The sequence below is a fragment of the Myxocyprinus asiaticus genome, chromosome 31 (genome assembly GCF_019703515.2).
Source record: "Myxocyprinus asiaticus isolate MX2 ecotype Aquarium Trade chromosome 31, UBuf_Myxa_2, whole genome shotgun sequence".
NCBI classification, from domain to species: domain Eukaryota; kingdom Metazoa; phylum Chordata; class Actinopteri; order Cypriniformes; family Catostomidae; genus Myxocyprinus; species Myxocyprinus asiaticus.
Genome location: NC_059374.1, coordinates 24,772,724 through 24,906,497, shown reverse-complemented (window position 1 = coordinate 24,906,497; position 133,774 = coordinate 24,772,724). Strand labels below are relative to the sequence as shown.

Below are 133,774 nucleotides of genomic sequence, written 5' to 3'. Positions count from 1 at the left end.
AGCTAAATCAATATATGATGTGACCAACTTTGCCTTCAAAACAGCACCAATTCTCCAAGGGACACCTGGACAGTTTTTCTTGGTTGTTGGCAGATAGGATGTTCCAAGCTTCTTGGAGAATATGCCACAGATCTTCTATCTATTTAGGATGTCTCAATTGCTTCTGTCTCTTCATGTAATCCCAGACTGACTCGATGTTCAGTGGGAGTCTCTGTGGGGCCATGCCATCTGTTGCAGGGCTACATGTTCTTCTATTCTATTCTATTCTATTCTATTTGCAGAAGGAATGTTTGGGAGTCTAAAATTGTATTACCTGTTTGCACACTACAGCTAAAGATATAAATAACCATCTTAAGACAAATGTTTTTGTTAAACATCTTATGTGCCTAAGACTTTTGCATAGTACTATATACACATAATAATCACACACATTTAAAACTATACTTCTCTCTCCACTGCCCCTCCCCGAGAGCACTCCAAGAAAGCCAAATAGCTGCCCCATTTACCATCAAACGAATCCAAGTTCCCCAGCCTTCTACATGACACTTCTTCGAAAGCCGCCACCCTCCCCATCTCCGTGCACCACTCTTGAAATGAGGGCGCTCCAGCCGACTTCCATCCCCTTAAAACAATCTGTCTGCCAATCATAACACTGGTTAGGACCCAATTTTGTTATGTGTTTATCCCCTATATTGATGACTGCCTCATCGCCTAAAATACAGAGTCTAGGGCAAAATTAAATTTGAGTGTCACACATAAAACTCTGAAACTTCATCCAAAATTCTTGGATCTTAACACACCACCATCTTCTGATTGGCATCGCCAGCAGGTGGGTGTGTCTTTAAGACCAAGCCTATACAATCTAGAGGGGGTCCAATAGAATCGATGTAAAATCTTGAATTGCATAAGGCGCACCCTTGCATCTCAGAATGTCAGCTACAGTCAACATTTACTTTCATTGTATGGAAAAAAGAAAAACTTTGTACAGGTTTGGATGAGTAAATGATGGCAATTTTCACGTTTGAATGAACTGTCCCTTTAAGATGAATGGGTCATCCTCAAAAAATCTGTCAAGAAAATGTCCTGGAAGCAACTGTTGGAGGTAGTAAAGGATAACATTTTTGAAAAATTTCAGTCAGGTTTTAGAGAGGGAGTCGCGTGACGCTGTGCAAGGTTCGGACGTGTGAGCGGCGAGCTCCGTGCACTTTGCTAGTTTTAATACTATTTGTGTCATAAACCAGTGAGATTCGATACACTCTGATTCTTAACTGTTCTAGGAAGACAATATGTTAAAAAATTCAAAATCCTCGGGCTCTGGAGACATTAAAAGACACTTACGTGCTCAAGCTGATTCCCCGCAGTGGCAGGCCAGAAGCCCTGGACTCAATTCGGATGGTGAACTGAAAGAAATCCGGTGTGAATTGATGAACGTGACGGCAATGCTGATGAAGGTTGTTGCGGACTTGGAGGATCTTGCTGTGATACGTTGATCGATCACTTCCATGGAGATGAGTGGGTTACAAGAATAGGGGACATTGAGAAACGGATTGATTATCTGCAGTCATCGGAGAGGGAATTAGCTGCTAATCCGCTAGCGACCAAGGTAGACTTGGAACGCATTTTGGAAAAATTGGAAGACCTTAAGAAACGTAGCCGGCGAAATAACGTTCGAATTGTTGGAATTCCTGAGCATGAAGAAGGCCGAGATATGGTGAAATTCCTAGATGAGCTCTTCCCAAGTCTGATTGACATAACAGGTCATAAGCTGGAAATTGAGCGAGCTCACAGAGTCCCGGCTCGGAGATCGGCCGAGGGAGACAGACCCCGATCAATTCTGGCCAAATTTCTGAGATCATCCGATAAAGATCTTGTGTTACGCGAGGCGAGGAGCAAAGAAAAGCTTTCTTGGAAGAATCACAACATTTTCTTGTTCTCGGCCAAAACAGGCGGTGCTCAAACACCATAGCCAATATTAGAATATTGGCGTTATTGTAGAGAGGTTTCAACTAGGTCGTGTTTGAAGGCACTCCCCATATGCGTAACTACACAATGTCTTGTTCCCTTCGTCTCAGGGAAATGAGGTTACGTACGTAACCGAGACGTTTTGTGGAGTTTTTTTGCAGACATTACGTCATCTGCTGCACTCATGAACAGCCGGCTCACTGAACATTCGTTTGACTGCCCGAGGAAACTAAATGGCTTTTTTTTTTTTTTGTGCTGGTTCCACTGGCGGCTGGAGCTTGTTTTGTGGAAGAACACACCTTCGAGACAGTTCTGTGAATGAATGTACATGTTCTTTGTGTTTATTCTGCCTATTGGCTGGAGTTTGTTTTACAAAGTATTTTCTGTTATGTAATTTTATCTCAAAATTTGTCCAGAAGCACCGGACTTGAGCAATCCGATGGCAAAATTGTCGCAGGGACTCTCGTAGGTGTACATGGATTTTTTGAGTTTAGAGGGATGGACGCCATTTGGCGCTGTCGTGCGCAGGGTTAATGCGCACGTTTTTCTTTTTTCTGTTTGTTTGTTTCTGTTATGGATTCACCAGGCTCTCTCGCCACACACAGCCTTCCCTCTCTCCCGAATACTAATCACCTGCACCTGTCTCTCGTCACCATGCTAATCAGCTCCCTACATAAGCCACACTCACTCCTCAGTTGATGTCTGGTCTCCCATGGAATATAGATTCACCTGTTCTCCAGCGAAGTCTTCAAAGTTCCACTCCAGCAATATCCAACAATTTCTCCAAGGTTCCTCTCCAACGTTTCCAACGATCTGTTTCCCCTGTTTCTCCTCTCCTCGTGTCCCCGACTGATGTTTGAGTGTGGCTCATCAAGGAATCTCACTTCCTATGTGAATACAGAGTGTTATCAGTGTACTGCTCTTCATTTACTGTTCAACATCTTCTGTTTGATACTCACCTATTTACTTAAACTGTGTTTTTAATAAATACCTGCCTTCGGGTTCAAACATCATCTTCGAGTCTGGGTTTCCATTACAGGTTCTGGGGGAATATCAGGGTTTGATTTTTGCACTAATGGGGAATGTGGTCTTTATAATCTTGTTTTTGACACACAATCTATTTTTCTAATATGTCAAAATGTCATATATTAATATGAGTGGATTATCTTTCTACACGTGGAATGTGAATGTGGGTTGGGGCACCCCATAAAAAGAAGGCAGGTTATTACTTTTCTTAAGCGTAAGAAATATGATATAGTGTTTCTTCAAGAAACTCATCTTTCCTCGCAGGAAGCTAAAAAAAATTGGGAAGATATGGGGTGGGCATGTTTCCTTTAGTGCTGGCTCAATTAAGAGCAGGGGAGTCATTACATTGATGAGTAAACATCTACAATTCAAATGTCTCAAACAGATTAAAGATAAATTAGGAAGAGACATTATTGTTTTAGCTGAAATTCAGGGGCAAAGGTTGAATTTGGCTAATATTTAAGCACCTAACGCTGATGATCAGGGCTTTTTTATAGATCTTGACAGGATGTTGCAAGACCATGATATAATATTGGGAGGAGACTTTAATCTTTTGATGGACTCAGTCCTTGATCATAGTGAAGCAAAAGTGTGTAAGCCCCTGTGGCAGGGAGGAGGGCGGGGCCGGGTCTTGATGCTGCACACCCGGCCCCTAATCAGGCTAATCAAGCCCTCGAGAGGGATAAAGGCGACCGGAGGCGGCAGTTCCAAGGAGAGAGTGTTACGGGCAGCTGCCCGGCATGTGTTTGTCTTTTTGTTTAAGTTTATTATTAAATTATTATTTATATTTCAAGCCAGTTCTCGCCTCCTCCTTTCCACTGAACTTCATTACATTTGGTGCCGAAACCCGGGAAGGAGGAGGGATGCACTGTCGTGGAGTCCTCGCCACTGCCATCCACCCAAAGGAGCAGCTGTGGCCATCTGCCGGGGGAAGGAGGAGTTGCTGCCGACCGCCTGGACGTGGAGGAACGTCCGTCATCCACAAGGGGAGGAGGGGCACGCTGCTGGCCACCTGGAGCGGTGGAGCCGCTGCCAGGGATGGAGGAGTTCCCTACCGGCCGCCGAAATGTGGCGGGACATTCCGTCCACCAGGGGTCGGAGGACTCGCTCCGGTCCACCCCGGGAGGAGTGGCTGTCATCCACTAGAGGGTGGAGGACCAGGCTACGGCATATCTGAGAACCGGCGAATACTTTTTTTTTATCTCTCTCTCCTCTCTCTCTCTCCCGCTCCGTGTTGGCCTTTCCCTCTCATTTGTTGTTGTTGTTGTTTTTTCCCTCCCCTTGTCACCCTCCCAGGTCCGAAGAGGTGGGGATTACCTGCTGGCAGGCGGGGCCGGAAAGGTTTATTATTAAATTATTATTTATATTGTCAAGCCGGTTCTCGCCTCCTCCTTTCCCTTTTACCTCATTACACAAACAGCTGCCCGTAACTCTCTCTCCCTGGAACTGCCACCTCCATTCGCCTTTATCCCTCTTGAGGGCTTGATTAGCCTGATTAGGGGCCGGGTGTGCAGCATCACGACCCGGCCCTGCCCTTCTCCCTGCCACAGCCCCCTAGAGCAACACTGACACTTCACAGAATGTGTAAAAATCTTGGTCTTGCAGATACTTTTGAACCCATCTGGTAGGGACTATTAATTTTTTTTTATCAGTCCATAAGATACGTAAATACGACGTCATTTAAAGTTATGGTTTGTCATGAATGAGAAGGCACCTGAAACTAAGTACCAAGATGAATACCATAGTCTGATATTTAATTAACTTAAGCATATGGTCTGGAGCATGTAGATTGTTTTCCAACTTGATGTGAGTAATTTCATTAACTCAGTATGATTGGCACGGGGTGGCTCGTCTCGTTTTGGCGAGGACGTATGAAATCATTGGAGTTTGTGCCCGAGAATGGATTTAGTAGGCACTATATGGTGCCGTTTGAAGCAGTGTGGTGAATAGAGACGACTTATTTATAAAGATAACCTGTAATAAATTCTACAGGAAATGAAATGTTGTGAGTATGCTTCTGCAGCGGCAAGCTCATGCTAAAATGTCTGCGCTGATCTGGAAAGATGTTTGTAATTAGAGCAGCGGTCGTTTGAAAGGAAGTTCGCTTGTTGCATAATTGCCCGTGTTCCAAGTGGAATAAATCACACTCCGAAGGGCACTTTGAAGGGAGAACAATCATAATAGACATGTTGGAAGATGACTTCATACGGAATCACTGATGGAAACACATCCTAAACAAGCTGCATGGCGAGTTAATCAGGCTGACGGGAATCACTTGTGCAGGAGAACCGTATTGAAACGCTGGGGAGCGTTGGAAAGATGATTGAATTAAATAGTTAATCTTTTGTTTCCCTCACGTTCAATTAAAGCTGTAATAGAGCTCAAGTGGCATGAAGCTAGAGCCATGCCCGTTCGCGGAGGCAGGCTCACAGGACAGACCGCTCCGAGTGGAAAGTTTAATTAAGAGTACATGTAAACAGTCATAGAGAGCCGTTTGACATGCCGAAGCAGCCAGTTTGCAGAAGCAGCTTCATGCTATGATCTGCTTCAGCAGACAGAAATTAGAAAGAAAGACAGAGTAAACATAGCACTTAAAGTGGTAGCGGTCAATGTTGCAAAAACCAGTGAGCTGCTGCGGCAGCTTCTGTTGAATAACAAGATTATTTAGATGGAAGAGCTGTTCTGATGAGGGCGAATGCTTTGCAGCGAAATAGCATCCGACGAGCCGAGTTTCTCACCCGGGTCGGTTCCTGAGCAAATGGGCGGGGCCAAATGCCGGAAGGCTCGATAACACATAGAGACAGGCAGTTGTTTACAGGTGCATCTCAATAAATTAGAATGTCGTGGAAAAGTTCATTTATTTCAGTAATTCAACTCAAATTGTGAAACTCGTGTATTAAATAAATTCAATGCACACAGACTGAAGTAGTTTAAGTCTTTGGTTCTTTTAATTGTGATGATTTTGGCTCACATTTAACAAAAACCCACCAATTCACTATCTCAAAAAATTAGAATACATCATAAGACCAATAAAAAAAACATTTTTAGTGAATTGTTGGCCTTCTGGAAAGTATGTTCATTTACTGTATATGTACTCAATACTTGGTAGGGGCTCCTTTTGCTTTAATTACTGCCTCAATTCGGCGTGGCATGGATGTGATCAGTTTGTGGCACTGCTGAGGTGGTATGGAAGCCCAGGTTTCTTTGACAGTGGCCTTCAGCTCATCTGCATTTTTTGGTCTCTTGTTTCTCATTTTCCTCTTGACAATACCCCATAGATTCTCTATGGGGTTCAGGTCTGGTGAGTTTGCTGGCCAGTCAAGCACACCAACACCATGGTCATTTAACCAACTTTTGGTGCTTTTGGCAGTGTGGGCAGGTGCCAAATCCTGCTGGAAAATGAAATCAGCATCTTTCAGCAGAAGGAAGAATGAAGTGCTCCAAAATTTCTTGGTAAACGAGTGCAGTGACTTTGGTTTTCAAAAAACACAATGGACCAACACCAGCAGATGACATTGCACCCCAAATCGTCACAGACTGTGGAAACTTAACACTGGACTTCAAGCAACTTGGGCTATGAGCTTCTCCACCCTTCCTCCAGACTCTAGGACCTTGGTTTCCAAATGAAATACAAAACTTGCTCTCATCTGAAAAGAGGACTTTGGACCACTGGGCAACAGTCCAGTTCTTCTACTCCTTAGCCCAGGTAAGACGCCTCTGACGTTGTCTGTGGTTCAGGAGTGGCTTAACAAGAGGAATACGACAACTGTAGCCAAATTCCTTGACACGTCTGTGTGTGGTGGTTCTTGATGCCTTGACCACAGCCTCAGTCCATTCCTTGTGAAGTTCACCCAAATTCTTGAATCGATTTTGCTTGACAATCCTCATAAGGCTGCAGTTCTCTCGGTTGGTTGTGCATCTTTTTCTTCCACACTTTTTCCTTCCACTCAACTTTCTGTTAACATGCTTGGATACAGCACTCTGTGAACAGCCAGCTTCTTTGGCAATGAATGTTTGTGGCTTACCCTCCTTGTGAAGGGTGTCAGTGATTGTCTTCTGGACAACTGTCAGAGCAACAGTCTTCCCCATGATTGTGTAGCCTAGTGAACCAAACTGAGAGACCATTTTGAAGGCTCAGGAAACCTTTGCAGGTGTTTTGAGCTGATTAGCTGATTGGCATGTCACCATATTCTAATTTTTTGAGATAGTGAATTGGTGGGTTTTTGTTAAATGTGAGCCAAAATCATCACAATTAAAAGAACCAAAGACTTAAACTACTTCAGTCTGTGTGCATTGAATTTATTTAATACACGAGTTTCACAATTTGAGTTGAATTACTGAAATAAATGAACTTTTCCACGACATTCTAATTTATTGAGATGCACCTGTATATACGCTTGCTGTGGCAGTGTGATTGGTCGGATTAAATGAACTCGCTCCTCCCGAACTTTGTTAAAGAAACTCAATGCAGTGTGATGCTGTGTTTTGGAAATGTCTGACTACACCATAGTGACTAGCTAGTAAAAAGTGTTTATAGTCCATTTATTTGTTACATGACTGTTTGTGGCAGACTGACACTTTTAAGAACACCCTTTCACCTTTCAAATTAAAAGTCTCAAGTTACACTTCATCTGTCACTACGATGATTAACGAGTTTGATAAACAGGCGCCATGTACACAATATAACAATATTAAATGTTCTACAGAACACAATAAAGACTGTTCTAAACTGAAGAGTCACATGATGTCTATGTCACCTTATCAATGTCACCTTTTTAAATCAGTTTTTACAGCAACTTGTACACATATCTGTTATGTTCTGAAATTTCACATGTCAGTAAAACACCTTGATGAAATGAACACTGATGAACAATGAACATTCTGCAATCATTTACTCACCCTCATATTGCTCAAAACCCGTATGACTGACTTTTTTTTTGTTAGTCAGAATGACAGTTTCAGGCATTATTGCATAATTTTTCCATTCAAAGGAACTGAATTTTGACTGAGGCTTACATATTGCCTGACATCTCCTTTTGTGTTCCACTGAAGAAAGAAAGTCATTCAGGTTTGGAAAAACATGAGGGTGAGTAAATAATGACAGAATTTTCCTTTTTGGGTGAACTATTCTTTCAGCAGAGTCACAAATGTCTGAGACCATTGTGGTTTTATAGTGGAATTATAGCCCTTTTTCCTTTTCAGTTTTGTGTGTCATTCTCCCAGCATGCGTTCTGACCGGTCTTTATGCTGGACTCTGTGAAAACACTCAGAGCACTTATGCAAACCACATGTTGCGTCTCTAAATTCCCAGAATTCCTACTAGTAAGGTCACTTAACTAGTCAATTGTCCTACAAAATATGTCTCTCATTCCGTATTCCACACTTAGTGCCTGTTCATACAATGTACACAGTTAAGTCTTTGATGGATTGACGACTTGCTAGGGCTCCACAGAAGGGGGTGTTGGTTGTCCTTGGGGTGCACATTTTGACCTTCTGCGCCAGAGCTGACCAGAAACTGAACCCAGAAGTGCTGATGTTAGGATTAGAGTCACAATGACTAATTCAAGAAGACACTAAAGACATTCATAGTCCTTCCAAGAAATGAGACGGGAGGAGGACAGTTTTAATCCTCAGATTTCTGCAATATTCATTGAAATGGGTGTTTGTAATGAGTATACGTGACCCTTGCACATTGTAGAAAAGTTTCCTCAATTGCACAAAATGTCTCTAAAGTATTTAATGCCGTTAGAGTTTTGTCTGTGGGAGAAGAATTGTGAATATCTAGGTCAGTGAATCATAACTTTCTAAGGAGCTTTTTTTCCATACACATAATGGGGCATTATGGATTATTGAGTCATCATAGTATGACTATGCACACATTGAAATCATGCTGAAATTTACAGGAAACAGAAATTGATTACTCAAACATACCAAATACTAAATCTATGATGGAGAAACTGTAATTCTAATAATAATTCCAGAGGCATTGATATTAACATTAACTAGAGCCTAAACCCACAGAGTCATAAAAAGACAGAGAACTGCTTTAGTGGATGGTTTCAGAAGGCCTTGTATGCATATTTGTAGTCTGAGGTCAGCTTGGTCCATATTCAAAACTACATTGACTGTTTCAAACAAATGTTTCTAATTTGGAGAAAATTAATTGCAGGAGATAAAAAGTAGGTTTTCTTTCTAGTGTACATGTCTGCATTTTTGTCTCAATTTTAAGCACTCAACCCTGGATATTCTTGCAGTCCATCACTGTTTCGAGCCGACAGCATGCCAGTTTCTTTGGAGAGATGATACACAATTATGCTCTGACCTGTTTTTAGAACTACATAAATTATAATTAGAATGGTTGATGTTAAGATCTTACACTTTATAACATTTTTCATTACGTTATTAACAAACACTAAAATGTTTAACAAATCAGTAGGCTTTTTAATGTCACTGGCCACACTGGTATGAAAGTGGTCTTAATTAAATTAATTACAAAAGGGTTAAACTGAATTAATACACCAACATACATTGAATGGAGAGTTCACTCAAAAATAAAAATTCTGTCATCATTTGTCAGGCAGAATGAGACTGAAAGCCTATCACCGTTTTATGGAGCCCCTTAGAGGATAGGGTGGGAAATTTGTTTTTGAAATAGTTTTGCATGCCTTCGCAACAGTTTGCGGTCTCTCACAATACATTTTGCGTGCCTTTGCAGTAAATTTGCCATGGTTACTTCAATAACGATATTTTAACCTTGATATTTATAGTAAAAGCATAGTAATTATACAGGAAATCTATGGTAATAAAAATCATAATTTTGTGGTTATTACAGTTTTACTACAAATACCATGGTAAAACAATTGTAACCATAAGATTAACCATGGTTAATCCATAGTAAAAACCATGGTTACTATATGGATACAGTATACTGTATTAAAACCATGGTTTCCGCCAAACAAAACATGGTTACTTTTCATAGTTACTACAATATTACTATAGTAAAACCATGGTTTCTGCCAAAAAACAAACAAACAAACAAAAAAACATGGTTAGCCTACAACAGTCATGGTTATTACAATATTACTATAGTAAAACCATGAACCAAAAACTATGACTACTACAGCCTACAATATTACTATAGTAAAACAATGGTTTCTGCCAAAAAAACACAGTTACTATAATCACGGTTACTAAAGTATTACTATAGTAAAACCATTCTTTCTGTCAAAAAAACGTCTCCGGTTACACATGTAACCTTGGTTCCCTGAGACGAAGGGAACGAGACATTGCTGTAAGCACTATGGGGAGTGTCCTTCTACACGACCTTGTTGAAACCGTTATACAATCATGCCAATTCTCTGATTGGCAATGGTGTCTGAGCCCCACCCCTGTAGGCGTGCAGTCGGCCTATATAAGCGGGCGCTCAGTCACCATTTCTTCAGAAAGTCACTTGTATTATGAAACTCTGAAGTAGTAATGTGGCCAGCTTTCACAATGTCTCTGTAACAGTTCGTGGAAAGGAGAAAGCTGGGGCTGGCTTGAACAAAAAACTTAGACATTTATTGTTACACTTTTCAGTCTCTCACAGTAACACACTGCTTCATACTTATTATGCTTTTCAGCTTTACTACACATAAACTCATCTTCGTGCGTTTCTCTCTCTCTCGTCTGCTACTGTCTCCTCTCCTTAAATACTCCCGCCGCCCGGGGAGTCGCATGGCGCCATGTGAGGTTCGGACGTGTGAACGTCTTAACTGTTCTAGGAAGACAATATGTAAAAGAATTCAAAAACCTCAGGCTCTGGAGACATTAAAAGACTCTTACGTGCTCAAGCTGAAGCCTCCGAGCAGCAGGCCAAAAGCCCGGGGCACAATTTGGCCAGTGAGGTGAAAGCGATTCGGTGTCCACTGATGAACATGTCGGCAATGCTGATGAAGGTCGTTGCAGACTTGGAGTAGCTTGCTGCATTACGGTGATCGATCACTGCCATGGAGACGGAATTCACTGAGGTGGCGGATGCTGAGAAACAGATCGATTATCTGGAGTCATCGGAGAGGGAATTAGCTGCTAAACCACTAGCGACCAAGGCAGACTTGGAACGCATTTGGGAAAAGTTGGAAGACCTTGAGAATCATAACCGGCGAAGCAACGTCCGGATTGTTGGAATTCCTGAGCGAGCAGAGGGTCAGAATATGGTGGAATTTCTGGACTGGCTCTTTCCGAGTCTGCTCGACATAACAGGCCATAAGCTGGAAATCGAGCAAGCTCATAGAGTTCTGGCTTGGCGATCCGCTGAGGGAGACAGGCCCCGATCAATTCTGGCCAAATTTCTGAGATTATCCGATAAAGATCTTGTGTTACGCAAGGCGAGTAAAGGAAGGCTTTGTTGGAAGAACCACAACATTTTCTTGTTCCCAGACTTTGCGAATTCGACGAGAGAAATGTGATCAATTCAAGGAATGCAAGAACAGAGCATCTTGCATCGACATAGTATTTACATGTCCTCAACAAGCATTGTCCTTCATAATGTCAATGGAATGAGTAAGTTATTGTGTGGTGCTCGCATTGCAGCCGAGTGGGCCTGACTCACTGAACATTCACTTGACCGTCCGAGGAAACTGGGCGCATTTTTTGTTTCTTTTTGTGCTGGTTCTGCCAAGCGGCTGGAGTTTGTTTTGTGTAGTAACACTCCTTTGGGACAGTGTTGTAGATGAATCTGCATGTTCTTTGTGCTTATGCCTCCTATTGGTTGGAGTTTGTTTTATAGATTTTCTCGTAGACGTACATGGACTGTTTGAGTTTAGAGGGATGGACGCCGGTTGGCGCTGTCGTGTGTGGGATTAATGCGCACGTTTTTCATTTTTCTGTTTGTTTGGTTCTGGAGGAGGTTCAGGGTTTGATTGTTGCACTAATGTTGGAATGTGGTCTTTATAATTTTGTTTTTGACACACAATCTATTTTTTCTAATATGTCAAAATGTCAACTGTTAATATGAGTGGATTGTCTCTCTCCACGTGGAATGTGAATGGGTTGGGGCACCCCATAAAAAGAAGGAAGGTTACTTCTTTTCTTAAACGTAAGAAATATGATATTGTGTTTCTCCAAGAAATGCATCTTTCCCCACAGGAAGCTGAAAAATTTGGGAAGATATGGGGTGGGCATGTTTTCTTTAGTGCTGGCTCAAGTAAGAGCAGAGGAGTCTTTACACTGATAAGTAAACATCTTCAATTAAAATGTCTCAGAGTAAAGATAAATTAGGAAGGGTTATTATTGTTTTAGCAGAAATTCAGGGGCAAAGGTTGATTTTGGCTAATATTTATGCTGATGATCAGGGTTTTTATAGATCTTGAAGGATGTTGCAAGCCGCTGACACCACTCATGATATAATACTGGGAGGAGACTTTAATCTATTGATGGACTCAGTCCTTGATCATAGTGAAGCAAAAGTGTGCACGCCCCCTAGAGCAACAGTGACGCTTCATAGGATGTGTAAAAATCTTGGTCTTACAGATATTTGGAGACTTTTGAACTCATCTGATAGGGACTATACATTCTTTTCATCAGTCCATAAGATTTATTCTAGAATAGATTTTTAAAAAAAATTTTTTATATCTAAGTCCCTCATTTCATCTGCTGCTGATTGCTCAGTTGGAAACATCTTAGTCTCAGATCATGCCCTGGTGAGTTTAGAGATGTTGCCACATACGGAGAAAAAGAAATCATATAGTTGCCGCTTTAATGTAACCCTTTTGCAAAATCCTGATTTCCAACAAATGTTAAAGGCTGAAATCAATGTTTATATGGAGACCAACTGGTCCTCAGTATTTGTGGCATGACTTGGTAGGCACTTAAGGCGGTTCTTAGGGGTCGGATCATACAGTATGCCTCATTCATCAAAAAATCCAAAGCACGAGAACTCGTGGAGTTGGAAGGGAATATTAAAAGTGCAGAGGCAGAGCTGAAGCGCCGAATGTCATCTGATGGCCTCAGAGAATTGACTCGATTGAAATACAGATATAATACTATTTTGTCGCAGAAGGTGGAGTTTTGGCTATTCAGGGCAAGACAGTCATACTTTGAGTCGGGGGACAAAGCAGGGAAGCTTTTGGCTAGATATATAAAGCAGAGAGAGTCTTTTTCTACCAGTCCCTTAATGAAATCTGCTGGTGGTGAAATTTTTACCTCGGCCATTGATATTAATAATGCTTTTAAAGAATTCTATCTTGATCTCTATAGTTCCACGTCTTCGTCTATTGATGAAGATATTAGAAACTTTGTGGAACCATTAGAACTCCCTAAATTGACGAATGAGCAAACAAATTCTCTTGATTCTGAGATAAACTTGGAGGAGCTGGCAAGGTAATTAAGGCCTTGCCTACAGGCAAGACTCCGGGGCCAGATGGCTTTGCCGAAGAGTTTTTTAGATCTTATGCTACAGAATTGCCTCCACTTTTGTTAGAAGTTTATACGGAATCATTAAAGAATGGAAAGCTTCCGCCAACCGTGACGCAAGCCCAGATCAGTCTGAGTCTTAAAAAGGACAAAAATCCAAGCAAGTGTAAGAGTTACTGTCCAATTTCCCTGATCCAGCTAGACATTAAAGTATTGTCAATAATGTTGGCTAACCGATTAAGTAAAGCTATGACATTTCTACATATAGATCAGGTGGGGTTTATTCGGGGCCGCAGCTCTTCTGATAACATCAATATCTCAGACCAGCCCATCTGGCACCAACAATCATGCAATGCTCCAAATCACTGAGATCAAATTTTTTTCCCTATTCTGATGGTTGATGTGAACATTAACTGAAGCTCCTGACCCGTATCTGCATGATTTTATGCACTGCACTGCTGCCACATGATTAGCTGATTAGATAATCGCATGAATGATTGTTGGTGCCAGACGGGCTGGTTTGAGTATTTCTGTAACTGCTGATCTCCTGGGATTTTCATGCACAATTTACTCTGAATGGTGTCAAAAACAAAAAACATCCAGTGAGCGGCAGTTCTGTGGACAGAAATGTCTTGTTGATGAGAGAGGTCAACAGAGAATGGCCAGACTGGTTAGAACTGATAAAGTCTACGGTAACTCAGATAACCGTTCTGTACAATTGTGGTGAGAAGAATAGCATCTCAGAATGCTATGTGGGTTGGTGCTGTTTTGGCGGCAAGAGGGGGACCTACACAAAATTAGGCAGGTGGTTTTAATTATGTGGCTGATTGGTGTATAGTAAAGCCATGGTTTTCTTACAGTAACGATAATTAAATTATGGTATTTGTATAGTAAAACCATAATAACAAAAATTTTGGGATTTTTCTTTTGTCATGGTTCCAGTTGGTCCACTGGTCTCTTTTTACTGTGTGTCGGTGTATGTTTCCCTCATGTGTTTCCCTTGGTCTCATTGGCGGCAGAATTAGCATTTAGGAGATGCTCATTTGGGCCGCTCACAAGACAATCACCTCCACCTGTTGCTCGTTACCACTGTGTATATTTTCTCCCTTGAGGGTCGTGTCTATCACCAGACTGTTTTGTCAATGCAGTCTTGCCATCCAGTCGGTCTTGTGTCTTTGTTTTGTTCTCTTCCAGCTATCTGCTATTGGATTATCTGTCAGGATTCATCAACCTTCACTGTGGATTATATTACTGGACTGTCACTTGACTGATCGGCTACTTACCTGTGGATTACTTACCCCGTCGCTGCAGTCATCATCACATCGCCATTCATCACTCGGGTGTTCCACGCTGTGTCTCATCATCTCCTCGTTTGTTGCCCAGGCCATCATAGCCTACTGCAACCAGTGCCATGGATTGCCATTTATTTTTTCATTGCCATATCTGCTCTATGTGTTAAAGACTCTAATCATTGTACTTTGCAATTGCGTTTGGGTTCTTCCTCCAAACAAACCGTGACATTTTTTTCCCCCCATAGTTTTAATTTTCCTGTATTATCACAATGGTTTAACTATAAATATTGAGATTAAAATATGGTTATTGCAGTAAAACCATGGTCAATTTACTGCAAGGGCACTATTTCAGAAAAATATTCCTGCCCTGTCCTCTAAGGGGCTCCATATCTTTCACTTTCATTTAATTTTTTTTTTTTTTTTATTTACATAAAATGAAAGTGAATGGTGACTAAAGGCCCAAACATACTCTACACAAATACGTGAATGCAGATGCACCTTGCTGCGCAAGCTCGATTTCACGCATTGTTGCGTTGTGAAATGTGTCAGCGCTCAATTCATAACACAATGCAAGTACACGCTGCATTCCCAGCGTTGCCGCAAGGGGCGCTATAGCGTATTTTCTTCTTTCAATCAGGAACTGTCAGGGCAGACTCAGGCAGCTATTTGAGTTTAATCTTTTTGAAAAATATATACAACTTTTTGTCCCCAGTCCATTCAAACAAACTTGTTTTTTTTCTCCGTGTCTCTCCCCACTCCTCAGCTATCGACTCATCTACCACATCTGGGCTGCATCCGAAAACTTAGGCAGCTGACTTGCTACCTAATCAGTTAATGGCTTAACTGACATCTGTTTTGAATGAATGGAACTCTTAAAGAAACTGATCTCCGAACAGTTTGAAAAGCACCTTATTTTCATCCTGCTTCTGTATAGAGCCTCCGATGGCAGCATTTTGCTGGTTTCGGAGGCAGCACCAGTTTCATGGTCACGCCTAAAAAATCTATTGCCCTCTTGTGGTCTGAGGTTTGAAACCGCCAGAGCAATGCAAGAGCGCACGTAATGTATGTACAACGGGACCACTTGTTGGCCATGCATTGGCCAAGCGCTTGCATTTGCATACTTGCATGAAGTATGTTTCGGCCTTAAAGCTGACATTCTGGCTAGTGGGCCGTTCACACCAAACAAATTTTTGCGTCCTTCCACGCTGTTAACATGCGCTAGACTGACATCTTTGACCATTGCGCTGCATCTCGCAGTTTTTTTTTCAGCATCTCATGCAGGAGCACCACGTTTTGTAGACTCTGTGTCAGCTTAAAAATAACTTACTTTTTACAATCTTTTGAGCAGCTTTTTTAGCTCGAGAATGTGCTCAGTGTAAACAGGCCCTAACATCTCCTTTTGAGTTCTATGGAACAAAACAAGTCATAGGGGTTTGGGACAACATGAGTAGAGTAAATGAGGACAGAATTTCATTTTTGGGTAAACTATCCCTTTAAGGAGAAACGTATCACTGTTAGTATCCAGTAAAGGAGTAAGTACACCTCAAGTTTACACAAACTGTAAGAAAGGCTCTAATAATTAACCGGAGAACCGCTTATGCGCATTATAAGTGCATGATGCTCTTGAACACAAATGAAGTGTTTGGACTGCATGAGCTAGAAGCGCTCTTTATGTAAGAGTTACAAACTGAAGTAATCACAAGTGTGCGATGCTGAGCTATGCTGCCAAAAGTCTGTGAATCCTTTCCTTCAGAGTTGTTATGATATTGTGTGCGTAGATGCCAAACAGAACGTTGTCTTCTAGTTTATCTGATAGTTCATTCTAGAAATGTATGTTTATGGGAGTTATATACTTCTACATGACTGGCATTTGAGTAACGCTCGAGTTGAGTTATTTGTGCTATTAGAACAATCTGTTTTGTCATTATACAGATTAGTTATCTGTAATTTTCATGTTTAGCAAAGAAATTATAGTGTATACTGTATGTGGGGAAATGTGTAGCATTTCTATCTTGAAATAGTTATTTAGTTGATTGGTGTGGATGATGCAATATGCGCTTCTAACGGCCAGTCACGTTACTTTACACATGACAGCGTTACCTAAACAGTAGTTCAGTACCTTTGGTATTCATCACAGGTTAAGAAGAAAATATGAGCATGCATATTGTAATATATTATCTATAGTTGTTTTACATTGCCTGTTTATGTTTAATTATCTTATATGCTGCTATTTATATTTGTTATTTATTTCTATTTCAGAACCACACATACATGCTCTTGCAAATACCAATATTATCTGGTATGCCCATGCCTACTGCAACATTTCAATCAAATACTTTAAGTTCAGTCACTGGCCTGGTTACTGTGTTCTAACAGACACCCGGGAGTGATTACCACATTAAAACAGGCTCAGCAATAGACTATTAAATACAGACTTTTATTCTCTCCATCACACAAACCATACCTATTTCAATGCGTAGTTCAGCAGTACATTGTAGAGCAGTAGGCACAGACAATATAGTTTGTGCAAACTCAATTTAGGCTTCTTCCCTCCCTCCTCTTGCTAAAGATTTCCTCCTCCACGAGCATCATGCACGCACGCCTCGTCCCTCCCTTCCCTTCTCGTGCAGTTCGTCACCCTCAGTTTCAGCGCACTTAAGAGGTTTATACGCCTACCGAGAACGCGCACAGAGCACTGCTTATCCACGAACACCCTGGGATAAGCTACCTGGAGACACAAGATATTTTGTTTTCGCAAGTGTCAACGGAAATGTCAAAGGCAAGTACAGAAATTATGTGTTTAATTTTTGTATTGTAATTTAACCATTTAAACTTCTTAAATTTGAAGTCAAATGTTTATGTTTACTGTATGAAATGAGTCATGTAGCCTAGAGATTATTTGTTTGAATCATAGACCTTGCCATCTGCTTGAGGCACTTTCAATCTGAATTGTCGTAAACGAACTTTTTTTGCTTTGCCTAAATAAGAAACTTTTAGGTCAGATTTGGCTTGCAGAATTACATTTCTCGCGCTTTATTCACTCTGTTTGGAAAAGAAAATATCTTTATTACCGATGGACGCAATTTGTCTTTTTTGTTTTTTTACATTTATTTATTTATTTTTTTACTTATAGCAAAAAAAGTTAACACAATTCTATGTGCAAGAACATACAAATAAACTGAACCAGTCCCAAAACCTTCTAAGATGGCACGGTGGGTGTAGACTGTAGTTTTAGATACGTTAAAGCAATGACACCATGTCATTTACTAGGGAAATCCGGGAATTAGCTGATCTGGAATTACATAATATATATATATATATATATATATATATATATATATATATATATATATATATATATATATATATATATATATGTTGCTGTAACGTAAAACTGATCCAAGTGACTTTCTGAAGGTCACGAAGATGCATGTCATACAAGTTATGTACGAAAGTTACTCTTTATGACTTTCTTGAAAAAAAAAAAAAAAAAAAAAAAAGCTTTAAAAAACTAAATACAATTACTTATTTATTTTTTTTAATTTTTATTTTTTTATCGCCTCTTTTCACACAGTTGCGTCATGCGCCATTAAATCTCCGCAACTGGCTGTGAACCATCTAAAATGGTAAAACCATATGGCCCTCATAGAGAAACAATAACATAAATGTCCCCCTCTCTTCGGCTCGTTTTAATGCGTGGTGTGCCAGAGACGGTGTAATTAACTTAAGTCTGCGGGGTGAAGCAAAAATAACCACTTGACTGTTGTCCTCTCCCAGTCTATAATCTGTGAACATTTGCAGTCACATGCACGAGAACACTGAAGTTTACCCTCAGACAGCACCATATTATTAATGCAACATGCCAACATGTTTGAGGTTCATGTCACTGTACCTCTCTGACTAGAGCTTCTCTTTTGCCCCATTATCTAATAAGAAAAAACTAAAAGTGTTGTTATTGTGTTATGTTCAGTGAAGTCTAGATTTACAAAGTTTTATAGTGATATAGTGTACTTACTGGGGCAAAAGTTATAGTGCACAATGTCAACTTATGCAAATACTTTTGAGACAACAAGATGCTTTTTTTTTTTTTTTTTAGGAACAAATTAAAATATACTTAAAATAATCACTTCAGAAAAGGATGCATAATTTCTTGTTCATTTCAATCACATTTGAGTTAGTTTTTGATGCTATTTATTGTTTTGGGAGAAACTAAAATCAAAGGAGCCTTTTACCCCATGGAGCCTTTTGCCCCCCCCCCCCCCCCACACACACACACACACATGTTGGTGCAGCTATCATTATGAGGACTCTCCATAGACATAATGATTTTTATACTGTACAAACTATAGATTCTATCCCCTAAACCTAACCCTCACAAAAAACGTTCTGCATTTTTACATTTTCAATAAAACATCGTTTAGTATAGTTTTTTTAAGTGATTTGAATTATGGGGACACTAGAAATGTCCTCATAAACCACATTTATAGCATAATACCCTTGTAATGACCAGTTTGTAACCTAAAAAAAGTCCTCGTAAACCACTTAAACCTGCCCACACACACACAAACTTTTTATCACACCTTTTGAAACACATACATTCATGCAACACTTTTTGGAATGTGTGCAATTTTGAAGGATATGTAATTTATAGGAAAGTCACTACAAAGACCTGAGAGAAAGAAAAAAAATCACAGTATGTTCTTCTGTGTGTGTGTGTGTGTGTGTGTGTGTGTGTGTGTTTTTAACTTCTACAATCCAGTCTTGACTTTCACGGGTTATAAATCTGTCTTGTTCTCCTTGTTTGTTTCTTAGACCTGTGGAGGTGATGGTGTTGTGATGAAACATTCCAAGAGCTTCTGAGGAGTTCTGATATAGGAGTCAAAGGACATCGCTTCCATCAAGTGATTTAAAAGTGAAATAAAGGAGAAAAACCAATCAAAACTTATGAAAGAGCTTATATCAGACTGAGGACTTGGTTCCTCTTAATTTCTTTTACACATATCATCACAGCAGATAAGTTTTTTTTTACACTAAATACTGGGAAACAGAATGCCCACCAAGACACCCATGTACTTAAAGACGTCCACACCAAAGCGAGCCAAGAAATTGAAAATACGGGACATTCTATCAGGTGACATGATAAGCCCGCCCTTGGGTGATGTGCGTCACAGTGCCCATATCGGGCCTGAAGGAACAGGGGACATGTTTGGTGATGTGGGATTCTTACAAGGCAAGCTTGACATGCTTCCGACCCTCAATCAAGTGCCCAGCTCTCGTTCCCACAGCATGGACAGGAGACTAGATGAGATCTTTGATGTGAAGAGCAAGAGCCACACTTACCGTCGCAGTCATAATTCTCACCTCAGTTCACTCCTCAAAACCACCATCTCCATGCCAATGTTCATTGCTCCAGAGCAACCTCCTCCTAAACCACCTCGTCTGCATTTAGATGAGCACTCATCCCCTGTTCATCTGAACCACCAGCAGCAGCAGCAGCAGCAGAATAATCATCACAGTCCACATCCACAGATTCAGGATCAACACATTCAGCAACAGCGTTCAATGTCTGTGTGCGAGGAAGGAGTCGGGCATCATGTAGATCCCTACCATGATCTTACTCTCTCTGCCTCAATCCCAGTTCTTCCACACCTGGTGCCTTCCACAGGCTACTTGTCTGAAGCTTCCTCAGATGATTCCATGTCAGACAGCTGTGGGCCGCTGGACCCTAAACGAGGCTTGAGTCTGGACTCTGATGCAGGGCTTAGTAATGAGGACCTGCGGAGTGAACACTGTGAGTCTTCGGCTGTCTCACCTGCCATGTCACGCTCAGAGTCCCTCATGGGCTTGGATCTGGACCTGGGACCATCCATTTTGGAGGATGTTCTTAGGATCATGGACCGTTATAAGAGTGTTGAAGAGAGACACGAAATATAAACTGATGAGGAGACGCCTTTAGATACTATAATAAAGGTGTCAGCACACTCATGGCATCTTATACCTGTTTCAAAGGACAATGGGAGCATTGGGAAGAAAAGGCAATAACTGGTTGTGCCACAGATACTGCAAATCATTGGCACATACAGTATGTAACCAAACATAAATATCACAAATGATTATTGTCTTAATTAACTGTTAGTAACATAATGGTGTTTATGTTTTGTTACTATGCATTGTGACCAAACTGGAGATGTTAAATATTCAAACACTAACCATCTGTTCATTTTTATATATTTGATATGTTACTTATTAAGCTTTGTTATACAGGGAAAGGAATTGGGAATTTGGCTACACCGTTTCTAAAAGTGAAACTTTGTGTCAAAAATTTTGCTTAAAGATCCAGAAGTATAAATTGTGGTAAATTTAGGGGAGTGTTATCAGGATATGGCCCCGCTTTCTTTTAGATTCACTTTCTTGCAAGTAAACATACTGTGCAGATGTCAAATATTATGCTGTCTGGCCTGTGAGATCATTATTTTCCCTGCCTATATGAATACAAAAGAAATCTCTATGTAAAGGTTTATCTTTGTTGGAATGTTATTACAGGATATTTTATTGTATTGTAATATATAAAAAAAACACAGTCATGTAAATAAAATATTATATAATAACATGTCTCTTGTGTTTTAATAATACAAAGATGTTTATTTACTTAACATACTTTTAAAATGTAATGAAGTATACTACTAACTGTGGGACATGGATTTCTAACCATAACAAAAACCTGAAATAGACAGGCTACATGAAATAAAAATATAGTAGATACATACAAATAGATACATGTATTTTCTGATATTACAGAAAATATATTTCTATTTGATTTATCACATAAATAGCAACAAAAACTACCACAGCACGTTCCTTAACACCTTTTTTTGTCACTAAACACTGCAAAATATTCCTGATCCATGAGAACATCTTATACAATGTCTAAAGTTTGATTTTGAGGCAATTTGATCAATTTTTTTTATATATTTTTAAAATGTTGTAAATTTACATAGTGAGAATCCCTGAAATTGTCACATTTATTTTGAGACAAAATACTTATTTTTAATTTTAATTTTTGTTCAAAGTGATTAAATCAAAAGGAAATTGTGCACCCTTTTTTTGAAGTAGTTATTTTGAATAAGCATTATCTTAATTTGTTAATTAAAAAAAAAAAAAACATGTTGCTGTCTCAAAATTATTTGCATTACTTGACAAATTTTGCACTATAACTATTGTCCCTATGTTTACACCATTTCACTTTAACCTCTTCGTTTTAAAAAAACGTAATTTTAATCAAAACAACCTTCTGTTATTATAACTTTTTTTAACCACCCAAATTATCTTGCATCATCAGTATTAAATAAAAATACATCTTTTTTTTTTTCTTTTTTTTTCAATCTTGATACATTTTTTGACCAAAAAAAAAAAAAAAAAAAAAAAAAAAAAAAAAAAAAAAAACTCTTTTTCCTTAATCTGTCCCTTTAGACCCGTTGTAACCTATTATATGATATTATGGGAAATATTTTCCAATAACAGTTTAAATTAGCTTCAAAGTTTTGCCTTGAAACTATTTTTGAAATGTAATGATTTATTACATTTCAGAACCTACTCTAAAAAGCTCCCAAATTCTGTCCAATTATTTAACTATAACATGATACATTTCTTGTAGTATTACGAAGAAGCTTAAAAAAACAATGCAGAAATTTTATTGGTTTATTAACTGATTTAAAAGGTCACGTTTACCAAATCTATTATCATCTCTCTTTCTCGATTATTTACGTCTAAATCCAGACAAGGCAAAACGTACTTCCGCAAACATTTAAATTGACGTGCGTGTTATCCAATTGGATGAGAGATCAGGGAGGGGCTTCAAACGAGCAACCAATCATAAAAGCGAAACAGTTTACACGTATTATTTGCGACTGATAGTGCCTGTTCCTCTCTTTACATGCCCGCTGACTGAGACCCATGAGAGTTTTACAGAGAAATATCTGCATGTATAAATTTGCAGAAAACTGAAAACGAGACACACTTTAGTGCTGCAAAGTCTTTCCACTAGCTGACATGAAGTGAGTAAAACGTTCGTTTTAAACTTACTACTTAGCAAATCTTCAAAACCATTGTTTTATTGAATGGACAATACTTTTTCGGTTCTAATCCATCTTTCCCTCCCTTTAGGCTGAATATAGAGGGTTTATTAGTCTACTTTCCGTATGACTATATTTATCCCGAACAATACTCGTACATGCTTGAACTCAAGAGGACACTGGATGCAAAGGTATGTTAAATCCATCACATACACTCAGGGCCGTAGCACTGTATATTGACTGTATATTGGTCAGGGCACTATTCCTATAAAAAAATAAAGTTTAGGATTTGTTGTGGGGCCCCCCCTGGACATTTGGGCCCCTAGAATCGTTACCACCTTTCACCCTAGCTACGGCCCTGCATACACTATATATTTACATTAGTTAGACCAGTGCTTGCAGTGTGACAGTGTATTGCGTATAAGAGACTAAATTGAATATTTGTTCTTTAATAAAATCATTTGTAACTCCGTAGGACCATATAAATGGCAACAACAACAAAAATCTCTAAGACCTGGTGACTAAATACAGAATCTAAAGTATAGTTTATAAACGTAAGTTTTTCTGTCTCTGTTTTGTCTGCACAGGGTCATGGAGTTCTCGAAATGCCCTCAGGAACAGGAAAAACTATTTCTCTTCTTTCCCTCATTGTTGCTTACCAGAAGGTGAGTGATTTCTGTATCACCATGTAGTACAATTTTGAACTTCAGTATAATAACAATCTTAATAGCTGTGCAAACATCTTGGTTTATATTTTGAAATAATATAGGCTTACCCCTTAGAAGTGACCAAGCTGATCTACTGCTCTCGTACTGTACCTGAGATAGAGAAGGTATTAATGAATAACATTGAATGCATGTCTATAGTCCATTATATAATGCATTTCTCACTAATCCTCTGCTTTTATTCTGTATATCAATTCTCTGTTCTCCTCTCAAAGGTTGTGGAGGAGTTAAGGAAGCTAATGGATTATTATGCAAAGGAAACGGGAGCGAAAAACATCTTCCTTGCACTGGCACTATCTTCACGGAAAAACCTGTGCATTCATCCTGAGGTGAGTGGAATATGGGCGCTTTTTTGTGGTTTTCATGTGCTAGTGAAATCATTAAGTGGAAATGAATGCGTGATCACAGGTCAGCTCTTTGCGTTTTGGAAAAGAAGTAGACGGAAAGTGTCACAGTCTGACAGCGTCATACATTCGAGCACAGCATCACAGTAACCCAAGTCAACCTGTCTGCCAGTTCTATGAGGTATGCAGTTTTTCATACATTTGGCTTATGTTTGACCCTTAATCACGTTACTGCACCATACTGGCAGTGTTTGTGCCTTTTAGTCTTAAAGAAATACTCGGGCTTCAATACAAGTTAAGCTCAGTCAACAGCATTTGTGGCACAATGTTTATTACCACAAAAAATCATTTCACCTCATCCCTCCTTAAAATTATTTTTTTTTAAATCGAGGTTACAGTGAGGAACTTAAAATGAAAGTGAATGGGGCTAATTTTTGGAGGGTTTAAAGGCAGAAATGTGAAGCTTTTATAATTTGACATTAATTTAATGTTAAACTCGTGTATTATTTGAGCTGTAAAGTTGTTTAAATCGTAATTTTTACAGTCAGGGTTTTAGGGTTTGATGACAATACATCGCCATGGCAACGAAGTTGTAAAAATGGCTGTAACTTTACACAGAAAAGATTAGTAAGTGATTTTTATCTCACTAAAATCATGTTAACACACATTGTTCAGATTTTGTGACTATTCTTTTAAAACAGTATTTTAATGTTTACGGATTGGCCCCATTCACTTCCATTGTAAGTGCCTCACTGTAACTTCTTTTTGCTTTTTTTTTTAAGAAAAGGAGGGGCAAGTCAAAATTGATTTTTGTGATTATCAATATTATGCCACAAATGCTATCGGTTGAGCTTAACTTGTTTGGAACCTGGAATATTCCTTTAAATCATCCAGCTTGTTTTGTGCCTGATTCTTTGTATGCAGGAATTTGATGCAGTAGGTAGGCAGGTGCCCCTTCCCTCTGGTATATATAACTTGGATGATCTGAAGGACTTTGGGCGTAGAAAAGGCTGGTGCCCATACTTCCTGGCACGTTACTCAGTGAGTGCTTTGATGAGGAGACGTTGTAAAAAATGTTTAATGGATATAACATGATGGATGTTTCATACTTGCTATACATGCAGTTGATAATTGTTACTTGTTTACATTTCTTTCAGATTCTCCATGCAAACATTGTAGTGTACAGCTACCATTACCTACTTGATCCAAAAATTGCAGACCTGGTGTCCAAAGAGCTTGCAAAGAAATCTGTAGTTGTGTTCGACGAGGCTCACAACATAGGTAAGGAGCAAATCCCAGTGCTTGATACAGTCATCCATGCCATGTGGACAGATTGTGGTTATTAAAGATGATTTTGTTCCCTATAGATAATGTGTGTATTGATTCCATGAGCGTCAACATTACAAGGCGGACGCTGGATCGGTGCCAGGCTAATGTGGAAACCCTGCAAAACACTATAAGGAGGTGTGACAAAATAGTTTATTTTTTTCACCCATGGTAATGTTAAAGATTGTAGCATAACCTACGATTCTGACATATTTAACATTTAAGAGTGAATTAACAATTGCTTGTGTTCTTCATTTGTAAATCACTTTGGATCAGCACGTCTGCTAAATGACTAAATGTAATTGCCTGCATGCTGATTGTTTTCTTTTAAAGAATTAAGGAAACAGATGCTACCAAACTTAGAGAAGAATACAGGAGATTAGTTGAAGGCCTTAAAGAAGCAAACGTTGCCCGAGAAACTGACATCTATCTGTCCAATCCTGTCCTGCCGGATGAAATCCTCCAGGGTCAGTTTTTGTCATGTAATGTTTGAGAAGGTGCCTTTTCATTTTTGCTTAATTTCTGCTGAAAGGAGTCTTCGATGTAAAAAATCAGAATATACAATATACATATACCCTACATTTCTCTCTCACTGCAGAGGCTGTTCCTGGCAGTATCCGGACGGCAGAGCACTTTGTGGGCTTCATAAAGCGCTTCCTAGAGTACCTAAAGGCACGTTTGCGGATCCATCATGTGGTGCAGGAGAGTGCTCCTCAGTTTCTCAAAGACATCTTTGAGAAGGTCTGCATTGACCGCAAGCCTCTTAGGTGAGGAGAAATAGTCAGATTCTTGTGCCATCCTATACTGGAAATACTGATGGTCATTATTAAGGAATAAAGCCAAATTTTCACCCTAGCCTAAATTTGGAGGTATCCCTTTTCCAGATTTTGTGCTGAGCGGCTGCGCTCTCTACTGAGGACGTTGGAGATTGCTGACATCGCTGACTTCTCAGCCATTACTCTGATCTCTCACTTTGCTACACTTGTCAGCACCTACAGCAAAGGTAACAAAGCTACTTAACGCAGCCAATGTCTCACTCCTCTCAATCTATTGAACGTTTCCTCCAAAAGTGAGTTTTTACGTGTAATCGTGCTTTTCTTTTTTTTTTTAGGCTTCACCATTATCATTGAGCCCTTCGAAGATAGAACGCCAACAATAGCAAATCCTGTTCTTCACTTCAGGTGCTTTAGTACCGCTTTCATACAGCCTGTCATGTCTTTTATGTCTTCTGTTGAGCACCGTCATTAACTTTGCTGGATCCTTTCTCTCCAGTTGTATGGATCCCTCTATTGCCATCAAGCCTGTATTTGGGCGCTTTCAGTCAGTCGTTATTACATCAGGGGTAAGATGTGCTCTTCAGTCTACATTTACATTTTACATTTATTCATTTAGCAGACACTTATCCTTACACTTTAATATATTATAAAATAGAATAATACAAGCAGAAGCGATTATTCCAAGGAGAAAACTATGGAAGTATATTAATGACCAATGTCTTTGAAACAAATAAGCATGCTGAATTGCACTAATTGAAAAATTGCATCAACAGTAGGGATGTAACGATTCACTCATCTCACGATTCGGTTCGGTTCATGATACTGAACCCACGGTTCTGTTCATGATTCTTTAAACTAAGCCTGAATCAAGAAAAGTAAAGATTGAAAGTTTATTATTATTATTACTTTAAAGACATAAGCAAAACAGTTTCTTTCCTTTAAAATTTAGCCAAAAGTGCTAAATGATCCATCAGAGATGTACTGGGACAAAAAATCAGCCCAGAAGAGGGCAATGGTGACACCAAATGGAAATATTAGCTAATAATTCTGCTTACTGAAAATACAGGATTATGTTATTTGTTATGGTATATGTTATATACAGCTGCTTACACACTGTCACTTTCTTTTTTTTTTTTCAATAATATTGTCTCTGAGTAAATTCTAGAAACTGTTGTGTGTGAAAATCCCAGGAGATCAGCAGTTACAGAAATACTCAAACCAGCCTGTCTGGCACCAACAATCATCCATGCGATTATCTAATCAGCCAATCGTGTGGCAGCAGTGCAGTACATATAATCATGCCAATAAGGGTCAGGAGCTTCAGTTAATGTTCACATCAACCATCAGAATGGGGAAAAAATGCAATCTCAGTGATATGGACCGTGGCATGATTGTTGGTGCCAGATTTCTGTAATGTATTTCTATAACTGTTGATCTCCTGGGATTTTCACACACAACAGTCTCTAGAACTTACTCAGAATGGTGCCAAAAACCAAAAACATCCAGTGAGCGGCAGTTCTGTTGACAGAAATGCCTTGTTGATGAGAGAGGGCAAAAGAGAATGACCAGACTGGTTCGAACTGACAGAGTCTATGGTAACTCAGATAACCGTTCTGTACAATTGTGGTGAGAAGAATAGCATCTCTGAGATGCGGGTTGGTGCTGTTTTGGCGGCACGAGGGGGACCTACTCAATATTATGCTGGTGGTTGTAATGTTGTGGCTGATCGGTGTGTGTGTATATATATATATATATATATATATATATGTACACACTATATTGCCAAAAGTATTCGCTCACCCATCCAAATAATTGAATTCAGGTGTTCCAATCACTTCCATGGCCACAGGTGTATAAAATGAAGCACCTAGGCATGCAGACTGCTTCTACAAACATTTGTGAAAGAATGGGCCGCTCTCAGGAGCTCAGTGAATTCCAGCGTGGTACTGTGATAGGATGCCACCTGTGCAACAAGTCCAGTCGTGAAATTTCCTCGCTACTAAATATTCCACAGTCAACTGTCAGTGGTATTATAACAAAGTGGAAGCGATTGGGAATGACAGCAACTCAGCCACGAAGTGGTAGGCCATGTAAAATGACAGAGCGGTGTCAGCGGATGCTGAGGTGCATAGTGCGCAGAGGTCGCCAACTTTCTGCAGAGTCAATCGCTACAGACCTCCAAAGTTCAGGTGGCCTTCAGATTAGCTCAAGAACAGTGCGTAGAGAGCTTCATGGAATGGGTTTCCATGGCTGAGCAGCTGCATCCAAGCCATACATCACCAAGTGCAGTGCAATGCAAAGCGTCGGATGCAGTGGTGTAAAGCACGCCGCCACAGGACTCTAGAGCAGTGGAGACGCGTTCTCTGGAGTGACGAATCACGCTTCTCCATCTGGCAATCTGATGGACGAGTCTGGGTTTGGCGGTTGCCAGGAGAACGGTACTTGTCTGACTGCATTGTGCCAACTGTGAAGTTTGGTGGAGGGGGGATTATGGTGTGGGGTTGTTTTTCAGGAGCTGGGCTTGGCCCCTTAGTTCCAGTGAAAGGAACACTGAATGCTTCAGTATACCAAGAGATTTTGGACAATTCCATGCTCCCAACTTTGTGGGAACAGCTTGGGGATGGCCCCTTCCTGTTCCAACATGACTGCGCACCAGTGCACAAAGCAAGGTCCATAAAGACATGGATGAGCGAGTTTGGTGTGGAAGAACTTGACTGGCCTGCACAGAGTCCTGCCTTCAACCCGATAGAGCACCTTTGGGATGAATTAGAGTGAAGACTGCGAGCCAGGCCTTCTCGTCCAACATCAGTGTCTGACCTCACAAATGCGCTTCTGGAAGAATGGTCAAAAATTCCCATAAACACACTCCTAAACCTTGTGGAAAGCCTTCCCAGAATAGTTGAAGCTGTTATAGCTGCAAAGGGTGGGCCGACATCATATTAAACCCTATGGATTAAGAATGGGATGTCACTTAAGTTCATATGCGTCTAAAGGCAGATGAGCAAATACTTTTGGCAATATAGTGTATGTATACAGGGTTGGGGAGTAACGGAATACAAGTAACGGGATTATGTATTTAAAATACAAAATATAAGTAACTGTATTTCACTACAGTTACAATTTAAATAATTGGTAATTAGAATACAGTTACATTCATAAAGTATTTTGATTACTGAAGAGATTACTTTGCATTTTATTGTCATTTGTTTCATTTAATATTTAGTCCTTTCAGATGAAAAACATTTATACATATAAATGATGCGATCCAAAGTGCATTTGAACAGCGGTGAAACACTTTCTTATAATGTGTTACATTCATACGAGCAGACAGAGAAGTACGTTTGAAGTAAGTTTAGAGTAGAAGAAATAGAAATAAACCTTGTGTAAATTGTCAGCTTTACGCTAAGCTAAAATGCTATTTCTAGCCATTTTACATGCACGTTACCAGCAGGATCATATTTTTTTATCAAGAAAATTCACGTTAGATCATAATTTCTTTTTTTCTAGTAAGACCTTTGATATTAGGGCAAAAATCATATTCTTGATGATATTTTTTTTGTATTGTTTTCCTGTAAAAATATCTAAAAATCCTTAAAACAAGATCAATTAGATTTATCTTGTTTTAGAAACAACACTGCATAAGATATTTAGGTTTTTCAGAGAATGTATTTTTAACATGTGTATTTTGTCTTACTGTACTGGCAGAGTTTTTATAGTCAAAACAAGTGAAAAAATCTACCAGTGCTGAAGAAGTAATCCAAAGTATTTAGAATACATTACTGACCTTGAGTAATCTAACGGAATACATTACAAATTACATTTTACAGCATGTAATCTGTAATCTGTAGTAGAATACAATTCAAAAGTAACCCTCCCAACCCTGTGTATATTTTGGAACTGAACTTTGTAAGGTGAATATTTATTAGTGAATTAATGAATAATGTTTTCAGTTGAAATATTCACAACTTAAATATACAACCATATGAAATTGCATCCTCCAAAAATAAAAGCACTTTTAATGGAATGCGTTTATTTTTCAATTAATGCATTTTTGTTTCAAAGAATTTTGTCATTAATCTACTTTCACAGAAAACAATAGAATTAGTGCTACCTTACAAAATCTCTATGCTCTTGTCGTCCCTTGAATGGTAGATTAAGCACAGCCTGCTCACTAATCTCTTCATTATAATCCCAAGGTAACACTCATGCCATCTGTGGAAGGCACATTTCATTTTCGCCTGCACATAAAAAAAAAATGTTTGCTTTAGCTTTCTAATTGGTTGAAAGCAATTACCAGTCAAAATTCTTAACCTTTATCCAACATTGATAGCCTACACTTCTTAATGATCCATTTTTCAAAAATGCCTGTTGCATCTTCAGTAATTGAATTTGTCTTAGAATCCTGATTATGATGTGCTGGCAAATTGGATTGAGATCATCTTTACTTTTCTCCCTAATTAGACTCTTTCTCCACTGGACATCTACCCACGCATTCTTGACTTCCGCCCCGTCACTGTGGCATCCTTCACCATGACACTGGCACGAACCTGCCTTTGCCCTCTTGTGAGTTGTAACTATGGCAATGCCGGATGTCATTGCTGCAAAACTCTTTAAATGTAGTGGATTGAAATAAAACAAATCTACAAACATTGGTATATTTAAAATATGCTGGATTCACGTCCTTTTAAATAATGGTAAACAGTATTACCGGTAGGTGCTTTTCTATTTTATTTTATTTTCTAACTGTGTTTTCAGATTGTTGGACGAGGGAATGATCAGGTGGCCATGACTTCCAAATTTGAGACCAGGGAAGATTTTGGTAAGTTGTAATGTTGTTTTGTTTGTGATATTGTCATCAGTGCAATTGAAAGATAACCATTCATATCATAGCTGTAATCCGGAACTATGGAAACCTGCTGCTGGAAATGTCCGCTATTGTCCCTGACGGAATTGTGGCGTTTTTCACAAGTTACGTTTACATGGAGAACATTGTGGCCTCATGGTATGAACAGGTATGAAGGCACAACTTGTTTCCTTTTTCAGTGCTGTTAATTATTGGTGTAACTCAAAAAAGCATACTTGTCTTGCTGGATTTTTAGGGAATTCTTGAGAACATCCAGAAAAACAAGCTCATTTTCATAGAGACCCAAGATGCAGCAGAGACCAGCATGGCCCTGGAGAAGTATCAGGAGGTTAATAAACATTCAGTTTTTAATGCTCCCTAATCATGTTTTCCTTAATCGTGTTGTGTAATGTAGTCTTTAAGTATCATGTATTAAAGTAATCACTTATGTTATCTAATCTAACCCCACCTGCTCTTTGATTCAGGCCTGTGAGAATGGCAGAGGAGCAATTCTTCTTTCAGTGGCAAGAGGGAAGGTGTCAGAGGGTATTGACTTTGGTGGGTACTAGTCTCTTATCAATTTGGATCTGTTCCTTTTAATCAGTAAATGCTTTACAAAGCTTTTATTATTAAATGTAAGACAAGAACTTTTAATTATTTTTTTCTCCACTTTTTGACCCCCAGTTCATCACTTTGGTCGAGCTGTTATCATGTTTGGAGTGCCATATGTTTATACTCAAAGCCGAATTCTCAAGGTTTGTAGAGATATCTTATAACTTCTCTTAAACTGTTTAATTAAAGGTAAAGTGTGAATTTTTCAATGTTAAAAAACTTTGGGAAACCTTTTGGAAAACAATAATTATTGTCGTAAATCATTTTGGTGTCGCCAGGGTCACTGAAATTACACACTTAACCTTTGAGTTAAAGAGAGTTCACCAAAAAATGAACATTCACTCACCGTCATGCCATCCCAGATGTGACTTTCTTTCTTCTCCAGAACACAAATAAAGATTTTTAGAAGAATATCTAAGCTCTGTTGGTACTCACAATGCAAGTGAATTACTTGCTAGAACTTTCAAGATCCAAAAAGCATATAAAAGCAGCATAAAAGTAATACAACTCCAGTGGTTAAATCCATGTTTTCAGAAGTGATGTGTGGGTGAGAAACAGATTAAAATTCCTTTGTACTATAAATCTCCACCTTTGACCAGCCCTAACCAGTACGGTGCTGAATGTAAAATGTGAAAGTCATTTCCATACCAGAATGTGGAAGTGAGTGTAAATTTACAGTAAAAAATATAGACAACAATATTGATCTGCTTCTCACCCACACCTATTATATCACTTCTGAATATATGGAAATAAACCACTTGAGTCTTATAGATTACTTTTATGATGCCTTTATGTGCTTTTTGGAGCTTCAAAGTTCTGGTCACCATTCACTTGCATTGTATGGACATACAGAGCTGAAAATATTCTTCTAAAAATCTTCGTTTGTGTTCAGCAGAAGACAGAATTTCATTCACATCTGGCATGGCATGAGGGTGAGTGATGAGAGAATGTTCATTTTTGGGTGAACTATCCCTATAATTGAGTAGTTAATCCAAATCCCCTGACCGGCTTTTTTAATCAGGCGCGGTTGGAATACCTGAGAGACCAGTTTCAAATCAGGGAAAATGACTTCCTGACTTTTGATGCGATGCGTCATGCAGCTCAGTGTGTGGGTAGGGCCATCCGAGGCAAAACAGACTATGGCCTTATGATCTTTGCTGACAAGGTATGTAAACAGATGGAAGGGCAGCATGACAAAATTGCTGTCAAATTAAGTGTTTCTTGATTGTTTTCTTTGATTAATTGGTCTCTATATTGTCGTCTTTCCCTTAGCGTTATGCACGAGCAGATAAACGAGGGAAACTGCCCCGCTGGATCCAAGAACACCTTGCAGATGGAAGCTTAAATCTGACCATCGATGAGACGGTGCAGTTGTCCAAACACTTTCTACGACAGATGGCCCAGCCATTCAGACGGGTAAGGTCAATGCTTGAAAGACCACATTAACCTTTCTCAGCCTGTACAGATCATCCTCAGACATAATCAGTGACCTTAAGCTGTGATGTGCCCTTAAACGCAATGCCTTGATATTTAGTGTTTTGAATGAAGCCTTTTCCCTATCATCTCATTCAAAAATTAAATGGATTGAATAAAAATTTTCCTGCTTAAATGTTCATATTTAGATTTGTACATACATTTCCATCCGGAGATTTTATGGCTGTATGCTTGATATTTTTCACACCTGTTTGTTAATGGGTTTAGCTGAAATAGCCAAACCCATTAATTAGAAGGTGTCCACATACTTTTGGCCATGTGTTGTATATAATGGTTGAAAAATATTTAAAACACTTAATTTTCAATGCATTTCAAACTTTGAGAATGACAATGTACATGTATGCCTATTTTGATGCATTCATTAGTGCTGAATTAAGGCTGTTGTGTTGTCATCTTTGTATGGCAGGAGGATCAGTTGGGTCTGTCGCTGCTGACCCTGGAACAGCTGCAGTCTGAGGAAATGCTGAAGAAAATTGCCCAGATCGCTCAGCAAGCATGACATCTCTTACAGGGCCATGAAACAGATTCAGGGGTAGAGTCAACTTTGTATATATGTTGTTTTTGTATTAAAGATACAATTTCATACTTTGTTTTCTACTGCAAACCCAAAGGCATTAATAAATGCTGTTTTTTTTCAAATCCAGTGGCTTTTAATTGTACTGTCTGAAGAGAAATTATGCTATCTCAAAATGATCTGTAGAGGGCACACAAACTCTAAATGTGTTCCCGAGAATAACCACACAAAGCATAATGTAGAACTGTAGATTTCTAAATTAGATTCAAAGCTATTTGCCACTGACAGCTATATCCCGGTCAGACCCTTCTTTAAGTGACAGCATTTTATTGATGTACTCATTTTGATTTGAACAGAGGTAGAACAATTTTATTTGGTTCATTAGCAACAAACTGAGCATAAATGTGTTCCTTAAACTCATGAATGTAAAACTGCTTAAGCATTAAGTAACAGCGTATTGATTTCTGCGTGAAAAACTTTATTTACCTCAATTATTTCTCACTCGTAACTTACATGTAATTTTACCCATGTACATGTAAGTTAGGTTTTTTTCAGCATACGTACATATTTTGTGGAATAGTATTAAGATGAAAACATTAGGAGTACACAATAGACTTAAAATCTGTGCTTAAAATTGAAAAATAAAAAGTCCCTTATTTTATAGGCACAAGTACTACAATCGTTTGACCTCAGAATTGTACAAATAATGTACAGTTTCACTCGTTTTGGAATGTAACATGCCCTCCATGAACCTTTAAAATAGAAATTCTTGATTTAGTGCAAATATTGAAAGTGCTCAATTTTTAACACTATAATTCTATTCTATGCTGGAGTGAGGACATGGAATATGTTTTGCGTCATGCTGCAATATGCTACAAAAGTAAACCGTGTTGCTGAGCAAACTGCATCCTGCAGTTCATAGGTTGAAAGTGTGACAATGTGGTAAGATTGCTATTGTTTTAATAATATAGCGATTAATACATACCAATATTGGACCTACTGATTGCAAGATTTCAATCTGCTCTTCAATCTTAGCCATTTGGAATGCAAAGGGTTAGGATTTTCTGTAACATTTTATAGTGCAACTGCCTTTAAAGAAAAAGGAGATCAAACAGATTTCAACAAAGTATCAGAAGCGTCTGCATAGTACCAGTTTAAAAAGAGCTGCCTTTTTTTTTTTGGTAAAACCAAATCAAAATTGCTTCCCTTTTCCCAGGACCAATTTAACAGACTACTCTGAAGTCTGTGCCTCAGGGAAGCCCTCATTCATTATTTACATCCTATTTCTCAACATGATCTATGCAGTCAGATGTAATAATCACAGCTCTTCAGGGCTGATCTGCATTGCCCGAGAGTCCTGATGTCATATGGAGCCACTGGTAGTGGAGGTTAGCTGTCTCCACTCAGAGAACCGCGGCGGGCTAAGCTCTGGGTGCTGGAACTCAGGCCCCGTGTGTCTGTGAGCCTGTTAGACCTCTGTTTAAAAAAAAAAAAATTATATATATATATATATATATTTTGATTTAATTATTTTAATTATAAATTATTATGATCTGATAAACAGTCCAAATCTCTGGTTTCTGTGAAATGATAAACTGTATAGTGTATGCTCAAAACCTAGTCCAAAACAGCAGTTAATTTGAATAGTTTACCCGAACTTTGAGCTGTTGAGCTCCAAAAATGAAAAAAAAATATTTTTTTATAAATTAATACTATTGCATAGGACTTGTCTTCTGAAGCCATACGATATCTTTATTTTTTTTTATAAATAAATGTAATAATATTATAAAAAATACATTTTTATCCTCTTTTCTCCCAATTTGGAATGCCCAATTCTCACTACTTAGTAGGTTCTCGTGGTGGCGTGGTTACTCACCTCAATCCGGGTGGCGGAGGACAAGTCTCAGTTGCCTCCGCTTCTGAGATAGTCAGTCCATGCATCGTATCAGGTGGCTCCCTGTGCACAACACTGTGGAGACTCCCAGCATGTGGAGGCGATCCACGCACAACTTGCCACGTGCCCCATTGAGAGCGAGAACCACTAATCGTGACCACGAGGAGGTTACCACATGTGACTCTACCCTCCCTAGCAACTGGCCAATTTGGTTGCTTAGGAGACCTGGCTGGAGTCACTCAGCACACCCTGGATTCGAACTCATGACTCCAGGGGTGGTAGTCAGTGTCAATACTCGCTAAGCTCGCCCCTCCATACGATATCTTTGTATGAAGAACAGACCATTCACGAATCAGACTGATTCATTCCTCAAGTTCAACTCACTGATTAAATGATCCAGTCACAGTGGTTCTCAAGTTACCAGCTCACTGGAGGGGAAGATTATCAGTGAATAATTGCTTAAATTTCAGTCGGTTGCTCAAACAACGCTATCTTATGGCTTCAGTAGACTTGGAATATTACACACAAGTCATATGGACTACTTTTACTTTTTAGAGCTTTTCTGGTATTTTTAATAGTAATTGTGGTTACTGTGAAATTTCTTTGTATGGAAAAGTTTCTTCAAAATATAATTTTTTTTTGTTCCACAGAAGAAAGTCATATGGGACATGAGGGTGAGTAAATAGTGACAGAATTTTCACTTTTTTTCTAAGCCATTCCTTTAAAAAAGGAAATAAAAAAAAAATATATATTTTTTTTTTTATTGAAATATTTCTAAATACATCTGTCAAAATTTAAAACTAATGTCTGGGAGTCATTCAGTTCCTACCGTGGCAGCTTCTTGGCTCTCTTGTGCACCCACATTAAGCACATTGAGGGAATTCGCTCTCTTCATCCTGTTCAAAGATAAAGGTGTACAGATAAACATACTGCTCTATATAACTGAACATGCACAGTGGTGAGAGTTTAACCAAAGGCAGGGTGTCATTACCCAACCGCTTGAGGGGCTGTTTCCTGTATTCCAACTCCTTTCAGCTTTCGGACAAGTTTTTCGCTGCTTCGTCTTATGGATTCCCGGAGCTTAGTAAATGATCCGCTGCGCTTCAGAGTTCCCAGACCATCCTAAACAAACAGAGAAGAAATAAATTAAAAAGGTGCATCTCTTCTTAAAAAGAATGTTCACCCAAAAATACAAATTCTATTTTCATTTACTCACCCTCATATCGTTCCAAACCCAAACTTTTCTTCTTCCGTGGAACACAAAAGGAGACATTTTAAAGAAAGTTCAATGCTGACTGAACTTTTTTTTTCCTTACAATAAAAGTGAATGGTGACTGAGGCCAACATTCTGCCTAAAATCTCCTTTTTGAGTTCCACAGAAGAAAGAGTGATATGGGTTTGGAACATAAGGGTGGGTAAAAGATGTAAACTATTCCTTTAAAGGGATAGTTCACCCAAAAATGAAAATTGTCATCATTTACTCATCCTCATGCCATCCAAGATGTGTATGAATTTAATTTTTCTGCTGAACACAAATGAAGACTTTTAGAAGAATATCTCAGCTCTGTAGGTCTGCACAATGCACAAAGACTTAAGTGGTTTAAATCCATATCTTCAGAAGTGATACAGGTGCATCTCAATAAATTAGAATGTCGTGGAAAAGTTCATTTATTTCAGTAATTCAACTCAAATTGTGAAACTCGTGTATTAAATAAATTCAATGCACACAGACTGAAGTAGTTTAAGTCTTTGGTTCTTTTAATTGTGATGATTTTGGCTCACATTTAACAAAAACCCACCAATTCACTATCTCAAAAAATTAGAATACATCATAAGACCAATAAAAAAACATTTTTAGTGAATTGTTGGCCTTCTGGAAAGTATGTTCATTTACTATATATGTACTCAGTTCTTGGTAGGGGCTCCTTTTGCTTTAATTACTGCCTCAATTCGGCGTGGTATGGAGGTGATCAGTTTGTGGCACTGCTGAGGTGGTATGGAAGCCCAGGTTTCTTTGACAGTGGCCTTCAGCTCATCTGCATTTTTTGGTCTCTTGTTTCTCATTTTCCTCTTGACAATACCCCATAGATTCTCTATGGGGTTCAGGTCTGGTGAGTTTGCTGGCCAGTCAAGCACACCAACACCATGGTCATTTAACCAACTTTTGGTGCTTTTTGGCAGTGTGGGCAGGTGCCAAATCCTGCTGGAAAATGAAATCAGCATCTTTAAAAAGCTGGTCAGCAGAAGGAAGCATGAAGTGCTCCAAAATTTCTTGGTAAACGGGTGCAGTGACTTTGGTTTTCAAAAAACACAATGGACCAACACCAGCAGATGACATTGCATCCCAAATCATCACAGACTGTGGAAACTTAACACTGGACTTCAAGCAACTTGGGCTATGAGCTTCTCCACCCTTCCTCCAGACTCTAGGACCTTGGTTTCCAAATGAAATACAAAACTTGCTCTCATCTGAAAAGAGGACTTTGGAACACTGGGCAACAGTCCAGTTCTTCTTCTCCTTAGCCCAGGTAAGACGCCTCTGACATTGTCTGTGGTTCAGGAGTGGCTTAACAAGAGGAATACGACAACTGTAGCCAAATTCCTTGACATATCTGTGTGTGGTGGCTCTTGATGCCTTGACCCCAGCCTCAGTCCATTCCTTGTGAAGTTCACCCAAATTCTTGAATCGATTTTGCTTGACAATCATAAGGCTGCGGTTCTCTCGGTTGGTTGTGCATCTTTTTCTTCCACACTTTTTCCTTCCACTCAACTTTCTGTTAACATGCTTGGATACAGCACTCTGTGAACAGCCAGCTTCTTTGGCAATGAATGTTTGTGGCTTACCCTCCTTGTGAAGGGTGTCAATGATTGTCTTCTGGACAACTGTCAGATCAGCAGTCTTCCCCATGATTGTGTAGCCTAGTGAACCAAACTGAGAGACCATTTTGAAGGCTCAGGAAACCTTTGCAGGTGTTTTGAGTTGATTAGCTGATTGGCATGTCACCATATTCTAATTTTTTGAGATAGTGAATTGGTGGGTTTTTGTTAAATGTGAGCCAAAATCATCACAATTAAAAGAACAAAAGACTTAAACTACTTCAGTCTGTGTGCACTGAATTTATTTAATACACGAGTTTCACAATTTGAGTTGAATTACTGAAATAAATGAACTTTTCCACGACATTCTAATTTATTGAGATGCACCTGTATAAGTGTGGGTGAGAAACAGATCAATATTTAAGTCTTTTTTACTATAAATTCTCCTCCCTGCCCAGTAGTATGTATGAAGAATGCAAACCGCAAAAACAAAAGAATGTGAAAGTGGAGACTGATAGTAAAAATGACTTAAATATTGAACTGTTTCTCACCCACACTTATTATATCGCTTCTGAAGACAAGCAGTCTGCTGGATTTAACCACTGGAGTCTTATGGGTTACTTTTATGCTGCCTTTTGCTTTTTGGGTCTTTTAAAGTTCTGGCCACAATTCACTTGCATTGTATGGACCTACAGAGCTGAAATATTTTTCTAAAAATCTTCGTTTGTGTTCAGCAGAAGAAAGAAAGTCATACACATCTGGGATGGCATGAGGGTGAGCAAATGATAAGAGAAATTTCATTTTTGGGTGAACTATCCCTTTAAGTCATTTACATATGGAACAGAATATACCGGTCTAGAGCTCCCCTCCTCTGTCTGTATCCAAACCGGCCGTCCATCCCCTGTATGGATATTAAAATACAAAATTACCATTGGAGAACACTATTATGTTTAATAGTGTCTAAGTGAACAGCTATGAACTGTAGATAATTCCCTGAAGCGACATGTAAGATTAATTTTACCCTCTACAGAGCCAAACTCCTTCTCATGAGCACGAGTTAGAATCTCTTTATAAAGGGCCTCTGCTTGTCTGTATTTTCCCTGCTTGAGGTAACATGAAGCCTATAGAGCACAGAAACAGCATAAGTGTAATACATACACATAATATTATGTATACTGCTGCACCCTGTATACACAACAGTACACTACACTGCTATCATTATTAAAACAAGCATTTGAAAGATACTGACCTACAATGTGATAGCTCATACAACATATAAGCAGGGCTGGTGCAATTCCATATCCTCACCAGATTGTTCTTTGTCTTGGCCACGTTGGCATCATCAGGACCCAGTCGACTCTGATAAATGTGCAGGGCACGCTCATAGTACTGCTCCACCTCCTGGTATTTGCCCTGGTTCTGGCAGAGGAGGGCCAAGTTATTCAGCTGCTTGGCCACATCGGGGTGCTCTGTCCCCAGCACCTGTCAACAGACAAAGAGTAACCTGTTATTTAGCTGGGCAGCATAATCATTGAGATACTAAGAGATATCATGTTTTTTGCATTATGACTTTAATAATTACATTATCATCTACTGATTTAGCCCTCAAAGATATGTTTAATACTGTGTTTATGCATTTGGTAACAGTTAATGTAAGTTGATCCAATCTGACAGCTGTTACAGTAAGGTCAGGTGGGAATACCATGCTTCTTCTGTGTCAGTACCTTTTCCCTGATCTCTAGAGCTCTTTTACACAGTGGTTCTGCCTCTTTGTACTTCCCCCTTTTTCCATACAACACAGCCAGGTTATTCAGAGTAGCTGCCACCTAGGTACAACCACAAATACACATGAATTTAAAGAAAGGGAGCTGACTGAATTGCAAACATGGACCTATTTGCAAAAAAAAAAAATAAATAAATAAATAAAAAAATATACAGTACTGTGCAAAAGTCTTAGGCACATAATATGCTTCACAAAAACATTTGTCTTAAGATGGTCATTTATATCTTCAGCTTTAGTGTGTCAATAGGAAATATACATTTTAGACTCCCAAACATTTCTTTTGCAAACAGAATAGAATAACAGGGAGCCCTGCAACAGATGGCATGGTCCCCACAGAACCCCCCACTGAATATTGAGTCAGTCTGGGATTACAAGAAGAGACAGAAGTAATTGAGACAGCTGAAATAGATAGAAGAACTGTGGCAAATTCTCCAAGAAGCTTGGAACATCCTATCTGCCAACAACCAAGAAAAACTGTGTCCAGGTGTACCTAGGAGAATTGGTGCTGTTTTGAAGGCAAAGGTGGTCACACCAAATATTGATTTAGCTTTTTTTTTAATGTTTACTCGACGTTGTATGACGTTAATTGATTAAACAATTTATGGCATTATTCCACATCCTCACTATGCAACATTTTCCCCAAGTGTCTAAAACTTTTGCACAGTACTGTATATAGACTAAAAAAACAACTCAACATTTAAAGTATAAACAATATTCACAAGCTATTGTACTACTGTAATGTGACAAAAAAAAAAAAAAAAAAACAGGTATTCCATGAGAATATTTTGATTTGATCCATTTGGAATTGATTGGATCGTGAAAAGTGCCCTTTCATTCCATAGTATGCATTCAAATGTGGAGGACTACTTCCCTCCTGAAACACTGCACCCATTGGTTGAAACAGCACCCTTGGTGACGTCAGCCCAAAAGGAAAGCTGAGTCAGAGCAAGTTTTTGCATTTTGAAAGAAAGGATTAGGAAGGATTACGAATACAAATGTTTTTTTTTTCTTCTTCAATGAATCATGTACAGTAAGACCAGGAACGTGAATTAACAAAGTAAATAGGGATCATTTGGATTTCATGTTGATTTTGGAGACAATAACACTATGGCACTCTTAAAGGGATAGTTCATGCCATCTCAGATGTGTATGTCTTTCTTTCTTCTGCTGAACACAAAGATGTTTAGAAGAATATTTCAGCTCTGTAGGTCCATTCAGTGCAAGTGAATGGTGATCAGAACTTTGATGGTGCAAAATGCACATAAAGGCAGCATAAAAGCAATCCATAAGACTCCAGTGGTTTAATCCATATCTTCAGAAGAGATATGATAGGTGTAGGTAAGAAACAGATCAATATTATGTCCTTTTTTACTATAAATCTTTGTGTGCAGCAGAAGAAAGAAAGTCATACACATCTGGAATGGCATGAGGGTGAGTAAATGATGAGAGAATTTACATATTTGGGTGAACTATCCCTTAAAAGCACAAAATGTAACAGTAGCACATTGCATCATCAAACAGAACATACTGCTGGGTGGTCCATGCCTAGCGTTTTTTCACGGATGGCCAATGCATCATTCAGGAGATTTGCAGCTTCCTTGTATTTGTTCTGATCCCTGTCGAGGGACAAAGAATTAGATAAATAATAATTGTGCAAATTTTAAAGGTTAAATGAATGTGGTTTGATGTTCTACAGAATTTACCTGTAGACTAAAGCCAGGATGTTGAGCATGGTTGCAACATCTGGGTGGCTGTGGCCTGAGGATTTCTCCAGGTCTTCCAGAGCTTGCTTGCAGAGAGGCACGGCCACCTCATAGCGGCCCTGAGAGGCATACTGGATCACAAGGTTATGTAGAGTTCTGAGTCGAGCAGGGATCTCATAACCTCCCTGCTGGGCGGCAGCAGCAGCGCTACTGTGTGGCTGAGACACTGCAAATACAAGAGCTGCACTGAGCTGCCTTCTTGCTATAAGAATTGAAGGTATGGCAGAAACTGAAAATGATTAATCCTGACCCGATTGTTACTTAGAAAGTTAAAGTCCCAAGGTCTAACCTTAATTCTAACATAATAGTAACCCTACTGGATCTGAGGTTAGCGCATATGTTGGTGGCGCTAATGAAATGTAACACCAATATCAAACCTAAAAATAGCCTCTACCATAAATCTTACTTAACTCTAACAGCTAACATGGCAGAAAAGCTAATTTGCACATTTCAAAACAAATGTGAGCAGGAAAGCTCAAGAAACAGCTGAGGTCTGTGAGGCTAGAGAGTTAAGCCTTACTGTGAGATTGCTCCTCTTCAGCAGTAGGAAAGAGATAGTCAAGAGACTCATTGCCTGAAGTACTATCTTTATCCTCCTATAAGAAAAAAATATTAAACATGTCTTGAAAGTACTATTTAATATTTTGGATAAACTTAAAGGGGTCATGAAATGGAAAATCAAAATTTCTTTGATATTTAGATATATAAGAGTTAACTGTACTATAAAAACATACTGTGCATTTCAGAACTCAAAACTTCCTCCCCAGTCTAAAGAGAGCATTTATAGTTGCCACCCTGCTGAAACGTCACGTTTTGAAATTGTATCTGTTCGTGACGCCATGACACATTGCTCATTTGTATTTACACATCCTACAACATGTGTCATTGCACCCTTAGCCCCGCCCCCTGGTGCACAGTTCATGTCAAGAGAGCAGACCTTGTGGTGCTAACTATTCCTAGCATAACACCAAAGGGGACCCATCTGGACTATTTTGAATTATTTTGTATATGAACATGAACTACACAGACTCTTTGACCACTGCCATGTACCTCGCTGCTTTTAAAAGATGTGGTGTCAAGTTACAACTCTGTAAGGGAGAAGACATTTTCTCATTCAGCTGCTGCCTGTGTTGCTTTGAGCACAAACGCATCATGGACGCATTCTTTCACCCATCTGCGCTATTTTTTAATTGTTGGTATATGTTAACATAGGATGTCTTTTTACTCCCTGCTAATTCAGAGTCTAGGGGACAGAGCTTCAAATTCTCTCAAGAGATTATAGGAGAAAGATTTAAACTTGGTATTGGAGGAGGGAGTGTGGGCTAGGATTCTAAAAAAACATTAAGTCTGCATCTAGAGATGCAAGGGTCAGTCTGATGCAATTTAAGATTTTGCATCGATTCTAATGGACCCCCTCTAGATTGTTTAGGCTTGGTCTTAAAGACACACCCACCTGCTGGCGGTGCCAATCAGAAGATGGGGACACAACACATGTTTTTTGGGGATGTGTAAAGATCCAAGAATTTTGGTTGGGGGTTCAGAACTTTATGTGTGAGGTATTGGACACTGAATTTTCATTTAGCCCCAGACTCTGTATCCTGGGTGATGGGACAATTCTTGATATTGGGGACAGTTATTTAAAAAGTAAGGTCCTAGCCGGAGTCATGATTGTTAAGAAAATCATCCCCAGGGAATGGAAGGCTCATGTCAGTGTTGATTGTTTGTTAACCGTCATAATATGATTCCAGCTTTGCAAAGGAGCTGATATTGAAGGACGGGGCAGTTAAAAACACTTCAAAAACTTAAGTAAACCATTTCATCATGAATATTACAAATGTCATGTCTGTTTGATAGTTTATGGTGCTGAGTGATAACAGTTGTTCTTGAGATGAACAGTTTCATATATTCAGATGCAATGGGTTGGATATACGTTGTGTGTAAACACTGCACTTTTTTTTTATAATGTTGAGGGGCTTGTTCATTCTTTTCTGACTGAGTTTGCTGAATTTGAGGGGCTGCATGATGTTAGCCAATCATAACAGCGAGCTTTTACATGACGTTTTAAGGAGGCGCTGAGGCCAAAACTGAGAGTTTCAGCCAGAGGGCCAAAAACAGGGTGGAATATGGGATTTTATATTTCAAAAATAAATTCCCATTTGTTTTGGTGCAAATAAAAAAAAAAAAATAATAATAATAATTTTTTTTTATTTTTTATAACATTATCATTGGACCTCAGGGAAGATAATACAATTATAAAAAAATAGCACTTTATGACCCCTTTAACACAGAACATACCAATATAGAACTACAAAGCTAGTCTAGAATAAATCTATAAATCTATCTAAATCAAGTTGTACACATGAAATGAATAGTACTTATGAATGATGACTCACATGGGATTAAGACTCATACAGAGCCATAAAGAATCATATCATTAGCCTAGAATAAGCAGTTTTTTACTACATGGAGTGGGTCACGTCTTGAGGGCCGATTAATTGGGATCACATAACCAGTCAAATACTGCTCACTTTATTTACTATTCCAGTTGTCAGTATAAGTCCAAGATAACTGTAATATCAGCCAGCGAAACATAAAAAAAATGCTGAGTGCACATTTAGGTCAGTTGCTGTGATGGCTCATGACAACATGAGATATAACTAAAGACTAAGAACCTAAATGGGCTGCAAAGATTAACCATTTAATTGTTTTCTTTACCCTCACCAGAGCTGGCTCTTCATGGTCATACTTGCGAATACTGCACATGAACTGCAGGTGTCTGTTCTGCTCCTCTAAAGTAACAACTTCCTGTTCTCTCTCCTGTAGCTGCTGTTGAGCTCGGGCAAGCTCGTCCCTCAGCCACTGATTCTCCTGGCACAGCCTCCGCACCTGAGCACGCAACTTCTGCTTCTCAGCCTCCAAGGAGCCCAGGTGTGCTGACAATGCCATCATCACCTGCAGAAGTGGGAAACAGGGAGCTACAGTGAGTGGAAGTCAACATGACAAGTTTTTAGAAGTAGTGGAACTGAAATTCCTTAAAGTTAAAGTGATAGATAAAATCTATACCTAAAATATATATCTATATATAAAATCTGCATATATCAAATCTAGTTACATCTCAGTTTTTTTGCTTTTCTTTCTTTTCTATCCATCCATCCATCCATCCAAGCATCCAACGATCCATCTATTTGTTTTAGAATTCTAACTGGCCAACATTGGTCTCAACCAATGGCGTGAATTTGGGGCAGGATTATATGTTTGTCTGACCAATGAAAGATTGGGGGAGTGTTCAGGAAACCTGTTAGAAAATGGTTATTATTTTTGCAATTCCATTTGGTGTCACTAGAGGCATAAAAACTACACACTTTGGGCTCTATTTTTGTGAGTGCACCAAGCGCACTACTGTGCACTACAACCGTGCGCAACATCTTATCAAATATTCGTGAAAGCGCAATTTTCGTGCCAGTGCAAAGCGCAAGTGGCCCTGGGTGAGAGTGTTTGCGCTGCCTGTGGGTTTATGCGTGCAAACTGTGGGTGTATTGTATGTAAATGAAGTGCCGCAAAGCACAATTTGCTATTTTCCTGAGAAATAAGACGTTTCAACACCACGTCTGTTTTCAGCGCAAAGTCTAAACTCAGTTCCTGCATTTGCATTTTGGAGATTCTACCAGAATGTGGTAATAAAGTTCATGTCCAAACTCTGAAAATACAGTGAAATATAAAATAATGTCCATGACGATCAATGTTGTAGCCGTTTATGTTAAACTATCTTTAGGTCATGGTTTATTTTTCAGTTATTATTATTATGTACAACTGTATTACTGATCTAATTTGTATTGGTATTTTTCAACTTGTTGTCATAGAGTGATTTTTAAGTCACTGCAAAATGGGCTGGTGGAAGAAGTTGGAGAGAGTAAAATGTTTGGATTTGGTAAGATATTTTTGACCTTGTCATCATTTTGATTAGATTTTCATTGCGTTTGAAGTGTAATTTGAATTTAGAAATATTTTTAGTAAAATAAATTAACTTAATTTTTCAAAATCATCCAGTAGAAGTGAAGTGTGTTCCGAATCCGATAAAATCACTGTTAATACTAGTCATGACTTACATTCTCTATAATTTAAAGGATTGTAAATCCAAATCCTGATGAGAACCACATTTTCCATTTGTATAAAAGGAGCGTGTCACTGTCAAAGAAACATGCCTGACATTACACAGGGCACAACAGAACGTAAATCCATATTTCTATTCTTCTAATTCATTACATACAGTTTATTTACACTATCAACTTCTTATGAATGTGCTCTCTTTGTTTACGTCGCTGGTGCTTGACAGGAAATGGACTATATAATTGGACACAGACGGTGCTGGAGAAGAACCAATTAAATTGCACTTGACCCAGCCCATAAGCTTTTTGTGACTGACACATGACCACGCCCCCCATGCCACAAGGGCCCTTCACCTTTTATGTTTGCTTTGATATTTAAAATAGTAAATAACAAACAAAAGTCTCATATGGACCTGTGCTGCTCACCTGTGCCTCTCCTAAGCCCAGCTCAATCTTCTCCAGAGACTCTAAAATGATACTGGTCTTCTCCTGCTCCAGGCTGCTGCTCTCGTTGGACGTCTTGCTCTGCTGTTTTTCCTGCAGACTGTCCAGCAGTGTCCGGTTCTCGCCACGCAAAACCTCTAACCCTGCGATCACCTGCCGTGTGCTGCATAATATCTCCTCCCCTGACAACATGTCTGCCACCCAGTTCCTGAGAAGTAAAGAATTTGGTATTAATGAGCATTCAATGTGTAAATTAAGCAAGGTTTACACAAACATTCATGACTTGGGGTTGATGTAATCAATACTGCACACAAAGGGAAAAACAGATTGGAAATGTTGAATGAAAAGTGTCACATGCAAAATTATATCATGGTGCAGAATAACAGGAACTGACCTTACTTCTCATTAAAAACAAGATCTTCTTTTGGCTGCAAAGAAAGAGAAAAAAAAAAAAACATCTCATATAATCATGCAAGAAACAGCAAAATAGTACCAAAAGTACCATGTTACTTTTTTTTTTATTTACATGTACTGTTGTAGTACCACATAATTATTGTAAGTATCAGAGTACAATTTAAATACCAGTATAATATCAAATTAGTATCAAAATACTATGAAAATGCCATCTTATAACATCGCAACAACAATTCTGACATCTGGAGTATAAGTGCAGAGAGCACTTAGTCTTATTAAAGAGAGAAAAGTGAAGTGAAGCTTCTCCACCACCCCAACAGATTAACATAACAAAACAAGTAGACAGGTTGCTAGGTAAGAATCAGTTTACAAGGAGGAACAGTGATCCCTTTGGGGAGGTAAAGGAGTGTGCTAATGTTTACACCAGGGTGATGAGGTCATCAAACACACAGAATACATGTTTTTATGCTTAATATCACTGAATGTGAGAAAATAACAAAATAATGATATATGTATTGGGTATTAGTTAGCATGTTTAAAGGATGGGGTGAACTTATATGGGTTCATATTAGGAATTAGGCTTTCATAATTCTGTGTTTTGGCTGTTACTGTTGGAAGGGCTCAATTTTCAGTTCTGATCTGTTTGAACTTACATTGCATACACTGATGACATCTGTGTATTATATAACTGACTGCCCTATAATAAAGACAAGTGCAAACTTTAAAGGAACAGTAATGTCATTAGAGTACAAACAAACAACTAGGTCCTAATTTCAGTCCTAGATCTTTATGCAATGTCTTACAGAGCTTTATTTCTTATATGAATTCTATATAGGTGCATTCTAAATTTTTAATCAGCAGACACAACCTATCCATACACATCTTTTGCATAAATGGAAAGAGCTATTTTGAATTAAAGCATGAATAATTGAGAAACTTGAATGCTATACCTCTGGCAGTCTATTGCCAGACACAACAATGTGTTATGTCAACAGTCAAGCTTTCAAACAAAGAATAGTATTATAAATATAGCAAAAGTGATTGTTACCATCAACAATCACTTTTGCTATATTTATCATACCATAATACCAAGAGACTGATTTCAGTACAAGTGTATGACTTATATATCATAGAAAACCATATATGAACATACACTCACTGAGCACTTTATTAGGAACACTATGGTCCTAATAAAGTGCCCGATGTGGTCTTCTGCTGTTGTAGCCCATCCGCCTCAAGGTTCGACGTGTTGTGCATTCTGAGATGCTATTCTGCTCACTACAATTGTACAGAGTGGTTATCTGAGTTACCATAGCCTTTCTGTCAGCTTGAACCAGTCTGGCCATTCTCCGTTGACATCTCTCATCAACAAGGCATTTCTGTCCGCAGAACTGACACTCACTGGATGTTTTTTGTTTTTGGCAAAATTCTGAGCAAACACTAGAGACTGTTGTGCGTGAAAATCCCAGTAGATCAGCAGTTACAGAAATAATCAAACCAGCCCATCTGGCACCAACAATCATGCCATGTTCAAAATCACTGAGATCAAATTTTTTCCCCATTCTGATGGTTGATGTGAACATTAACTTAAGCTCCTGACCCATATATGCATGATTTTATGCATTGCACTGCTGCCACACGATTGGCTGATTAGATAATTGCATGAATAAGTAGGTGTACATATACAATAACGAGCTCAGTGGGTGTATATTGTTACATTTTAGATTTAAAATGATAGATTATAGAATTTAAGCCTATATCTTGTATACATATACTGTAATATAATTTACAGGCCTAACACATAATTGGATGTAATTAACACTGGGCTGCAATTCTATAATCTATAATTCTACATGTCATCCTGCTGCCTTTAATCAAATTAACATTAATAAGGAATCCTTTGCCTAATTCAGGGATTCAAACACTGACAATAACACGTTCATAAAACAGCGTGATATTGCGTCTCAAAGTAAAGCTGCTCATTCTTTCTGTGACTGTCAACAGCTCATATTTACTTACCTGCAGAGAAACTGTCGGCCGCCGCCGACGTGTCCTAATTTACAGCCAGATATAATCCGATGGAAAAATAATTCCAACAGAAATATCCATTCAACAGCACTACATCTTCATCTCATTGATGTAGAGGCGATAAATGGGTCTAAAACAGCCAGGTAAAGCCTCCGTCGCGGTCATCCACCTGTTGTGTCTCAGACACCCTGAATTAACAGCGTTTACTTGAACAGCTGTCTGCATGGCGCATGCGCCTTATGCCAACCAGAAGCCAACCAGAAGCCAACCATCTGTGACAGCTCTGAACCACGCCTAGCCTCAACACTCATGATGGGCAACAGTGCAAAAGTCCCATTAGACATTAGTAAAAGCACTTATGTGAACACTATTATGAAATCCATACATACACCGTGTCTCAAAACCTAGAGAGTTCCCTAAATAGATAGCATTATGGGCATGATGTTTGTAATTATGTCTATGATGCTCAAAATTGCTGCCTAGGTAGGCACCCTACTACTATTGAGAAAAAGGAACTGTACGGCTGTGACTGAAGTCTTGAGCTACATACCTATACAGCAATTTTTGGGCATTAAACAGTAGGTGCATTTGTAACAACATCAATAAGACGCTCAAAATGCTTTCTAGGTAGAGTTGCATCTTTTCCAAAATGGCCTCTGAGAATCTTTATTTGCAGTTTGTCACAGTCAAAGCTATACCTGCTGCGATTGCAAAGAAACTGTGTAAATCTATTACATCACAGAGTCGCAAATCAATTTAGACAGACTCTGTATTGGAGATGCATAAGGAGGGGTCTTTCTGTGACGCCGCATTGGCATAGTTTCAATAAAGCGGCTTAGGGTGAGTGGGGGTGAAAGGGAGGGGGTGTTGTCTGGGTGTGTAAAATAAGCAGCATTAGCCTTGGCCACATCAGACAGGCTTAACTTGAAGATTGGAAACCACACAGAACAAGGGGGATGGGATGCATCTAGGGATCATCTTCAGCTTAGCATACAGATTTATCAAAATCAAAGCACATATACAGAGCATTCAGAAAGTATTCAGGCCCCTTCATTTTTTTTCACATTTTGTTATGTTGAAGCCTTATGCTAAAATGCTTTAAATAAAAAAAAATGTCACATCAATCTACACTCCATATCCCATAATGACAAAGCAAAAACCAGATTTTTGTTAACTTTGCAAATATATATATATATATATATATATATATATATATATATATATATATATATATATATATATATATAAAAACTCTGTATCACATTGACATAAGTATTCAGACCCTTAACTCAGTACTTAAAGCACTTTTTGCAGCGATTACGGCCTCAAGTCTTTTTAAGTGTGATGCGACAAGCATTGCACGCCTGGATTTGGGGATTTTCTGCCATTCTTCTCTGCAGATCCTCTCAAGCTCTGTCAGGTTGGATGGGGACCATCGGCTGACAGCCATTTTCAGGGCTCTCCAGAGATGTTCGATTGGGTTCAAGTCCGGGCTCTGGCTGGGCCACTCAAGGACATTCACAAAGTTGTCCCTAAGCCACTCTTGCGTTGTCTTGGCTGTGTGCTTAGGGTCATCATCATGTTGGAAGGTGAACCTTCAGCCCTGTCTGAGGTCCTGAGCGCTCTGGACCAGGTTTTCATTAAGCATATCTCTGTATTTTGCTGCATTCAGCTTTACTGCAACCCCGATCAGTACCCCAGTCCCTGCTGCTGAAACCCCGTGCTCTTGGGAACCTTCAAATGCAGCCACATTTTTTTGTAGCCTCCCCCAGGACTGTGCCTCAACACAGTCCTGTCTCTGAGCTCTGCAGGCAGTTCCTTTGACCTCATGGCTTGGATTTTGCTCTGATATGCATTTTCAGCTGTGAGACCTTATATAGACAGGTGTGTGCCTTTCCAAATCATGTCCAATCAATTGAATTTACCACAGGTGGACTTCAATCAAAGAAACATCTCAAAGATGATCCAGAGAAATGGGATGCACCTGAGCTAAATTTCAAGTGTCATAGCAAAGGGTCTGAATACTTATATCAGTGTGATTGTAACGGGGTTCATTTGTGGGGTAAAGGAGGAAATGGGAAACATGGCTTCAAATCAAAAAGGTCAGTCTTTTATAATAACTCAAAATAGCTTTCCAGCATCTGACACACAGATAGCTTGGTGCGACTATCTCTCTCTCCCTCAGTCTCTGGCTTGGTTCCTCTTTATATCGCTCTCCCTATTGCTCACTGCAATCAGAAACAGGTGTTAGACATATTGTGCTCAGGTATGTGCACCCTTACAGCTTTCTCTCTCTCTGAACGAACACTCCACCATGCCTCCCACCTCCACACTAATATTTCTGTTTTTTCTTTTTAATACATTTGCAAAGTTATCAAAATCAGTTTTTTTGCTTTGTCATTATGGAGTGTAGATTTATGTAAAAAAAATATATTTAAAGCTTTTTAGCATTAGGCTGCAACATAAAAAAGGGGAAAACAATGAAGCAGTCTGAATGCTCTGTAGGGAGGGATTAAACCCAATGAGTGAAAAATCAGAATGCAATAGTAAAAAGAATGTCCCACTTTGCTGGACGGAAAGGAGTGTGATAGCAATAGAGCAACTGTGGCTGGGCAGATATATGAGAGTGGGGTGATTGATGGTTCAGCTGCTAGAGGAGCAGGAGGGCAGACCTATGCCCAATAAGGGCAGCTTGGCTGGGCCAGCACAGTGCAATGCTCTCAAACAGGGAGAGCAAATCTATCTCTATCTCTAAATGTAATGGGGTCCAAGTCAATAGAATCACTAAAACCTCTTTCTCTCTTTCTGTTATGTTTAATTACATTCCAGTTTATGTGGTATGACTGATGTCAGTTTTTAAGTAAAGAGACTGCTTTCAGAAACTTTAAGTGAATGCAAATTCAAGATACCTAACACATTCATGGAGTTGTTGATAGCAATGCTTTTTTTATTACCATTCACCTGCAATTTGAATAGATACCTGTTTAAATTCTGGATAATTTCACTCAGCTTCAGTGTGCCCTGTAATAAATGATACAAGATAAGATTATTTGGGCTATTTCTGGGTCAAAGCATGTTTTGTGCAATGACCAATTAACCCTGTTACATTCAAATTTTATGGGGTTGAAGGTTATTAGAAAAAAGGCTAATAATGGCCAGCAAATGTAATGGCATCACACACATTATTCAGTCAATATTGTTGTGGTTTGTCCAAGAACTAACTACCGGTAACTAAATAAAACTGTTAATAAGAACCCTAATAACTTTTTTTTTTTTTTAATAGAGTTAAAATATTGAACTTGATGAGGGTAATATTAGTGTAAATATAATAGATTTGGTAACACTTTATAATAAGTTTCCCTTTGTTAACATTAGTTAACAACATTAGTTAACATGAACTAACAATGAACAATACTTTTACAGCATATACTAATCTTGTTTAATGTTAGTTACAACATATACTAATACATTTTTTAAATCAAAAGTTGTAGTTAACATGCATAATACATTATGAACTAACATGAACTAGCAATGAACAATTGTATTTTTATTATTTAACATTTACTAAGATTAATAAATGCTGAAAAAAAACTGTGTAGACAGTGAAAGCAGGATAATGTAATTTCAATTCAAAATAAATTAAGTATTATTTTTTATTTTTTAATTCTTTAGAACCCATTGAAATGTAATGGCAATGATTGAGGACATGCAAATTGGCTGATATTCCAATGAAAAACAAACATTAAATAGTTAAATCTATCAAACATTGTGACTAGGTTCAGCATCTTTACATTTTTCCTTTAACCCTTTAATGTATACCTCGGGTCTTTAGAGACCCTGGACCTCATTCCACCCCCTGTACCTCATCCATTTTTTTTTTAGTTGTGCCCACACCTCTTTAGTATTCCTCAATCTATGTCCTATAAATAGTGTATAAAAAAAAAACAAAAATAAACAAAAAAAAGGCATAATTTCAAATAAATAAATACATTTGTTTTTATAATGGTTTAAGTACCAAAAGTGTATCGGGTTATTAGAGACCCTAAATATGTAAGAGTGTCATATCACATGTACACACACATATTATACATGTTATTTTTTTACTCGAGGTGGCAACGTTGTTTCAGTGATTGACTTGATTTACATCTGACATTGCTATTTGATGAATAAAAAACATGGAAGTAAACTATAGCAAGTTCAACACATGAAAAGTATGATATGACTATTGTGGTTGAATATAAAAAGAGAATTTTCTGAAATTATTTTAATGTTTGCCGCAAAGTGGATAAAGTTGTTTTATTCTCAAAACATTATTAACCTGTATACACGCTCATGGGTCATGATGTGGGCCTCTTCAATGGTTTGTTTGGCACCCCATTCAGCACACAGCTAAATAATACAGGCTGCATGACACTGATAAATGATTACTGCCAGAGTAACAGGTGTGAGGGACTTCAGCATTTTACAAATAACACAAAGAACAAACATTTTCCTCTCTCACTTGGTTTTGCTCGCGTGTCCCCTCCATGTGCGAATGATGCAAAGATCTATTGGGATTTTACTAAAGTTCATCACGGAAAATGTTTGCTCGCAGACTTGGCACTAAACAGCATGCGCAGCATCACAAATGGAGTGGCTGTATCACACTTTTCTTTTAGCATAATATTGCACTGTTGAGGGCTAAGTATTGTATTTATTTTTCGAAGAGGAGAGAGAGAGCGCACACTCGCATGCATGGTTGCCAGATTGCATAAATTAAGGATGACATAAGGTGAAATATTTCCCATTTGTGCATTTATAAATCTCTGCTTGGGGTGTTGCACCTATTATCTGGCAACCCTGAGCATATTAAAAGCTTGTGGATGCACGATAGGTCCCAAAGCCAGATAAATGAAAGATCTAATAAAAAACGTTCATGATAAATCGACCCGCGGGCAGTAGTTTGCCCTGGTCTGCAATTGAGGGTGCTCTAAGGTTCGTTAACTTCGTTTGAGGTTGCTTAACATGAATGCTTTAGACCAGTGGTTCCCAACCCTATTCCAGGAGGTCCCCCAACACTGCATATTTTGTATTTCTCCCTTTTCTGACACACCCAATTCAGGTCTTGGAGTCTCTACTAATGAGTTGATGAGTTGAATCAGGTGTGTTTGATTATGGAGATATCCATAATGTGTTGGGGGGCCTCCAGGAACAGGGTTAGGAACCACTGCTTTAGACTACAGTCCTAATCATGGTCTTTTTTAAAAGAAGACACTTAGGAGTTTTTTTGGTGAAGTGAAAGCAAGCAGCAATATAACTGAAATTAAAACAACATTATAGAAGTTTAAGTTTATTTGAAAGAAAATACACTGAACTTACCTTGCACTAAACAAATAAAACAAGCAAAATATGGCCCACATTGTCCGTGCCAGTTCAGAGGTTCTAAATAAGCTATTTCAAAGTAGTAAATAAACATCAGTGGCTGATATGAACAGTCGTTAACTTGTGATTCTTACCTTTATATTGCTCTTTTTTTCTGCTCCTCTTCTTTGTGCTGCTTCCTGCCTTGTGCACTTGATAATTTGTTTTTGTTTTTTACTCATTTTATCCACATATGATATAATATAATCGCGTAGCGCTAGTGCTCAATATATGGGATAGAGGGACGCACAGTCCTCACGAGAGGGCGCAGTTCTGACAAATTATTATTTTTTTTTTCTCTCTCTGTCATTTTGCGGCCTAGGCACGCCAATGTGGCCTATGCCACAGGCCGGCCCTGACTGAACTTATTAGGGCGTTTTCACACCTAGTTCGTCGGAGTACTCCAAGCGCTTTCAGAGAGGTATAACCTGTATATGTGAACAACCCAAGTGGTCTCAGACCCCCCTAAAAGGACCCAGAAGCGAACCATGAGTACGGTTCGTTTGTGGGTCCTTCTGTGGTTCAGTTGATTTGTGCGATGTGAAAGTGAAGAGGTACCAGTCCGCTTTGCATTTTATGACATAATTACCTCGTGGCTTGCCATACATAGCTGCATTACATACTTCATATTCCAGTCACAATTGGGAATTATAAGCGAATACACTGAAGATATACCATGATTACCATGACGAAACCGCTTTAAAGTGCTCTGAAGGGCATACCGTCTACGGAGGTTTGCGCCAAACTCGAAAATACAAGTGAGGATTTGTATAGTTTCACTTTAATTTTATTTGCGCAATGGCAAATGTTCTTGGCTCATACACACAATGTTAATGACATGCAGGAGGAGACGCTTGCTCCATTACTCTCGAGATGATAGATAAAGAAACATATATTCAAATGCACATAGAATTTCAAATGTTTTCATTCATGCGAAAAAAGGGCTTGTAGGTTTTATCGAAGAGCCTTAACATAATGTGAGAGAGTGAAGAATTTAGGACAGAAATACAGTATACATTATTACTATTGCATAATGTAATGTAATTGGCAGTGTTGTCTGGGTTTCATAAATGATATAACATATAAAATATGACTTTTTATTTAATTCTATCCCTGTGCAATAATTTTTAATGAAAAATTCAATATTCTTTAAAGCCTTAAAAGTATCTGTCACTTTGTCAGTCATGTTTATTGTGGTGACAGGATCCTGATCCTCATGTTCTGTGTCTGTGTTGAGTGCATGGCTCAGTGCTATTCTCCTGGCCATGTGGTCTACCTGTCTTTGTTTTTGTCTCTGTGTGGGCACACAGCTTCGGTTTTGGTTTCCTTGCTGTGCATTCTTCGGTCTGTTTTGTGTTTCATGTTCAGAGCATGGTGTCTGGATCCTGACTTTCCTGTCTAGTTCGGTTTCAGTTCTGGTGTCAGGATCTGAACACTCATGCTCCATGTCTTGTCTGTCTTCCCACCCTGCCTTCCTGGTCAGTCCCTCTTGTGCTGGTGTGTCTGTTGTTGACGTGAGGAGGCGTCCGTCAGGGGAGGGGTACTGTCACAGTCTGGCCTAACTGTGCCTCCCCTTACTGTCTGTTTGTCTTGTCTGAGTGTTTTTCTGTGTTTGTTTTGCCTTTCTCTCTCCCTCTTGTGTTTTGCAGGTGCCACATGGAGAACGCCAACTCTGTTATGAAGAGAACAGGTCATTCTCCAATTAACAATCATCGGTGGCACCTGCTTCCTATCAACCCTTCCCTTCTTAAGCTCCCCTGGTGTTGAGTTCTTTGTTGAATCGTTTGTAATGTTAGTGTGTATTCCCAATTGGTCAGTTCCAGTCTTGCTTCAGTTTGTTTTCTGTTTTTTTTTTTTGCTTTTTGAGAGTTTTTGTTTGTACTTTGGTTTATTTTACATTTAAGCCTTTGAAATTGCCTCTTGAGTTTGGGTCCTGCCTTGCTTTCCTACATTTGTGACAGAAAATCCAGTTCTTTATAACTCATGACTCGTGCTTGACGCATGCACGTTCGCATGTTCATGCGTGAACTTTTGGTTGTATCCTATACACGTTAGTTCTTGTGTGAACATGCAAGCGTGAGGACGTGTGAACGAGCTTCTCTCATTAACGTGAATAGCAAAGCTGGGCAGGTGAAGCGTTTAGGTGAATTTAGGTGAAATTAGGCTTTGTTCCTCACCCAAAGTGATTGTATTATTTATAATAGGTGAAAACTGATGATGGCCAGAAGGGATTTTTCAGATAGCTAATGGAAGGCAGATAGGCTTTGGCCTCAGCAGACAGGTGGTTATGGGAGAGCAGTGCTAAGCATAGAGAATGCAATGAACATATCTGTGTGAAGCCCCTCCACAGCACAGCTGTTAATGCTAGCAGTCCTAGCTGTGCTTTCAAGAAGGAATTCTATAACAGTATATCTATGCTTCCTTGCAAAACGCAATAACAACAACTGAGAATTTAGACCAAAATCTGTTTTGTAGGGCAGTATGGCTAGATTGATGTGGTAGATATAACATTATACAGATTCAGCAGAGTGTCTGTACTGTATGTGGAGCTCCATTAATCAAATTTTCAATGACCTTTAATCTGACTGTTAAATGAAAGTGAGAACATAGAGTAACTGGCACCTGAGCGTTCAACCATGTGACTCAATGACAAGTTATCCAGCTCTGTTTATATACACCTATATTTACAGATCTGTACTTGTATTATAGAAATCACAACACATTTGGACCTCATTCTTATATCTGATTGCATTTTTAACAGGTTTAGTCTATTATTTTTCATGGGTAAGTAGTTTGTTATGGTCACTCTTAAGGCAGAGGCCAATGGACAGGCTGGGGGGAGGAAGGGTGCAGGGACTCATTACTGAGTCAGTGCAATTCAATCTAGCGAGATGGCATGGGAGAGAGACAACCTTGCGACCCGGCACTAAACATAGTGCCTGTAGCACAAGCCAGTGGACCAACTCTTGTTTCAACGGAAGAGATTCCCCTTATAAACATGCATGTAAATGTGCACAATTCAGAAACATTACAATTAAAGGGAAGTTTACCCCAAAATGGTAATTTGTCATCATTTACTCACCCTCATGTTGTTCCAATCCAAAATTGCTAGCTAAGATGTTAATCCATATAGTTTGCACCTATTATTTGTATCCTAGGCTATGTTCAGACTTGATTTTGTTTGCCTATCCGACTCTAATCTGGTTAGTTTTTTGAAGTCTGAACAGAAAAACAAAAAAAAAAAACAAAAAAAAAACACATGAAATCCGATTGTATGTATGTATCCGATAAGCCTGATCCAAATCACCTTTGTAGGTGGTCTGGAATCCGATTAAAATCAGATTTTTGTAAATACGTCTCAGTCTGAATGGTCAAATAGAATTTTATTTGTTTTTTCATCATTGGTTGTGTGACCAGGTGGTATGTCAGGTGTTGTGACAAGAAGACTTCACATTAATGACAACGACCAATACTGATAGCACTCCATCATGAGCACAACACGATAACATTATGACACTGCATTTTAATAAGAATTCACCACGTGTTAAGCACAATGTTAAAGGAATCTCCCAGGTTCAATACAAGTTAAACTCAAATGACAGCATTTGTAGCATTATGATGATTACCACAAAAAATAATTTCGACTCGTCCCTACTTTTCTTTTAAAAAAGCAAATATTTTGGTTACAGTGAGGCACTTACAATGCAAGTGAATGGTACCATTTTGGATGGTTACAGAACATTAATTATTCTGTTAAAACTTGTGTATTTAAGCTGTAAAGTTAATTAAATTGTAGTTTTTACAGTCAATTTAGGGTTTGTTGACATAACATCGTCATGACAAAGTTGTAAAATTGGCTAGAACTTTATACAGAAAAGTTTAGTAGGAAATTTTATCACACTAAAATCATATTAGCACACATATTGTTTACGTCTTGTGGCTACTATTTTAATGTTTACAGATCGGCCCCATCACTTCCATTTTTTTTCAGTGAAGTCGAAATAATTTTTGTGGTTATCAACATTATGACACAAATGCTGTCAATTGAGCTTAATTTGTATTGAACCCAAAATATTCCTTTATTCCTTAAAACAGAACAGTCGTCTCTAATATTAACACATGTAACAATGAACAAGAACTGACAAACAGTGAACAAAACATGAGGGTATATATACACACTGGTGCTGAGGAGGGAATGGAGAACAGGTGAGGAAGATGGGGAACAGACGGCAGTGATGAGGGCAGTGCAATATGGGAAATGTAGTTTATGGCAAACTGATGACATAAGACAAGCATTTCAAAATAACAGTCCTTTGAACAAAAAAAAAGGGCAACTTCTGGCACCCACAGATGGAAGAGGAGGGCAGGAAGATGCAGATGATGAAGGATCCAGGGGATGATTGTGGGGTCCAGGAGGAATTGGCAGACGATCCAGTGGCCAGGGAGGAGTCTGGGGATAATCAGGAGGTCAGGGAGGTGACCACAGAGCAGGGATAGGGTTGGTAGGCCTGGGAGGCGGCCACAGGGCAGGGATAGGGTCGGGAGGCCTGGGAGGCGGCCTCAGGGCAGGGATAGGGTTGGGAGGCCTGGGAGGCAGCCACAGAGCAGGGACAGGGTCAGGAGGTTTGGCCACAGGAGGTGGAAACTTAGAGGGCAGATCCAGAGGCGGAGCAGCAGGAGTAGGGACTTGAGATCCTGATGGCGGAGCTGGAGATGGGCCTGGAGATGGAGCAGGTGGGTCAGAGGAGGAGTCTCAGGGGGTTAGGGCAGAGCTGAGGGAGGCTCGATGAAGGTGGGCAGAGCCATGGAAGGCAGAGCTGTGAGAGGCTCAAGGGGCAGAACTGGGGGTCTTAGAGCCCGGAGAGCATGGTCAAAGGACCATGGTGGAGCCGGAGGCTCGGAGGACTAAGGCAGCACCATAGGCTCGGAGGACCAAGGCAGAGCTGGGGGATCGGAGGACTGAGGCGGAGCCGGTGGGACTGAGGACCAAGGCGGAGCTGTAGGGATGGATGTCACTGTTCTCAGCCGGAGGATCAGATAGCCAAGGCAGAGCCAGGTGACCGACGGACCAAGGCGGAGCTGGGGGGAGGCAACGGAGGAGAAGGGGCCATCGAGCTGGACAGAACCAGCAGTGGAGGAAGGATACACAGGGTGGGCACACGGGCGAGGATCAACTCCATGTCTATTAGCTTAGCAAGAGCTGGCTCTGGGACAATCGAGGCTACAGGCATTGGCTCTGGGACGGTCGAAGCTGCTGGCTCGTTGGACGTGGAAGGCTTGGAGCAAGGGGCCGTAGAAGGCTTAGGGGCGTTTACTGTGGGAGGTGGTTCAATGTCCTCATCCACCTTACCCACAGTGAAAGGGGAGCCACAAAGTTTCAGAGCTACCTCTACATACTCGCACAACGTCCAGTGAGGATCCGCCGGAGGCATCCTTGCCTTCAGGGCACTATTTAGACCGGCTCTGAAGAAAATCACCAGAGCGCACTCATCATAGTGCACTAAATTTGCCAGTTGGAGAAACTCACGGATGTGATCCTCAACTGGATGGTCCCCTTGAGTAAGAAGGAGAATTCTGACAGCTGCTAAATCCATATTTGGTCAGTTCTTATGTCACGTGTTGTAGAGATGAGGCAAGAGAGCAGGATCTATGTGCAGCTTTAGTTAAATCCACAATCAAGAAGAAGAGAATACATGGAACATGATGAAGATAAAGATTACACAACATAACAGTCGTTTCTAATAACATTAACACATGTAACAATGAACAAGAACTGACAAAGAGTGAACAAAACATGAGGGTATATGTACACACTGGTGCTGATGAGGGAATGGAGAACAGGTGAGGAAGATGGGGAACAGATGGCAGTGATGAGGGCAGTGCAACATGGGAAATATAGTTTATGGCAAACTGATGACATAAGACAAAAAACATTTCAAAATAAGAGTCCTTTGAACAAAACAGTGACTAACTGTGACAGCATGAAAGAAAGATGGAATTGTTGAAATATTATCAGAAAGACGGCGATCAGAAATACAATTATTTATTGTATATTGAAATTATATATATATATATATATATATATAAAAAGAATGCAACCTTTGGGCAATGATTGCCACAACCAAAGGTTTGTTGTGGTATTTAAAAAACATTTGTCCAAAAAACATGATAACGTGTTCCGTTCACATGTGAAAATAAAATCTATAGGTCAGTAATACATCTCCATCTACTATGAAATATTTTGAATAATCACATCATCATTCTAACCTAATGCATTGCAATCTCAGCTGTAATATGTCCCATGTGAAACTGAATTCTAAAAAAGTTTACAACATACTGGGAATGTCATTTAACCTTTATTTCATTCACAGAATTATAGGGCAAGGTTTAACAAATTCAAGTTTGTTTAATGAGGAGCCTGGGTAGCTCAGCAAGTAAAGACGCTGACTACCACACCTGGAGTCGCAAGTTTGAATCCAGGGCGTGCTGAGTGACTCCAGTCAGGCTTCCTAAGCAACCAGTTGGCCCGGTTGCTAGGGTGGGTAGAGTCACGTTGGTTTAACCTCCTCGTGGTTGCTATAATGTGGTTCTCGCTCTCATGGGGCGCGTGGTGAGTTGTCTGTGGATGCCGCGGAGAATAGCGTTAAGCCTCCACTTGTGCTAGGTCTCTGCGGTAACGCGCTGTCACGTTTATGTGTTTTATTTTGGAAGTTTAGTTCCTGTTTTATGGTCATGTGATATACTGTTTCCCTCCATGTTCATGTGTCTTGTTTTCATTGGTTTATTGTCTTGTTAACTCATTATCAGTCTTGTCATGTCATTGGTTCATGTTTTAGTATATAATTATCTTGTTATTGGTTCAGTCTCGTCATTGGTTGTTTATGTCATGTGGTTATCCATGTCCTTGTATTTAGCCCTCATGTTTGCAATTGTCTTTTGTCAGGTATTGTTTTTGTTTTTTTATTGATTCAAAGAAAAAACACAACAGAGAAAAACACAACATATACACACCGAATCAACATTTAACTTTTAACCCTCATTAACATCCCTCCCCAAACACCAACCCCACCCTACCCCAAAGAACACCCCTGTGGTCACATAAAATAATACACACAAACAATAAAATAAAAAATAAATAAAAAATAAAATATATAATAAACATGCATAATTACACAAAATGTCTCCCTCCTCATCCCTTCCCCTAGAGTCCTCCAAAACTGCCAAATACCTACCCCACTTCCAGAAAAATAAGTCCTCCAGCCCCAGCCTTCCATCTATTATCTTCTCATAAGCCACCACCCTCCCCATCTCTGCACACCACTCCGGAAATGGTGGCGCTCCGTCTGACATCCATCCCCTTAAAATAATTTGTCTGCCAATCATCACGCCAGTCAGAACCCAATTTTTTATATATTTGTCCCCCAAATTTATAACTTCCCCATCGTCCAAAATGCAAAGTCTGGGGCAAAGTAAAATTTGAGTGCCCAGAATGTCATGCAAATAATTCTGAATCTTTACCCAAAAATCTTGGATCTTAACGCATCCCCAAAAAACATAGGTTGTGTCTCCAACTTCTGGTTGGCATCGCCAGCAGGTGGGTGTGTCTTTAAGACCAAGCCTATATAATCTAGAGGGGGTCCAATAAAATCTTTGTAAAATCTTAAATTGCATTAGGCAAACCTTTGCATCTCTAGATGCAGACTTGACATTTTTCAGAATCTTAGTCCACACTCCATCCTCCAATACTAAATTCAAATCTTTCTCCCATAATCTCTTAATAGAAGTTAAAGCTCCATCCCCCAGACTCTGAATTAGCAGGGAGTAATACACTGATGCCTCATGACCTTTTCCAAAAGCCGCAATCACCTCTCTCAAAGCATCTGCCTCCTTAGGGGTGTGTGTGCTACTCCCAAAAATAGTACAAAGCAGGTGGCGCAATTGTAAATACCTATAAAACTGAGGTCTGGGGATCCCAAAATGTTGGACCAAGTTTTCAAACGATCTCAACACTCCACTTTCATATAGTCACCGAGTGTAGCAACTCCCCTCACAATCCACTCTGGCCAGCAGAAAGGGGACTTGCCAATACACAATCTTGGGTTCTGCCATATGCTCGAGGCAACATTTAAATAAGTGTCCAATTTGAACAATCTGGACACTTTAGTCCATACCAAGTGTAAATGCGATATAACGGGGTGTAACTTAACTTCTCCGATTAGTTTGATAGAGATGCTTTGTAATGGTGAAATAGGGGCAAGAACTGCCTGTTCAATAACAAACCAGGGAGGGGCAATGAGCCAAATGTCTGAGACTGAACGCATAGTAATAAAACAAAATCTTGGGTAGGCCTAGCCCTCCTTTGTAAATCGGCCTATGTAACTTATTAAAATGCAATCTGGGACGTTTACCATTCCGAATGAAGGACTTCGCTATGCTATCAAATTGCTTGAAATAAGAGAGGGGGACATCTACAGGGAGAGATTGCAGCAGGTAGTTAAATTTTGGAATACAATTCATTTTAATAACATTAACCTTCCCAATCATCGATAAATGTAATGAAGCCCACCTGCCCACATCGCTCGAAAAACTTTTTATTAAAGGGTCAATATTAAAACTAAATCAAACAAATTTGCTGGGAATAAAATCCACAAATACTTAATGCCCTGTTTGGGCCATTGGAAGGCGCCCGGCTGGAAAGCCGTTACTGGACAGTATGCTGTCAGAGCCAAAACTTCGGATTTAGACCAATTAACTTTGTATCATGAGAGTTTGGAAAAAGAATTAATAATTCTGTGGAGGCAAGGCATAGATCTAGTAGGTTCAGAGACAAATAATAAAATATCATCTGTGTAAAGCAGAATCTGATGTGCCACACCTCCCGCCACCCCCCTGGAAAATCATCCTCACCCCTTATCACGGCTGCTAATGGTTCCAGGGCAAGACAGAACAATGAAGGGGGAAAAAAGCAGCCCTGCTGAGTGCCCCTATCCAGAGTAAAATAATCTGAAATTAATCCATTTGTTTGTACTGCTGCTACAGGGTGTCTATAAAGTAACTTAATCCAACCAATAAATGTACTCCCGAACCCATACATTTCCAAAATCTTAAAAAGATAATCCCATTCTACCATATCAAACGCCTTTTCGGCATCAAGTGAGATGGCAGCGACCGGAGATTGATCATTCGCTACTGACCACATGATATTGATGAGACGCCTGATGTTATCAGAAAAGCTACGGCCCCGAATAAATCCCACCTGATCTATATGTATAAGAGATGTCATAACCTTACTTGATCGGTTAGCCAAAATTTTTGACAATATTTTAACATCTAGTTGGATCAGGGAGATTGGACGGTAACTTTTACACTTGCTTGGATCATTGTCCTTTTTAAGAATCAGACTGATCCAGGCTTGTGTCATGATTGGAGGAAGCTTTCCATTCTTTAATGATTCAGTATAAACTTCTAACAAAAGTGGAGCCAGTTCTGTAGCATAGGACCTAAAAAATTCTGCAGCAAAACCATCTGTCCCCGGAGCCTTGCCAGTAGGTAGGGACTTAATTACCTCGTCAAGCTCCTCCAAGGTTATCTCAGAATCAAGAGAGTTTTTTTGCCCAATCGTCAGTTTAGGAAGATCTAATGGTTCCACAAAGTTTCTAATATCTACATCAGTAGACGAAGACGTGGCACTATAAAGATCAAGATAGAACTCTTTAAAGGCATTATTGATATCAATGGCTGAGGTAAAAATTTCACCACCAGCAAATTTCACTGAGGGAATGGTAGAAAAAGATTCTCTCTGCTTTATATAACTAGTCAAAAGCTTCCCTGCTGTGTCCCCTGACTCAAAGTATGACTGTCTTGCCCTGAATAACCAAAACTCCACTTTCCGCGACAAAATAGTATTATATCTATATTTCAATCGGGTCAATTCTCTGAGGCCATCTGCTGACATACGGCGCTTCAGCTCTGCCTCTGCACTTTTAATATTCTCTTCCAACTCCACGAGTTCTCGTGCTTTGGATTTTTTGATGAATGAGGCATACTGTATGATCCGACTCCCAAGAACCGCCTTAAGTGCCTCCCAAGCCACGCCCACAGAGGATACTGAGGACCAGTTGGTCTCCATATAAACACTGATTTCAGTCTTTAACATTTGTTGGAAATCAGGATTTTGCAAAAGGGACATATTAAGGCACCAACTATATGATTTCTTTTCCTCTGTATATGGCACCACCTCTAAACTCACCAGGGCGTGATCCGAGACTAAAATGTTTCCAGTTGAGCAATCAATAACAGATGAAATGAGGGATTTGGATATATATAAAAAATCTATTCTAGAATAAATCTTATGGACTGATGAAAAAAATGTATAGTCCCTACCAGATGGGTTCAAAAGTCTCCAAATATCCGTAAAACCAAGATTTTACACATCCTGTGAAGCGTCAGTGTTGCTCTAGGGGGTTTACACACTTTTGCTTCACTGTGATCAAGGACTGAGTCCATCAAAAGATTAAAGTCTCCTCCTAATATTATATCATGAGGGGTGCCAGCGGCTTGCAACATCCCTTCAAGATCTATAAAAAAGCCTTTATCATCAGCGTTTGGTGCGTAAACATTAGCCAAAATCAACCTTTGCCCCTGAATTTCAGCTAAAACAATATTGACTCTCCCTAATTTTTCATTAAACTGTTTGAGACATTTGAATTGTAAATGTTTATTTACCAATATTATGACTCCCTTGCTCTTACTTGAGCCAGCACTGAAAAAAACATGTCCACCCCATATCATCCCAAATTTTTCAGCTTCCTGTGGGGAAAGATGTGTTTCTTGAAGAAACACTATATCATATTTCTTACGTTTAAGAAAAGTAATAACCTTCTTTTTATGGGGTGCCCCAACCCATTTACATTCCATGTGGAGAGAGATAGTACACTCATATTAACATTTGACATTTTGATATAGTAGAAAAAAATAAATTGTGTGTCAAAAACAAAATTATACAGACCATATTCCCCATTAGTGAAACAATCAAACCCCGAACTTCCCCCCGAACAAAACAAACAGAAAAAAGAAAAACGTGCGCACGAAAGCACCAACTGGCGATGATCCCTCTAAATTCAAAAGGTCCATGAACGCCCACGAGCCCCCACGACAACTTTGCCATCGGACTGCTCAATTTTGCCTCAAAAATTTGTGAGGCAAAATTACATAACAGAAAATACTTTGTAAAATAAACCCCAGTCAATAGGAAGAATGAACACAAAGAACGTGTAGATTCATTCACAGAACTGTCTCAAAAGTGTGATCTTCCACAAAACAAATTCCAGCTGATATAAAACCATTCAGATTCCTCGGACAGACAAACGAATGTTCAGTGAGCCGGCTGTTATGATTTCAGCAAATGATGTAATCATTCCAATGTCCCGTAAAAATACTCAACAAAACAAACTCCAGCCAGCAGGAGGAATAAGCACGAAGAACGAACAGATTAATCCACAGCTGTTCCAATGGAGTGTTATTCAATAGAACAAGCTCCAGCCGCTAGGCGGAACCAATACAAAAAGAAACAAAACCGGCATCCCGGTTCCCCGGATGGTCGAGTCAATTCACTCGGAGGCCGCATAAATATATATACTACCATGACTTACACAATCCGTCAACTTTATAAAAGACATCCTTTGTGTGAGCATGTAGATATTTTGCGGTCATCTGTAGTGTCCACTCTCAAACTGGCTGGGAACTTCAATGCAAAAGTAATCTTACGTCAATGCAAAAGTTTCTTTAAGGAAAAGTGTTATTCACAAAACAAACTCCAGCCGCTCGGCGGAGCCAACGCAAAAAGAAAAAAGAAACCAAAATGTCGCCCAGTTTCCTCAAGAGTAAGTACAGCGAGTCGACCCACTCACATGAGAAACACCCAATGGTTTACTCACCCATTGATTCAATAAAAGACATTGCCTGATTGGGACGTAAATACTTTGCGACCGTCCTTTGTTTCTATTCTTAGTTTGGCTGGAAGCATCAGAGCAAAAGTGAACTTTCGCTGATGTAATAGTTTCTTACATTCCTTGAACCGATCGCGTTTCTCTCCTGTCCAAATCGCAAAGTCCGGGAACAAGAAAATATTATGGTTCTTCCAGGAAAGCTTCCCTTTGCTCCTCGCCTGGCACAACACAAGATCTTTATCGGATGATCTCAGAAATCTGGCCAGAATCGATCGGGGCCTATCTCCCTCAGCAAATCTGTGAGCCGGGACTCTGTGAGCTCGTTCGATTTCCAGCTTGTGGCATGTTATGTCAAGAACACTCGGGAAAAGCTCGTCTAGGAATTTCACCATATCTCTGCCCTCCTCATGCTCAGGAATTCCAACAATTCGAACATTATTCCTGCGGCTTCTATTCTCAAGATCTTCAAGCTTTTCAAGGAGATGTTCCAAATCAACTTTGGTCACGGGCGGATTAGCGGTTAATTCCCTCCCCGAAGATTCCAGACAATAGATTCGTCTCTCAACATCAGTCACTCTTGTAACTAACTCAGAGAATTTTATTTCCATTGCCGTAATTGATCGACGTATTACAGCGAGATCCTCCAAGTCAGCAAGAACCTTCGTCAATATCACCGACATGTTGGACAACTGACGCTGGATCACCTCTCCCGCCGTGCCATCCAAATCGTGTCCCCAGTCTGTAGGACTGTCGGGGCTTTCATCCTGAACACGTAAGTGTCTTTTAATTTATTAATTTAATTTACTTAATTTTATTTAATCCAGAGAATGTTGTAAAAGTAAACTAAACAATAATTTAAAGCTGAAGTATGTAACTTTTTCAGTGTTTCAATACTTCTATCTCAGCTTAATATGCAGAGACAACGATAAGTAAATCATTCATAGGTTAATTTTCTCGAAAACTGTAAAAACTTTGTCTGTGGTGCTATGAAAATTCATGTGTAGACCCACCCCGACAACACTGCTCAACTAATGACGTGAGTTGGAGACTATCTCTTTGTTTGATCAACGGCAGATGAGGGGTGTATTCAGAAAGCTGTTTTGAAAACATTGTTTATTTTTGCAATTCAATTCGGTGGCGCTACAAATGTCGTACAGTAGTTATTAATGAAACATGATAAATGTGAATACACTTTAGTTTTCACACAGATCTTTCAGAGGCCATGTCCTATGCATGGAGTCCAGCTTTTTGTCCAAAGCTGTTTACAGAGAAGGTGTGTAGAAGGGTTTGAAATGATGTTCTCGAGTATGTAAAATCAGAAAATTTCTGAATTATTTATACTTTTTTAACCTCTTAAATAAATGCCTCATATATGAGAATGATGGTACCTACATTACAGTTCACATAGAAGTCAACCTCTGTTTTGTGGTGGACATACAGACAAAACCACACCGAACACATAAAACCACACAGCAACTTATGTCTATGACAATGCATGCCAACATGATATACTGCACTTAGACTGTGCAAGCTGGAGTGCAGCAGTCCCCTGCCCCCCATAATTTTTCTAAAAGACATATGTGTATGCAGTTATGAGATATGGGGGGGATTCTCTGTTAATGGGGGCCCACACACTCCCCGTTTTGCTCATGCTCTCATGGCTGATCGTAACACTTCTGACATGACTGTCCCCTTCACAGGCATGCAATGCTGTTGGATGTTATGGCTAATTTTGGAACAGTTGCTTTTTTCCTTTCCCCTTTTAACCCCTGTCTTCTTCTAACTCCTTCCTGCTCCACACCCAAAGGCTCTGCCACCCCACAAAGACAACACAAGATAGAATGTTCTTCCGTATATCCACATACCCAATATCTCATATGATTTTTCTTTCTGCAGGGCAGATCATACCAGTATCTATAAGAATGGTCTACGACTCAAATAGGATCATGGTGGTTTGGCAAATAGGCAAGAAGGGGATAATGGTTAAACGTATTTTGTGGCTCGATGGTCAGGGTGTAACTGTGAAACTGGACCCTGAGTTTTAATATAGAGTAAGGGGGAGGGTTGAGCTTTTTACACACATATACTTCCACAAACCTGTCCCTTCACTGATGTTATAGTTTACTCTACACCACAGTGTTCTGGAACATTCTGCCCACCTGTCATGTGCTGTCCAGAGATGGAACCCTTTCATTCAGCATATGGAAAAAAACAACCACACATGGATCTATTGTTCAAAATTCCTGTGAAACCAAGTAAACACCTCAACAACTGCATGTTTTGAATGTCAAAAGTGTCATGTATAAAACTGGGCACAGTCTGTCTTCACAATGCCTATGCCAAGTCTCGGGATTATTTCATAAAACATGGTTGGATCCACTACTCATATTAACATGTAAGGGCCAATTACCATCAAAGTGTTATTAATTCATACTATTTCTGTAAACTATGACCCACACTTGTCTTTAAAGGTACAATATTTTGCATGTTATCAGCCAGTTACTTAAAAAAAAAAAAAAAGCTTAACGCATGTATGTACAACAGATGGTTTAGCATCAAAAGTGCAAATACTACACTATTATTCTACGAGAGGCCGTTCTATATTGTGAATATAGTCATCACTGAAGCGCGTTGTTAGGCACGATGCAAAGCAGACCTCTTGTACCTTATTGCATAAGTATATTTTAATATTGTAATGCATAGTATAGTGTAGTATAACTATGCATTATTATAATTACTATGCTATACCATACTTAAGCAACAAGGTACGAGAGGCTGTTCTATATTGTGAATATAGTCATGACTGAAGGGTGTCGTTAGGCATGACGCGACGTGGATATAGCACGACCTCTCATACCTTACTGTATAAATATATTTTAATATTGTAAAGCATAGTATAGTATAGTATATCTATGCATTATTATAACTACACTACACTACTATACTATACTTGAGCAATAAGGTACAACAGGCCGCTCTATATTGTGAATATAGTCATGATAGAAGGGCATCATTAGGCATGACGCAATGCGGATATAGCACGACCTCTCACACCTTATTGCATAACAATATTACAATATTGTAATGCATAATATAGTGTAGTATAATATAACTATGAATTTTTATAATTACTATGCTATACCATACTTAAGCAACAAGATAAGAGAGGCCATGCTATATAGGGAATATAGTCATCACTAAGTGCACTGTTAGGCATGACATGAAGCAGATATAGCATGACCTCTCATACCTTATTGCAGAAGTATATTTTCATATTGTAATGCATAGTATAGTATAACTATGCATTATTTTAATTACACTACTGTACTATACTATACTTGAGCAATAAGGTATGAGAGGCCGTTCTATATTGTGAATATAGTCATCACGGAAGGGCGTTGTTAGGCATGACGTGACGTGGATATTGCACGACCTCTCGTACCTTATTGCATAAGTATATTTTAATATTGTCATTCATAATATAGTATAGTATAGTATAACTATACATTATTATAACTACATTACTATACTATACTATACTTGAGCAATAAGGTACGACAGGCCGTTCTATATTGTGAATATAGTAATGACAGAAGGGCATCGTTAGGCATGACACGACGCAGATATAGCACGACCTCTCGCACCTTATTGCATAACAATATTATAAAATTGTAATTCATAATATAGTATAGTATAGTATAACTATGCATTATTATAATGCATACTATGCTATACTATACTTAAGCAATAAGATAAGAAAGGCCCTGCTATATAAGGAATATAGTCATCACTGAAGCGTGTTATTAGGCACAATGCAAAGCGGATATAGCATGACCTCACGTATTGCATAAGTATAATTTAATAGTGCAATGCATATTATATATAATATAATATATTATAGTATAACTATGAATTATTCAAATTACACTACTTTACTAAACTTGAGCAATAAGGTATGAGAGGCTGTTCTATATGGTTAATATAGTCATGACTGAAGGAGCGTCATTAGGCATGATGCGATGCGGATATAGAATGACTTCTCGTACCTTATTGCATAAGCATTATTATAATTACTATACTATACTATACTTAAGCAATTAGGTACAAGAGACAGTGCTATATTGTGAATATAGTCATCACTGAAGTATGTTGTTAGGCACAACGCAAAGTGGACATAGCACGGCCTCTCCTATCTAAATGCAGAGTATAGCAGGCTATAGTATTGTAATGTATAGTATAGTAAATTATAGTATAGTATACTATAGTATAGTATAGCAATGCTTTACTATAAATACCATACTATACTGTACTATATTAAACTATACTATACTATGAATCTATTTGAACTCATAAATACAGTACATTGCCAAATCACATCACAAGTGTTAAGGTGCTCTTATGGTTCATTTTATTGACTGAGTGGGCTTTTATCTAAATCGTAATCATTTTTGAGAATTTCCCTCAAAGACAGATAAAGCAGCAATGATAATTATTTTTGGCCAACAAAATAGTGCTGAAAAATCTTTTACTCATTAAATATATTATAATGTGAAATAAGCCTTCTTTGTGCTTCTGCAGTGTCTTTGTGAAGTTTATGACATAACCCTCTTGTCCCTCTGAACATGGGGGGACAGGCCACTGTGAAGGGGTGGGGACAGCTGTCGCCCCGTCTCGGGTGTTGTGATGTAGGTTCTTTCCTTTTAGAACCTGAAACTCCTATCAAGGAGAGCAGTTCTCCAATGGGACTCAAGCAGGCATGAACTGAGCAACCAATGGGCAGCAAGCGCCGAAGTATATAAACCAAAGGCTGACATCTTATAAAGCTGGGCAACCCCTACATTGGCTTTGGTGAACAGGATCTGATCCCAAGGACTGTTACCTTTTCTCCTGTACAGGTAAATGGGTCAGCAATTTGAAAAGGTTGGGAATAAGGGGTATTTGATGAAAGAAAAGATTTCAGGAAAGATTTCAGCAAAAATGACTCAATACTTTCACTCTCAAGACATTTAGTGCGGATGATCCGATGTTTTCCCTATTAATAAAATCTCTTTGGCATTAACGACTGGATCCCACATGCACAATATCTGGATTCTTTCTCTTATTAATTCTGGAATTTCTTTGGAACTATATAAAAAAAAAAGTTTCATTTTTTTAAAGCCAAGGCTGCTTTGCTCTTGGTAGGTCTGTAAAGAGCTTGTCCTTGCCTAGCAAGGTTTAAAGAGACATGCACTGGTGAGCTAATAAGAGAGTAGCCTGGAAAAGAGTTGCTATTTATGGCAGGAATGAGTTGTGTGTGTGGGACACCTGTTGTGAGGGCTCTGCTACTTTGGCTTAAGGTCATGACACCTGGAGAAATTTATGGATGATGTATTCAGTGACTCTAGTCTTTTTTATTTATATGTCAAACGCTGTGTTCTTTTTGTGCAAGCTGTGTGCAAAAGCAATGAATATGCATAATTTGGGTAAATTCTTACTTGAAGCATTAAATATTCTACTAATGTTCTTAAATTAAATTATGCACAAGCTGGTTGACACGGACATAATACCAATTATGGGGCGAGTATGCATGCGCTCCTCCCCCAGCAGAAATAAGAGAGGTAAATGTGTTATCTGGTGTGAACGACAGGAGTGGGTTCGGCAGCCATGCTAAAAATATCATCCGCTGTCTGACGCATATAAGCATGCAAGCCATGCGACCACCACTCCATGCAGAAATATGAGGCAGCGGGTAGACATTGCCACATATTTTGTTACTAAGAGACTGGGGTTTGGTTTAGACACAACATATACTCTGTCCCTTGTCTGCGACTGTTGGCATCTGATTCTGGAAACTAGCTTTACTTATTCTTTCCAAAACCTTTCCAAAACTAGTCTTTCATAATTCTCGATATAAACGCAAGGAAGAATTCCATGTATGCAAAGTTATCTAACTCTTAAAAACATAAAGTTGGCCAACTTTAGTCAACGTGCTTTACTTCTTCCTTTGGCAGAGCATCGGAAAAGTGCAATCATGACTAAGAACTGCCACAACGATTACAAGATGAAGTTCAGTCTGGAGGAGGAGTTCCCTGACCTCTCTCTGCACAACAACCACATGGCCAAGGTGCTGAATAAGGACATTTACAACAAACTTAGGGGCAAATCCACCCCCAGTGGATTCACCCTGGATGACTGCATCCAAACCGGTGTGGACAACCCTGGTAAGGACAAGCGTATACATGAAAAAAATTTGGTCTGTGCAAAATACAATAAACGCATTCCATCAATCTTTGTGACAGCTTAGCAGCAACATTTTAATTGTTCTAGATGGAACTTTAAAGATATATAAAGCATCTCTCTTTCATCCTGACCTCAGGCCACCCCTTCATCATGACCGTCGGCTGTGTTGCTGGTGATGAGGAGTCCTATGAGGTCTTCAAGGAGTTGTTCGACCCCATCATATCTGACCGTCATGGAGGCTACAAGCCCACTGACAAGCATGCAACAGATCTTAACTGGGAGAACCTGAAGGTACGCAAAAATCTGGCGATGAACACAAACCTGCTGAAAAACAAAAAACAGCCTAAGATAGCTTGCTTGTCTCAGCTAGTTTTAGCTGGTCTCCTGGCCTGGTCTTTTGTGTGGTTTTAGAGTTAGCCTCCGATCTAAATCTGCCAAGCACCAGTTTGGCCAGGCTAGGAGACCAGCAAAATAGTTTTAACTGGTTGAATCTGTTTGATTTATCAGGGAATTTCTTTGCTTTAGATTTTTATACATGTGGAATAATCCATGGTTGACCTTTTCCTTTTCGCAGGGTGGTGATGACCTTGACCCCAACTACGTGCAGAGCAGCCGTGTGCGTACTGGCCGCAGCATCAAGGGATTCACCCTGCCCCCCCACAACAGCCGTGGTGAGCGCAGGACTGTGGAGAAGCTGTCCATTGAGGGTGAGTAGTTTCTTGATCTCCATCAACTCCATTGTACATAGTTATCTTGTGAGCAGGGCCATCATCAGGGGGTGACCAGGAACATTGTCCTGGGTCCTGAGATGAGGGGGGGCCCACCAAGGTCTTCTATGGTAATGTTTCCCAATCCTGTTCAAAGAGGTGGATGTCCAAAATGTAGGCTAGCTGGTAAAATTGTCATTCTTATTTATGAGTAACTGCCTGATTTGTTAGGTTTAGGTTTAGGTGTAGGTGTAGGGTTAGAGTTTCTCTGACCAATCAGCTAATGCATTTCTCATGAATATTACTGAATTGTCCAATCAGGTAATGCTTTCCTCATTAATATAAATGACTCTTCCCCTTCCATCCTACATTTTGGAAATTCACTTCCAGGAGCCCCCAACAGCACACATTTTGGATGTCTCCCTAAACAAACACACCTGATTCTACTCATCAGCTCATTAGTAGAGACCTGAATTCGGAGTGTCAGATAAGGAACACGTGTACTGTTGCTAAATGAAAGACAAATGTATACTCTTTGGGCTTTAGGAACAGGGCTGGGAAACACTCACACAAACCTACTCATTGGGCCATGAGGAGAAGGAACCCACCACAAAAATGGTGCTGGGCCCCAAAAGCCCCCATTTCCACAAAGCAATGCCTGGTCTCACTAAACTTTACATTGTTCCTCCATCCATTTGCAGCTCTGAACAGCCTGGATGGTGAGTTCAAGGGTAAATACTACCCTCTGAAGGACATGACTGACAAGGAGCAGGAGCAGCTCATTGCTGACCATTTCCTCTTTGACAAGCCCGTCTCCCCACTGCTGTTGGCTGCTGGTATGGCCCGTGACTGGCCTGACGCAAGAGGCATCTGGCACAACGACAACAAAACCTTCCTTGTCTGGGTGAATGAGGAGGATCACCTGCGTGTCATCTCCATGCAGAAGGGCGGCAACATGAAGGAGGTCTTCAAGAGGTTCTGTGTTGGCCTTCAAAAGGTAAAGTAAACCAATATTTCCATTCATACCACACAATCATACCATGTAAATGTTTGGTTAAACTCACCTGATGAGCAACCAAATTCATCCTTGTCCTTGCTGTTGTGTATCGCAGATTGAGGATGTCTTCAAGAAGCACAACCACGGTTTCATGTGGAACGAGCATCTTGGTTTCGTTCTGACCTGCCCCTCCAACTTGGGTACTGGCCTGCGCGGAGGTGTGCACGTCAAGCTTCCCAAACTTAGCACACATGCCAAATTCGAGGAGATCCTGACCAGACTGCGTCTACAGAAGCGTGGCACAGGTAGGCATAAAATTGTGCAGCCAGTTTAACACCAAGTTTAGGGGATTTTTGTATCTGTTGAAGAAGTTTAAGCTTGCATTTGTGGTTCATTAATAAAAATGGAGGAATAATACTGCTGATAAAACACCTAAAAACAGCCTGAGTTGGTTAGCTGGTCTTCCTGCCTTGTCTGGGTTTTAGAGTGGTTTTGAGCACTTTTCAGACCAGCTTGGCGACTAGCTAAATCCAGATAAGACCATCTTAAACCAACTCTGTTAGCCTGGGAGACAAGCATAAACCAGCTAAGACCACCTAACCAGGGATCATCTGTCTGTGACACTTGTCATACCTCTATTATTCAGGTGGTGTGGACACTGCCTCCGTCGGTGGTGTTTTCGACATCTCCAACGCTGACCGTCTGGGCTCCTCCGAGGTGCAGCAGGTGCAGCTGGTGGTTGATGGTGTGAAGCTCATGGTTGAAATGGAAAAGAAACTGGAGAAGGGCGAGTCCATTGATGACATGATCCCTGCCCAGAAGTAAAATGGCAAATGTGCTTCTTTTTTTGTATTTTTCTTCTTTCATACAATCAAGCAATCTGACAAGCACATTTGCTTGACTTTTCTAAGAGACACTCCACCCTGCTCCCTTTTTCCTTCTTTTTTCCCTCCTTTCTTTCCTGTCATCTTTTTTCTTGTCCTTTTACTTTTTAACTTCCTGTTCCTTCTGTAACATCCTGGGATCAAACCTCCACATGGCCGGGAAACCCTGGCTATGTTGTATTCACCTAAACCTTTTTTTGGTTGTACAAAGTTAATAAATGGCCCCATGTAACAATCACCCCGTGTTTAAACTCTTATATCCTCAAGCACACAAACAAACGCAAACAAATCCAAACCTATCTACAACTGTGGATATCTAGTTTAGAGTGACTAAATGGACAAAACGTGTCATTTAATTACACTTGGTAATAATTACTTCACTGTTATAATATTTTTTTTAAACTTCCATTTGCAGTTATTTTGGTTTTGAACTAAATACACATTGGAAATCCATTATAACACATTAGTTAAAAAATTAAAGATAGCTAAAGTTTTACATCAAATCATTAAAGTTAGTGTGTGGGAAACCAAAGATTATGGCAGAAATCCTTGGAATTTAACTTACAAATAAATTAAAATTAAAAGTAATGTAACAGATCATTTGCCAGATTTAAGCACTTAAAAAGTACTTGCCATTCAAAAGGATACAAGGCTATAAATAAACTGATACACAACTCAAGGGATTTCAGACAAGTGTTGTATTAATCAGTCTTGCATTTTCTCACATTGCACAGCTCAGACATTTTCCAATCTTGAAGGTAAGGAGTTACTGTCAAATCAGAGATAAACAAAGTCAACAGTCTGTTTGTGGCCATTAAGCAGAGTGCACTTCTGGCAAGATAACAGAGGTTTCTTATCAGTGTAACACGTACAAGAGCAAAACAAAGAGCATTGTGTCTTAACTTGGCTCAACAGGTAAAATTGCACCATTTTATGAGGAACTGCTTTAAAACAGGTGATGTTGCTCACTCAGTCCTAAAGTGCTACGGTGTTCAACCATGTAATAATATGGGACTGCTAAGATGCAGAAAAATCAAGGACTAAAATCAGGAGGCTCAGAAAAGCAGACATCACCTACTCAACCTGCATCACTGGCAAGTTACATGGCTAAAACAACCAAGAAGGACAGATCATTAAAACATTTTTAGTAATTGCTATCACTTTTTAGCACTTGCATTGTAAAATGGCTCAGTGTGTCTACAGTTCAGAATGGTGTGGCTTTCACACGTTTTGTGAATATGGTTGTTATTTAAAAGGGACAGTTCACCCAAAAATAAAAGCTTGGACTTTCTGCTAAATATCGCCTTTTCTGTTCCACAGAAGACAGAAAGTCTTACGGTTTTGCAACAATGCAAGGGTGAATAAATGAATGAAGAATTGTCATATTTGGGAGAACTATCCCTTTAAACAACGATAAAAATAAACATAAACAATACTCTCCTTGCAGTAGCAGTACGAGAATATGAATCAAAAATCAGTTAAATAGCAGCAGTTAAAAAAGGAATGACAATGTACAGAGTGTTGTGACAAAAAAAACTAAAAAAAAAAAAAACTGGAAAACCGGTGTTAAAAATAACATGGCTAAAATACCAGGTAAAAACAATGGTGAAATAGACCTGGTAAAGGGAGTTCCTTCAGCTGGGCTTTTTTGTAAGCAGGTGCCCAGCTCGCAATGTCTGTGTGTCTGTGTTTCTGCCAGTCTTTATAGGCTTTGTAGACGAGGCGGGGGTGGGGGCGGGGCTAGTTCCTTTAATGCTCATTGCATCTTTATGTCCCATGCTTGTACCACTGCCCTCCACCCCCTGTCGACCTCAGAGTTCAAGTTCTTTGGATACTTTGGTGGCGATGTCCCGAAAGGCAAGTGGTGCCCCCCACAGGCGCTTGAATCGGACACCGCTGGTCTCGGCGGGGCCGTTGGGCAGCTGGCACACCTCGGCTTCAAAGGCAACGCGGGAGCCCGTGGCTCCATGGGTGCAGGAGAGGAGGAAGGACCCGGCCTGGTGGACCTGGCAGCCGCAGCCCTGCGCCGCCTCCCGCAGCGCCAGCACAACCTCGGCCGGGTCCCGCGGGCTCCGCACCCTCACATCCCAGCCGCATCGGGGGGTCCGGGGCTCTGACGCTTTTTGATACCCAGATAGATAGCGACTGTGAAGGGAGAAGAAGGGATTGGGAGGTGGAATGGAAAGTGGGTGGTGACGTGAGTGTGGGCGGATGAGTTGATGAGGGGATTGGGGGAACAAAAGAGAAATATATAAGAAATATGTAAGAGCAAAAACTTTAATAATTCTTAAGCTCACTAAACTGATTAAACTGTGTTGAGATAAATTAACTGAGATAATTTACTTGCTGCTTTCAAGGATCCACTTAAGAAAATACCTTGTTTGAAGCACAGTCTTAATTGAAGAAATGGCTGAATAACAATTGCAACAGTTTGGTTCCGGAAGTAAAAATCCCATTCCTTTCCTCCATAGGGAATTGATTTTTAATGATTAACTTAAACCTTTCAAGACAGACCTACCAAACTCTGAGGTAGTTAATCGATGATACATACTGCTGTGCAAGTTATTTAAACAACGTCATTTTTTCGGAATTAATTCCTGTTGAAGATCTACACTACCCATGAAGGGAAATGATCCACCAATCAGAGAATTGTGGCAAACAAAGTGTGCCAAAAGAGCCCTGCAGCGACCATCCACTTCCATGATGCACTGTGAATGACACAATCAAGTCGTTCTCCCTACACTCTCATACTACTTATATATTTGCATACATCTAAATATTTTGCAATAAATTAAAATATATTGTTTTTATAATAATAATCAACAACTTTAATCAATAGTTTTATATTTTTCCATTACTTTGAATTCGATTAAGCCACTCGCAATGCATCATGGTATTGTAGTTCACGCCCTCATATTAGACGGTAAGTACACAGTCTTCTATCCTTGTCTTCTTTTTTTGGATTTTCAAATACTTATTTGCTTCAAATCAAAGTTTGTGATGCTGAGATTCACCCTGGAACTGGTTGGTTTGGTTCATGGCTTAGAAGGATTTTAATGAAATTCCTATTGAAATAAATGAATGGGAAAAAAAAAAAAAAACTTCAAACGAGGACGGCTGAAAAAGTGGATGGGCACTGTTGCCCTCTTTTACCTGTTACCTTGCAGGAGACACTGGAGTTCTTCAGGATAATAATGTCATGTTCAGAACCAAAATTTGAACATTATTTATTCAATTTGACCATAAGCAGTAAAAACTGAGGTCTGAATGTAAGTCATGATAAAATGTGAATGGCCTCAATGTGTATTGCTTAAAAAGGGGAGTTAAAGGGTTTAAAGTGTAATATAATAACATTGTAATCAAGCATAGAACATTTTACAGCGCATTATGTTTGCTAGAGCTAAAATCAGTACATCCCGTAACATACTCTTGTGCAGCCATACATTACCTTTCATGCATGAAAATACGCCTCATACAAATTACCTTTAAATGCATGTTTAAATCACACAGCATGTCATTCAAACATTCATGTTTAAACAAACTGATATATGACATTCCAATTGAGGTATGCAATATCCCACTGAAACTGAAAATGAATACTATAACATAAGGAAAAGGTAAAGGGAAGGACAATACAGAGATCTAAACAAACTACCTAAGCTAGTTTTGACGCGCACAGTATACATACACTGTTTTCTATTAAATTAACAAACAGCAGTCACATTCTGATCAGTCTGATCTGTCACGGCAAGGAGCACATGCTAGAAATTACCTGATGTTTTTAGCCTGATTTTTTGCATCCGTAGCTAAGAAGAGGTAACAAAGACAATCAAAAGGTCTACAATTAAAATAGTATGAATGGAAGTATTTAAATGGTATACATACTGTATTTGTATTTTTTTTTTGTTTTGTTTTTTACTGAGCACTGTTATACTGTTCTTTTTTCATCTACCTATTTTTTGTTTTTCTTCTGTTTGAGTTGTTAGCTTGTTTTCTGAAATGAAGAAAACAGTCCAAAATTGGGGGATGGATAGTTTGTATTACTTCCTCAGTAAAACAGTTTTCTTCTGTACTGAAAAGAATACAGAAAAACTCACCTTGTGACCGGAGATCTGCAGACTCTCTCAGGTTCGTCTGTGACCCTCAAGAGGAAGAAAAAGGTTCATGTTAGGAATCAATCAGCCAATTGGGTGGTGATTAGCACTTTTTATCCCAACTAGACAACACAGACTTGCACTGCACTGACGTCACCTTTGGCAATCCACAAAAATTCACCACTGACAACAAAAGAAATACAATAAATGTAATAAAACTGATGACAGGGATGGTTTGTAGAGGGCAGGATCATGTATTTACTTGTGTTTTTGAGACATCACACGTTTCTTCATGTCAGTGTAACACAAATAAATAAACAAAATTAATCCTTAAAGGGATAGTTCACCCAGAAATTAAAATTCTGTCTACCACTTTCCTCCTTCTGTGGAATACAAAAGGAGATGTTAGGCAGAATGTTAGCCTCAGTCACCATTCACTTTCATTATATGGATAAAAGATGCAATGAAAGTAAATGGTGACTGAGGCTAACATACTGCCTAATGGGGGAAAGAAAGTCATACATGTTTGTAACAACATGAGGGTGAGTAAATGATGACAGAATTTTCATTTTTGGGTGAACTATCCCTTTAACACTCATCTAAATAATCCAATTTCTTGTGTGTCTGGCAATTTGCTTGTCAGGGTATTAATCTAGTATACTACCTGAGTAGTATTAGATGTTAGAACAATATTAGAGGTTAACTTACAAGCTCAAAACAAACTGCTATTCTGCTAGTTCACTGATATCCACATGAGGGCGCTACAGTTCAAAGCAGCTTTTAGGAGTAATCGTGAAACTTTCCATTCACATGAAGTTGCAAATGAGGCAGCCAACGTTTCCCTCTTAAAGGGACACAGCTCTTTTCTTAAACCATTATAATGAAAATGGAGGGCTCTGCCTTGCGTGTAAATAAACATCTGGTCAGAAATATCACGTGGTAAGCAGGAAGGTGAATGAGCTTGGCCAACACTGAGTTGTTATTTACTACTAGAGGATGAAATAGAAATTACATAACTAATCTGGGTTTAAATGGAGAGTGGAAGCCCCTGCTCTGCTTTCTCTGAATTTAGGCTCTTGTGATAGAACACTCCAGCTGAAATGGTTTTTTCTTCTGCAGCAGGACCATTTATTTTTAGTGTCATGAGTTCCTGTTATCTGACCTAACTCTGACTGAGGACACACTGTGAGGGTTCACAATATGCCATAGGCCAAGATAAGAGGCTTTTATTAAGAGGATATTATTCATGAATAAAGTGAGCAGTGGTGTTAAAGACCCCTTGAGAATCAAACAAATGTAAAAATCCATTATTTAATATTAAAGGTACCACTGTGTCATTCCAAACATGTTTTGGTTTCTTTCTTTGCTTCACAAACCAAATACTTGCAGAATGCCCAAAGCACTCTTTTTCATAATAGGGACTAGGACTGTTGAGGTCTACAAATGACAAAAAAGTACCATTAAAATGGTTCATATTGCTCAAATGGTATATTCCATGTCTTCTGAAGACATACAATAGCTTTGTCAGGAACAGACCAAATTTTGGTGTGATTGGCTGAAAATGTTCCCATTTACTGTAGCTCTAAAATCTCATTCAGTTCAAATATTATGTCAAGACACAGCATGGCAGGCTTTGCGTAAATTATGTCAAATGTCATTGTCCACTGATGTCAAACCTGACGCGATGTGTCTTGATGCACCATATTTGAATGAGATTTGAGAGCTACAGCAAAGGGGAGGTTGTTCAGTACATAAAGTTAAATTGTGGTATATTCCTCACATAAAGCTATCGTATGTCATCAGAAGACTTGGAATATAACACTCAAGTCGTATGGACTACTTTTATGGTGCTTTTATGCCATTTTTGAAGGTTGATAGCCCAAGCCAGTCCCAATTATGAAAAAGAGCACTCCAGACAATTACAAAATATTTTGTTTGTGTTCCACAGAAAATACAAAATCACTGGGTTTGGAATGACATGCTAGTAATTTTTGGGTAACTTTCTCTTTAAAAGCAAATTCATAATTTGTGTAGACTTTTGTGAAACAAGCTCAAGGAGTTTCTCTGACACCCAGCACCAACAACAAAGAGAGTGGTGAGACTGAGAAATTTTGACAGACTGATAGATGAAAAAAAAAAAAGCCACAAACAAAAAAAGAGAACTTACTAACTGTTTTTGATCCCTGTGGCAGAGTGCAGCCCGAGACAGACTTGTTTGAGCTCTGCCGCTTAGACGGGTCAAGATTGACCCTGAGAGTTGATGGGGGAAAACAGAGAGAAAGAAGGAAAGTGTGGCAGACAGAAAGAAGGACAGACAGAAGAGTGAAAGAGAAATCAGATTGCAGCTGATTGGCAAGGAAAAAAAGGCAAAGAAACAAAACAAACAGAAACATAAAGCACCCAACCACAGCCAAGACCAAGAGATAGAGGGATAAAGAGGGAGCAGGTATTTGAAGCTTCTGGTTAATAACAGAGGAGGCTCGAGGAAGAGTTAATGCAGAGTACATATTAAGAGTTTGGTGTATGATACACATTGTGTCATGTCACGATTCGGTAAACAGCGATGCTGTAAAATACAATTATTTGACAGCAGTTGTTACCGCTCAAAACAAATTCTAAATTATTTATCTTCTTAACTTTAAAAAGTTGTGTCTGTAATTTATTTTCTTCTAAACCAATGTAATATGCAGAAACAACTATAAGTAAGCTACATGTATGCTAATTTCCACCAAAGGGAGTAAACACTGTGGCTCTGTGACAGGTTCAAAACATTGCTCTGTTTGTTTGAGCATCCTGACCAGCCCGAGACAGCAATAGTGACTCAACCAATGGCGTGAGTTTTATCGACCAATAAGATACAAGAGGAGTGTTTGGGAAACATGTTTAAAAAGTAATTATTTTTGCAATTCAGTTTGGTGCCACTAGTGTGGCAGAAATGACACACTTTACCTTTAATTAAAAGACAAATATATTGAAATAAAGAAAGCATGTCCGCGAGAGAGAGTGAAACTACATAATAGAGACTAGAGTGTATACACAAAGAGAGTGAATCTGCAGGATCAGTTTCAATCTCTCTTGTGTGGTTTACTTCACTTTTTTAGCTTATTTAGATGACCTGCTTCTTCATTAACTGAACTGTAGATAGGGATGGGAATTGTGAGGAATTTAGCATTTCCAGTTCTGTTTCTTCTTAATGATTCCGGTTGCATTAATGATTCTTTTTGTACTTTTGAAGAATAAATATTTGGAAATAAAATGCAATTCTTACTGTATTAACTGAAATGAGATTTCAATAGTGCAGATACAATAAATTGGAAATAAATGTAATACATTTCTTTTTTAAAGTGTGTTGACAGACTTTTTTTAGTATAATATTCAGTGGAAAATTGGACATTCGTGAACCGTTAATGGAAACGAAAGTCATGAAAATCAACAATTCCGGTATTTTAAAAACATTCTGAACAAGAACTGTAGATGATGACATAAATGCACTCTTATATAAAAATATTATTATGTCCACCTGTACACCTACTTATTTGTGCAATTAATCAGCCAATCGCATGGTAGCGGTGCAATGCATAAAATCATGCAGATACGGGTCAGGAGCTTCAGTTAATGTTCACATCAACCATTAGAATGGGGAAAAAACGTGATCTCAGTGATTTCGACCGTGGAATGATTGTTTGTTGACCAGACTGGTTCGAGCTGACAGAAAGGCTATGGTAACTCAGATAACCACTCTGTACAATTGTAGTGAGCAGAATAGCATCTCAGAATGCACAAACCACATCGGGTTCCACTTCTGTCAGCCAAAGCTTTATGTTCTTAGCAGATAGAAGTGGATCCCAACGTGGTCTTCTGCTGTTGTAGCCCATCCGCCTCAAGGTTCGAAATGTTGTGCATTCTGAGAAGCTATTCTGCTCATTACAATTGTACAGAGTTACTGTAGCATTTTCTTTTGACCTCTCTCATCAACAAGGCGTTTCCGTCCGCAGAACTGCCGCTCACTGGATGTTTTTACCATTCTGAGTAAATTCTAGAGACTGTTGTGTGTGAAAATCCCAGGAGATCAGCTGTTATAGAAATACTCAAACCAGCCTGTCTGGCACCAACAATCATGCCACAATCCAAATCACTGAGATCACGTTTTTTCCCCATTCTGATGGTTGATGTGAACATAAACTGAAATTCCTGACCTGTATCTGCATGATTTTATGCATTGCACTGCTGCCACATGATTGGTTGATTAGATAATCGCATGAATAAGTAGGTGTACAGGTTGTACCTAATAAAGTGGTCGGTGAGTGTATATGCTTGTATTGGCACAGCCCTGGTACATAAGCAGATTTATGGCGAGAAAGGATTTTCCCCACGGGACGTCACCCTAGATAGGTGCTTAATCTATCACTAAGCTTCTAATCTAATAAAGAGTATCTTTCTGAGTATCTTGGCAAAATCTTTCTTTTTGGCTTTGAGCCTAGGACGCACATAAACAATTTCACTGAGGATGCTGAAAAGTCCCATCAGCATTCCTACAATCTACTGAATATCTCAATTACATTGCAGACACAAAATGTATATATCTAATTACATTACATGCTTACATTACACAGGACAATGGGCACCTAACCAAATGAAAGATGACTTTGTAAATTGATTGGCTCCAGTGGTAGAGTCCATGTGATCTTGGTTTTATGTGGCTAAACATCGAATTGTTGATGTAATACTTGCTCTGCTCAAATGGATGATTTCAGAGAGATAGATTTTTCCTTGCTGAGAAAAATAGCTTAAACCAGTCTAAGCTGATTTGCTGGTCTTTGCTGGTCTGTTTGCTGTTTTTAAGAGAGGTTTTGGGAATTTGGGCTGGATTTAGATCTTGCTGTTTTTTGGTTTATGCTGTCTTCATAATCTGAAAATAACTTTCACAAGTTAACTCTCTCAAAGTTATTCTGGTTTAAAAGACAAAAACGAGGCATTATTGTGTCCCCGACCGTCTCTCTCCTCTTACCTGCGGGTGAGTTTGGAGGTCAGCTTGGTGAACAGGTTGGTGGTTGCCCGGCTTCGAGAGTGAGGCAGAGGGCTGGCTTCGTGGGACAGAGTGGGGGAGGTGGGTGGTGCATGGGTGGGAGCCCGGTGGTCCCGGAGCTGCCCCCCATGGAAGGTGCTGCGGATGGTGGAGCCCCTCATCAGCCGAGAGCGTTCAGAGGATGTGGAGCTGGAGGCCCCGGCCCCGGCCCCGGCCCCAGAGATACTATGGGTGGACGGAGAGGCTGGAGGTATTCGATGTGACAAGGAGCTAAGAGGAGAAAAAGAGACAAGAAAACAAGGATTGGTACACAATTTATCATAAGCCCTATTCGTCAGGAAACAGATCATTAAAGCGCAACAATCTGGTTCCAAAAGTAAAAATCCCATTCACTTTTTTCATATGTAAATTAATTTTGAACAATAACTTATTAACCTTTAAAGACAGACCTACAGTGAGCTCTGAGGTTGTTAACTGATGGCATATGCTTCCGTTGTAGCCATCAGTCTGCGCTATTTCAACTTCATTTAAAAAAAAAAAGGTGTTAAATAGTGGAATTCCAGGTGAAGAACTACACTACCCAATGACCCTGAAAAGAAATGCTCCACCACTCAGAGAATGGTGGACAAACAAGCGCTGCAGCGACCACCCACTTGCATGACATACTGTGAAAACTACTGATATATTTGTAAATATCTGAATATTTTGCAATAAAATTTAAATATATTGTGTTATATGTTTATGTGTGTTACTTACAAACAACCACTTAAAATCAATAGTTTAATATTTTTCCATCGTTTTCATTCCATTACTTAATTCGCAATGCTTTATGGGATTGTAGTTTGTGCCCTCATGAAATACTGTAAGTACACATTCTTGTACCTTTGTGTTTTTTTATCCAACTTTCAAATAATTTTTTGCTTTAAAACAAAGTTTGTAATGGTGTGATTCACTTCAGAGCTGGTTGATTTTATTAATTCATCTTTTATGAAGGATTTTAAGAAATGCCTATAGAAGAAATGAATAGGAAAAATACTTCCAGAACCAACATGGCTAAAAAGGAGGGCGGGCACTGTTGCACTCTCTAGTGGTACTTGAACACAAAACGGTTGTGTTTATCAGATAGCAGGATGATACAACAATTGCTTTTGAGGATGAAATAATCACTGGCTTTGCCAAAGTTTTCCAGGTTAGTGACATCAAATCTTTGAAAGATTCATTGGCACTTTGTTTGAGGCATTTAAAGGGATAGTTCACCCAAAAATAAAAATGTTCTTATCATTTACTCACCCTCATGCCATCCCAGATGTGTATGACTTTCTTTCTTCTGCTGAACACAAACAAAGATTTTTAAAAGAATATTTCAGCTCTGTAAGTCCTTTCAATGCAAGTAAATGGTGACCAGCCTTTTCAAGCTAAAAAAAATCACATAATGGCACCTTAAAAATAATCCATATGACTCCAGTGGTTTAATCTATGTCTTCTGAAGCGATGCAATCACTTTGGGTGAGAAATAGATACATTTTTCAATCCTTTTTTTCTAAAAAATCTCCACTTTCACTTTTACATTTAAAAAAAAAGAAAAAAAAAAGAAGAAAAAAAAGACTTAAATATTTATCTGTTTCTCACCCACATCTATCATATTGTTTCTGAAAATATAGATTTAACTACTAGAGTCATTTTGGATTATTTTTATGCTGTCTTTATATCATTTTTGGAGCTTGAAAGGTCTGGTCACCATTCACTTGTATTGTATGGACATACAGAGCTGAAATATTCTTCTAAAAATCTTTATTTGTGTTCAGCAAATGAAAGAAAGTCTTACACATCTGGGATGGCATGATTTTCATTTGTGGGTGAACTATCCCTTTACTAGCAAGTAAACTAGATATTCAAGGGCAGAAAAATACTTTTGGACAGACAAAAATTGTGATCATAGTCTATTAACATTTTCTGCTATTTGTTTCAGTATTCTCTATACAACTGTTAACAGATAACGCCACGCAATTATTTTAATATAATTTTAAATGCAGGTATACTATTGTGATCTATTTCAGAAAATCCTGCCATAAACCACACAAAAAAACGAAACTGTGGTTGGTGGCTTTACATGTTGATCAAACCTGAGTGGATGGTTTTTGGCCAAAATAAGCTGCAATGAGGACCAGGCTTTATACCGCAAGTAAAAAGTCTGGCTATGCAAGACTACCATGACTCTGGTAACTGGGGGGTATTCTGGTGGCAGGACTGAATCCATAACACAAAGTCCAAAAGGAAACACAGTAACTCTATAGTGATACGATTAGACTGACATCAGATTGTGCCGCTTGGCCAGGCAGTTCTAGCTGGGTTTTGTTGAGTGTAACTGTGAGGCAGGATGCTACCGAGTCAGTGAGGCATGAGCTCTCGTGTTCTTACTCCCGTCTCAGAAACAGCCACTTAAGGCAATTTAAAACGGAGCTCTTAGAGGAAAAAAGCTTGCACACGACTCCACATCTGAATGGTGGAGATATAAATATGCAGGGAAAGAGAGAAGGGAGAAAGAGAGAGAGAGATAAAGAAGTGGAATTAATGTATGAATAGTTTAATTTCATTTCATTTCTGTTTTATTTTATTTTTTATTAATATAGTCCATACAGACCTATACTATGTGATATGGCTGGGCTCGGGGAAGGGAGGCCTCTTTAGGTCAACCAGTCAAGCACCATTGTGACCAGGACAAAACATGTGCCTCCTGCTTTCTCTCTCTCTCTCTCTCTCTCTCTCTCTCTAATAACAGCCAGTCTTTGGACCTCCCCATAGATGAGGAAGGAGAGAGAGGGAAAGAGATACAATGTTAGAAACAGACAGAGAGAAAGAGAGAGACAGAATGACAGAGCAGCAGTCACCATCTACCACAGCTGAAGCATAACACACTAAATCCAGTCCAATTAACAACCACAAAGGAAAAATAATGTCAGCTTCACCATGTACATAACTCATTCATTTAACAAAAAACACACATTTTACCTGTTCTCTTTCCCATTTTGTAGTAAGGCGTGTCTATCTGTGCTGGTGCGGTCCGTACATACATATGTGTTTCTACGAGTCATGGCACTGGTAGGGATGTTGTTCTAAAGCATCAAACAGGAAGCAGACATTGAGAACCAATTCTGAGACCATTTTAACATGTGACCTCCGTTTTATAAGGTTCTTTGTGGCATTTTGGTTGAAAATGAGCTAACCACATACTGTATACATAATGAAGGTTGATTACCGTTGTTGCATTGATTTCTTTGCGACGGTCTGGGATCTCGGCCTTGTTGGGGTTGTTGGCTGTGCTAACCATGGGGCTTGAAGGGGGGATGCTACGACTGCCCACCACACTGCAGCTGGCCTTCCGTGAGGGCAGACGCTCCTCCTTTAGATCCCCCTTACCTGTACTGGTGGGGCTGCGTTTGGGTTGAGCTACTGGCACTGACGGCCCACCTGATGAGCATGTAAAGATAAGAACTTTAATGGCATGGCAGGAATAAGATTGTGTCCATATTTGCATATTCCTGTATTTCAATGCACCTAGGCAATTTATAAAAATGTTATCATCCATGGGGTTTTAAGGATAGTAGAGGGTGTTAAGAATGTTTTAATAGAGCTGTTCAGGTTGTTGTCCAAAAACCCAGGAAAGAATGAGCATTTCCTAGCCATGGGTTCCCTCTGGATTTTCCTATGGGTTTTTATAATGATAGTTTTGGATTTATGAGTTAATTAAGGTCTGTGGTAAACATTACTTGACAATACATGGACATTTTGTTCTACAAAATAAATTACACACAGTCACACCTCAATTGTGAATTTTGAATCCGCTGTGTTTTTAAAAACTTATGTTGCAAACAAGTTGCTAGATAAGAACTATTACAGTTTTCTGTTTCATCAAGTATGTTAATTCACATACTTGTGGTATTCCTTATCTAGCAACTTGTTAGTAACATACTTATTTTTTTACACACAGCGGCTTCAAAATTCACGTATGAGGTACAATTGTGTTATTTATGTTGTACAACAAAATGTCCAAGGGTCTTCAAGTAGTTTATCACAGACCTTGTTTTTCTCTTAAATTGAATAACCCCATTGGAAATTCCAAAGGGAACCCATGGCGAATTAGCCTTCCGGGTTCGCCTACAAATTGACATCATGGTTGAACAGCTCTACGTCTGTGATTTAAACTTTGGTAGCAAAAATGCTGTTAAGAGTTGTTTAGTTTGTTTCATTTCTATGAAACAGCTCAAACAAAACTCAAAGAATTGATACAAAACTTAGATTAAACTATTTGTTTTTATCATCACTCAATGTTCATGGAAGTCCCCGTGTACCATTTTCATGTATGAAAGTGTTTTAGTAAAAAATTACATGTATGTTGGTTGTTATTATTATTATTATTATTATATGTATTGTAATATTGGTGCATATAAAAGAAAAAGATTAAATATCATTCTTCCTTATCTTCATTTATTGTAAAACATACCTTGATTACTTTTAAAGGGACAGTTCACCCAAAAATGAAAATTCTCTCATCATTACTTTCATGCCATCCCAGATGTGTATGACTTTCTTTCTTCTGCTGAACACAAATGAAGATTTTTAGAAGAATATCTCAGCTCTGTAGGTCCATACATGCAAGTGAATGTTGACCAGAAATTAGAAGCTCCGAAAAGCACATAAAGGCAGCATAAAAGTAATCCATAAGACTCCAGTGGTTAAATCCATGTCTTCAGAAGTGATATGTTAGAGAATTTTCATTTTTGGGTGAACTATCCCTTTAGATTTTTACTGCATTTTTTTCTTGCATTAAAAATTTTAAATCTATTTGGCTATGATTATTGTTTGGTTGAACTGGTACTCTGATAAAAATAAAACCTATGCCATTCAGAGCAAATAGAGTAGATATGAATATCGAAAAAAATATCAAGATATAATCTTTTAGCTATATCACCCAGCCCTAGTTTATGGACTCACAGAAGTCACTGTGCCTCCTCTGGCGGTGGTAGGTGGAGGCACTGCGCTGGGGTTTAGTGTGGGTTGAGGCAGAGGTGGAGCTGGACGAGGAGGTGGAGGAGTGTTTGCTGGTGCCATTCGTGATGGTGCCGGGCCGAACCCGTGCTATAGACAGACTGCTGCTCGACCGGGTCTCCATACCATCCTATACGTGAAGCATATGAGATATAACACACTTACAGAATAGCACACAGACTGATCAGTTGTAATCCAGCAGTCTCACCTCATTCTTGCGGCACAGCAGCAGGTACGTGGCAAATATCTCATTGTACTTTTGTGTGGTCAGGGCGTCTTTGATCTCATCACGGGAGTAACCCATTCCTACCATTACATCTGTATGGGCAGAGTGAGACAAGAATGATTTGATTAAGTAGTCATTTAGCAGACACTTTTATATAAAGTGACTTTTAAATGTGCACTCATTAATATTTGTGTTTCTGTTGCTCTGACACCTAGCGGTGTGTATGTAAATTGACACAAAAACAAAAGTTCTTTGTTAATGATGCCACTGTCAAAATATGCTATTTGCAGTCCGCACTGATTAGTATATTTCGCAAGTGAAACATCCAATTACAGGGAATTACTGACATAAAACGAGCAATATTGGGTTGGTCATATGTAGAGATGTGCACAAGTAATCGATGAATCGAGTACTTGTTCAGCTTTAAATATCAGAGTAGTAAAAACACTACTCGAATAATGTAATTTGATTTTTCTCAGTGACTTTGCCTTCCGTGGGCAGAAATTAAAACAGCTTTTCTCACCTGAATCTTGCCATTACAACTCAATGCATTGGTTGGCACTGTGGATGCATGACATTGTTAAAGGCAAAATATAAACCCAAAAATAAAATTCTGTCATTATTTAAAGTGATCGTATTGCTTTAAAAGACTTGGAATGTATGCTTCTATGTATGAATGCATTTTTTTTTTTTTTTGTCATTTTTGAATCTAGATGTTGTTTAAGCATAGTGCTCATTTTTAAATAAGAAAAACAGTTTCAAAGGTTGAAGGTTGAAATTAAATTATAAATTATAAAGCAGCTTAAAAAATACTATTTTACTATTACTATTTCTTTCTGTTTAAATGTTTTGCAATTAGCAAAAAAAAAAAAAAAAACTGCAGCTTTAAGCAACACTAGTTTTATTAGATGGACATTAGATGGATATTTTTATTGCCACGGTCATCTTGGCTGGAATTAATGTGTCTAAAGTGTCTTGATCAAAGGCACAATGGTGATCAAAGTTTGAATCTACAACCTTCAGGTTACTAGTCAAGATATTTAACACCATGCTACCCCAGAAATGATGAAAGAGTGCACAAATCCTGAATTTAAGTGATTAACTGGACACAAGTATAAAAGGTCATGATAAAGAGCTAAAAAGGGAAAGTAATGGCAGCATCTCTCACCTATACGGCTGGTGTCATTATAATCCTCCACAGGCTCCACATGAGGCTTCAGCTCATCATTGTCATACCCAATATTTATCCACCTATCCTTCATGATTTGCTGAAAGGAAACAACAGAGAGTCAAACAGAGTGAGCTAAAGGCTGATGGCAGCAGAAAGCTCAATTAGACATGAGAGCGTGTGTGATCAGCTAAGGTTTACAGTTGTTCCTCCTCACCTCCAGTGTGCAGCGCTTGGCGGGGTTGAGTACAAGGAACCTGCGCAGGATGCCCTCGCAGTCGGTGGACATGTAGAATGGCACACGGTATTTCCCCCTCAACACGCGCTCACGCAATTCCTGAGGGAACAACATAGATGTCTGTTCAACACCAAATCTAATTCGGAACCAGTCACCCACCAAATCACCCCCACGGCACAGAGTAACAATGAGAGCTTACTTGACCTACATTACTTGAGCGCAAAGCATTTCATAAGATCCAACTGCTGCCCGTGAGGTGCTTTAGTAGATGTCTCAAAATGTTATCCATTTAGAACGACATAAGAGAACTCACAATACCACCTAAAGCAGTGGTTCTCAGTTGATTTTTGTGTCAGGACCCAGATTGTACATTGGACATCAAGTGGTGACCCAACACAATATCAAAATAGTTTAGCTTACAAAAGTAAACAAAAATGTACTGACTGTTTCTGAAGGACTTCTCTTGAATTTAGATTGTTTCATGTGCTCGACAGCCAGTAATTCACCACACAAAACACATTAGCTGGGTTTCCCTCCAAATATTGCGCATAAGAAATCCAGAATGGAAACACTTGGCATGCGAATAAACTCTCAAAATTCGCTTTAAATATAATGCGCTAGGAGGATGTGAATTTTCTAGAGTTTCGCATTAGTTAAAATGCACATTAAGGTGATGGAAACACTTTATTCACAAAACAATGACGTTTTTAGACCATATGTGTGCGTGCTAGAGTGTGCGATAGCTTGATATGACTGGCCAAACGAAAGGTCAGACCTTGGCACACAATTCTTCGAACATAGCCCTTGACATTCGTAAATGTTCAACCTACAGCTGTTCTTTAAAGTGGCTCCTCACAATCCGCCAGAACAGTTTTGAGCGCAGGTGTTCCCAGGTACGCGGAGGCAGGCGGCATATGGGTATCGCAGCCCATTTCAGCCCCAATTATATCAGATATTACTAGAGCTGTCAAAATTAACACGTTAACGCATGCGATAAATGTAAAAAGTTTAAAGCATTCATTTTTCTTAATCGCAATTAATGCATTTACTGTTAACAAAGCATAAACCACCAAAAACACTTGTGGGACTAGGAGACCTTTGCGATGTGTCCACCCGGAGACATTACATTGACGGACACACCACAACAGCGATGGGAAAGGACCCCTTAATTCTATTTGTATGTATAAAACAAGCCCAGATGGGACTTGTGACGGAAAGCAAGTACTTTGCGGTCTCTGTAAGGTGCAATTTAATTACCATAGAAGCAGGTCAAATCTTAACTATCACGAAAATGCAAAATTTGTCTGTGAGCACTTTTTATGTGGAGATCAAAGCAGCACTTGACGTTAATGTTGTTAACACGCTCACGCGAATCATGAACGTGGCTTCACAATTGCTGCAGCAAAGTGGATAGCCACAGTCTCCCGGGTGATTAATATTGTGGAGGATGAGAGTTTAAGAGATTTAATGCCCACTGCAATGAATATGCAACGTATGTGGGGACTAGTTCTTTCAATTAGTCAAACTCCCACTTAGACTTTGCGAAACATTTAATGTTACTTGAATTGGTGCTGTTTTAGTGAATTTCTATCTTTATACTGTGGAAGGCTTTGTTAGGAAAATGTTAATAAAGCATTATATTGTTACATATTATTTTGGTTTCTTTCCTAAAAAGGAAATAAATGCATTTTGACAAGAAAATAATTATATAGTCACATTTCAGCACTTTCAATATCTGCGATTAACCGTGATTAACTATGAAAAATTATGCGATTAATTGCGATTCAAAATTTTAATCGACTGACAGCACTAGATATTACACTTGTTCTGTGGCGTCTCCTGGCAGCATTTAATAAAACCAGGTACAATTGCTCCAATCCTGCAAATAAAATTCTACCCGATGCACCACAGTTGTCTTTACTGTATATCGTGAGTATTTGTGCCGCGGTGTAGACTCTTTTTTTTCATACTGGTTTTTTCTATACATTTGTTATGCTGAAAGGATGGGTTTACCTTGAGGTTCTGTCCGTCAAAGGGCAGTGATCCGCTTACTAGCGTGTAGAGTATCACCCCGAGACTCCAGATATCCACCTCTGGCCCATCATATTTCTTCCCCTGAAAGAGTTCTGGGGCGGCGTAGGGAGGACTGCCGCAGAATGTGTCCAGCTTATTGCCCAGCTTAAATTCATTACTGAAGCCAAAGTCAGCAATCTTGATGTTGGAGTCTGCATCAAGCAGCAGGTTTTCCGCCTGAGAGAGATATAAGATGGAGTATGTGATTACGATTTTATGCTTTGGAGATATTTTTAAAGTAAGTAAAGTGAGCAATGGTAAGACCTTAATTTTGCTCTACAAATGCTCCAGAGGTATATTCAAAAGGATGTATAAGTCATAAGAAAGAACAATAACCTTCAGGTCCCTGTGAACAATATTCTTCTGATGACAGTAATGAACAGCAGACACAATCTGAAAGAAAAACATTGACATGTAGAGCGTTTCTATAACTAAAGTTTAACAAAACTCAAAGATGCATAAATGTATTGGGCATGGGCATGATTACATTTTTATGAGAGATAATCTTATTTTTTAGCATCTTAAAAGGGATCATTTACATTCTGTCATGTAGATCTAAACCTGTAAGAATTTTTTTCTCAGTGGAACAAAAAAGGAGATGTTAGGCTGAATGTTAAGGATTGACAGCCTCAGTCACCATTTACTTTTAGTGTGTGGAAAAAAGATGCAATAAAATTAAATGGTGACTGAGGTGAACTATCCCTTTAAACACTTTAGAAACAGAAAACAACAATCTCTGTATATTCTATAAAAAGTTTTTGCTCTTCATAACTGATATTTACTTCTCCAAAGATTAAGAAGATTCAAGATTTTTAAACAGTGTTTAAAAAACACTGTAGGTTATATGTCTTACCTGGCGGAATTTAGAACGTGCCTCCTTCTCCTTCATTCTCCCATGGGATACAAGGTAGTCAAACACTTCACCTACCACAGAATAACAACTTGAATAAAACAAAAAAATTTTAAATTCAAAAAACTTTTGCAAAGAAAGTGTTGAGAAAGCCATATAGATGTAGATCACCCAAAAATGAAAATTCTGTCATTGTTTACTCTTTCTTGTGTAGTTCCAAACCTGTATGATGTAAATTTTACTGTGGATCACTAAAGTATTTTTTTTTTTGAAGAGTCGTTATGCAAATCATAACATACAACAACTGTCAAGCTTCAAAAAGGACAAAAAAAAACAACAACATAAATACACCTGTGACGAGGAGGAGGGCGTGGCTGGGCCGTAATGATGGACACCCGGCGCTGAATCAGCCCAATCAGTGGGAGAGGGATAAAGAGAAGCCGGGAACGCCAGTTCGAGAGAGAGAGAGACACACGTGGCCGCTGTGCGTGTGTGTTTATGTTTAAGTTTATTTATGTAATTAAACTTATGTTGACTGTTCTGCCGGTTCCCGCCTCCTCCTCCATACCCATTACAACACCATTTTGGTCTGTACCTCAAATAAACTTCATATAGGTTCAGAAGACTTGGAATATAGTGCACAAGTCAAGAGGACTACTGTTATGGTGCTTTTTTTTATGCTTGACAAACCCTGGTCACTGTGAACTATCGTTTTATGGCCAGAGCTGTGTAAAAATTCTTTACAAATTTCCATTTTGTGTTTTACAGAAAAAAATAACATTGTACAGGTTTGGAATGACATTGAGGTGAGCAAAAGATGACAGAATTTTCATTTTGGCTGAACTATCCCTTTAAAGGTTTGAGTAAAGATTAAGATAAATTCACACTGAAAGGCTAATGGAGTCCACTAATATAACTCATTTAGATAAGTTATGGACAATCAATTGGGAATTTCCTGACTAATGAAGTCGTCTACTTAATACCCAACGAACGGACGCAATATTTTATCCAGCTACGTATTCACTGACGACAGAATTAGAATCATTAGAGGAAGGGAGAGATAATGAATACGTTTCCAGTGAGATGTAAAGCAGGGGAAGGAAACAGAGAAGGCAGACTGCCAATATGTAGTATAACCCTGATACTGGTGTATGTGTCTGTGCACACGAACATGCCTCAGCAGATAGATTAAGAGTGGAAACGTGTGATTCATTTTGAAAGCAGCCGATTCAAGAGCCTCAAATAGGACTGAGATACTTAACAGAGATGAGCTGAAGTTAGAATAAGCTCGATTTGACTATGAGCATCTTTACTGAGGGGCTCTAATTGCTTGAATAATTGAATTCACATGTAACCTATAGAAATGGAGGAAGGAAGGGAAGAGGAGAAGATAGATAAAGGATGAGGCCTGTGCAGATGCATTTAGTTCAGTGTCTGATTAATGCGACAGACGCATGCATGCATGTTTACATTTGAGCGGATATCAGGAGAAGAGAAACATGTGCTCATTCATGTATATTTAACAAAGCTTGAGGGTACATACTGTAATATATTAAAGGGACAGTGCATTAGAGAGCATGCATATTTAGTACACATGTATGTGAAGGTAATAGGGGAGGAAACGTACCACCACTGGCGTACTCCATAACAAGGTAGAGGGTCTTCTCTGTCTCAATCACTTCAAAGAGCTGAACTGTAGGTATGAGAGGAGAAAGATTTAGATAAGTTTAACATTGAGTTGAAATCACACTTGCCATTGAAGTTGCTGCAACATCAACCCACCATTACAATAATCTACTGTGGCTGTATAATGGTACAGTGATCGCATCAGATGGCAATACCATGCTACTTTGATATATACCATGATACTGATTAACTGCCATATTCATGTACCATGGTATTTTGCAACTTCAAAGAATACCATGGGTATTACAATGATACATGGGCAAAAAAAAAAAAAAAAGCATGGTATTATGTGCATTGAGCAAAAGGGAATAAGTACAGATTGATGTTCAATTGGTCAAAGGAATAGTTTTACCAGAAATAGGGCTGGGATACTGCTACAAAAATGTTTTTCAGCCTATTGGATATTTGATATATATCTCCATGATTTTGAATTTCCTCTGAAATGGCTCAAAAGTAATTCCAATTTAAATAATCCAAAAATCCATTGTAGCCAAGTAGTTTTAATATTTTAAAGGCATTGAATAAAAATCTATATAAAATAATGAAGGCATGTTTCCCACAGGGAGAATGAGATCTTATCATTTTTATTGATATGCACTTTTATATTATATTTTATATACAATGATATAGCAGCTTAATAAAAAGCATTATTTACCTTTATTTTTAATACAAAAATTCTGTTAATGAACAAGGTGTGCAAAAATTATTTTTCACTTAATTTTCAGAACCCAGCTGAATATTGCATACTACGAAATTATTACTGTGGGACCCAGTCAATTTTAATATTATAATATAATACTGAATTATCGTTATTATTTTGAGGATTACATTTTCTTTTTTTTAGATAAAAAAGTATTTATAAAAATGTCCTAATTACTTCGCCTTCACCTGGAGCTTTTATTTTGACACTGAAAGTGCTGTGTGTATTTGACGGTTTACAACGTTCCACATCTGGTGAAACGCCGTCATCTCCTTCATTCTCTTAAACTTTGCTGCCTTTGTAGATTTGTATAATAACTTGTAGTGGTTACTAGAGTTTGGAATTGTATGAATGCTTGAACATGCAGTACTTTTCTTTGACAATACATGTGAACCGCTCTAAAAGCACTAAAAACATGAGTGTGTGAACAGAATAGTGCGTCATCCGTTTATTCTGAAGCGCGCACCATGTTTATCTGTCTTTAATTGTAGCCTTTTGCAGTTTTATAATCACATATGACCATTTTGTCATTTTGATGTTATTTTGATTAATTGTGCAGCCCCGAAGGATCATTAAATGAGTCTGCTAATGCGCTCTTCATGACACTTAATGCCCAAATAAAAAGCACATAATAATCGTAGCGATATTCACGATAATGCTTAATTTTATATAGTCAGCAAAATCATTGCGGTTATATCTTGAATATTCTATATATCCTACCCAGAAATTCTAATTATTTTATCATTTACTGATGATCCAGCATCTCATTTGCTGTTGCCAAACATGGTGCTATATTTTATTGTGCGCAATGCAGATATGGCAAAGGGGAAGATTTTCATTGAATAACAATTTAAATTCTGGCCTGTTCCTTACACAAAGCTATCATATGGCTTATCAAAACAACTTTTTCTGGTGCTTTTTGGGGGGTTTCTTTTGTCATTTTTCGAGCTCAACAGCCTCTGTCTCCATTCATTTTAACTGTGGGTGAATGAGCACTCAGTACACTCTGACAAACATCTCCATTTGTGATCCATGTAAGAACAAAATTCATACAGTACAGTTTTAGAACAAAATGAGAGTAAGTAAACTATTCCTTTGAAATGAATATGGCCACAGTTTTTGTTCGACAGAGTAATATTGAGGATGAATTCTAATGGAAAGATCGTTCGTCCTCTGAGAGATCATTGCATCAGAGATGTCACATACTCTAAAAAAAAAAAAAACAACTGATAATCTAAACTGACTGACTAAACTTTAGAGGTGCTCAATGCATTTTGAGAGTAATGTTTAGTTCAGTTTGAAGGGTGAAATGGAGAATGCTCTGACAATGTATATAGAGTTCTCATCTTGTTTTCGTAAACTACTGCAAAAATGTACTCTACACAGCACCTACAACACTCACCTATGTTTGGATGGTTGAGGCCCTTCATGATCCGCACCTCTCGAAAGAGCTGAGGAGAGAGAAAGAGAAAGAATTTACTTAGCTATGCACATTACTGATTCACCTTAAATTGAAATGCTTGTATAAGTGTAATATATATTTTACATGTAAATGAAATAAAAACAAACGACACAGAAATACAGTTTTGGAGGCATCATTCACTTTGACAAGTATGATCAGTTATCTTTAGTGATAAAGGTACCCATGATGGCTTCTCTGTCAGAAATGCTTACATGAATTATACCAATAATATATCAGGAGCATAGAATGGATGTGCCTGCAGAGACTGATGGATATTCATCAATTGTGCAAATCTATAAATACCATTTACACTGAAGCCCATGATAAATCTTTGCCAGTACACTGCCCAGTACCCACACACTCATTGTGACACAAGTCATAATGCTGTCTGCTCTGAGAACAGTGTGTCCTTTTTAACAGCAGTTAAATTGAATGGAAGACAGATCAAGACAAAAAAGACCTCTGTTGTAACCCTTTAAGCTTGGATGGGAGAATAAAATCTAATTGTCAAAATATTAACTACTATTGTCATGACCAACACAAAGTAGGTATTGTTTGAAAGCTTAGAAGCTCTACTTTATAATGCATGTAGGCATTATGATCGAAACTGAACAAGCCCTTTGAAATTTGAAGTCAAATCAGAAGTGTTCCGTTTTGATAATTTATTAATAATTTTGCACTGTACATACTATTGTAATTGGTAAAAAAAAATCTAATTGATCAAATAGCAATGTATCATATGGCTTTGGAAAGCTCTCAAAGAGTCTTAGAATACATCCAGCCTGTTTGTTTTACTTACAGACAAAAATATAGTGAGTAATAGCTAAGTATACTGTATGCCTTTGAAAATTATGTTGGTGTTGCTTGTATGCCGTGTTTTTTGCTTATAACTTCACGAAAAATAAAGAGAACAGAAAATATCATTTAGAGGAGGTGATTATCTTTCAAATGAGCCCACATACAAGGTAATCGGATGCAGAGATCATTAGATAATCCACACAAAGCACAATGTTACATATGGCCACCAGGAGATTGCATCATGTAATAATGGTAAATGGTCTGTACTTATATAGCACCTTTTTTTAACCTTAGCAGTTCTACAAAGCACTTTACACTGTGTCTCATTCACCCATTCACACACACACTCACACACCAATGACAGCAGAGCTGCTCTGCAAGGCGCTAGCCTGCCATTGGGAGCAACTTGGGGTTCAGTGTTTTGCCCAAGGACACTTCGGCATGTGGAGTCATGTGGGCCAGGAATCGAACCACTAACCCTAACTCTACCGCCTGAGCCACAGCTGCCAATGATGCAGACTCTTTGAGTCAAAAGGCACTCCTTCTGTGAAATCTCATTAATAAAATCATGTCTGCATGCTATGCATTCCTTTAGACATTGTTGTGTTTGGATGTGTAATTAATTTTTTATTTTATTTTTTTTTGGTGTGTGTACCATTATTATGTTTATTTGTTTGGAGAGGCTTTTTGACACTATGATAAATTATATTTGTACTGCTATAACTTTTGATTGCTTTGTCGTACCAAAACAAACTTTTTCTCAGATACAGTTGACATGATAGGGAACAAAACAAAAGCAGCCACATTATATACATCAGAGATAAACTCAGCAAAAAAGAAACATCCCTTTTTCAGGACACTGTATTTTAAAGATAATTTTGTAAAAATCCAAATAACTTTACAGATCTGTATTGTAAAAGATTTAAACAATGTTTTCCATGCTTGTTCAATGAACCATAAACAATTAATGAGCATGCACCTGTGGAACGGTCGTTAAGACACTAACAGCTTACAGACGGTAGGCAATTAAGGTCACAGTTATAAAGGACACTACGAGACCTTTCTACTGACTCCATATGAAAGATGCCCAGGGACCCTGCTCATCTGCGTGAATGTGCTTTAGCCATGCTGCATGGAAGCATGAGGCCTGCAGATGTGGCCAGGGCAATAAATTGCAATGTCCATACTGTGAGACGCATAAGACAGCGCTACAGGGATATAGGAAAGACAGCTGATCGTCCTCACAGTGGCAGACCACATGTAATAACACCTGCACAGGATCGGTACATCCGAATATCACACCTGCGGGACAGGTACAGGATGGCAACAACAACTGCCCGAGTTACACCAGGAACGCACAATCCCTCCATCAGTGCTCAGACTGTCCGCAATAGGCTGAGAGAGGCTGGACTGAGGGCTTGTAGGCCTGTTGTAAGGTAGATCCTTACCAGACATCACCAACAACAACATCGCCTATGGACACAAACCCACCTTCGCTGGACCAGACAGGACTGGCAAAAAGTGCTCTTCACTGATGAGTCGTGGTTTTGTCTCACCGGGGGTGATGGTCGGACTCACGTTTATCGTCGAAGGAATGAGCATTACACCGAGACCTGTACTCTGGAGCGGGATTGATTTGGAGGTGGAGAGTCCGTCATGGTCTGGGGTGGTGTGTCACAGCATCATCGGATTGAGCTTGTTGTCACTGCAGGCAATCTCAGTGCTGTGCGTTACAGGGAAGACATCCTTCTCCCTCATGTGGTACCCTTCCTTCAGGCTCATCCTGACATGACACTCCAGCATGACAATGCCACCAGCCATACTGCTCGTTCTGTGTGTGATTTCCTGCAAGACAGGAATGTCAGTGTTCTGCCATGGCCAGCGAAGAGCCCGGATCCCAATCCTATTGAGCATGTCTGGGACCTGTTGGATCGGAGGGTGAGGGCTAGGGCCATTCCCCTCAGAAATGTCCATGAACTTGCAAGTGCCTTGGTGGAAGAGTGGGGTAACATCTCACAGCAAGAACTGGCAAATCTGGTGCAGTCCATGAGGAGGAGATGCACTGCAGTACTTAATGCAGCTGGTGGTCACACCAGATACTGACTGTTACTTTTGTTCCCCCTTTGTTCAGGGACACATTATTCCATTTCTGTTAGTCATATGTCTGTGAAACTTGTTCAGTTTATGTCTTAGTTGTTGAATCTTTTTATGTTCATACAAATATTTACACATGTTAAGTTTGCTGAAAATAAAAGCAGTTGAAATTGAGAGGACGTTTCTTTTTTTTTTTGCTGAGTTTCTATAATGTCAAATCAGAAAAATAAGGAAAAAATAAACTTTTTGGCAAAATTGTTTTGTGTGATTTTTCAGCAGTTTCTTAGGCTGAGAGTCTCAGAATGTATCATACTCTATATCATTAAAAAAAACTGACAGTCAAAGAGAGATGTGGGGAACCAAGAAAAAGTGAGAGCATGACTGAAAGAGTGAACAACAAAGACTGCGAGCATACTTGTGAGAAACAGAAAGAGAGTGAAGAAAGAGAGAGTAACAAAAAGGGAGAGAGTGAAAATGTATTACAAGTGGAATGTGCTGTTTGAAAGAGTACACGGAATCTTTAGTGCTAATTTTTCCGAAACGCAGTCAGTCACCCTGGAAAAAAGACCAAAAAAAAGACCAAAAAAAAAAAAAACCCTGCAAAAATAATTTTCTGAATAAGTATTTTGTCTTGTTTTCCAGTAAAAATATCCTCCTTAATACATGTAAAATCTTTAAACAAGACAAATTTACGTAAGAAGAAAATTGTGTAGAAAATAAAACTTGTTTTCAGTGAATATATCTTGAATTAAGTTTATTTTTCTTCGTTTTTTTCCTTGTTTTAAAGGAATAGTTCACCCAGATATGAAAATTCTGTCGTAACTTACTCAAGTTCGTGCTGTTCCAAACCCATATCACTTTTTCTTATGAAGAAAACAAAAGGAGATGTTACAGTCCTTCTTTTCAAAACACTGGCAGTGGATAGTGCCTCACTTTAAAAAAGGATTATAAAAGTAGTCAGTGCGACTCCACATCATATTCCAAGCCTTCTGAAGCCATACAATAGGTGTTGGTGAGAAACAACTCGAAATTTAAGTAGTTTTCCAGTTAAAATCTTGACATTCATGATATTCTTGAGCGTTATGAGAGAAACGCATATACAGTGGCATGCGTGTTCATGCTAGAACTTGCACTGTTAAGATAAATTATGACATCATTTTACATTTTGTGTGAACATTTCCTCTACAGTGAGAGTGAGAGGCAAAAGTCCATGTTTTGATTTCCCCTGTTTTCTTTTTTGTTTTTTTTTTCTCTGGCAGTCTGTGTGTCAGTTAGTTTCCATTTACAATTCACTTTCATTTCAGGAGCCTGTTCAGCCTCACTTTCCCAACCCTGGGCCAAATTCAGGGGTTGACAAATAGCACCACAACATAAAGCTCTAGCAACTGAGATGGACTCAAGGTGAAGTTTACTTTTGAGCACAGTATAAAGCACAATGCTTATAAACACAATGATTAAATAAATCTCTCCATCGCAGAGCATGAGAATGAGGAAGTGCTTTTTGCTGAGCTCATTATCAAAACGTTTGCACTTCTATCTCTCCTGCAAGGCCATTTTTTCACGTGTGTGTCACTAAACATGTAGAACATGTGACAGACGACCCTATACAGCTTCACATTTGGCTGCTTTAAATAGCAGAGGAATTTTAGTGAAGTTTGCTTCACTGTTTGCACATTGATGTCCTGAGGATTTTTTTCTTTCTCCATACACATACATCTTCCTTTGAGCATAATTTGTTCTGACAAAACTGGTACTAAAGCAGGTTTGCCCTTTATTTACATCAGACACACGCCAGATAGCTGATAATGAGCGATTTGCCATTGCAAGTATTTTGACAAAAAACAAGGGCCTCTTTAGGAAAGTTAAGGAGATATGAGATCTCAACATTGTGTCGAAAGCAAGTAAGACTAGTTTTTAGATGCTGCAGCACTAAATATTTAACTTTAAGGCTTGCCAGAGTGTAATGGACAGATTTTATGATTTATTTAACTGTTGGTTGACTGCTGAATTACTGTTTGATAAATTATATGCAAATAGGTTGTTCTTATAGAAATTATGAAACAGTATCACATACTTTTCCATTTTCCAGAAAAAAAATCTAAGTGGTGCTTCCTTGTGCAAAACTTATGCTAAGGTTTTGTGGGTGGTTGCTAGGGCATTGCTATGCAGTTGCTAAGGCATTCAAAATGGTTTAGCATGTTACTATGTTGCTATGATGTTTCGGCTGGTTGCTAGGTTAAAAATGTTGAGTTTGAGTTTCTAATATCGATTGTTAAAATCCCAAGATCAATCTTTTACTTTTACTTCAAAGTTTTGGTTTTGTTGATTATTCTGTGTTCAAGAAATATAACTGTACAGTTTGGGCCCTGTTGTTAATTTTTAAAAGTTACATACAATGTTTCTGTATCATTTACAGCATTAGCTTCTTTCAGCAACATAACTGAAATATTCATATATACACTACTGGTCAAAAGTTTTGAAACACTTGACTGAAATGTTTCTCATGATCTTAAAAATCTTTTGATCTGAAGGCGTATGCTTAAATGTTTGAAATTAGTTTTGTAGACAAAAATATAATTGTGCCACCATATTAATTTATTTCATTATAAAGCTAAAATGTAATAAAAAAAATAAATAAAAAGTTTTTGAAATTGATGACTCGGACCAAATAATAAAGAAAAGCTGCCAATAGGTGCCCAACATAGATTGGAACTCCTTTAATACTGTTTAAAAAGCATCCCAGGGTGATACCTCAAGAAGTTGGTTGAGAAAATGTCAAGAGTACATGTCTGCAAATTCTAGGCAAAGTGTGACTACTCTGAAGATGCTAAAATATAACACAGTTTTGATTTATTTTGGATTTTGTTTATTCACAACATAATTCCCATAGTTCCATTTATGTTATTCCATAGTTGTGATGACATTAATATTATTCTAAAATATGAAGAAAAAAAATTATAATAAAGAATGAGTAAGTGTTTCAAAACTTTTGACCGGTAGTGTACATCAGAATCGAATGAAATCGTATTGAAATTAGAAATAAGAGCTTGTGAATCTGAATGAATTTTGGGAAGTCTGTAATGACACCCAGCCCTACCCCAAAGTCTCTATGACATTCTAGTCCCAAGATATGGCTTGGGTTTCACCTTCAATTTAAGTCTTTGTGATATTTTCACCCATGTTCACCCGCAAGGCTAAAATTGTAGGTCTGATCACTTAGAAAAATAATAACACACCTCAAACCTTACATTTGAGAAACAATAATAGTGATGCTTGTCTTAGCATACACCACTAATAAAAAGAAAATGGTTTGAGTTAAACTGTGTCATCAAAAGATGAGGTAGGATTTTGAATCAAACATTTCCAAGGCAAAGAATAGTACACTTGACTACAAATAATGTTTTTAAGCACAGTTCTGGTGGGACACACCAACCGTAGGCATCTGTTTGAGCTCACTAATCTGTTTGTTTTATGCATGTATAGTTGGCACACACAAACACAGATGCTCACAAATGTGAATTTAACTGATAGAGGCAGACAGGTTACATAATGACCCCGCCAATGTGAAATACTCTGAGCCAGCAGCACAGTCACTGTACAGACAGAGAGAAAATCGAACCCACTCTCTAATCCATTATTGTACAGAGATTGAGCACAAAACAGAAACACATTAAAACATTTGTTATAACACTACTTTATACACTGCCTGGCCAAAAAAAAGGTTGCAGTTTGGATTTAAATAGGCAGATACTTAAGAGCCGATGATGGGATCATTATTGCAGTGATTAATATGTTTCAGCAGGCAACAATTCTTTTAACTCTAACTAATGCAGTAAGTAGCTTCTCATTTCTCAAACAACCATGTCGGAAGACGTATCCCGTGGTCGTGGAAAAGAAGTTACTGTGTTTCAGAAGGGGCAAATTATTGGCCTGCATCAAGCAAGAAAACAACTAAGGAGATTGCTGAAATCACTGAAATTGGGTTAAGAACTGTCCAACACATTATTAAAACCTGGAAGGATAGAGGTGAACCGTCAGCTTCGTGGAAGAAAAAAAATCTTGAATGATCGTGATCAGAGATCACTAAAACGCTTGGTGAAGTGACATCGTAAAAAATCAACAGTAGAACTCACGGCTGTGTTTAAAAGTGAAATTAAGAGCATTTCCACATGCACAATGCGATGAGAACTTACAGGATTGGGACTAAACAGCTGTGTGGCCACAAGAAAGCCACTTGTTAGTGAAGCTAATTGGAAAAAACGACTTCAAAATGCTAGGGAGAATAAAGATTGGACTGTGGAGCAATGGAAATAGGTAATGTGGTCTGATGAGTCCAGATTTACCCTATTCCAAAGCAATGGGCACGTCAGGGTAAGAAGGGAAGCTCAAGAAGTGATGCACCAGTCATGCATAGTGCCCACTGTACAAGCCTCTGGAGGCAGTGTTATGATCTGGGGTTGCTTCAGTTGGTCAGGTCTAGGCTCAGCAATGTTATGCAGCAATAAAATGAAGTCAGCTGACTACATGAATGTACTGAATGAACAGGTTATCCCATCAATGGATTTTTTCTTCCCTGACGGCAAGGGAATATTCCAGGACGACAATCCCATTCATCGGGCTCAAATTGTGAAAGAGTGGTTCAGGGAGCATGAGGAATCATTTTCTTAACCCCATTGAAAGTCTTTGGGATGTGCTGGAGAAGACTTTACGGAGTGGTTCGACTCTCCCATCATCAATACAACATCTCGGCCAAAAATTAATGCAACTCGGAAATAAATGTTGTGACGTTGCATAAGGTTGTCGAAACAATGCCACAACGAATGCGCACCGTAATCAAAGCTAGAGGAGGTCCAATGAATTATTAGATTATGCAACTTTTTTTTGGCCAGGCAGTGTATATGGGTTCTTTGTAGAGAATGTTTATGATTTTTTTATGACAGATACAGTACTGATTATATATTATATATACAGAAGTGTCCTTTACCTGGTATGTATAACTGATTTATATTCATTGTTTTATTTCTGCATTTATACACAATAACTCAAATGTATCACAATATACATTCCATATACACTTGTATAAGCCTCTTCACTTACAGTAATTAATACAACTTAGAACGTAAAAAGTCTTTTAACCCTTATATTGTGTTCCGGTCAAAACTGACCAATGAACTTTTTTTTTTCTTTCTGAAAACTGTAGTTTATTTCATCAAGTTTGTTCACATAAAACATTTTTAAATAATTTTCATAAAATGTTATTGTTTTTCTGTATGAACTCCAATATGGCTCTATTTTCACAAGTGCATTAAATATTCAACTTATTCCATGAACCAGCTGATCTGTGCAAGTGACCTTTTCCTTTCAATCTGCAATGTGGAAATGTATTACTTTTGCTTTTGTAAACAGTTACACAAAATGACACTAAATGATCACATGACAGGGGTATCCTGAGACAACATCAAACCTCACCTTACACACACACACACACACACACACACAAACACACAAAAAAACACACACAAACACACACACATGCCCATTGAGACTGGCTCTAATTGAATTGCAGAGACAAGCACATCAGCTGTTCACCTGAGCCATGAAGATTATCATCAGATAATCCAGTCCCTCCTTTCCTCATGAATCTCTGTTCCTCTCACACAGGACTTCCTGGTTCATTTCCCAGGCTTTCGCCTCACGTCACCATTGCTATGGTGACCTGGTATTAGGGCAAGGATTTATCTCACCCCCTCAGTCAGGCAGCGCTGTGCCGCTCCCTCAGAACCTGATGGAAAACCTGCCTCTGCCCGCTCAGCTCTCACACTCACTCTTTAGGCTGCATTACTGCTGAGAGGCTCTCCATTTTTATGGTCTTTCCTATTTCTACTGTCGATCCCCCTCCATTCTCAACTTTCAGGCTCTATTACAGAAATAGCACCCAAAAATTAATATTCTGTAATTATTACCTCCCCTTAATGTCTTTCCAAACCTGTAAGATGTTAACTCATGACTGCACATTTTGTAAATCTCCCTTAGCTGACAAACCCAGTTTAATGAGCTGATGATTTGAATCAGGTGTGTTAAATAAGGGCGACATCCAAAATATGCAGTGCTGTGGGTCCCCAGGGACAGAGTTGAAGACCTCTGCTCTATAGCAAATGCCATTCTTTTCCAAGGCACACAAAAGTGATTTCTTTTTTTAAAGTCATTACACAGCTCTTTTCTAACAATGACATTTCATAGTCACCATTTCATCTGTCAAGCTCCAAAAAGAAACCACACTACAGACCAAAATTAGTTATATAATTTATTCACTAATCTTCCCCTCCACTGAAGCTCAGGTCTTTAAATTATGCCAATTGATGCCAAAACGGCATTGGTACTCGCATGTATAGTAACAGAACACGATTTTTTGAGGTGTGTACGTGAATTTGGGATAGACGAGCTTCAGTGGAGGGGAATATTATCAGTTAATAACGGCTTAAATTTCAGTCCGTTTCCTCATGCAAGCCAATCATATGACCCATGAAAACTTGGAATACAGCAAATAAGCTGTTAATTGTGTTTTTGTTTTTGGAGCTTGAATTGTTTCTTAGAAACTGTCACTGAATTTTTGTTAGGCGAGTAAATAATGACAGAATCGTCATTTTTTAGTGAACTATTCCTTTAATCAATCTCTAAATTGCACTCATTCCTCCTGTTGTTATTTTTCTTGTTCCTTTAGCAAGAGGGATTTGCTTACAAAGCAGCTTATAAAGCTCTCTTTCCCTCCCTGTTTCCCTCTGGCTGGTATTGTGGGTGAATGAGGTCCATGAAGGTGGTACTGGACGCAGACATTTGCCGAGCCCAGAGCGACGTGTTTGTGCAGGACCTCCTCACCTTGACACCACTGCAGACCTCCCACCAGTCCCTTGTGTTGGAAGCCTGCTCAAGTAGTGTATATATACACTTATAGCAACCACGAGGCAGTTAACCCAACGGTTAACCCAACGTGACTCTACCCACCCTAGCAACCGGCCAATTGTTTGCTTAGGAAGCCTGACTGGAGTCACTCACCATGCCCTGGATTCGGACTTGTGACTCCAGGTGTGGTAGTCAGCGTCTTTACTTGCTGAGCAACCCAGGCCCATGGAACTACTTTCTTACGCAAAGAATCAGAAATTACCATTGCTGTTCAAAACAAATGATGCTTCCAAGCCTCTTAAAAACAACACTTTAGAACTACTAGAGAGAGAGAGAGAGAGAGAGAGCATGTGCGATCCCCTGTTGATGATGCTGTAGTCTGTTAGTCAGTTTTCTGAAGATAATGTCATTTTGGTGAAATTCGTCCAATTTTCATCCAAGAGTTTGTGTAATTAATCAGTCTGTTGTGACTCTCGGCTGTGATGAGCCTTAATGGTGAAGCTGTTAGTTTAAAGCCATTTAAAGTAATTTCCTAGCTTTAGTAGTGTAGTAGTAATGCGAGCGATCATGGAGTGCTGTTGAATGTAAACACTGACTGATGCTGACTTACTTCACGTCACCAACTGGCTCATATTACGCACAAAAATGGTCTTTTACCACCACCTGCTTGCTAAAATATGTAATGTCACAAAAATAAATGTAAAGAGACAGACAGCTCTTAACACATCTGCACTGCTCTTACACTTTAATTTAGAATGGCACGAAACACAAGCGGAGTGATACAAACAGTTAAGCATCCGAGTGCTGATGGTGTGAGACCATCAGTGCTTATGGAATGTCTCTCATCCAATCAGATTCGAGGACCGGAACAAACTGTTGTATATAGTTATATAATGTAGGATTTGGGACCAATAAGATTTCATTGCGGGTAAAGCTACCCAATGGAACCTCAACCAAGTGACCAACACAATGTTCTGTCGCTTGTTGCTTGCACACGACAGGTTAGGACAAAAAATTTAAATGGAGGAAATAGCTTTTATCGATTGTCACATCATGCGACGCTTTACACTGGGGGAATCCTTTAAAATTAGGAGTATTTCTGAAGATCACTGAAACATCTAAGAACCGCCTTTCTCTCTTATCAGACTCATCAGTCACACTTCAGCCTATCGTGTCTGTCCATATGCCACTGGGAATAGAATAATTTTTCATCTACATCTAGATCTGTCCAGACCTTCCTCTTTCCACACCATTTCAAACTGCTCCATGAAGAGGGGGTGAATTATGCAAATCCGAGGCTTGACATTTTTGCATGTCTGAGCAAGAGAACAAAACACACCCACGCAACACTTCTGACATCAAATAATAGCTATGACAACCAATATTAGCATGTGAATTATCCTCTGCCACCAAATATTGTTACATAATTCTGCAATTAAAGGCATAGTTCACCCAAAAATGAAAATTCTGTCATCATTTATGTACCCTCTCTCTCGTGTTGTTTCAAACCCGTAAGACTTCTTTTTTCTTTCATGGAACACAAAAGATGTTATGCAAAAATTAGCTTTAGTCACCATTTAATTTTCTTTCATACAGTGAAAGTGAATGGTGACTGAGGCTTTCATTCTGGCAAACATCTTCTTTTGTCTTCCAAGAAAGAAAGAAGGTCATACAGGTTTGGAACAACTTAAGGGTAAGTAAATGATGACAGAATTATAATTTTTTTGGGTGAACCTTCCCTTCAAACATTAATGATATACAGAGATAATGCACAGTGGTTAATTGAATCTCCCATCCAGATCAGACCACTCAGTGTCTTTCAGGTGGATCAAGTTGTGGGAGGGGTGTACAAGAAGCTTAAACAACTGCCACATTATTTTAAAGTCTATCCAATCCGACACTGGCAGAATCCAAGAGGATATGAAATGAGATTCCCCCCACACTAAAAATCTGCAAGTCTCAGAAGAATCATGTCAGTCATACTGACTATTGCTACAATAATTTCACAGCTGTGTCTCCACGAAAGTAATCCCTGTCTACATCCTCTCGTAATTCTGTTCCCAAAGGGACGGTTCTTTCAGGATGACTGTCAGTGAGCTAATAGCATCCTCATATGACCAGAGCAGCCAGTCCCTCTCTGTATGAAATCCCATTCTCACCTAAAGTAGTCTAACACTCAGTCAATACCACACACACACACACACACGTTGGTGCAGCTATCATTATGAGGACTCTCCATAGACATAATGATTTTTATACTCTACAAAATATAGATTCTATCCCCTAAACCTAACCCTCACAAAAAAACTTTCTGCATTTTTACATTTTCAATAAAACATAGTTTAGTATGTTTTTTAAGCAATTTAAATTATGGGGACAGTAGAAATGTCCTCATAAACCACATTTATAGCATAATACCCTTGTAATTACCAGTTTGTAACCTAAAAAAGTCCTCGTAAACCACTTAAACCTGCCCACACACACACACACACACGTGCGCATGGGCAGCCAGCTGAGCCCTGAAAGAATGTACATTTCAGATGTGAAAACAAAACACTCAAACAATTGAGAAACTTGACAAATAAAAAAAATGTTAGTTATTTATTTGGTGTGGGTCATTCACATGTCTGAATGATGTTTCCAAAGAATGCACTGCAAATAAAACTGTGGAATTTCAAAGTGCTTCTATCGCTCCCAGGCACTGGCCTATGCCCACGCTATTTTCCTGCCATTGATTGGTATCCTAGTGAGAGAGAGAGCAAGAGAGAGATAGAGAGGGCTGGAACACCACTGAGAGCAAAGCAGATGGTCTCATCAGGGCACTTCAACAGTTCAGGTCAAATCTGCCACTGGGGCGCGAACATCAGGATGAGTGCACCAAAGAGAAAACCTTTAGCTTACTAGAGGTGGTGGAGAAAAAGCGATATTTCAAAGTATTGCGATATCTTATAAAAACAAAATTACTGCATCAATATTCTAACGCCAACAATTGATATTTTTAGGTAAATGTTTTGCATAATTAATCTACCATTTGGGGAAAAAAAAGAGACTGACCACCACTCTGACCAAGCCTGTGAGAAGACAAAACGTATAAAAGTTCGTTCACACTATGCACTCCATTCACTTCCAATCAAATGCATCCGAATGCAAAAGACCATAAACGCAAGCGAAATTTTTTGCATTTCCATGCACATGAAAGTTCAAGTCAGGCAAAGATGTGTGACTAATAGAAAATCGAAATGTCACACACTGACTCTTGGCTCAATACAAAAAAATACATATTTCAAAGCTACATGTTTTTAATTGTTGCAGTAAACTGAATATATGATATATTTAAAAAAATGGTATACTATTATTTGTGATATATTATTTATTAAAACCAGAAGCCACTGAGCGTGACATCATATCCTGTCCTTGCTGTGTCCGAAATAATTTTCAATGCTCTAAGCCTATAGAGTGACTGCGACTTAACATTCGGTCAACGAACTCTCAGTTATTTCAATTAAACCAAAATATAGGGCCCTGTGATTTCCACGATGTGAAAACATGAACAGAATCGCATAATCAAAAAACATTATTAACTAGAAATGTCACGGAATCTGACATATTTGGGATAAAATGAATGTATTAAATAATCAAATTAAAATCGTGATTTGTCCTAGTGAGATGATTAAACCACGAAAGGCTGATATTTAATTAGTTAATTAAATATACAGTCTGAATGTGCTATGCACATGATCAGGGAATGTGTGAAGCCGGCCGCTGATGCACTAAGAACACCTCATCATAAGCATACGCATCACGTGCGCTCTGTGCTTGTAATAGATTACAGACAGCAGAGTGCGCATTAACCTTGAAGAATGCAGCACATGCAGACTATATATTTATAAAATTTTATTGCAGCCTTTTGCAGTTTAATTAGCTCATTAAGCCATATAGTGAACTGCTTTTCCGGAGGTGTGAAGCTGTCGTCAAAAACATACAAACTCAAATAGCTTCATTCAGATTTTTGTCAAAATAAAACCTCAGTTTAATTAGATTGGTGAAATTGAAGAAATTACAACAGAAATATGCTACTAATGTACTGTATAGTAAAATTTAATATTCAATATTGTAATAAATAATAATATATATTAATAATAATCACATTATACTGTATTTAAGCAATATCTCACAAGCAAGAGTACTGTTGTACTGAATAAAATTTTCATCAATGCTTTAATACTGTGATGCTCTGATGTGTTGTATTTGACAAAAGAAAGAAATTATTCTAATTTTGTGTTTTGGATCGAACTGTGAGGATCTGTATAGAAGCACTTTATTTGATTAAAAAAAATAATGTATGTAATGGTATTTTGAAAAACAATTGTTCTGATTTTTACTTTACTAAAATTAAATTAAATCATTACATTTGACATTTTTTATGATCAAATTTAATTAAACCTTAAAGCATGGGATTCAGAAAAAAATAAATGTAAGAAATGTAATTTGGGGAAAAAAATAAAATAAATTATAGGGCCCTAAAAAGACAAACTACACAAAAAAATAAAAAAAATAAAAATAATAATGCTAAAATACAAACAGATACTCCATACAGCTGGGTTTTTTGTGTAATAACAAACATGCTGGAGCTACGGTACGCTATTCCCTCAGGTTCTTTGTATTCTGTATATTTGTATATTCTGTTTTTTGTATACTGATGTGCCTATGCTCTACACTACTTCTATGGCTACAACTAAATTAAGTAGAAAGTTCAGTGCTTGGTGTGCAAAGCATTGAAGTGCAATGACGATGAATGAGAAAAAAGTTAGTAAAATGTTGCAATATATCACAGTTTTGAATCACAAAACACTAAACATGAAGAATCGCAATATTATCATTTTGCAAACCCAAATAACAATATAATATTGTATTGGCAGGTCCATGATGATTGCCAACTCCATGACCTACACAATCTGGCTCGGAGATACACAGAATACACAATACTCTACTGAAGTGTTGATGATCTCAAAATTAACAAACGCTTATATAAGTAAGCCATGTGTATTTGTAGTTGATCAGAAATAATCTTGAAATGTTTGGTAGTGATGAATCTCTGGGGTGACTCATGTATGTCAAGTTCACTTCATCCTCTTGTACTGAGGAGTTACTGCTCTGTTCTTTGATCAAACAGTTAATAATAGTGGTAATCTGCTCTGATCTGACAAGGCTTTGCATTTCTTCTAAAGTCAACATACACTCAAAATTGCAACTATTTATTCTAAAGAAAGAAAATGTGTGCCTTTGTATACCTTAATCAAAATGCAATAGCTTGGTCAGCCTTTCAAACAACTTCCCCTTTTGGCTGACGTTACCACTTATTTCTAAACTATGTAACGGCCCCTTTTCACAATCCGATCAATTCCTGACCTACATTTTTCTCGTTGAATATCCTGTTTTACTAAGAAATACATCATGTTCCGGAAGTAAGATGAGTTGCGAATGTCATTTTGTGTTGACTTTACAGGCCAGTAAACAATGATTATGCAAATTTCAGCATCAGCATAGTACACGCTAGAGGTGTCAAATAAAAGTTTGAAATTCATTGAATTTAAGAAAAATATGCACATTCGAATTCTGGATGTATGCCAAGCACTGGCGATGACTTTAGACCAATCGCATTCTTGTGCTAAAAAAGACTAGATGAAGCGTAACAAAATACAGTTTGACAGAAACCAGCTGTCTCGAGACGCACTTTAAACGTTTTAACTTGACACGGCATCTAAAAAACAGTGCTCATGCATGAGACGCTGAATAAACAAAAACAAAGTGGAACAAAGACATTTGTCTAGCGCGTTTACATAGAAAAACAAATGGTAAACTGGATGGTTGCGAAAGCGTTAGGTGTGAACAGTACCTTACAGTAGGTGGAGGTCTTTGGCCGTTGTGTCTTGCTCTCTTATCAGCATTTCTCAGATTAAGCAATGGGTTTGTCTGTAAAGGAGTTCAAGCTGGAAATGTGTGTCTCAAGATCCTCGCGTTCTGTTCCTTTCTGTTGTGTTCCGTCTGTTTGAACAGCCCCTGACCAGGGATCATGAGCCGTTTTACCACCGAGTTCAGCCGAATACCACTGCTATCTGGGAATAATTCTACCCTACATACAGCTGTAATTAATGAAAAACACTGTGGTTTATCACTGTTTTAATTAATTTTGTGTCTGTGGTAGTATATACTGTGGCACCAGTGCAAGTGTGACACCATGTTAACACAGAACTGTCTATTGAATTATTTCCCACATCATTTTACTTTCAACTTAAAATTTGAGAATATGAACCGAGTTTAAAATGTAAAGTTTTTTTAAAAGCCAAGAATGTTCTTTGTAATAATATAACAGGGTGCTTTATGGTTATATGTATTCAATGCACTCTCTTGTGGACTAAGAAAAAATTTAAATTTAAAAAATCAGCTGACTTTAAAATTCGAATTTAGAAAAATTTTAAGGGAAAATTTCTAATTTAGTTTCTCTGCCCAATTGACAGCCCTAGTATGCGCCGACTGTTCGCGTGCAACCTGGTTTTTCTAGACATGCAGACATGCATACGCCTAGCATTGACTCTGCTAAAAGAGTATCACAAAGCATTCGTGGTGTGCAAGCACCAAACGTGTCCGTATGGGCTCGTGGTAAACAAAAGTAAACTTTGAAAGGCTAAAGTGCTTGACCGTGTGCAAGATGGAAAGGCACGCAAAAAAATAAAGTATACACCAATCTTAAGAAATTCCAGTCTGTATGGGTCAGAGGAATTACAATCATCTCAAACCAGCAGCGAGAGGGAAGGGAGGCGACTCCATTCTCTCTGATACACCTATTTTAATCTGTAGTTCCACATCATTACATTAGCACCACAATTTCAACAACACTGTAACAATGCCATGAAATACGTAACAGCATGCACATATTTCTAGTTGCCAACCAAACCATGCTGTTTTAGGGCCTTTCGCTTTCTCATATCATGTTGTAGATACTCCTTGCTTTTCTCGTATGCTCGTATGATTTCTCAGGATCTCTGCTTCTGGGCTACAGCCCCCTGGAGGCCTCCACCCCCTCCGGGTCTGGTTGCCCCCATTGTTTTTCTGTCTGGAAGACCACTGCTGGTTGCAAAGGACTTGAATGAGGGACACCCAACCCCCTCGACCTTTCTTCACCGACGGTCCAACACTGCCACCCTCGCCAAAAGTTGTTTTTTTCATTAAGTAGCACTGAGCACTTATGATGGGGCCCCACACTACCACAATCATGTCCCCCAACCCTCACATACACAAAACCACACACACCGTTAAAGGCAAATTCCATGTCTTTCCTGGTCTTACTGAAATCCAGCTGCTGGGAAGTTCATGGTCAGCTGATTGGGCTCTCTCCCCCCTCCATCTCTGAGTCTCAATGGGGTTAAACAGAGAGGAGATCAGAGTAGAAGTGGAGAATAAGGCTGCTGGCAGATCTCCAGCACTGTGGCCTCATTAGATTAACAAAACCTCCCATATTGCACTAAATTTGACACCGCAAGTTAGACGCTTGTCTGTTTGTCATTGCTCCCACAAGATGACGATGAATAACAATGAATAGCTCCTGATACACTGAGGGTTCTTTCAACATTGCAGATTGTCTTGAATATTTCTTGAAGAGCCTTGAATGTGATCTAGACAAAAAGCTCCAAATGTTTTGACAGGGTAATACAATTGTTACATTTGCCAAAACACTCAAAATTTTTTTCTTAATTTAAAAAGTTTTACTTCTAAAGAAATTAATTGTAATTTTGAAACTAATGTCTTAAAATCATGACCACTTACATGAGATGAAGACTTCAGTCATATCAGTAACCTTATAAAAGCTGTTTTATTCTACATGAAGAGGGTCCCCTCATGGGGGCTGCCACGTTAAAATCACATGATCAGTCGAATACTACTTGCTTAATCTCAGTAACCGCCCTGGCTGGCTGTGAAAAGGGAATTTCTACAATGGCATATGTAACTGAAAACTGTTGAGTTTGAATGACGCTGCATCCGAGCCACTAGGTGTCAGTCCAAGACAATGTCAACAAAAACTTACTGAGTGCACCTTTAAAGGTGATGTCTGGGGGGGCTTCATTTGAATGATCTCGATATCGATTATTAAATTCCAAGATCGATATTTTACTCTAATCCGCAACCCTCTACACACAGAGGAAAACTCGCATTTACAACCATATTTCACGCTATGCAAATAAACAATTTTATTTGGCAACTGGCTGCTAAATGTTTACATTTCACTCACCAGTGATTGTGTAGTATAGTGGTGAAGTAGCAGCAAGATTCTTTCACTGCATGTTGAGAGTAAAAGTTGTTTCATGTAATGTATGTCCAAAGACGAGATCCACGCAATCCATTTGTCATTGAATAATGTCTCTTTTAATACCCTTTCTGTTTTATACAGTCAGTTGTTGATAAAAAAATTGTTTTTTTTAAATTCTAATCATGCATGGCACAGATGAGATAAGTCCATTAAAATCCTATCTGTAAAGACGCTCTTAAAGAAATGACGGTTTTGTTAAAGAGACAGTATCGGTTTTAGCACGTGTTCAACAAATCAACATAAATACTTGCAAATAGTATAAATTATGTAATTAAACAATAACCATGTAACAAAAACTAATATATAAAATATAATATCTTATTTATTGATTGAATACATGGATTTGTTCATTTCATTTTTAAAAAGGCAAAATGTGACCAAAATGATTAAAAACTAATAAAATATATTTTATGCAATTATTTTATGTACCTAGTTAGAAGGTCCCCTGTATAATTAACAGCATTAGCTGGGAGAGAATTTCTTTCATATGTAAGCAAAAGGGACATTATATCTGAAATATACCAATATGAATCGATATTGAATCGAATTGAAATCGGAATCAAATCGAGCTTGTGAATTGGAATCGAATCAGGAAACCTGGATCAATTCTCAGCCCTAGTGAAGTCTGTAACTTCAGAGAGATGACGATCAAAGAGAAATAGAGAAATCCTGAGAGAACAGGAGGGACGAGCTCGGATGGGTGTCACCTGGTGAAATAATGCTGACGGGAGCTGGCGTGCATTTGTGTTGCAGTGTCCAATGCATCTCAGCAGAGATCAAAGACACCTTCAGCCCCGCCCCATATGAGATACACAATATACTGAAGTAGCCAAAGTACTTGGCCAATCAAAGCCAACATGTGCCATCACATTATCAAACAATTATATGTTATTAATTAACTATCTAAAATGCATTACATTCAGATGGCCTGGATAAAAGTTCACATCAAATAATAATGTGTAGGTTCGACATGCTGTCTTGGAATTCATATGGCTTTTGAATGATCTAGCACACCATATTTCTCACATTGGAGGTGTGATTATCTCAGGCTCTCTCACACAAAGACAAATCATATGTGCAGCAACTAGGATTATTTAGTACTTCATAAATGCATATTTATCTCCTTCTTTTGAATACATTGGAATGATTGTAATCATTATTCAGGTATATCTAAGCTAGCACTAAACAGAGGATGCCACTAATGCAGTATACTGGTTTATACTGTATACTGTCTAGTATTTATGAGCATAATCTATTCATTGTCTTCATTGCAATCTTTTTGCATTCATACTCAAGCATGCTTGTTCAAGCATATTTTCAGGAAAGTAGGGTTTGTCATGCAGGAGACACCTCATGCACTGTAAATACACCAAGACATGTGGTACTACTCCTGGTTTAATAGTAACAGATAAGTTAAAATGATAAAAAAGAAGCTACAAATTAATTAATTAATTAATCTAATTTAAAGTTACACTTCATCAGCAAATAAAGGTGGTATTTACCTTTAAGGATTACATTTTCTCCACACAGCCAACTCAGCTAAAACAAGAATATGACAACTTGCCAACAAAACAATAATTCCATAATCTCTTCAATTTCATCAACAGATTTCTCTTATTTTAAATGGTTATCTCTTCTTTTCTGGTATTTTCCAGTTAATTAATATATTTAGCTGCAAATTCACCCAAAGACAGAAACTTTTAAATTAGATTAGATTTAGATTTAAACACTATCAGATTTTCCAGATTTCACGCAAACTAGCATGGTAAACTGATAAGGTACCCAGACAGCTCCAAACATAATACAACAGTATCACCGAACAAAATAAAGTTCATCTCAGAGTACCCATCAAAACAATAGTGGTAAATCAGTGGTCAAAGGTCAGGTTTTTGCAGACCACTGTAAAACAGACTGTAATCAATCACAATTTGACCAAAACAAGCTCCTTGATGTGACCTTTCACCTCAAGCACGCAGACATAAACCTAATCAGGATGACAAGCTTGACATGAAAATAGCAGTTATGACCCAGTTATGACACAGTTCTTACCTTCTGTAGACTTGTAGGGTTGAGTTGGGTTTTGTCAATGATTTTTATTGCAACCTGAGAAGACAGAAGCACAGGTTAAGACATTGATTGACAACTAAACTGCATATAAAAGGACCAATCATCTGAAAAATTATGCTAACTGTGCACACCTCAGTAGGTTGATGGCATAATTGCTCTCGGTCAAAGTGTGACAAAATTGTGCAAGCAAATTTATGGATTTTTCTAAGGTAACTGTCATCTGCCCTAAAAAGTAGAGCACAGTAATACAGGAGAGTGTGCATTTTAATGTTTCAACACACTGAGCAAGCCATCATGTGATGTGCCTCTGTCTGAGAAAAAGTAAAAGAACTTCAATGAGAATACAGTTTTACCTGCAAGCTGTTAGCCAATCAGCAGTGTGCACTTTTTTCTTGTGCATCTTTAATCATTCACTTTCCAACCTATTTATTTATCACAATATTTTCACCTATGTGTCAGTCTTACCTCCCTGCCGGTCAAGATATGGCGTGCCAACTTCACTTTGGCGAAATTGCCCTTGCCGATGGTCTTGAGCAGTCGGTAGTTGCCGATGTGTGGCTGTTCGTCTGAGCAAGAGGCGATGGAATTCCGGCAACGGGCCCCCAGCGATCGATTAGACCATCCTGAGCCCTTCTCTGAACGACTGGCTGAGAGAGAGGCATGCTGGGAGAGAAGACATCCATGCATTATAATTTAAAACCTGATGACTCAGATCAATATAAACAATGTCACTTTACATTTTTTATATACAGTTGTGCTCAAAAGTTTGCATACCCTGGCAGAAATTGTGAAATTTTGGTATTGATTTTGAAAATATGACTGATCATGCAAAAAAAATGTTTTTTATTTAAGGATAGTGATCGCATGAAGCCATTTATTATCACATAGTTGTTTGGCTTAAATCATAATGATAACAGAAATCACCCAAATGGCCCTGATCAAATGTTGAGATACCCTTGAATGTTTGGCCTTGTTACAGACACACAAGGTGACACACACAGGTTTAAATGGCAATTAAAGGTTAATTTCCCACACCTGTGGCTTTTTAAATTGCAATTAGTGTCTGTGTATAAATAGTCAGTGAGTTTGTTAGCTCTCACGTGGATGCACTGAGCAGGCTAGATACTGAGCCATGGGGAGCAGAAAAGAACTGTCAAAAGACCTGCGTAACAAGGTAATGGAACTTTATAAAGATGGAAAAGGATATAAAAAGATATCCAAAGCCTTGAAAATGCCAGTCAGTACTGTTCAATCACTTATTAAGAAGTGAAAAATTCCAAGAAAGATTTCAGCCACAACTGCCAGAAGAAATGTTCGTGATATAAAGAAAAACCCACAGGTAACCTCAGGAGAAATATAGGCTGCTCTGGAAAAAGACGGTGTCGTCGTTTCAAGGAGCACAATACGACGATACTTGAACAAAAATGAGTTGCATGTTTGAGTTGCCAGAAAGAAGCCTTTACTGAGCCAATGCCACAAAAAAGCCTGGTTACAATATGCCCGACAACACCTTGACACGCCTCACAGCTTCTGGCACACTGTAATTTGGAGTGACGAGACCAAAATAGAGCTTTATGGTCACAACCATAAGCGCTATGTTTGGAGAGGGGTCAACAAGGCCTGTAGTGAAAAGAATACCATCCCCACTGTGAAGCATGGTGGTGGCTCACTGATGTTTTGGGGGTGTGTGAGCACTAAAGGTATGGGGAATCCTGTGAAAATTGATGGCAAGGTGAATGTGGCATGTCATCAGAAAATACTGGCAGACAATTCGCATTCTTCTGCATGAAAGCTGCGAATGGGACGCTCTTGGACTTTCCAGTGAGACAATGAACCTAAGCACAAGGCCAAGTTGACCCTCCAGTGGTTACAGCAGAAAAAGGTGAAGGTTCTGGAGTGGCCATCACAGTCTCCTGACCTTAATATCATCGAGCCACTCTGGGGAGATCTCAAACATGCAGTTCATTACTTTGCATGACCTGGAGGCATTTTGCCAAGACGAATGGGCAGCTATACCACCTGCAAGAATTTGGGGCCTCATAGACAACTATTACAAAAGACTGCACTCTGTCATTAATGTTAAAGGGGGCAATACACAGTATTAAGAACTAAGGGTATGCAGACTTTTGAACAGGGGTCATTTCATTTTATTCATTGTTACCATGTTTTGTTTTATGATTGTGCCATTCTGTTATAACCTACAGTTGAATATGAATCCCATAAGAAATAAAATAAATGTGTTTTGCCTGCTCACTCATGTTTTCTTTAAAAATGGTACATATATTACCAATTCTCCAAGGGTATGCAAACTTTTGAGCACAACTGTATACAGTATATACAGTTGAAGTCAGAAGTTTACGTACACCTTAGCCACATACATTTAAACTCAGTTTTTCACAATTCCTGACATTTAATCATAGAAAACATTCCCTGTCTTAGGTCAGTTAGGATTACTACTATATTTGAAGAATATGAAATGTCAGAATAATAGTAGAGAGAATTATTTATTTCAACTTTTATTTCTTTCATCACATTCCCAGTGGGTCAGACGTTTACATATGCTTTCTTAGTATTTGGTAGCATTGCCTTTAAATTGTTTTTACTTGGGTCAAAATGTTTTGGATAGCCTTCCACAAGCTTCTCACAATAAGTTGCTGGAATTTTGGCCCATTCCTCCAGACAGAACTGGTGTAACTGAGTCAGGTTTGTAGGCCTCCTTGCTTGCACACGTTTTTTCAGTTCTGCCCACAGATTTTCTATAGGACTGTGGTCAGGAATTTGTGATGGCCACTCCAGTACCTTGACTTTGTTGTCCTTAAGCCATTTTGCCACAACAGTGGAGGTATGCTTGGGGTCACTGTCTATTTGGAAGACCCATTTGTGACTGAGCTTTAACTTCTTGGCTGATGTCTTGAGACGTTGCTTCAATTTATCCACATAATTTTCCTTCCTTATGATACAATCTATTTTGTGAAGTGCACCAGTCCCTCCTGCAGCAAAACACCCCCACAACATGAGGGCTGCCACCCCCATGCTTCATGGTTGGGATGGTGTTCTTCGGCTTGCAAGCCTCACCCTTTTACCTCCAAACATAACAATGGTCATTATGGCCAAACAGTTCAATTTTTGATTCATCAGACTAGAGGACATTTCTCCAAAAAGTAAGATCTTTGTCCCCATGTGCACTTGCAAACTGTAATCTGGCTTTTTTATGGTGGTTTTGGAGCACTGGCTTCTTCCTTGCTGAACAGCCTTTCAGGTTATGTCGATATAGGACTAATTTTACTGTGGATATAGATACTTGTATACCTGTTTCCTCCAGCATCTTCACAAAGTCCTTTGCTGTTGTTCTGGGATTGATCTGCACTTTTCGCACCAAACTACGTTCATCTCTAGGAGATAGAATGCGTCTCCTTCCTGAGCAGTATGATGGCTGCGTGGTCCCATGGTGTTTATACTTGCGTACTCTTGTTGGTACAGATGAACGTGGTACCTTCAGGCGTTTGGAAGCTGCTCCCAAGGATGAACCAGACTTGTGGAGGTCCACAATTTTTTTTTTCTGAGGTCTTGGCTGATTTCTTTTGATTTTTCAATGATGTCAAGCAAAGAGGCACTGAGTTTGAAGGTAAGCCTTAAAATATATCCACAGGTACACCTCCAATCAGAAGCTAATTTGCTAATTGTCTAAAGGCTTGACATAATTTTCTGGAATTTTCAAAGCTGCTTAAAGGCACAGTTAACTTAGTGTATGTAAACTTCTGATCCACTGGAATTGTGATATAGTCAATTAAAAGTGAAACAATCAGTCTGTAAACAACTGTTGGAAAAATGATTTGTGTCATGCACAAAGTAGATGTCCTAAACAACTAAACAAAACTATACTTTGCTAATATTAAATCTGTGGAGTGGTCAAAAAATGAGTTCAACCTAAGTGAATGTAAACTTCTGACTTCAACTATATACAGTATATTTGTGATTGACAGCAAGATATAAGCCCAAAGTATACTTCGGATTTCCACAAACCAATACGTCTCACACACAGTGCACATGCAACTTCTGTCATCTGCATAGTACACATGGATTGTCTGCATGCAGCCTAGACACATGGACAGTCTGCGCTTTTCGCATCATCAGCGCATGCACCTGCCACTGACTGTGCTAAAAGAATATCACAAAGCTGTCTTACATGTGTCAAATGCGTCCATATGGGCTCACATATGGACGCAAATAGTATACTCTGAAAGTGCGCGAGAAGGCACTCGGAAAAACAAAGTACACTCTACCCTTATAGGGTATAGTCTCAATATAGCAACTGTAGGAATGGAAGACCCAACTTTCAGTTAAAAGAGCTAATTTCTTGGTAGAGTTGCCTAAAAGTACAGTTTTTAAGTGTGGTGGTGAAGGTGTATAATGTATAATTGGTAAACAGAGGATTTACATGTTCAGGGCCAACATTCTGTGATTAGATTATGGATAGCCTCTGCTTAACACACATTAACATCTTAATGCATATGATTCAGTAGAAGCTCTTGAGGCTCCTCAAAGGCAAGCTAACCTCTGCTTTACTTTACATGTTTCAAGTCTGGCTGTTCCAAAATCTTAAAAGAGCATGGATTGGCGGGGCATCATGCATCTTAAATCTGATCTATTCTGTAATGCGTTGCAACACTAAACTGTAATTGCACCTTGACGCGTTGTGATGCATGTGGTATTCTTAGCCCTGGTATTCACTGTATCTATTTATGAATAATGTAGTTCCAGATCACATTTATATAGACAAGAGTGAGGGCACTCTGTGGGCAAGAGTGATATATCGCAGTTTTCATCACAAAACGACCTCTGCCTCTGAAATTCTCACTGGTCGACAGAAACCTACATTAGGGGCTATTCACACCGAACACATACTTGCGCTAAAAAAGCTAGACGCAACGCCACATTTGCGTCACTTTTTTGGATGATGTATCAGTGCAAAATCCTGTCTTATTCACTAACCATCCGCAATCTAGCTTAGGGTCAAAATTGTGCTGCGCCATGAATATTTAAATTAAGTCACTGCCATTCCTTTCTGCGCAAACAAAATTTTATGTTCTCTTTCAAAATTCTCTTTCTATGTAAATAACCTGCGCTTTTACCAGCTGCAATTCATTCTTATTGAATTATCTCATAGTGTCTAAAAAATGCAGTGCTTCTGTGCAAGATGCTGAAAACAAATTGTGTAATGTGGCACACGGTAAAAGATGTCCGTCTATCGTTCTTCATCACTGTATCCACTATTTCCAGCACTTATTTTCCTATTTCACTCTAACATAGGCATCACTCCCTATCACCTACCCTCCTCCACCCTCTTCCCACCACCATCACCCACTGCCCCACCCTTTTCAAGCTCCACACATTGATTGTTCCACTGCTGCTTTCTGTCTGATTACCCTGGCAATTTATATGGGAGGGTGGGGGCAGGGTATGGATGGAGGGGGTTTCAGTGAAGGCAATATGCAGGAGATGGTTTAGGATGGGGGAAGGAAGCTGGCTACAGTAGACTTGGTGAGACTCTGGAGTTGGCGAAGACAGAAGTTTTTTTCAACAAGATTTGTTTTCAAATACTCTATTGCTACAGCTGGGCTGACTTTGATATAAACCTGGCTATTAACAAGAGTACAGTTAAACAGAGCAACCGAGCGATCTGAATGAGTTGTAAAATTACAGCCAAGAGAAACTGCAGTATCACTAGTCAAATTTTTGGCCAATCATTAGATTTCACTACACAATACTCCCATTAAAATGAAAAAAAAAAAAAAAAAAAAAAAATTAAATAAATTCAGTTATCACAAAGGTAAAGACATTTTTTTTCAAAATATCTATAGACGTCTACATATCAACTCTTAAGCTTTTGATTATCAGTCTAAAAGGCTCACTATTAAGGGTCGTTCAAACTGGCTGCTCAAAGAGACCGAAAGTCAGTTGAGTAGTAGCAACTTAAGCACTGGCTTAGAACCAAAACATCGGCCTATTTAAATCTTTAAATAATTGGAATGATTTCTCTTAAGAGACATAAAGCAAGCAAACAAAATTCAGAATACTATATAAAAACAAAGCATAATTCTAGAGGCCCACCCTAGATCAAGACAATAGACCTGCTCTCTGGGTAGCATCCTGCTTGTGGTAGGACAGGAGCACATGGTGGGGTTGATATGGGTCAGGGTCTGTTCACCCAGCCACATATCCTGCTATTGCATCTTATGACTTACTCCCAATATCCATTCACAGGGGTCAGTATCCTGTCCACTTTTTCACAGAAGCTTTGCATTTGGCATCACTGCAGATCAGTTTCTTCAGTGCTCATTTCTATCACAGTGTTTACTTGAAATGAATGCATGAAAATGAACTGGGCTTGTTGACAGCATCATGTTGTGTTGACGTGAGATAAAAGTGCTTGGGAAACAGGTGTACGCCTGATCCAGGTGTGAAAAACCCTGATAAAATTCAAACCTGCATAGTTTCCTGTCTTGAATAGATGGTGTGTCATACCCTCGTTATGGTTCTCTGGTGTGGCTTCCAGAGTACCTGCTTGTAACAAAGAGCTTTAGGCCTACCATAACAGGTTCAGTTTAAAAGGTTTCATTGGGAGTTTCAACATTATTTCTAGCCAAAAATGAAAATAAGCCTCACATGAGCCAAGATTGTTTTGACTGACAAAAAGCCTGTCACAATGCAAAATATAATAGGCTATGGAATTCACAATGACAAATGAATGGCATTCACACTGACTACTAATGTTTTGCTATTACCACTAAATAACATTGACTATACATTTGTTGATTGGTTTTAAATGCATAACAGGTTAATTTCAATTTGGAAAATTCATATTGTTAATAAAGGCAGGGGGAATTTTTTTTTTCAAAGTATCACATTATTTTACATTAAGACAAGGTTGTCGCTTAAATTCACGGGGCTTAGGATAAAAGTTGTATGGATGGGCCCTCGGGGGGAGGTTGTCCCCTTCTGACTCAAATACTCTATCAATATTCTGATGTGAAAGAATCTATATTTTTGTTACATTTTTCCAGCTAATCATTTTGGGGGAAAAAAAGCATGACCACCACTTGTGTGTGAGAAGACGTAATATACTGTGGCATTAAGGTCAAAGTGTACTTCGGTATTCAGCGTGCTGCTATGTCTCGCACATAGTATGCGCAGTGCAAATTTCGTCATCAGCACAGTCGTGTCCGAAGCAGCCCTGTTTTTATAGACACTCACTTACATAGGGCAGATTTTATCGATTAATTCGAATTTACATTTTGGAATCGAGGTTTTGCTTTAAAAATTTTAGCAAACGCTATAGTAAGATATGTTGTCGATCCACTAAAAGCTGAAAGATAAAAAAAAGTTAATAGTGCTTGACTTGATATCACCCCCAATCTGATCAGCTGCACACATCTATGTGCTCCAAATGAACGTAACATAGGTTAACATCATGGAGACTAATATAAGAGCCAGTCATTTTTAGCTCGACTTCGTCCATCATGCATGTAATGGATCAGACCATCAAATCAGGCCTCGCCGTTGTGCGCATGATGATGAACAAAATGAGTCTCCTGTCTTTTCTTTAAATTCCTATAATAAAGCATCAGTTAAGGCCGCCTTATGTTAAATCATATGGATAGGCTATAAATGGGAGAATCAAACATCCACCGGTCCTTTTTTTTTTAATGATGATTCAGATAGATTAGTAATTATTGCTTTGATAAGTGACATGTTTCAAGAGTACTGCATCTATAGCCAACATTTGGAAAGCGATCATTTTTACAAACTTTGCAAGTTAAATTGTAATGATAATCATTTCTCATTTCATTCTGCTGCACTGCTCAGCATGCACCACACATAGACGGTGCCATACACTCACACAGCACTGACTGAAGTAGTGAATGCAGACTGTCAAACTTTAAAACCCAGCTGTTTAACGTTTAGTACTTAACGCAAGGAAATAATCCGATTTAAATCTTAATTCAATCAAACATGCTGCCTTAAGGCCTCAATATACTTCCTGAGAAGTTCTTCTTCATTCTTCATTCAGAGGTAAAAACAAGTTCTAAACAGCCAAGCAACAGCATACTGTTTGCAACATTCAGACACCCGCCACACCGCTGTGGGAGGCGTTTAGAAGTAAATTTAAATACGAGAATGCTACATTTAAAACCTAAACTAAAGTGACATTAAAATGTGTTATCAATGACTTTATGCCTCATTTTATGAGAAGAATTCACACTAGATTAGTAAAAAAAAAAAAAAGCTGCTTTAACCACTCAATGATGATTTAAAGTAATATATATGCAGTAGAAAATGTTTAATTTGTCTTGTTTACATTTTGAATGCATGGCGCTAATGCGCTAACATGCTACATGTGGCCATATGCACCTGTTACACACTGTTATTATAATTTATGATGACACACAACGCATAACGGATGCATCTGGCGGACGACATGACGCATTCTAAAATTCGAAACAATTGTTTTCTATGAATGTACGTACACCGCTGCCACCTCTTGGCGTCTGTCGGCGGCGCCCACCTACGACTCTGTTTAATACCTGTTCTGAGTTCTAGCCGCAACATGGCGTGTCTCGCCCAGTGTGTGAATGGCTCTGATACTGCCACAAAGATCAGTGTACCCGATTTCGTATGAAGTATTTTTGGGTCTTTAATAGATATCAAACCGTTGTCTCAGACGTCTAAGTCCGCAGGTTTCAAAGCATTTTGTTTTCTTCCTTTTTACATGTCCATATTTTCACATCTGTAATGCAAGCTCATTTCTCAATCTAAACTGGGAAAAAAAAAGTATGTAATTTTTCTTCTTTTTTTTTTATGTCTGGACTTCTGCAGGGGTTTATGATTATACTTGCAAATTGTTTGATATACAATAAGAACTTTCTAGATAAACATGGTTTAGATCAAAATTAATAACTGCATTGTCTAAGTACTATTTTGCAGTAACCAAGTTGCTTTGCATTCTAATGTTGGAGTTACTTTTTAGTTGAGTAAATTTAAAAGTTGATATCAGATATCAATATCATTTCATAACCGCAGGTCCCTGCTGATTCTAATGTGGAAATCTCTTCTTTAGATGACCCAGTTCTAAACTACTGTTTTTTTTTTACTAACTTATATCTTGTGACTGAAATGCCATTGCCCTCTGCTACTTGTTACCCTTTAGATGGTGGCTTTGCCATCTGAATAACAAACAGAGATGCAGCAGTCACAGACAGGGAGTTTGAGAGTTCTTGGTTGAGAGGGCCAAACAAAAACCCACAGCTGAGGCCCATCTGCTAACTGCACTGTGCAACCCCCTCCCCTGCAACTAGTAACATAACCCCCTCATCCACACACACTTCCCAAATACACTAGGAGACAACATCAATATCAGTTGCCAATAGCAACAATTGGTGTAGCAACCAGAAAGGGTGGTGTAATCCTTCCACAATGACAAGCACAAAAACATGCTGATTGTGTAATTGTAGTTCATGGTCTAAACACACCCTCTTTATACAAAAACATGCTCGAAGTTAAAGGTAAATTTCGAAAGGCAATATTTATTAATAAGACAATGTATTATCACCACAGCACTTACATAAGCCATAAAACTATAGTACTGCTATAAGCATGACTATATACTACAGTTTTAAGATCAACCAACAAGCAAATGCTCTTTATAAAAGACAAAAGCTATGGATTACCCCAAAATTTCCCTCTGCTTAAAGATTTGCTAAGCCTCACACACAGCAAACACAATAACCTCTTTTATTCAGCACATGAGAATGTCTAGGCCTAATGTCTTTCACTAGTTCCTCAAAAACAAGACACCAGGCCTGTGGTTCCCCTGCCTATCTGACCTCTACACTAGATCAGCTTTCTTGCTTTACAGAGAAACAATGAAGAATCAATCCTCTTAGTGAATTTCTTTTGGCCGAAATCAGAGACATGCTGTCCAGTGAAAAGCATCTTTTAGAGGGTGATGGTGTGTTACTGTTTCTGTTAATTTATAATTTAATAGTTTTTCCCCCGACGTCCACTTACAATGTTAGTCAAGGTGTTTTTGCACCCCCCCAAAAAAACATAACTTAGCTTTTCGTGAACATTTTCAACCCTTATTCTGACCCCTAAATTTGAACATGCTGTTTTTTTATTGCTACTGTGCCTTCAAGGCCAGAAACATACTTTACGCAAACAGTTGAGACTGCTTGGCCAGTGCATTGCCAGCGCGGGGTCTGGGTGAACATGCTTAATGTGCATTGTTGCATTACTCTGGCAGTAACAAACTTCAGTACTTAAGGGGGTGATGGAATTACATTCAAAAGCCAGTGCCATTACACTGGATGTGTTATAGATACACTGACTTGAACTTTTCTGGCTCAGTAATATTCTCTTCGAACTGCTGCTACGCCAACGACAGTAGTTGGCTTGAAAGACAAAACTCATCGTGGAAGTGGACAGTTAACAATGATGTCCACTAACGTTGTGAATTACTGTCTGACACATTTCTGACACAAAATTGAGCTTGCATAGCTAGAAGCATCTGCGTCCAAGTACTTGCGTAGAGTATGTTTGGACCTTAAAACTTCTATGTAAACACCTTCTTTTCATGTGAAACGAGGAACAGCACTTACACACAAGCTGTGGGTCCAATATAGTTTGCGCTATCATTAAAATAAAAGCCTCTTTGCAAAGCCTGCATTACATTATAATTTTCCTTACGTCATCATTTTCCAAAGTATGCGATTATGTAGAGCGTATTCAATTCTAGTGAGGATGAGGCATAAATTTAGCAAGATTAATGCGTTTTCAAATGTAAACATTAGTATGGACGTATCTTAAAATGACGCAGACCTTTTTAAAAATAAACAAAAACAAAAAGCTTTTTCCTAACGTTCAGATCGGATAGTATCTATCCTTCTTCCTCCTTATTAACACACCGAGACTGGGCAGACCAAGTTTCTGAACATAGAATAGGTGTCGTTAACATATAAATGGCATGATATACTTCAAGCTAAATCGAAGAATGAACGGGTGTGCGTCATTTCAAACAAAAAAGGTGTTTTTCAGTCCGTTTCGATGGTTCGAAACAGCTCAGCAGCACGAACTTTCAGGAAAACTTTGTACCAGCTACTAAACACCTTCTTACTGCCATTGGTCCACGTCATCGGTGGGTGTGACCTGAAGCTCCACCTACTTTGAGGCTGACAGCTAATTCCAGTTATATTGTTCAGTCAATTAAGATCAGTCAACATGAACACATCAGCGTGCAGAGTTACCAAGCTGGTGCAAACTTAATTACATTTGTACAATCTTTCACGCAGAGGCATTTTCCAAGAGCATGTTGTGTGATTATCTTTTACATTAGTCTACAAAAGGAACCAAATCTATTTAAATACTCTTAAGTGCCAATTCGCTGTTGTTTGATTTGCTGCTTCATACATGTGCCGTCTACAGCCGAAAGCAATTCATACATTAACATAAGTAATATGTCTCTAATCCTCATTTTTACAATAACTGAGTATAACCAGCACATATCATGGCCGTTTATAGCGTGTTAGCACATTAGCGTCATGAATGCAGAATGTAAAAATGACAAATTACACATTTCATTTTGCACATATATTTCTTTAAATCTTCATTGAGTAATTAAAACAACATCTTTTACTGATCTCATGTGAATTTTTCTCATAGAAAGAGGCATCAAGTCATTGATAACACATTTTAATGTTGCATTAGTTGATGTTTTACATGTAGTCTTTTGCATCAATATATAATATTATGCATGAAAACTGCACCTCTGAACGCCTCTCCCAGCGGCGTGGCCAGTGTCTGAATGTTCGCAAACAGTGTACCGTTGCTCGAATGTTTCAAACTTCTTTTTAGCTCTGAGCAAAAGATGAGGAAAAACTTTGCCATGAGTATATCGGAGCCTTAAATGTTGGCTGTCATGTGTTAATACATTTGGGTGTCTGATGTCAGAAATCCAGATATTTCACAACAAGCTTATTTCAAGCATAGTTTCAATAAATGGTCTTTCTGGACTGAAAGTTACAGTACAGTTGAGTTAGTACAGTGAACACTTTTAAATTTAAAAGATCACTGAAACATAGATTTCTCATGATATGACTCATGATATGGGATGGTGAAGCCATGACAATATTCCATCCCAACGCTTCTGAGAGCACAGTGACAGTACATAAATAAACATAACAGACACACAAGCACTGCTGCTTATGTCAAGGGTGGAAGAGCTTCTTAAGTGAGATTAGCAAAAAAAGAGGTACAGGAGGAAGTAGAATGTGCGGATACTTACGCACTCGCCAATCAATTTCCTCTTTTTATGTTTCAACACTTCAGAATAAACTAAATGTCCACAGAAAACAAAAGACAAATACAGTAACTATACTTCAGTTTTCAGTTGATCTTTAGATGATTTACCAGATTTACCAGCTACAGGAATAGCAACTTGTTAGAAACACAAAGGTAATAGGTTCAATTCCAAGGGAAAACACATACTCATCAAATGTTTACCCTGAATGCAGGAGCGTAGATTCCAGGGGGGAATAATCAAAACAAGCAAGTACAACCCCCCCAATATTTATACCATGATCAATGGAAACATGGGTAAATGCTTCACGCCCAAGAGAGTGTAGATCAAACCATGTCAATCTATCCTCTTAGTTTACACCCTTGCTATTTCCTTTGGATGAGTTGTTACAATGTGTTGGTTTAGATGAATTAGCTTTCAGTTCATATGCCCCACAAGATGTTCTGGGATTCCTTGTTTTGCTGACTCAGACCTCTAGACTAGCCTTGGGCAACTTGTATTTCATGACAACATCTTTCTCTGCTCTACATGGAATATGCAGATTCACTAACAGGCTTTGTTTTTTGACATCATCATTCCACTCTTGTTCTGTGTCTAGACAGAGAGTTTACATAACCTCAGGGATCGGTTCTTCTCTGTAGACGCATTTCCTATTGTGTGTGCTTTGTGCTCTAGCTCTCTATCTCATATACAGTCCATTCCAATCGGCTCTACAGGGTCTCGCCTCGCCTCTATGTGGCATGCCACTCTGCTGTGACTGTTTTGGCAACGGTTTAATGCAGGAAAACTGAAGCACATCTACAGTTTGCACATCTATGCACATAACATATTTAAATTATCAAATCTAAATCGTTAATTTCTCAAAAACTTCTTAACACATTGATCAATTACCACTCTTTTCTCTTTATGTATATTCTATTATCTTTCATAGTATAACACTTTCCACAGCACCACTAAGTTTAGTATTCCTTTTGTGAGTTAATAGTTCTTGTGGCAAAACACATAAGTAACCCAACCTTACCTGACATAACAAAAGGGAAAGCAGATGTTTTTCACATCTCTTGATGAACTATTTAAGACCTGAGCCAGGTAAACAAACACCTGACAGCCCACTTACATAATAAGGGAGGTTGATATCAGTACTCAGAGTAGACCGACCAGATGTTATGTGACAATTTAGCCTTGAGGAGGGAATTAAGAAGGCAGTTCAGAACTGGTAATTACAAAATGTGTGAAAGCCATATTTGAACTAGTCTACATGAATGGTCACAGATTAAAAGCTGTTGCTTTTTACCACACTGTCCAGAAGCCTTAAATTTTTCTTATGTCTTAATGCTACCAGATAATTTTAATGATGATGTAATCTTATGGATAATCATGCATGGATAGGGCTTTAATTACACATATAAAGCAAGTTTACATGTAGCAGAAAGCCACAGTTGTTAGCTTTATCAACTGTGTGCTCAAAAATAAGTGGGGTAGGCTACTGACTTTATGCCTTCTTCACCCTGTAAAGCAAACATATGTTTCTGCATTGTTTCTTTATAAAGATTTTGTTTAAAATGTAATAATAACTTATCTTGCATCCGTTTACATACACTTACGCACGCACACACCAGCTCCCAACCTTTAACATAAGCCAAATTTTTAGGCTTTCATTTAATATTCAACACTCAAGAGGCATATTTGTGCCACTGAATTCCATAAATGTTATGTCAGATGGGCATACTTTGCTGTAGGCAGTTGTGTGGGTGCAAGTCAGAAAGTAATTGGATAGATCAATAAATGAAAATTAGCCGCCAAGAGAAAATCAATTAAAAATGGCCCGAAATTGTTGTGACGTACTTAATTTATTCGGCCAAATTCCTATTTTTTATTCAGCCTGTCGCGGCCCGTTTCAGCTTATCGCGGCCTGTTCGGTCTCGTTTTGCGGCCGGCCCACCGGGAAAATTCCCGGTTCTCCCCATGGCCAGTCCAACCCTGTTCGTGGCATAATGTTGATTTCTACAAAAATCATTTAGACTCTGAAAATGGAAGTGACTGGGGCCCGTCCATAAAGGTTAAATACACCCCGTTTCAAAAGTATAGCCACAAGACGTAAACAATGATTTCAGTGCGATAAAAAAAGAGATTACCCGCCGTTACAGCTTTTACCAGATTACAAAATTTACCGACGTTACGACGTCATGACAACAAAGTTGCAATATTTGATATAACTTTACATAAATAAGGTAAGCAAACCATTTTATCACGCTAAAATCATGTTAACATGTCTTGTGCATATACGTTGAAACGGTGAGTATTTTAATGTTTATGTACTGGCCCAATTCACTTCCACTGAACGTGCTTTCATAAGTAAATGAGGGACTAGTCGAAATATTTTTTGTCGTAATCAACCTTATGTCACAAATGCTATCGATTGAGCTAACATGCATTGAACCAGGAACATGTATTTTAACTAAAATTCTCAGAGACACAAGAACAGGTTGATTACGGTCTCGAAACGCTACTAGCAATTATAGTTTCGGCTAGATCAATTGTGGCTTCATTTCACCACTTTTTTGAAAACGTCAAAAATCAAATGGCTGGTCATATGGAAGTAAATGACGTCACAATGCTTTTAACTTACGTGGTCTGCATTCCTTTCGTTCCCCGGCTGCAGCGCTGCGCGAGAGGACATCGTCCCTGGAGCTTAAGTTTACAGCAACACTGGATTAATTTCAGCGATCAGCTGTATATTTACTAATTTAATCAGCACTGACAGCAGAAACAGTCGTCATCGACCACTCCACAGCCGAGCCAGTATCGCGAGGCTATCGTTGCCCTCTCTTGCCTCACGTAAAGCTCAAACAATCCTCATTCTGATCAAGTTTACTTGATGGCACGTAGAATACTGGTGGATGAGGCCAAAGGGCTATATGATGCTCATGTCTGCGATGCAGACTTGCTATTTTGTCCTTTGCTATACAAGAATGTCCCATCCAAGTGTCCTCATATCATGTCCATATAAACGTGCCAGTGAACAGTTTTGCAGTCTCGTGTCTGTATGTTGATATCCCTTAACGAAACACCGTGAGATTGTACATCAAGAGACAGAAAGAAAACAAAAGCAGAACAGAAGAAAAAACAGAACGATCATCAAACAGGAGAAAACAGCGTCATATCTGAGAGTCTGACAAAGCTTTTTTCAATGAGTCGGTGTTGTCCAGAGGAAAAAATGAATAAACCACTCCCACGGACGCAGTGTCCCCTTCAAAGAGTCATCTGTGTACATTTCCAAGAGAGAAAAGAAATATGAATAAATAAATAGCACCCTGAAACAGCGGATACAATACGAAAGACAATATATTACGGGTGTCTCGAGCTCAGTACCGTCGTGTTTAGAAACGCTCCAAACAAAGGCCAGTAAACAATTCCCTTTCGAAGAAACGGAATCCCAATGCTCCCAAAAAGTACCAGTTAAAAAAAAGTGTACAGTCAATATAAAATGTTCATCCTCAGCAGTGTTTGACACGAGCATCAAGGAAGGACGTCAGGAGAAAGAATAGGCTGGGCAGGGCTGCGGCGGACGCTCACACACCCTTCCCCCATGGTCCTAAACACACTGATTGTTCATTGCTGTAGCAGAGCCATCGTGAGGTACACTATGAACAGGGTAAAAAATGGCTACCACTCCTCCACCTGGCCACTGCACGCTAGTACAAACTAGTACACGGAACTTTATTTGAAACATGTATATATAATGTAGCCGATCTAATGATCTATTGAACTGTTGCCTTCTGGACGGCGCTACATAAGTCTGAGCACCAGAACCGTCAGGCTATCCATCTCATGAACAGTTAAA

General features: G+C 38.8%; 5 protein-coding genes across 17 annotated transcripts; 3 read left to right on the top strand and 2 right to left on the bottom strand.

Annotated features, from left to right (window-relative positions):
* The first annotated feature begins 19,485 nt into the window (after nucleotides 1–19,485).
* On the top strand, nucleotides 19,486–21,280 carry LOC127422487 (cdc42 effector protein 2-like). The gene has a single exon (XM_051666047.1). The coding sequence runs from the start codon at nucleotides 19,722–19,724 to the stop codon at nucleotides 20,604–20,606; it is 885 nt and encodes a 294-aa protein (XP_051522007.1). The 5' UTR covers nucleotides 19,486–19,721; the 3' UTR covers nucleotides 20,607–21,280.
* Nucleotides 21,281–22,585: 1,305 nt separating this feature from the next.
* On the top strand, nucleotides 22,586–46,291 carry ercc2 (excision repair cross-complementation group 2). Of its 6 annotated transcripts, none has more exons than XR_007894184.1 (26): nucleotides 22,586–22,726; nucleotides 22,836–22,935; nucleotides 23,332–23,409; nucleotides 23,514–23,576; nucleotides 23,685–23,798; nucleotides 23,878–23,994; nucleotides 24,738–24,854; nucleotides 24,971–25,094; nucleotides 25,181–25,277; nucleotides 25,473–25,606; nucleotides 25,738–25,906; nucleotides 26,024–26,142; nucleotides 26,251–26,320; nucleotides 26,412–26,481; nucleotides 30,377–30,478; nucleotides 30,671–30,734; nucleotides 30,806–30,927; nucleotides 31,015–31,107; nucleotides 31,244–31,316; nucleotides 31,443–31,513; nucleotides 32,392–32,535; nucleotides 32,643–32,786; nucleotides 33,271–33,396; nucleotides 44,459–44,615; nucleotides 45,496–45,563; nucleotides 46,240–46,291. XR_007894184.1 is itself a non-coding variant. In XM_051666061.1 (23 exons), exons 1-23 carry the CDS (start codon nucleotides 22,722–22,724, stop codon nucleotides 33,361–33,363), a joined length of 2,283 nt encoding a protein of 760 aa, XP_051522021.1. In that variant the 5' UTR covers nucleotides 22,586–22,721; the 3' UTR covers nucleotides 33,364–33,502. The 6 variants fall into 6 exon arrangements, 1 of the variants encoding a protein (XP_051522021.1); XR_007894183.1 differs by lacking the exon at nucleotides 46,240–46,291 and adding an exon at nucleotides 45,969–46,181; XR_007894181.1 differs by lacking the exon at nucleotides 46,240–46,291 and adding an exon at nucleotides 45,969–46,181 and having other exon boundaries at nucleotides 44,459–45,563.
* On the bottom strand, nucleotides 34,714–48,881 carry LOC127422505 (kinesin light chain 1-like). Of its 4 annotated transcripts, XM_051666085.1 has the most exons (14): nucleotides 48,619–48,881; nucleotides 46,580–46,613; nucleotides 46,168–46,393; nucleotides 44,351–44,587; nucleotides 42,156–42,231; nucleotides 41,576–41,801; nucleotides 41,401–41,488; nucleotides 39,814–39,915; nucleotides 39,398–39,571; nucleotides 39,111–39,210; nucleotides 38,941–38,990; nucleotides 36,264–36,394; nucleotides 36,102–36,168; nucleotides 34,714–34,854 (listed from the first exon to the last, which is right to left on the bottom strand). In XM_051666085.1, the coding sequence occupies exons 3-14, from the start codon at nucleotides 46,375–46,377 to the stop codon at nucleotides 34,768–34,770; spliced, it is 1,548 nt and encodes a 515-aa protein (XP_051522045.1). In that variant the 5' UTR covers nucleotides 46,378–46,393; nucleotides 46,580–46,613; nucleotides 48,619–48,881; the 3' UTR covers nucleotides 34,714–34,767. The 4 variants fall into 4 exon arrangements, 3 of the variants coding, with proteins under 3 accessions (XP_051522045.1, XP_051522046.1, XP_051522047.1); XM_051666086.1 differs by lacking the exon at nucleotides 48,619–48,881 and having other exon boundaries at nucleotides 44,357–44,587; nucleotides 46,168–47,517; XR_007894186.1 differs by lacking the exons at nucleotides 34,714–34,854; nucleotides 36,102–36,168; nucleotides 48,619–48,881 and having other exon boundaries at nucleotides 36,298–36,394; nucleotides 39,339–39,571; nucleotides 46,168–47,517.
* A 21,833-nt stretch (nucleotides 48,882–70,714) lies between these two features.
* Nucleotides 70,715–75,020, top strand: LOC127422506 (creatine kinase M-type-like). The gene is made up of 7 exons (XM_051666088.1): nucleotides 70,715–70,870; nucleotides 71,966–72,175; nucleotides 72,331–72,485; nucleotides 72,769–72,901; nucleotides 73,603–73,898; nucleotides 74,014–74,203; nucleotides 74,545–75,020. The coding sequence occupies exons 2-7, from the start codon at nucleotides 71,986–71,988 to the stop codon at nucleotides 74,721–74,723; spliced, it is 1,143 nt and encodes a 380-aa protein (XP_051522048.1). The 5' UTR covers nucleotides 70,715–70,870; nucleotides 71,966–71,985; the 3' UTR covers nucleotides 74,724–75,020.
* LOC127422498 (MAP/microtubule affinity-regulating kinase 4-like) lies at nucleotides 74,778–133,512 on the bottom strand. 5 transcript variants are annotated; one of them, XM_051666067.1, is made up of 19 exons: nucleotides 132,560–133,510; nucleotides 118,041–118,238; nucleotides 117,558–117,611; nucleotides 97,292–97,340; nucleotides 95,131–95,196; nucleotides 93,507–93,577; nucleotides 92,990–93,046; nucleotides 92,594–92,830; nucleotides 90,560–90,679; nucleotides 90,343–90,442; nucleotides 89,157–89,266; nucleotides 88,895–89,078; nucleotides 87,159–87,370; nucleotides 86,912–87,015; nucleotides 83,885–84,172; nucleotides 81,044–81,126; nucleotides 78,880–78,924; nucleotides 78,555–78,588; nucleotides 74,778–76,927 (listed from the first exon to the last, which is right to left on the bottom strand). In XM_051666067.1, exons 1-19 carry the CDS (start codon nucleotides 132,608–132,610, stop codon nucleotides 76,594–76,596), a joined length of 2,397 nt encoding a protein of 798 aa, XP_051522027.1. In that variant the 5' UTR covers nucleotides 132,611–133,510; the 3' UTR covers nucleotides 74,778–76,593. The 5 variants fall into 5 exon arrangements, with proteins under 5 accessions (XP_051522027.1, XP_051522024.1, XP_051522023.1 ...); XM_051666064.1 differs by lacking the exons at nucleotides 78,555–78,588; nucleotides 81,044–81,126 and having other exon boundaries at nucleotides 132,560–133,194; nucleotides 133,303–133,507; XM_051666065.1 differs by lacking the exon at nucleotides 78,555–78,588 and having other exon boundaries at nucleotides 76,713–76,927; nucleotides 132,560–133,512.
* Between the last annotated feature and the right edge of the window lie 262 nt (nucleotides 133,513–133,774).

Excerpts from the sequence above, each read along its gene's own strand:
- LOC127422487 (XM_051666047.1), top strand. The coding sequence starts at position 19,722 with ATGCCCACCAAGACACCCATGTACTTAAAGACGTCCACACCAAAGCGA.
- ercc2 (XM_051666061.1), top strand. Across the intron at positions 25,095-25,180 it reads CGACGAGGCTCACAACATAG|ATAATGTGTGTATTGATTCC; the intron begins GTAAGGAGCAAA and ends TGTTCCCTATAG. Across the intron at positions 30,735-30,805 it reads TGAGACCAGGGAAGATTTTG|CTGTAATCCGGAACTATGGA; the intron begins GTAAGTTGTAAT and ends TTCATATCATAG.
- LOC127422505 (XM_051666085.1), bottom strand. The coding sequence starts at position 46,377 with ATGTTGTCAGGGGAGGAGATATTATGCAGCACACGGCAGGTGATCGCA. Across the intron at positions 38,991-39,110 it reads GGAGTTTGGCTCTGTAGAGG|GGGATGGACGGCCGGTTTGG; the intron begins GTAAAATTAATC and ends ATATCCATACAG. Across the intron at positions 34,855-36,101 it reads AGAGCCAAGAAGCTGCCACG|AGGTCTAACAGGCTCACAGA; the intron begins GTAGGAACTGAA and ends TTTTTTAAACAG.
- LOC127422506 (XM_051666088.1), top strand. The coding sequence starts at position 71,986 with ATGACTAAGAACTGCCACAACGATTACAAGATGAAGTTCAGTCTGGAG. Across the intron at positions 72,902-73,602 it reads GGAGAAGCTGTCCATTGAGG|CTCTGAACAGCCTGGATGGT; the intron begins GTGAGTAGTTTC and ends ATCCATTTGCAG. Across the intron at positions 73,899-74,013 it reads TCTGTGTTGGCCTTCAAAAG|ATTGAGGATGTCTTCAAGAA; the intron begins GTAAAGTAAACC and ends TGTGTATCGCAG.
- LOC127422498 (XM_051666067.1), bottom strand. The coding sequence starts at position 132,610 with ATGTCCTCTCGCGCAGCGCTGCAGCCGGGGAACGAAAGGAATGCAGAC. Across the intron at positions 118,239-132,559 it reads ACGAAAGGAATGCAGACCAC|CATGCCTCTCTCTCAGCCAG; the intron begins GTAAGTTAAAAG and ends CTTCTCTCCCAG. Across the intron at positions 76,928-78,554 it reads AATCAGGCTAAAAACATCAG|TCGCTATCTATCTGGGTATC; the intron begins GTAATTTCTAGC and ends CTCCCTTCACAG.